This window comes from Miniopterus natalensis, chromosome 7 (genome assembly GCF_054644295.1).
Source record: "Miniopterus natalensis isolate mMinNat1 chromosome 7, mMinNat1.hap1, whole genome shotgun sequence".
NCBI lineage: Eukaryota > Metazoa > Chordata > Mammalia > Chiroptera > Miniopteridae > Miniopterus > Miniopterus natalensis.
This window is the reverse complement of record NC_142087.1, coordinates 18,487,872-18,612,602: the sequence shown is the minus strand read 5'-3', so window position 1 is coordinate 18,612,602 and position 124,731 is coordinate 18,487,872. Positions and strand designations below refer to the sequence as shown.

The following is a 124,731-nucleotide window of genomic DNA, read 5'->3' as shown; positions in this document are numbered from 1 at the left end:
ACTGGGGATCAAGCCCATAACCCGGGCATGTGCCCTGACAGGGAATCAAACCGCAATCTCCTGGATCAGAGGTCGATGCTCAAACCACTGAGCACACCAGCCGGGCTTAAAAAGTTATTTTTCTCTCAATATAGTTTATTTCACCTTTGAGTACTGATTAATTAATTAATTAGTGGTTTGAAAACTTAGTGTGCATCAGGGCCTGGCCAGTGTGGCTCAGTGGAGAAACTAGGAGATGTGCATTTTTGCCTGCTGCTTCTGCACTGAGCTGTGGGGAGCACTGTGGAGGTGCGTGCGTGTACACTGTTAAAAACTGCTGCTTTGCTACATATCTGTGGGTCTCATGGACCCAAGCCCCACTGGCTTTCAGAGCGAGGTGTCCTGGGAGGCCATCCTCAAGTGAGAGTCTTAAAAGTTGGGGTGCTAGAAGAAGCCAGGAGTTGAAGGGTTCCCTCTCAATTGTTTGGCATTGTGCCACAGTTGGGTTTATGCCAAGAGTGTGTCTCAGCCTTTTCTACCCGCTTCAATACGGGCATTTTCTCATTCATCTGATGTGTAGAAGTTGCTTAGCTAGTTTCTGGATTTCTCTCAGAATGAGTTGCTCTGCGCATGGCTGTACACTCAGTGTGCCCATGGGAGGAAGGACTTTTAGAACACCCCCCCTCCACGCTGCCATCTTGGTCCCCTCATATGATGCAAATCTTATATTTTTAATACATACAAACTTGAAAAAGATTAGGGTGCTTGCATTTTGTTTTAAAGCATTGGTTGTAAATATTGCAAGAGCAACACAATACTAAAAAGCATTGCCTAAAAATCTAATCATTAAGATTCATGCTGTTCTAAATCAGCGATTTTCAGCAGGTGGGTGTGCTGCAAGAACTTTTAAAACATGCAATACCTGACTGTTTAGTCAGGGGCACTGACCTCTTTTTCCTTAGACTGTCAAATAATAAAATGACAACAGCCAACATAGCAATAGCTGTCCAATGTGAATGAATCAAAATTATACCTATTTTTTGTCAGATCAGCAAAAAATACATATTTTTGGTGTCCCGCAGAATTTTGGTAATTAGTTTACATGTGCCCTGAGATGAAAGAGGTTGAAAATCACTGTTGTAATTGTCCCTGATTTTGGAATGTTTCTAAGTGCAGTTCTAGAAAGGACCCAAGTGTAACTAATTTCTTTACTTGAAATATAATGTTGCCTCTAGGCTAGTATTAATTTTTGTAAAATAGATTACAGATTTTTTTCTTGGACTTAACTATCTAGCACAGGTCAGATGGCAAAGAAATATAAGTGCCTGAATAGCTATTTACAGAGCAACTGATAAGCTGGTGACTATCCCCATTGACATATATTAGGTACTCCCTGCTTTTTGGCAAAATCTTGGAAGCATAGGAAATATCATATTACCTCCCTCCCCTTTTTTTTGCCTCTTACAGTTCCACTAAAATCTGGGCTTTAGGCATTTAACTGAGATACTAAAACAAGACTAGAAAGATCCTGACATTTCAATTTCACGTTGACAAGGTAACAAGGCGTTAAAGAAATTTTGTGAGTGGGCTCAATCTGTTTTAGTGATGTCACTCTAAACCAACAAACTGTAAACAGTACAGAAATTAATCCAGATGGTGGAGGGAAGGAGAACAGAGGTTCCTCTGCCTTTTGGGAGTACTTGCCACAAATGAGTGGGTGATGGGGTCTCTCCCAGCTCTTTCCATCACCTGTGAGTGACATATGGTGACAGTCAAGGAAGAGAGCAGGCAAAAATAAGAAAAAATATGATTATATGATTGATTTACATCGGGGTCAGCAAACTACAGCCCACAGGCCCAATCTGGCTAACTGCCAGATTTTGGCATGGCCTCCAAGCTAAAAATGGTTTTTCTATTTTTAAATGGGTGACGGGGGAAAGCAAAAGAAGAATAGTTTTGTGACGTGTAAAAATTACATGACATTCAAATTGCAGGGCCCGTAAATGAAGGTTTAGTGGAGCACAGCCATGCTGTTTGGTTTATGTATTGTCCCCTGGCTGCTTTCATTCTATGGCAGAGGTGAATAGTTGTGAGCGAGACCATATGGCCCTCAAAGCCATGTGCCCCCTGGCTCTTTAAGAAAAAGTGTGCTGGCCATGGATTTTAGTGATTCTTCTGGGTCCCCCAGACCTGCTGGCAGCCTCTGACATGGTTGACCTCTCTCCTTGCTACAGTTTTCCTCACTTAGCTTCTAGGACAGCACTCTCCTGGTTTCCCTCCTGCCTTTCTGGTCTTTCTTCCTCCATCTCTGTTGCTGGTTCCTCATCACCTCTGAGGTGAATGTCTAGAAAAACATCGCACCAATTGGCTCACCAATTGCACCCCTTCACTTTTTTGTCTGCTTTTTCCTACACTGGCTCCCTATGTGGAGGGATTTGGGAAATGATGAAAGAAAAAGATTGACCATGAGGTGGCAGTAGCACACATGCTTTATTGTTTAAGGATTGATATCTGGCAGGTTTTGAAGTGGGGGGAGATGTCCCTCACAGCAGAAATCTGTCCTGAAGCTACACCTTAGAAGTAGAGGGGGGCAAGGGAACTCCCAGGGAGAGGGGAATTGGAGAGGTCCCTTCTGTGTCTAGCTATGCAGCTCAGCAGTGTGGAAGGGAGTTGCTGGGTCTGAGAACGCTGAGGGGAAGAAGTCTTATAAGGCTTGGAGTTTTATAACCACAAGATTTTATTTTATCAATGGCCAGCAGATGCTGGGTGTAGTTTTGTGGAGATATGCCAAGCAGGTGGGCTCTAAATGTCTAAACATTTGCTCATTGGGCCCGGCTAGGCGTGGCTCAGCGGTTGAGATCACTGTTCGATTCCCAGTCAGAGCACGTGCCCAGGTTGCAGGCTCGATCCCCAGTCGGGGGTGTGCAGGAGGAAGCTGACCAATGATGACTCTCATTATTGGTGTTTCTATCTCTCTCTCTCTGAAATCAATAAAGATATATTTTTTAAAAATTAAATAAACATTTGCTCATGTGGATGATGTTTAAAATAAATGGATGTAGGGAAGAAACAAGACAGCGGCGTAGGGAACAGCTGCACCCGCCACCTCCCGCAACCACATCAAAATGACAACTAAAACACAGAACCACCATCACTCAGAGCCTCCTGAGATCCGGCTGAGCAGAAGCCGGAGAACCAGGGAGCTGAAGAAGCACCGAGACCGGGACGAGGGGCGGAGACGCGGCCATGGGCCCACCCCCGGTGCTGCGGTTTAAACCTGGGAGGGAATCTCGGCGGTGGGGGTTTCCCGGAGGAGGGAGAGGTCCCAGCCCCACAGCAGGCCCCAGCCCAGGGCTCCAGAGCCAGGAAGAGACGTCCCCAGAACTTAGGGCAGTGAAACCAGCGGAGACTGTCACTAAGGGTCGCAGAGGCTGCGGGAGCCCCAGCAGCTCCTCTAAAGGGCCCGGCACGGACTCACTCGGACGCTCCCTCTGAGCCCAGCGCCGGGCAGCAGCTTGAAAGGACCTGGGACACTCGGGGAGGAACTAACCTGCCTGAGATCCGGGCAAGAGGTGGAGGGACAGCTTCCTCCCAGGCAGAAGGGCTGGCGGAGGCCATTGCTCCTTTGTGAGTCCTCCCCACACAGCCGGCAGGCAGGCGCCATATTTGAATCGCCAGCACCTGACTCACACCTTTGGCCCCGCCCCATGATTCCCGGAGGCCCCGCCCCTCCCCACCTGCAGGCTCATCCGGGCCATTTCCAGGGGCTTTTCTGTGCAAGTGGCGTCTCCAGCCTCAAGCTTAGGACTTTCCTAAAATCTCTCAAACAAGCAGCAGCATGCCCCACACGGCTTAATAAGTGCGCCCAGGCCTGGCACTAGTGGCAGCTGCATTGGCTCATAGCTTGGCCTCTCCTGGACACTGCCAAGCCCAGCACAAGTAGCAGCCAACTAAGGTGTGCTGTGTAGCTCATGCTGGGGGGCCCTGGCCAAGGCACTGGCACAGGCTGACTTTGCACCTCCCCGGAGGCCCCAAAGACAGTGCACCTGGTGGTGAGACTCGACCATGCTGCATTACAACCCTACCACATCCACGAGTGACACTCAAGGGGTGCACTTGATGAACACCAAAGCTCTACTGAAATAAATCCTGCTCCATAGGGGTGTCTCCAGCACAGCAGCTCTTTGGCTGTAGGTGCAGCTGGTCCTCACAGCTGATTGGCCGGGGGTCAATTCCTCCCAGTGAGGCCAACAGCAACCAAGGCTTAGCTACAACAGGACAGTGCACACAGCCCACACAGGGGAGCACCTGGAAGGCCCAGCTCAGGTGACTGGGGAGACTCAGCCACTGGACCCTACAGGACACCTACTACACAAAGCCACTCTACAAATTCCAGGAGACATAGCAGCTCTACCTAGTACATAGAAACAAACACCTGGAAGTAGCCAAAATGTGGAGGCAAAGAAACATGTCACAAAGGAAAGAACAGAAGAAATCTCAGAAGAGGAACTCAATGAAATAGATCCAAGCAAGCTAACAGAAACAGAGTTCAGAATTTTGTTTATAAGGATGTTTAAGCATATTATTAGTGAAATAACTGAGAAAATCAATAACATAATAAAGTACCAATTTGAAATGAAGGCTACACGAACTGAAATAAGAATAATTTACATGGAATCAACAGTAGAGTAGAGGACACTGAGAAACAAATCAGCAATATGGAACATGAGGAAACAAAAAACACCCAACCACCAGAAGAGCAAAAAAAAAAAAAAAAAAAGAATCCAGAAATAGGAATATAGTATAAGGAGCCTCTGGGACAACTTCAAGAGGCTCAACATTCGTATTATTGGGGTGCCAGAAGGGGAAGAAAGAGACCAAGGAATTGAAAACCTATTTGAAAAAATGACAGAAAACTTCCCCTACCTGGTGAAAGAAATAGACTTACAAGTCCAGGAAGCACAGAGGGTCCCAAACAAGAGGAACCCAAAGAGGCCCACAGCAAGACACATCATAATTAAAATGCCAAAGGTTAAAGACAAAGAGAGAATCTTAAAAGCATCAAGAGAAAAGCAATTAGTTAACTACAAGGGAGCACCCACAGTACTGTCAGCTGATTTCTCAACAGAAACCTTTCAGGCCAGAAGGGAGTGGCAAGAAATATTCAAAGTGATGAAAAACATGGAACTACAACCAAGATTGCTCTACCCAGCAAAGCTACCATTTAGAATTAAAGGTCAGATAAAGAACTTCTCAGATAAGAAAAAGCTAAAGGAGTTCATCACCACCTGGCCAGCACTACAGGAAAAGTTGAAGGGTCTTCTTTAAAAAGAAGCTAATGAACAAAAGAACCTGACAAACCTAAATAGATCCAGAGACATTGACGCATGCAACAGATGATCATATTTCAGAGGAAAGAGGGAAGGGGGGTGGAGGGTGGGAAGAGATTAACCAAAGAAGTTATATGCATATATGCATAACCCATGGACACAGCCAATAACGGGGTGAAGGCCTGGGGAGGGGGTGGGAGCAAAGTGGAAGGGGTCAATTGGGAGGGAAAAATGGGACACCTGTAATACTCTCAACAATAAAGATAAAGAAGAAAAAAAAAAGAATATGCCTATAGCTAAAAAAAAAATAAAATAATTAAAAATAAATAAGTAAATAAATAAATGGATGTGTAAAATTTGTGTGTGGCCCTGGCAGGCTTTTGAGCTAACAGCTCTCAGACTACAGTGAAAGAAATAACCAACCTAGGGGCCAATACACAGAGGCCATCTTTGGCTAATTTATATAACATGAGGTGATCTAACCCAGTTTTAAGGCTTTAAATACCATCTTTATGATGGTATTTACGTTACAGTAACTCTTCGCTTCATTATATGCTCATTGTGATACATTAGCATACTAAACGACACACCCCGCTCCCCTGCATGATCGGAAATGGAAAGCCCATATAAGGACACAACAGAGCCAATGGGGGTCTTTACCCCTCTCCTGGAAAAATCCTGAATATTCCTCCCCCCTTATTGAGTGCCCTACCCCCTAATTAAATCTCAATAAAGGAAGCAAATCTCACTAAAGGGGGGCTGCTCTGCCTGTGGGGTAGCCCACTCTCTGTCTCACTACTTCATTAGTAAATTCACTTTCATTATAAACTATGCTGGGTCGCCTTTGAATTCTTTCCTGCACAAAGACAAGAACCCACAGTGGGTCACAGACCCTTGGGTCCTCAGACTTCCCAGAACACCTGCATCATCTCAATTTTCCTCTACAGGCCTTAGAGGGAACATAGCCCTGACAGCAACTTAATTTTGGACTTCTGGCCTCTAGAACTGTAAGAGAGTAAATTTTTGTTGTTTTAAGTCTCCCAGTTTGTGGTACTTTGTTATGGCAGCCCCAGGAAACTAGTACAATATTTATATACCAACTTGTCCACCATGAGGATGCCCCAGCAGCCATTATCCCCACACCATGTCTCACTTGCCTTTGCAAACAGCCTATCATGATCCCACGGCCAGAAGAAAGAAAAAAAAAAGACCCCAGGCAGAGAAATAATAAGCAGCCTTCTAGAACTGTGTACCCAGATTTAGAACAACTTGCTATGAATTTATAGCGCTGATTGGCTTGCTCCCCAAATGATAAAGCTGAAGCTCTCCTGGAAAAGCATGTGACTGAAAGTTAATCTAAAAAGAATCTGGCCACATTAGCACAGGCAGTTCTTGACGTTATCAAGAAGAGGAGAATCGGGCTTTCCTGAGTGAATGAAAGCCATATGTGATCCCCAGATGTTTTTGCCACCTCCCGAAAACAGCTCTTTACCAGAACTGTCAAAACAGTAGAAATCAACCAAGTAGAAGCCTCCATTGGTGAGGAAGGAAAGGACAGGTAAAAGGAGGGAGAAGGCGAAATTGTCCAACCGTCTTACCATAAGAAGCTGCGGGCCTAACAACGGCAGCAGCCAACATTTCCTGCACCACTGTCACATTCCAGGCACTACTCTGAGTCTTTTGCCCAAACTCATGTCATTCTCATAACAACCCAGTGAGACAGATGGCCTTATTTTACTGATGAACCTGAGGTCCAGAGAGGGAAAGTAACTTGTCCAAAGTCACACAGCTACTTGGAAACAGAGTCAGAGCTCTGTCTCCTTACAGAGTAGAAATCAGACAGGCCCTGAGGGTCCAGAGATCTTTCTGGACCAGCCCAGATGCTGTGATTCCCAGTCCAGAGTTCTTCCCATTATCCAGGCTTTCTCCTGGGCCCTGAAAACTGACCATCGGCTGGCGACCCCTGGAACTCTCCAGGTAATAGGATTTTTGGTGACCCCTGGAACTCTCCAGGTAATAGGATTTTTAAGTAATGTCCTATGCTATTTTTTTCAAACAGGTTCTTCAATCCTATTTAATCTTTCCCCCAGCCTGGGAGAACAGGTATCTTTTCCAGATCTCTTTATCTTTCTTTTTACATCCTTGAAAGGTTTGTGTGTGTTTTTTTTATTCTGAATCCCAGACCAATAAATTCTAGTGCTGTCTTTTAGAATTCACTTTAAAGAATGGATTTGAAAATCACACTCCTCTCTACTAGCCCAAAGGAAGCTGAGAAGAAGCTTTTGCCTTCAGGTGAATCTTTTATTATTTTAAATGGATACAAACAAAATTTTGCAAGGATGGTAGCACAGTCATTGTCACAAGCATGGTAATATGTCGATTTTGCAAGAAAGAATATGCTATAACTCATGCTATCCTTATTTTCAACAGCATTCTGGCGAAAATTAAAGATATTTCCAATTGCCTCAAGCACTTAATGAATAGCAAAGTCTACTTTCCGCCTTTAGCTAAATAAATGGTGTCTCTCTGTGAAGTGGTGGGAAATAGATAATGCGAAGGCTGCTTCTTAAAACAGCCCTTGGCTCCAATGACCATCAGCCCCTTCGATTGCCACTGAACTTCTCGGCTATCTTCTGTAGTTCCAAATCCATTGCGGCCAGGTTTTCAAGTTCTTTTTCCTGGAAAACACAAAACAATGGCAGCATGAGGTCCCAGATGAACTTATTTCGTCATAGTTTAAGGCAATACGAACAGAACGGGGGATTGTTAATATGTTGGAGGCTATATGAGACACCCTACATCAGTGGCTCTTAAAGTGCAGCCTCCCAGCCAGCGGGGTCACTGGGGAGCACATCAGAAACGCAGATTCTTGGACCCCACCAGGGGCCTACTGAATCCCACTCTGCATCCCTGGCGATGCTGATGCACAGCCAAGTTTGAGAAGCATCTACATGAAAAATATGAGGAAGAGGGGACAGCTCTGATCATGTTACCTCTCCCAGATGTAAATTTCTGATTGTTACAGGCCACAAGCTGGCAAAGATAGACCAAAGCAACTAATTTCTCTATTATCTGTTCTTTCCTACCCTGGGAAATAGTGATGCAATGCCCAAGGGAAGACACCTGAGCTGGTTGTCAACCTTGGCTGAACACTGAAACCACCCGGGAGGGTTACAAAATCCTGACGCCCAGGCCACACCTAGTGCCAAACAGAATCTCTGGGGTGGGTCCCAGGCATCAGCAATTCTTCAGGCCCTCCAGGGGGCTGCAGTGTGCGCCCAGGTTGAGCAGCTCTGCAATGGGAGCTGGTGGGCAGGGACGTGGGCAGTGTCGAGATAGGAGGTGAAAATCAAACCCAGAAATTGCTTCCGCTCTGTTAACTAGGGGTGCATTATCATGGTGGTTAATCCCCCCCCCAGTTTCTCCCCCTTAATATCAGATAGTCTTGAACATATGCACGTTAACCATCTTAAGCTGATTTTAAACAAAGCCCCCTACCGTACCTCTTCCTCCGTGAGAACCCCGGGGCCGGCCCTGTCCTGTGCACTGTCCCCTGCGCGGCGAGGCACCAGCGGCTCCTCGGGGTCGTAGAAGTCGGGGAACTCGGCCGACTTCTTCCTGTAGTGCAGGAGCTGGTCCAGCTCGGCCACGCGGTCGTACTGGCGTTTCAGGTCCGGCCTGGGGCCCAGGCTCCTCTTCTCGTAGCCCCAGCTCTCGTCGTCCTCGAAGGGCTTCCTCTCCCACCAGTCATAGTTGTACTCGGGGAAGAAACTCTTCTCCGTCAAGGCCAGGCCGTTTCCGCCTTCGGCCTCGGGGAAGTTGTCATCCAGGCTGTCCTCCCTTCCCTGGTGGCCGCCCCTCCCCGGGGACGGGGCGAAGTAGCGGGGGAGCAGCTCCCCGGCCCTGCTCCTGTGGGTGGTGCGATCGGGGGCGGACCGGGCGCCCGCAAGCCGAGCCCCCTCCCGGGTCTCCTTCATGTCCGTGTCCCGCAGGCCCTCCTGCCGCGGCCACGTCCCGTGGGCCCCGTCCTCGCCGGTTTCCTCGCCGTAGCCGAGGTCGTTTCTGTCCAGCTCCTCCCATCCGCCTTGCAGGGGCGCCCTTGCCCTGTCCACGTGGCTTTCGTGAACAGGGTAGTGTCCTCCACCCAAGGATTGTTTCTCCCCTTTGCCTGGCAGGGAGTAGGCGCCAGGCCCCCCGGGCCTGGCTCTGGGGACGTACCCCCACCCAGGGCCCCTGCCCGCGCTTTCCTCGCCGTACCCATAGGCCATGCTGTCCAGGTCCAAGCTGGGGCGGTTTCTCTTGTCCCCCTGGCCCTCAGCCCTGGGAGGCCTGGAACCCCTCTCCTTCCCCCCCTCCAGGTTCTCGGGAGCCCGCAGCCCTGCGTACCCCCCCACCACTTCCCCATACTCGGGTTCTTCCTCTGAGGCCCTGTAGTGGGCTGGATAACGGTCCCTCTCGTCCCCTAAGCTGGCCTCGGCCGCGTTGGGCCCCTCGGACTCCGAGCGGGGCTGTCCCCTCTCCTGGGAGGATCTGTCAGGCCTGCTCCGCCCATGGTGGTGTCGTGGCCGCCAGCGCCGTTTGTCCGCCTCGTGGCTGGCATCTTCCTCGCTTTCCTCAGACTCCTCCTGGCTCCCAGACTGGCTTTTGGACTCTCTGCTCTCCTGGCTGCTCCTCTCCCGGCTGTGTGTCTTCTCCTCGGGGAGCCTGGCAGAGCGCGCGTCATACCTGGCCACCATCGCCTCTGTTTTCCCAGCGGAAGCCTGGTTTCTCGTGTCAGGAACGGCCTCGTGCGTCTCTCCTGGCTCTTCCAGGTGCCCCTCTTCCCTGCCACCGTCCCCACGCCCCATTTGCCGATCTCTCTCTCCGTCCTCTCCCTCCCTGCCCTCTCCCACGCTCTTCTCAGGATGGTGCGTCTTTGCTTCTTTGGAGACTAGGCTGTCAGAGGGATAGAGGCCCCCTTGGGGCTCCCCGGCTCCCTCTCGGCTGTGCCCGCCGCCTTCTCTGCTGGCCACCGACAGGCCCTGGGTGCCCTCCTCCCCTGGGTCTCCTGGGTCCTCCCTACTGGAGGGCCTGCGGGCTTCTGAGGCGTCAGCTTGGTCTCGTAACAACCTTACTTCAAACCTTGTGTTTTCGTTTTCACTTTTCTCTTCATCTTTAACCTCTTTTCCGCCTGTAATGAAAATTTTAAAGAGTAAGTATAACTTCAGAATTGCTTGTGGTCCAACAAACACCAGCCTCAGTGATCACTACAAATCCTAAGGACCTGAAAATCATTTGGAAAAATTTTAAGTTAATAAAGAATATACCCAGATTCTTTTTAAAAGGAAGTGGTATGAAAGCTTGTTGACTATGTTTCAATCTAACAATAAACTCTCTATTTTTATTTTTTTCATAACACCCAACCAGCATCTCTCATAGGTACTACCAATGATCAAATTGAAATCCAAGTATAGTTTTATGAGATATTAGAATTTAGAACCAGAAGAAACCTTAGAATTTGTCTAGTTCAACTTCAACTTTTTGCAGACTAAGACCTTAAGATTCAGAGAGGCATCATTCGGGGCCATTCTTTCCATATTTGCTCTCAGTAGGAATTGAAAAGTTAACATTGCATTAATAGTTCTAACTAGAATCCAGCTAAATAAAGTTAAATAGCCAAAATAAGAAATTTCAGGATTCAAAGGAGAATTGAAAATTTTTTAATTATTAGTTTATCAGACCTTTATTATCCAATCAACTATGTAGACTCAACCTAGAAGCAAGTGACAATATAACTTAGTATTTGGTGATAAGAAGGGTATATATTTCCCCCCTGAGAAAGCTACACAGCAGTGGAAAGGCCATTTCTTCCTTCACTCAGGTCCCATCTGCCCAGCACGTTCTTAGACGTTGAGATGAAGTTTAGTATACTGAGTTTTTTTGTATTTTCAAGAGTCAACAGTACATGGTATATCCAATATTTTAATTGAATGCTATTCTCTCCCATCTTTTCCAAATGTCAACAGCTCCTTTACTAAACTCTCCTTAACTCAAGGACGTCCCATGAAAGGAGATACGCAGTTAACACTGTCTGACTTGTTAGCTGGGAGGTTTGGATTTCAACTTATGTCACTGAGTTCAGAGAGAATGCCCGAAGCCAGGGCCCCTCACAGCTCCTGGTGTACATCTGAACTGTCCATTGTAGGAGCCACCAGCCCTCTCTGGCTATTTAGCATTTCAAACGTGGCTGGTCTGAACTGAGACATGCTATGACTGTAAGATACCCACAGATTTTGAAAACTTCATATAAAAAAATGTAAAATATCTCAATTTTTCATATTGATTATATGTTGAAATGACAATATTTTGAAACTATTGGATAATATGTATCATAAATATGTTGGATATGTTCAAATTGTATAGTAAATAAAATATATTAGATAAAATTAAATATATTATTAAAATTGATTTCACCTTTTTTTTTTTTTTTTAATCTTCACCCAAGGATATTTTTCCCATTGCTTTTCAGAGAGTGGAAGGGAGAGAGAGAGAGACATCGATGTGAAAGAGACACATCGATTGGTTGCCTCCTGCACGCACCCTGACCAAGGCCTGAGATCGAGCCTGCAACCAAGGTACGCGCCCTGGGCCAGAATCAAACCCAGGACCCTTCAGCCCACGGGCCAACCCTCTAACCACTGAGCCAAACCGGCTAGGGCATCACCTGTCTTTGTATCTTTTTAATGTGGCTACTAGAAAATTTGAAATTATATTTGTGGTTCCCATAATATTTTTATTAAATGGAATCTGATGAGTCATATTGAGCTGACATTTACAAAATAGAAAAAAATTGGTCTGTTTTGCAAAAAATGTCCAGCCTGCCATGATAACATTCTCATGTTTTATGAGACAATTGAAATGTCCCTGACCTTTCACACCCAGACACCTGAGAGCTGGCTCCTCACCAGTCCCTTTGCCTTTTAAGAGCCAGTGGTGGTATGTGCAGCACTGAGGCTGGTGGGGCTGGCCAGGTAGGCACAGGTAAGCAGGGAGGCTTTGGTCAGATACTAACATCATTCTGAGAATCGTCAGAAATCGTGCCACCGATCAGACAGGATCTCAGCTTCCCAGGGCAGAGGCTGTGTGGCCCCTTCCTACTGCCTGCTGGTCAGGAACAGAAGTATTTTTCTTTTTTCCCAGTTAAATGTGTGCTGCCTGTAGCAGCTTGTGCCTGAGGCTCAGCACTTCCTCCTAAATTTAGCTTTAAGCCCCCGCAGGTGAGATCAGAGGAGGGCTGTGATTAGTAGCACACGGTCTTTGTCAGTCTGTAAAACCAAGGGGTAAAGCTCACTCTCACTTTCAAGTAAAAAGGGGAAAATGCGCGTTCCAGCCCTAAAATGTTGCAAGGATGGCCAGGTCAACCCGGTGAAAGAGATTCTTATACCTGTTAAGAAACTGGACTACACATTCCCTAAGATCTCTTCAAGCCATAAACCAGCGATTCTTTCCTACTCCCCAAATGCTCGTATGCTGGCCCCGGAGATGTTCCAGAGAGACTGGCAATGGATAGGGAGATGGACTGGCTGTGGGAAGGAGGCTGCAAGAAGGAATTCATCCATCCAGTTGGCTGAAAGCTCCACTAGACTTTGGATCGGCTTAAGACATGTCAGCAGGGGAGAGAAAACTGGAACAGGACAGAAGTCACAAACTGGTAGCCCAGAGGTGAATTGTTTGGCCTATAATAACATTTTCAGTAAATTCTAATTCAGAAGCAATACTTAAACACCTGGAGATGTGCTTAAAAATCCCAATTTTAGCTTCTTTTGAAAAAAAAAAATCCCAAGATCTGGTTACAGAGTCTGTATTTCTCCACAGGAGGGTTGGACCTGAGAAATATCTGCTCCCCCTTAGGGGCCTGTCCTGCCTACTCCTTTATCTTATCTGTTTGTCTGGAGCTCTTAAATCCTCCCAATGTCAGCGCTTTAGGACTCTCCAGATACAATGTCACCAGGGTCCTGATAGGCTTTGGTAGTTTGTTTTTTGCCAGTTTCCCTGGAGCTCTCATGACAGACACCAAAAGACCCCAGGGCACAGTCAGTGATGAGCAGAGAGGCTAGAATCCTGCGGCCACACCTAAGGGGCTAAGAATCTGATCCTGGCAGGCAAGCGGAGCCCTGCATCCAACCGCCCTTCCTAAGCCGTCAGGGTTCTTTGATGACCTAGTATGACAGGCCTCAAACTTCTGCATCCATCTGGTAAACAAAGAGAGGAGAAGGGAGATCGTGAGATGGGTTTGCCCAACAGAGCAGCCTTTAGTCCCTGCCTGAAGACCCTGCGCTCTCACTCATTCCCTGTAATGGCTGGAAAGGAAAGTCGGGAGAAATGTAGTGAGAAGCATGTACGCAGGCAGTGAAGAGAAGTTTGCACTTCCGTGGGTCCCTGCCCCACACCTCCTGTGGTTACCCTGAAACCCCCAATGGTGGATTGAGTCCCCCCAGGCGACTCTTTTGGTCAATTTCTAATGTTTGTTTTTAACCATTCTATGGTCCAGGGTTCATGCGCAGTAATAGCAAGAAAGTATTATCTTGCAATGAGAGATTTTGAAGGAGAAAAGAAAAAGTCCACTGTTCCCAGCCTCGACTAAAAATTTAAAAGCATAGAAAGAAAGAAAAGAAAAGGTAAAAGCATAGAAAGGTGTTGCAGGGAACCGTGTTTTTTGGACTTGTTCAGTCAGTTTGACTCCATGCATAAGAGAGACTGCAGAGTTTTATAAAATTGATCTCTTAGTGTCAACTCCCGATGGATGCTGCTTGGGTCACTGTTCAAGTTTCGTTCTCAACAGAAGGTGATTTGCATAGAGAAAACATCCCCATCTCGGTTCAGAAGGTTATTGCTCTGACTCATTGGCTGCTCTGCTTCTACCCTCACCCTTTCCAGTTCTCACGCCCAGAATTCCTGGTACCATTTGGTAGTAACTCCCTTCAAATAAGCTCTGCATTAAAATGGCTTAACCGATCTGTCATGCAAACGGGCCACAAGTTTCCTAGTCACCTTTCCCAGCTCCTAACTCAGCAGATCATCACCATTGAGAGTAGAAGGCAAAGAGATTAATTTTAAAATCTCCTTCTGTCCCTTCATCTTCCAACACTCCCAGAACACTCTGTCGTCCTGCCTCCATCACAAATGAGCGCTCCCCACATCTCCCTGCACCCACATGACAGCTTATTCTAAAAATCCAAACTCTGGAATCAATGAATTTAAGAACTGATAAGCATCTCAGAGACTGTCATTGAGTTCAACCCCCTCATTTTACTTCGAGGAAATAAGCCTAGAGGGGCCAGGGATCTTTCCCATGGTCACACAGCTATCCAATGGCAGAGTAGGGGCTAGAAGCCATATCTTCTGCCTCCCCAGATACCAATCTAGTCTACACTCCTCCCTCATTTGGAGGTGAAGCGGAAGGTGAACTAGAGGGAGCCAGAGCAAGGACCACTCGAGGGACAAAGCTCCCCTGCAGTGCAGGAAACTTACTCTTCCTCAGGACCTGTCGGCACTCAGGGGTGATGGGTGGAGCATTGGACTTCAACAGGGCATTTGAGAGGACCTCGATGATGCAGCGAGTCACCTGGGGGGGAAACCAAAAGCAGGTTGGCAACAGCTGGTATTGATAGGCTGAAAGACTACTCAACCCAGAGCTGTTGCCCAGAGAGGCTTGGCTGTGTGACCTGTACTGATGCAGGATCCTTGGGGTAGGAATGTAGATTTATAGGACTAATGAAACGTCCCAGGCCTCTCCACAGAGCAATGCAAGATGGCACTGGGCCAAGATCACCCCGAGAACGGAAATGAACACCCATTTCTGAACCAGTTGGAAGGAAAATGGTAATAAAACATCAGAGGCAATAAAACATCCAGGAAAGAGGTCAGAGCCCAGGGCAGGAGGGACATCATTTGCCCCCATTCCCTCAGGGATGAAAACCTGGTTTGTAAGACTATGTTGTGCTGTTTGTTGTTTGTTTTTGTTTTTGTTTGGTTTGGTTTGGTTTGGTGTAATAAGGAGTGGGAGAACCTATGGTCTAGATGTAAGTCTAGATTCTGGACTTATATCTCAACTTACCATTTCTTCATTGTGGGTCCTGGTATCCACTGGCATGGAACTGACAGCTTTGGAAGAGAAAAAGAATGGGAAATGACGGGTCAGTTTTGAACGTGTTGTGAACCCAAACACAAAATCATGCCCCACCTCACACACGCAGTGCCGGGAGAGAGGGACAGAGTCAGAGCTGAACAGAGTGTGGAGGTTGTTGGGGCTGATTGCCCAGGAGCTATGCGCACACACACACACACACACACAGTTTTCCCTAGCAATGTCTTCAACATGATTTGGAAACGAACGCTATCTTATATCCAGTATAAATCAAATCCAGACCACAGACCAGGGGAGATCTGGGGTACTGGTAATATTCTGTTTCTTGATCTGGGTGCTGATGACACAGGTGTGCTCAACGCATGAAAAATCATGAAGCTGTATCCTTATGATCTGTGCAGTTTTCTATGTGTATATTATACTTCAATCAAAAGTTTAAAATAAACCTAGTTTAAATTAAACCAGGGTGCCCTCCACCCTTCTGCCCATTCAAAATGGGTAAAGATCTGTGATTCCCTCTGTCTATTCCTGTCCCCCCAAAACATCCTCCCCCAAACTCACTTCCTTTACGAAAGCATGGCTGTAACTATCTCACAGAATCAATTACCTCATTTTCACCCCCAGCTCTGTGCCTGAACAAGCTTGCTCACGCATCTGTGTCAGTGAATGCTGGATATAATCCCCGTTGCCTGCAGCCACGCAAAGAACAGGGGGGTATCCAGTTCTGCTAGTAGAGCATCGAGCCCATAACATCATGTGCAAATAAATATTTAACAACTATTTATGGGGATATTTTAGTTTAACAACTATGTATGAAGGCATTTTAAAAGGATAATTTTAAATTCATTTAAATTAAATTTCATGAGATTCTGCTTATTTTAAACCAGAATGAAGAATATTTGTCTTCTTAGGAAATGCTTCAGGTGATTTTAATTTTCCAGCGCCTTCCTTTTTTCCTTTCCAAGCTGTTTTGATACTTCCATGTTTCACTTTGGCTTTGTGCCATCTGAGCCTTTTCCACTGGACAAGCTCAGAGCACTTAGGTACATAGAGGCTCGTTTCCTCAGCTCTCCGGGCACTGCCTGGAGGAGAAACTCAGTGTAGGAAATTCTCCTCGGTCCCTGAAACAGGAGAAGAGCCGGCTGGGGCAAGAGCAAAACCTTCAGACATCGGAGATGGAGATGTAAGCTGCTCAAATGCGGTTTATTTATAACCAGCAACCTGACCTTTCCTCCCAAAATGTTTCCTCCAGAAGCCTCTTTAACCACATCCCTCCAAACAATTACATACATAGGGCTCAGCCCAGAAATACAACATCAGTTTCACAAATTCACCTTCCTGGATCTTCCTTTTCAAAGCATGGCCTCGGATCTACTTCAATTGTTTCAAGAGGCCCAAAGTTATCCAGCGTGTTAAAATAATTCGTAAACTGTTTAAGAAGTGGCTAAGAAGATATGAAGACCCTATGTTCTCCCTGAAATGTAGTCCAGACAAGACCTAGGCAGCCCACCTTTGGAACCCAGGGTCCGCTATGCTGGGCCATTGTTTTATCCCTCAGTGGCTGCTATTTGGGACCATTCCCACTTCAGCGCTCGCTCTTTCCACCTGAAATCTGTAAAATCCTCTCAAAAGAAATAACTGAGAGAATTCCTCCTCTCATAAACTAGAAGGTGCCTTTAAAAATCTAGCTTTACTAAATTTATTTGGTATTATAGTTTCTTGCTAATACTTCCCTTCCCCTTCCCCCCAACAAATGTAAAATAGGTGTTTTTAGTAACTGCTGATACTGCCAAAGTATTATCAGTAATCAGATTTGGGAGGAGAGAAACATTTGTCTTTTATTGCTCTAAACAGTTTGCAGCTCATGTTTATTATTACAAAACACTATTGTTTCCATCAAAAAGGAACTAGGGTCTCCTGTGAAAGTACATTGTGCCTCTTGGTGAGACATATAAATGCAATTGTATTTCTTCCAACAGAATCTGTGGCAACAAAGTAACAACCAAGACATCTTGATTTCCCTAAAGTAGTTACCTTGCTTGTTTTTGCATAAAGATTCAGGAGGCACAAAAGAAAAGTCAATGATTATGTTAAAATAAAGTAGTCAAATGGTAGAAAAAAATTCAAGTAATATTGTGCGACAAATCTGAGAAAAACACCTAAAGTATTAATATCTCATAAGACTATCAAGGTTTGGTCCCAGATTGAAAATAAAGCTCTACAATAACAAGTTAAGCAGACCCTTCTGAGTACAGAAACCATCTAACCTGGTATAATGTGGATATCAGACAGCTACTTCACTCTTGTTAATTGTTAGAGTGCACAGTAGCTACTGTAAAAATGTGTAGCTCTCCCTCCAGAGGCTCTGAAGGGGAAGGAAATAAACCATATGGTTTCCTGAGGTTTCTTCCCAGCCCTGTGATTTTGCTAAATAACAAACTCTGCTTGAAGGTTATCATGTCTCATTTCCAGGTCCTGGGGAAGGTGGGAATGGAAAATAACTGCTAATGGATATGGGGTTTCTTTCTGGGGTAATGAAAATGTTCTGAAATTTGATAGTGGTTATACAATCTGTGAATATACTAAATATCACTAAATTATGTACTTTAAAGGGTGGGTTTTATGGTGGGTGAATTATAGCTCAATATAACATTTTTAAAGAATATAATGTCTCCATTTTAGCTCAAATTAAAATACGAGCCCTTCTTAAAATACTCTCTTCCATAAGAGAGCTGTAAGTATTTTACCACTATTATTAAATACGCTTCACAAATGTCACTGTTACTGTGGTGCCTAGTACAATGGATAGCACAGCTTTGGCCTCTTAAGCAATTCCTTTCTGAAGAATTTTTTTTTTTTTTTTTTTTTTTACCAGAAAGACTCTAAATCATTCATTTGGATTTCTTTAAATAAACTGAGAACATTTATAGGCAATTTGTAAGAATGCAAGCACTTTAGAAAATTCTGAATGTATGTAGCTTGCAGTAAAATAAATTACCACTGGCTTTCCTTCTGTCTCTTTACATTTTGGATCCAGTAATTGCTGTCAATGAAACCTTCATATTCATGGATGCTAGTTAGACTCTCAATCTCAGATTTAAAGAAAAAATTTCTATGAGGTCATTAAAATAGCCAAAGAAAACCTCCAGTTTAATCTGGTGGTGGTCTATTTACTTCTCAGTAGTCTCAATACTCCTCATGGCTTTACTTCAACACACATACACACACACACAATTTTTAAAAAATGGACAGAGCTAGTTTGAAAGATTAATCCCACATTCTTCCACACATCAAGAGACACTGTCACATATTTCATCCTGTTATATGTCAATTATACTTCAATTTTAAAAAGACAGAAAAAGTTCATCTTCCCGAATTGATTCAGACAATTTTTTTTACTACTCCTAAGGATATTTTTGATGTTATTTTATATTCTATTATTCTTCTGGAATACAAAAACCAAAATATCCACTAAAGTTTCCATTCATAACTCAAAAATACATTAACTTGAATGTGAAATTACTTCTCTCCAGAGACAGAAATACAAAATGCAGAAAAAGATTATATTAACCCTGACCGCACATATACATGAACACACATACACTACATTATATATGAACATGCTGCTAAAAAGATATGATACCTTATCTACATGAGACTTACTTTTATCTCATCATGTTTCTATAATAATAATAATAACAAAGGGAAAATATGCAGGTGCCAACTCCATCAGATCACATGCACTCCTGTCTCTCCTTGGCTATCTGGTTTTAAGAAGCCAACCACACACTTAAACACGGACACAGCATAAGCCTCTAGCCGCGTCCAGGCGGTGGGGAGCCTGACGGTGGCGAGCTGAGCGCCCCGGAGGCCCGGGCGCGCGTCCTCCCCCCGCGGGGACCCTCGGGGACGCAAGGACGGGGGCTCTCCGGTTGGGCAGGGAGCCCTCCGGCTCCTTCCCAGTCAGCCCGCGGGCGGGGGTGGAAGGGAAAGGCGCAGGGCAGGGAGGAGACGAAGACCCTCCAGCGGGAGCGAGCAGCGCTGCCCGAGCCCCTCCCCGCCCCTGCGCCCCGGCGCGGGCGGCGGGCGCGGCGCTGTCCGCGGTGCTGAAGCGCCCGCCGCGCCCACTCACCGGCCGCCAGCGCGGCTCCCAGGAGCCCGAGCAGCGCCGCGCGCCGCATGGCCCGGCCCGGCCCGGCCCGGCCCGGCTCGGCCGGCTCTGCGCCGGGAAGGCGCGCGGGGCCCGAGGGCGAGAGCGGCGGGAAGGCGAGGCGAAGATGCTCCCGCAGGGCGGTCGCGCGTCCGGTGCCCGCCGTGTGGCGCAGGCCCCCGCGCTTTTAAAGGGCAAGTCCGGCTGCGGGGCCGGGAGGGGCGGGCACCCGGGAGGCGGCGCCCCCTCGCGCAGCCCTGACGTCACGAGGCGGCCCCGGGGGTGGCGGCGCGAGCGGGCGGCGACGTGCGCCAGGCCAGTCGCCGGGGCGCGCTGGGTCTGCGGCGGGGGTGGGGACAAGGACGGAGGGAGGGTGAGCGGGGCCAGGCAGCCCGAGGCCGGGAGAGGCGAGGCCTCCCCTGGGCTGCCCGGGAGCGCTCCCCGCCCCGCCCCCCACCTCCAGCCTGAAGAGTGTGCGGGAGGCTGCGCGGCGCGGCTCTGTGCGCGGTGCGTCCGTGACCAAGTCCGCTTTGTGTCCACCGCGGAGGAGGGGTGAGCCTCCTGCTAGCAGGCGACGGCTAACCCGCGGCGCCCATGGGAGAGCGCGTGATGCCTTCAAAGCCGAAAGGCGCGGCTGGAGAACACGGAACCTGCTTTTTTCCCCAAGTTTTGGCCTTAAATCTACCTACCCAGGATTCGTTCTTTCTACCTACCCCTCTATTTATCATTTCTCTCTCTCCCTACTTACCTACCATCCTCCCCCCAACATGGACACATGGTAAAAATGAAAAAATCAGATGCTACAAAAGGCTTTACTGTAAATGTTGCTCCTACACCTCCATCTCCCCAAGTCCCCCCGTTTCCCTCTGCAGGGTCAAAATGACTTAACCCCTTTCCGTTGTCAGGCTTAATGTACTTTGGGACCCAGAGAGCTGCGTCTTCTTCAGGATGGCTGCACGGAATTACATTAATTGCATTCGTCAGAATTTCTCCAGGCGCCTCTCTGGTGGGCTCGTACCGAGGCGGTTGTCCTTGGGCCCGGCTGCTGCCTTTCAGCAGAGCCACAGTCTCGGGCTGCGCGCGGAGTGACCTGCTGCTAGGAACCAGCACGTCCCGCAAGCCCTGTGCAGCCTGTCTTGCTTTAAAATTGAAACAGGAAATTGCTTTGTTATTACATGCGAGAGGACAGCGAAAACATCTTCCAGGATATTTTCGATGTGGGTTCTGTCAGTCTAACGAGGGATCAGGAAAGCAGCAGGCAGGTGCTGGAACAGTTCAGGAACTCCTCTGATGGCACAGGCTTTGGGGAACAGGGTGAGCCTGCATTTGGGGCCCCTTTCCCGGCCGGCAGATGTCCGCATGCACAGCGAGAAGGAGGTTTCCGTGCCCTTTTCCTGAAAATCGCTGAGGCTCAGATTCTTTCTGCATGTGCTGAGTGCATGGCTACATCTTCCTGAGAAGGCTGGGAATTATTTCACCAAGACCACAGCCAGAGAATATTTAAGAGAAGAGCCTTCAAAAGGATATTAGTGGAATAATTGGCAAAATTTGAACAAGATCTGTAGATTACATAATAAATACTGTATCGGTGTTGATGTCCTGATCTTGAGAATTGGACTGTGATTATGTAAGAAAATAACCACATGTTCAAGTATCCAGAGATAAAAGGGTGCCATATGTACAACTGATTCTCAAGTGTTTTAGAAAAAAATAAAAAGCTTGAGTTAGGGAAAGGAAAAGAAAGAATCCTAAGGCAAGCAGGGCAGCACATTTGGGAAACGGGGTGAAAAGTGTATGAAAAATTTTAATAACATGTTTTCATTTTTTCCAAAATATATTATTTTAAAACAAACAGAAAAAAAAATGTTCTTTGCACGAAAGAGTCTATTTTAAAATCTCTGAAAGCGGTGGGTACAGAAAACAAAAGTGTTGCGTTAAGGCGCTTCCTTGGGTACCGATCTGGGAGAATTCGTCTTCTGTTGAAATTATATAAGGGTCCCAACTGCCCTTTTAAATGCACTGATTGCCAGCCCTGGCCGGTTGCTCGGTTGGTTAGAGCATAAAAATGGGTAGAAAATGGGTCAATGTTTCTCTCTAAAAATCGATAACGTAAAAAAAAAATGCACTGATTGCCGATAGTACTTTGAAATTGCCATCTTCCAGGAGCATCTGCATTCCAGGTGTCTAGCAATTTCCCTCTCCTCTTGTTCCCTTGAAAAACAAAGGGTTAAAGGTGTTAACGTCATCTGTGGCTTCCCAGACCAGGCTTGCTCCGAGTTTATTACTCACCAAGGGAAGTCTTTTCATTCTTGCCGGTTGACCCACAGCCATTTTCTTTATTCAGGCTTACTTTTCTTTTTTCTCATTATTTAATGAACTTTTAATTATTTTGCCTTCACATTTAGCTCATCATGTGCCAGGAGGAAAATCGCCTTTGGGAGGAGTATTTCTCAAAGCAGGGTGATGGAGGAAAACCAATATTTTCCTTAGGAACCAGGGTTTAGAATAAACATGGTATGAGATAAGGGTGTAGTCACTTTTTTTTTTTTTAAACCAGATCACTACCTAATTACCCTGGGAGTAATTTTTTAAAATTGAAGTGACTATCCTTTCCCACCTGCTTTGTTGTATCACTTTTTTAAAAATCTAGTCCACATGTATATGGGTATGTTTCCGGACTATTCTAGAATATTGGTTCATTCCATTTCATTGGTTTATTTGTTTCTCCTCGGAGCAATACCACACTTTCTCTATCACCATAGCTTCTTACTAAGTCTTAATATCTGATGGAAAAGTTCTTCCCATCTTGTTTTCATTCTTGGTCCTTTGCATTTTCATGTAAATTTTAGAATCAGTTGTCAATTTCCACAGGGGGAAAAACACTGTTAGAATTTTGATAGGAATCGCAGCAAATCTATAGATTAATTTAAGAACAGGTGACATCTTTAATCTATAGATCAATTCGGGAACAGATGGTATCTTTACAAGACTGAGCAAACGTGGCTTTTTGATTGCTGATAATATTCTGGATATAATCTTACCTCAAGTAGCACAAAATACTATTACCACAGGAAAAGACAAAAAGCCACAGGGAAGAGCGTGTCTCAGGAATGCTCTCAAAGAAGAGCTAAGGGGGAAAAGGTATCTCCTTTAGGAACCAGGGTTCAGATTAACCATGATTTTGTACAAGGCTCCTGAAATAGGTTATCTACCAGGGGCCAGCCAGAAAAATGAAACCACTAGAAGGAATTTAATACAGGAAAGAATGCCCAGAGGTTAGAAAAGCTAAAATAGGGGAAGAGGAAGAAACTCTGATTAGTAACTGCCGGCAGGAGCTGCACCCTGGGGAATGGAGAGAGAAAGGGAGGATGTGTCCCTACTGAAGCCCAGGAACGTGGGCCACTTGCTAGGAGTGGGAGCCTCTGCAGTCTAGGAAGGGGGGTTTGGGGGCAGCTGCAGAGGAAGGCCTAGCTGGCGGGAGCTGGGGCCACTGAGGAGAAGCAGCCACTCACTGCTAGAGATGCATCCCATCCTCCCAAGAAGAGAAAGGGAGAGAAACACCCTGGCTTCTTTCTTTTAGTGCCAGTGCCTCTTAGTGGCTGAACATCTCTGGAAATGGCTGACAGGGAAGTTTGGGAAATAGTGTTTGCAAAGGCCAGTCCTGCCAGAAGAGAGGAAAGAAGGAATCATCAGAAAACAAACAGATAAATGGCATATAAATCAAAACTACCTGGCACTACAGGTACTGAATTTAGATTTTTCTCTCAAAATTAATTTTATTTGCGTATGTAAATGCTTACTATGTGTCAAATCCTTGTCTTAGGGTCTGCTTCTGAGGAAAACTGGACTATGACTCATAGATTCACAAACCTATAACAGGCTGTTAAATAGAATTTTTCTTATTATGTCTGATATTTGGCTGAGGCTTCAGAGCTAGAGAACGTGGTTTTAAGTGCCCACCTGTTCCAAACAGAAGAGTCAGTCTCTACGAGCCTTACTAACATGGGGCTGAACTGGCAAGTGGCTCTCCCTCACATCTGTGTAAGGCAAAGAGTGAAAGAAAGAATTTATTTGGAGGGAGTTTGTAGGGAGCTCTGTACTGGTTCATGATACTTCTTTCTAACTCTGCCAAGTGAGTGGCCCCAAGAGAACAGATCATAAAAAGTGGGGTTGTCTCATTCCAAAATACGTGTTTCAATTTGTGGAATATCTAGCACCAAGCCGGAAACGGTGGTCATGACCTTGAAATCACAGCACGTTCAGGCCAACAGGGCTGATACTGTGAATCAGAAGCAGTCCCGTGCTGGTCGTTTTGAAGTCTCCCTCCTGTGTTCTGCCTGCTGAACTCCCCTGGCCTTTCTCTGTGTCTTTATCCTCAGGACTCATGAAATGGAACTGGGTTCTTCCTCTGTGACTCCGAGAGATCTGGTGGACCTTAGGCCCCTTTTCTCTGAGAGGAGGTACTCTGCCGCTGCTGCTGCTGCTGCTGCTGAATTTTTAATTATTTATGGTGAACATTAGAGCATAACTACTTCCAGGCAGGCCTCTCCTCAACAAAAAAGTATTCTGTAGATGTAAACTCCAGGAAAACTCCATGTAGGCTAATTTCAGTTTTACACTATGAATATTTTATTTCCCAATAATTCATAATGGTCCTGGAGGAGCCATTATTGTTAAGTAAATATGCATAGTCTGAAACCTCCCAAGATGTAATTGCCCATATTTTTGATGTGGGTAACAAAGATATAAATGTAAGTGGGTCACTTCTCAGAAGTTTTATTAAGGGATTGCTTTCTGTGTCTTTCTTCCCCCCAGCTGCCTTTCCTTTCTTTTACATTCACTCACAAAGCTGAGAAAAGAACACCAACTAATAAAATACTGCCAGATAAAGATGGTACTGCTTAAACTGTAAATCACCAATGGATGAGCCAGTCTCAACTCAAATATTTTTGTCTTTCGGCAGACAAACCTGACATTTCTAGCAGGTAGGAAGAGAGATACTGGAAAACATACCGGATTTGGTACTTTCTCCCCAGAAGTACAGTGGAGGCAGAATTCACAGCTAACTTAGGAAAGAGGAAAACGTACCTTTGCAGGAGTGTGACCCAAGAGGCAAAGTGGTACCGCAGGCCCCAAGCAGACTGGCCCCGCGGGAGCATCCCTGCGGAGATCCCAAACTGGCCAGGCCTGGCGCTCAGGTAGGTTATGTTTGGCTTGTACGGCTTGGTTGTTTTAAACGTGTGAATTTAAATGCCTTTAGTTGAGGCTGGCACGCTCCTGTTTGGCCACACTCAGTCACCACCAGTTTTATAGTCTTAACATCTAGCCCCGTTCTCACAGTTTATCCCGTTGACCCTTAGAAGCATTTGCTTCTCTGGAAGGAATGCCTTGGCCTCTTTTTTCCACCCTCGCAGAAATGCTCCCATTGTCTTGATTAGGCTTCTAATCCCCATGGGAGACGTAGTTCCTCACACTCAGGATGAAAGAGTTCAATTCGATAGCTTTCCTCCTCGAACCTAAAGTCAACCCAGAGAGAACTGGAGCATTGCCGGTGGGGACTGTGTTTCTTTGAAACTTAAATGAAGTAGGGGAAGGGCAGGCCGCGTGGGACCAGGTGGAAAGGGGCTTTGGGTAGTTAGAGAGAAGGCCAGGGGATAAGCAGCTCCAGCTGCAGAGCTTCCATAAGGGAATCCCTTCCCAGCACTTCTTGGAAGATTTATATGCTTTCCAAATCTCAAATTCCAAGACCAATTAGTTGAGAAACTGGGACAACAGGAAAAGGTATTATGATTCCCCTGTGAGAATGAAAGCTTAACAATCAACAGAGAAACCCGGCTGCTTTAAAGGGACCCGCTGATAAGCAAGATCGGGAAATGCTGAGGCGGAGCGGAGGGTTTAGGGGAGGTCCCCGGGAGCAGGGCAGGAGCAGGCCGCATGGACGTCACAGTGCGATTGGTCTGCGTGGCTTGTAGCTGTTGCCGCATCGGAAGGATGTGTTCAGGGTCATTTACTTACTGTGAGGCACTCCCGCAAACGAAATAAATACCAGTGACTTTATGCTCTTTATGACATGCTTTATGCGAATCCTAAGCGTGGCGTTCCAAGAAATAACTTTTCGAAGCAAAGTAAGTTCATTAATGGGTGATTTTGAATTGTGATAAAAAAAATCACAATTCAAATTTGTAATGCTTACTTGCTGGGTTAGATTTGAACGTTAGATTATTCTCGCTCGCCGGAATTTTACAATGTTTGGATATTTGCTCTAGGCTACAGTTCTTTATAAATACTACTAAACTGTGTATTTCTTACTTATTGAAATATTTTAATAAGCCCATAGTAATGCGTAAAGAATTTCTGATGTTTCACTTCCAAGTCCCAAAGATTCATATTTTTTGAGAATTTAGAAATACTGCAGTGAACAAGGATTATAAAAGGGCGAGTGAGAGTCTGTTTTGAAACTTTGCCTGGGGCCAGTCTTATTCCTGGAGGAAACATAGTGGTATGGAAAAGGCACGGTTCCTCCAGGGAAGCGAAGTTATCCAGTAAATGTCACAGGCTAAAGCAGCGCAGGAATTTGCTCTTTTCTCTCATCCCCCGCGTTCTCAGTTTCATCAAGAGTCATCACTGTACCTTGGTCTTGGCCGACGAGTCAGCTCGTATGTCCGAGGCGGCTTCCACGAATGTGGCAGCCGAGCTGCTGTTTGGTCTGGAATCAGGTCTTTTAAACTACTCTGGGCCCAAGGAGCCCGGGGCAAAATCGCAGCAGCTGTGGCTTCCCACGTGTCAACCGAATGTTTTCCAGCCCAGACCAGCTCAGATGGAACAAGATGTGATCCAACCACAAGTTCTCAAAGTACAGCGATTGTTTCCCTGAGAAGAAATTACTCTTTATCACCATATCAGAGATTATGTGCCTGCACCAGATGCCCTCTGGCTCTGGGAGGCCGGCCAGCAAAGGCGGCGTGAATGGAACTCCTCAGGCACCTGCTTAACCGCTCCCTCAGTCCATGTCCTTTAAACCAGGACAAAGCCCGCAAAAAGCTCCCTCTTACACTTCAGGGAGTGCGATCAACAATGGTCGGTCTCTGTTCCACTTACATTTTTGTGTGTGGCCAGAGGAGGGGAGCATTAAAATTAAATATTAATTTTAGATTAAATGAACTATTCATTCTGATGTAACAAACAATTTTTTTAAAAATCCTCACCTGGGGATACACTTTCACTGATTTGAGAGAGAGAGAGAGGAAGAGAAAGGGAGAGACAGAGAAACACTGATGTGAGAGAGAAACATCGATCAGTTGCCTCCTGCAAGCACCCTGACAGGGGATTGTCTTAGAAAAGTTTGTGGTAGTTGAAAATTTCAAGTTATAAATGTATGTGGGTAGATATTTAATGCACTGAAACTATATCCTACATATATTTTATGAAACATTTTATGAAAAATTTCAAACATGCTGAAAACTTGATAAAAATTTATGAATAAGACCCGTGTACCCACCAGATTTTACCATCAGCATCTACTGTACTTGTTTATTTCTTGTCTGTCTACCATCTATCCACCCAGCAATCAATCTGATTTGTTATTGTATTTCAAAGCAAGTCCCACATATATTTGCCATTGATTCCCTGGGCGTTGCTGAACTCGCTGGTAAGTTGTGGGTGGCATGGCACGAGCTGTGTGCTGGCGTTGGTCCATAACTGATTGGAAATGAAATAAGGGCCCTTTGCTATTGATAACTGAAGGAGCAATGCTTTAGCACACACACAAAAAGGGGAGTGAGGGGAAGGATAAGAAAGGGTGGCAAAGCTGATGGCTGTTGAAGCTAGGTAATGGGCAGCTAGCACGATTCTCTACTTTTACACAAGTTTTAAAACCCACATCCTTTGGTTTATTAAAAAGTTAAAAAAACTCAGCCTGTCAATGGAGATATTCTAAATACATACATTTTCAATGCATATATTTATATCTAAACATAAAGTGCATATATATGTGTGTGTGTGTGTTTCAAATAATGTAGAAATGACACATAGAATACATAGTTCACACAGCGATTTTATGTAATGGTTCAAGTAAAACTTGACAGAAGTCTTAGGTAAACAAACAGAAAGTAATTTGCTGGATCATGATCGTGGTGAGCTTTTATTATATAATAAATTCTGATTATATAATAAACTCTCTGAGGCCAAGGATCCTGTGAGATACCACTTCTGTGTCTCCACAGCACTTAATCCAGGGTACTGCAGAGTAAGTGGTGCTTAATAAACATTGGCTGAGAGGCTAAACTCAGGAAATGAATTGTGATGAACAATAGTTTAATTCTCCCTGCAATAACGCCACACAGCTCAATCAATTGGAAACTCAGTTTCCTGAATCCGCCCTCACGGAGATTTGCCCAGAATGACTGAGCCTGAGGACTTGGAGCTTTGCTAATGTCCTCATTTTGCAGAAGGAAATGACGCCCCGAGGGATTATATGAGCCTCATTGAACATCCCACTTGTTAATGGGGAGTGTTGTCACCTCTGATACCTACAGTTGAACTCTTTCTTTTGCCGTGACATACAAACCCACCTCCCACTCACTGCCCCTTGCTCCTGATTTAAAATTTGTGGTTTCAGTTACAGGAAAGAAAAAGAACTTGTCAAGCGGGCTCCACCAGGAGGCTGAACAGGAGACATGACCACAGAACAAGCTCATGATCAGCGTTTACCCAGCACTGTGCTGTGCCTAGCCTGGGTAAGGTAAGCTGCCTCTTGGGGAAGGAAGGTGGACATGTGTTAATACTGAGAGGATGGCCCTGCTGGGTAGGATTAAAGCATACGTGAGTAGTTGAGTAGGGCCGTGGGGCTGGAGAAAGGATGGAAGGTTTTGGAGGCTTAGAGCTTGGATACAAGGTTCTAGGACTGAGGAGAGAGTGGTTAGAATAGAGTGGACCTGGGCTGGCGCTTTACCCTGTGGGTGTTAAGGAGCTTGGGACATTTCTGTGGGGGGCGGATGGGATCCAGTACTGACTGGATTTAGGAAGACCAATGTGGTAGCAACAATGCGAGAGAGGCTGGGAGCGGTGGAACCTTGAGGAGGGCTTTCGGGAGATGAACGCTTGGAGCAGGCGACAGCAGTGGCAAGAGAAAGAAAACGGCAGAGGTAAGAATGGTTTGCTCAGACCAGTGTTTCTCAAAATGCAATGAGAGAATAAGGCCAGTGGGTTGCAATCCGGTGGACAGGCCTGAGCCTGGTCCACAAGCCTCTTGGATGAAAGAACCATTTCTCCCAAAGGGCTGTCAGTCGGATCACCATAGGATGGTCTTCCTCTGAATGTGACCTGGTTGCGAACATTGAGCTCTCTGACGCACAGGGAAAACGATGTCCCCTGGAGAAGGAAGTAGAGGGAGGCAGCCGTTGCCAAGTGACCTGAGAGGATGGGAATAGAGAGAGGAAAGGATTATAAAAACACCAGTAGTGTCACCTGCAACTTTTATAGTCTCGTTTTTTACATTCAGATCTTCAATCCACCTGGAATCTGTTTTTGTGTATTGTGTGAGGTAGGGATCTCATTGTTTATTGAATATCTAGGAATTCAGCCTTTACGAGTGTCCTGAAATGTTGCCTTTAAGATGTACTAAATTTCTATGAATATCTTCTTATCCTCTTGCTTAAAATCCAGAAATCATTTCCCACTGTCATTAGAGTAAAACTCAAATTCCTCACCTTGGCTTAAAAGGCCCAAGCCTGCTTCTGAAACTCATCTACTGCTCTGCCCCCTGCGTGCTGTGCTCCAAACATGGGCTTCGCTCTGTCCAGGCAGTTTGAGCTCATTCAGGCTGAGTTTCGCACTGATTTTACATACGCTCATTCCTCTTCTGGATGCTCCGGCCTTTGTGCAGCTGGTTCTTGTGCATCCTGCAGTTCTCAGCTCAAGTGCCACTTCTTTCTCGGACCACCCGGTGTGAAGGGCCCACTCAGGCCCTACCCCAGAGCATCTAGAATTCATTTTGATATCAGGAGACAAGTGAGGAATCTGGCTTTTTCACTCTCCTCCTCCAGTGTGGGAAGCCAGTTACTTTAATACCATTTGCTAAAAACTTCGCATTTTCATTATGCATCTGAAATGCTACCTTCATCATGAACTCATATCTATTCATGGACTGAACTCTTTTTCTTTGATTTGTTTACTTCTGTTTTATTGCTGCTTTAATTGCTGTAGAGTTAAAATGTTTTCATATTCGATAAGGCTAGCCCCTGCTCTTCAATTTCCAGCCATTTATGCCTGTTTTGCTTTTTAAAAGGATTTGCACTATGGCTGCAAGGTAAAGAGAGGCCAAGGTAGACGTGGGTTCACCTGATGGAAGTGTCCCACAGTATTCCGGGGGAGATGGTGGGAGACTGCAAACAGAACAGCTATCCATCCCATTGCATTCGGAATTTCAGTCATCTCCAGTATACCGCTTTTATAATTCTTGACACATCTATATGTCACCTGAGTTATTATTAATTTAGCTTTTTCAATAACTCAATTCACTTTTATATTTTAAATACTTATATTAGGCTTATCTTCATAACATCTGTAAAAGCACTGATTAGACATAGTAGTTATATTTTTCTAATATATTAAACTGAATAGATAACAATGAAAATAAACATTGTCCATGTACATTATTTTGTGTACTAGCAGCAGTTTGAGAAACACTGGTCTGAGCAAACCAGTCTCATCAGTTTTCCAGATGAAAATCTCCGCTCAGATGGGGGCTGCTTGGGCTGGTTGCTCATATCTGTTGATTGCACAGGTGGATTCCCTTTATGACAATCATCAAGATGTTTAATTGTAAACACTTTCTGCATGATTATTATAACCCATTAAAAAGTTTCCAAGGTAAGCTTTAAAGTTTTGAAAGTATCATTGTGTCATTTTGCGTTAATAAGATCTATTGCATGTGCCCTCACGTAGGCCACGCAAAGAGACTAATGAAGTGAGTGATACACAAACGTCAAGCATGGCGCAGTTCTCTCCTTTTGAGTTCTGATGTTCCTACAAGCAAATCCACCTTCCCCAAGACCTCCGAAAGGGCCACAGGTGGTATCATAGGCCAGTCAGAACCTTCATAGGATGATAATAGGTCAGTGAGTGATCTGTAGGCCAGAATTAGACAATAATGCCAAAGGCCAGAGCCTCAATGTCCTTACCGCTTAGTCTTTATTACAGGTAAACAGAGATAAATGGAACATGCCAGCCCGACCCCATGAAGATCAAATTAAGACACAAGACTGCAGGGAATCAAATATCTTGTACTGACCTGTCACAAGCACTTACTGAGACACAAACAAGACGAGGCCCCACTCCTTTTTTACCATCAGGTGATTCTGGCATTTAGACTTGTAAATTCTCTGCTTTCAGAGTCTAACCGCTGGCGGAGAGCCCACAGCACCGATGCTAATAAAGTTTACAAAATTATTGATACTAAAATCTCCCGGCCAAATAGAAGCTACTGCTTCCGGGCATGGAGATTCAAATAGCTTGTGTGTTTTGTCCTTTAAAAACAGTCTAAAGTAAGCCAGTTTCGTTCTGTTGGTAGCCATGGAAACTAATCTCCAATATTTCAGTGACTGCATAATACTAAGAACTACGGCATTATTCAAGGGCATCTATTAATTTGCTTCACGTTAAAAAAACAACAAAATGAGTGACCTTAAAATCCAACCTGTAGATTTCCAATTATAAGTCCCACTGGTTTCATCACTATTTGGGGGCACTGAATAGGAGAGGTCCATGGAGGAAGATTGCTGGTCAGAGGGAAGCCTGGAGGCTGGCTTTCTCAAGTGTCTCTCAGAGGCCTGTTCATTTCCCACCATTCAGGCCTCCTTCCAGGGGTGCCTCTGCACGTCTTACATCTGATCTTCCCAGAACTGGAAGCCTTAGTATGTAATTCCTCACCTTTAAAACTTCTCTCTCCATCCAAGAGTCCCTGAGAAACCTGCCTGCGAGGACACATTCACTCTGAATGTACATGGTTAGGCTGATCTACTTGCATAATCTGGTTTCTAGAAAGCTCAGGGGGTCTTATGCCAATGAAATTTCACCTGAAGTTTCTCAAATCTAATTGCAGTGTTGCCAGCTTCTCTTCTTGTCCCCGCCCCCCCCCCCCCCCCAAACAAGTGATATAACCATTTTATGTCAATGTAATTTGTTTGGAGAACTGTCAAGTTAGGGATTAGTGTGAGGCTTCCAATGACAGTTTCAGGGAGCTTCGTGCCCGGTGATGTCATCTACCAACTGAGTCTCAAATGGGGATCATCTGACAGCACAAGCCTGCACCGGAGATTTAAAGCTACAAGGAATATAGTCAGTAACACTGTATGATGTCAGATGGGTACCACACTTATTGGGGGATCACTTCATAAGGTACATAAACATCAATCACTGTGTGGAACACCTGAAACTAATATAATATTGTATGTTAACTATAACTAAGAAGTACATTTTAAAAATAATCTAAAAAAATAAAAGGTAAAGCTGCTCCCTGGTGAAGTCAGGACAGGGCAAGGGTGAGGGGCCCAACCGTTCAGAGGGCGACAGAGGGTGCTGGCAGCAGGCAGGCAGAAGGCACAAACAACAGAGAAAGGAGTCCACCTGGGCAAGGGATTCCTCCCTCTCTTCCACTGCGAACTGACAAGGCCACAGGCGTCGCCTAGCCTGTCATAGCTGAGCTTGCACAGACTGGGGTGAGTGGAACATGCTTGTTTTCTCCTGACCCTTCACATTTGCAATCTGGTGGAGACAAAGAGACTTTCTTTTATTTTTTCCTTAATTTGCGCACCTCGGCTGTTATTCTAGAAGCCGCCAATGTTCCTTCCACTCCCAGTTAGTATTATGAAATAGGCAATTCTGGATTTGGAGAGGCAAGGGTCTGACTAAGATGCGATGCGCTTTTTTGAAAGCATATTTAAATCTTTGTATTATTCTGGGACTTACGTTCTCAATCACGTGGTCGCAGTTTTACAACCGGGTATGCTTCTTGTACTTGATTCAGCACAGAACTTTATTCCCTTCAAAAAAATCATCTGATGGAAGCCTGTTCCCTTAGGTCAGGTTCTCCCAGAAGCAGACCCCGAGTCACGGAATCAGGTACAAGAGATGCGTTAAGGAAAGGCTCCTAGGCGACACCGATGAGCGAGTGACCAGAAGGACAGCATCGGCCTGCTTCAGAGGAGCTCTGGAGAGTAAATATGCCTCAGAGCATCTCTTTCTTTGAGACGAGAAAGCTGGGCTTTTGAACTCCCAAACCAGTCAGTCACTAGCCCTGGCCTCAGGGAAAGGTAGGAGGGAGTGTGGCCACGGGGGCTGCAAGATTCCCAGACACCAGTGGCTCTGTGTATGGGCTCAACAGCCTCCAGTGCTTGATCGCAGATGCCAGCTGGTGACTGCAGAGCACTTAGCCGGGGCTGGGCACACAGAGCTGGCGAGAAAGACCTGAGGGGACCTGGGGTGCGCTAACAGCGTTGGCCACGGGGCTGCCCTCCGCATCCATCGGCCTGCTCTCACCACGGGCTCCAGTTATGAGTCTTCCATCACATTCTGCTGCAAGAGGAAATGAATAATATCTTTGGAAAGCCCTGGGGTTGGCTTTTCGTCATCCAGAGGCTGACTTCCCTCTCCCAGGGGGTAGAAGCGGGTGGCCCGGGAATGCCTCCGTAGCCCTGCAAAGCCGTCCCGGTTGAAAATGACCCGGGCCATTTGAAAACTGCAGAGGGCGTACCTTTGGCTCTCCTGGCCCTTCAGTTCATTGATTTTCTGAGACAGGCACTGCAAGACAGATGTGGAGAGTGGATTTCCAGAGGCTGGCTGTGGGTGGCCAAACATTTCATAGAATCTATCCAGGGATTTCCGGAGTCCATCATCCTCTGTCTCGGTGTCTGGTTGGTCTTTCACAGAAGGGTCAAACCAGAAGTTCTCAGAGGTCCAGGAATCATTTTGTGTAGCATTTAGGTGACTGCTGTCTGCAAGACAAACACATCCCAATACCAGACATATTCCATAATACCAGAAAGCCAGCCAAGAGCAGATGATGTCTCTTTTCAACTCCACACACTTACTGCTCCCAGGTAATGGGCAATGGGCAGAATCAGATGATTTCAGAATCTGTTCCCACCATTCTGGGGTTATGCCCCTTGTTTGCTCAAAACAAGAACATCTTACTTGCATGTTTCAGGGATTCTTAGCCTGGGGTCCTTGTAAAGTTCAAGGTGGCTGTGAAGTTGGATGGGAAAAATATCATATCTTTATTTTCACTAACCTCTACCTAAAGTCAAGCATTTCCTTCCATGATGAATGTAGGCAATAAACCCACTAGCAGCAATGCCTGTGACTTTGTCACCAATAGTTCACAGCTATTTTCATATCATATTATAGTTTGTTGAAGATGTTCTGAAATATCATTTATGCCCATTACTATGCTATGGACTGTACTGTGTTTCTCCAAAATTCATATGTTGAAGCCCTAATCCTTAAAGAAAATGGGCTTATAGGAAGTTACTAAGGTTAAATGAAGTCATAAAGGGTAAGACTGGTAGCCTTATAAGAAGAGGAAGCTATCTCTCTCTCTCTCCCCTATGTCTTTCTCTCTCTCCTCTCCCTCTTTATGTGCAAAAACCTGGGAAAGGCCATGTGAAGATGCAAGAAGGCAGCCTTCTGCAAGCCAGGAGGAGAGTCCTCACCAGAACCTGACCATGCTGGTTCCCTGATCTTGGACTTCCAGCCTCCAGAACTGTGAGAAATAAATTTCTGTTGTTTAAGCCATCCAGTTTATGGTATTTTGTTATGGCAGCCCAAGTAGACTAAGACAACTACTATGAAATCACCACAGTTATTAGTCCCAACACTGGATCTTATTATTTAAGCACTAATTTAAAAAGCATATATTCATTACAATATCACACATTTGTTCTTTAAGTATTTTAATAACTACATTTCAACTTTTCCCTTGGTAAGCTATGTATTTTATTTTATGCAATTAAAAACTTCATTTGGTGAAAGTCAGTGAGCTTCCCCTGATGCCAAAGCCATTGTACAAACACAGTGAAGACCCCTAATGAGGACAGGTCTGGGCGTTTACACAGTTCAGACATTTCTTTATTTACTCTCTACTATAATCCTATAGATTCTTTATCTCTAAATTAAAATCACCACCTTTGTGTTTTTTAAAGGAGCAGTAACAAATAAACTAAGTGATTTAATGATAGACAATAAGAAACCGAAATTGGAGCCAAATCCTAGTTCTTGATCGAATTTTCTGTACCTCTCTGGGCACCCTAATTCTTAACATAAGAATCTCTTAAGTCTTTTGAAACAAAGAATTTTCTTATCATTGTGTTCTAGAAAAGATCTTAAACAAATTATTTGTAAATTGCTTAATTCCTTATACAGACACCAGTTTTATGCTTTAAACTTTTATACTTTAAATCAAAATTGTACATTTTCCCTTTTTTGCTCTGAAATAAGCTGTAATTCATTACTAGCTTTAATTCTACACACCCACTCCCCATCCCCACTAACTCAATTAGTAGTTATAATAAAAATATCTGTACTTGCTAGTGATGAAGAAAGTTGTGTGATGAGTGGTTGGAGTTTTAGGAAAGGAGCTGAGATTTTGGGTTTTGACTCTAGTTTTGCTACCAGCTAGATACGCCTCCTTGAACAAGCCAGACCACCTTTCTGAGCTAGTTTTCTCATTTACAAAACAAGAGTTCTACTAAATGATCTCTCTTCTAGAATTTCTATGGTCCGTAGGGAACAGAAAAGTATATGATCCAAAGCATCAGAGCATCAGAAAAGAATGTGGACACGTTCTGTGAGATACACACAGACCCACATATGCACAAGCATTCATTGATCCCACACACAATTAGCCCAACAACAAAGCACTGAGCCCACCCTGAAGAATGGCTGATTCCAGGCTGGTGATAGGAAAGTACAAGACGAGCCTGGAGCTTCCTACTGTTCTAGAATCCTCAAAGAATGATGGCAGCACTGGGGAGGGGGCAGAGGCCAGCCCAAAGGGGATTCTCCTGGCCAAATCTGGAACAACCTCAGCATCAAAATAAATAATGAAAGTCACAGATTATAATCCATTTATTAAAATAGAAAACCATGAACCCGTAAAATAATTGAAAGCTTGATGAGGAACAGGATATTTACAAGTCTCAGAGTACTTCCCCCCAAAACAGTCATTAATTACAAAGGGGGGGAAATACTGTTATAGTGGAGAAGCCTGGCAAATACCTTAATCAAGTGACCTTGGTGAGCATCACCAGTAATGGGACAAAACAAAATCAGGTGCCATCTGACCAAATGCAACAGGAAGGCCCAGCATCGCCTCTGATAGTCCTGCCCAAGGGGCATCACCTGAACCCAACTACAAGGAAGTGTCAGAGAAAATCGAATTGAGGGATATTCTACAAAACGACTGGCCCGCTCTTCAGAAGTACCAATGCTATGAAATCCAAGGAACGACTGAGCAACTGTTCATGACTGAAGTAGATTAAAGAGACATGACAACTAAATGCAACTCTTGATCTTCAACTGGATCTTTTTGCTGTAAAGGACATGATGGGAACCGCGTGATGGGGGCTGAGGATCATGTGGCAGTAACATTATCACTGTTAATTTCCTGATTTGGACGGTAGCATTGGGGTTATGTGGAAGAATGTCCTTGCTTGTAGGAAACTGGGGTGGTAGGCATCAGGTTAGCAACTTTCAAATAATTCATGAGAAAAAGTTATTTGTATTGTATTTGCAAGTTTTCTATGAGTTTGAGATCATTTCGGGGGGGGGGGAATGAAAACAAACCTCTGAAGGAGTAACTGTAAAACTTCCTTTGGTGGCCTACTTTATTATTCAAACAAACAAACAAACAAACAAACAAAAAAAGCCTTAGCTCGGGGCTTGGCAAATAGTGCCTGCCTAACAAATGGTCCTGCTGTGAAAGAGCCAGGGGAGGAGGAAAGGGGTCCTGCAATGGCAGGATGAGGGGTCCCGCCCCACCTTCTTCCCCACAGATGATCGGGTCCTGGGGCCGTAAGGCAGGAAGACAGGGGCTGCGGCAGGGCAATGGAAAGAATGAAAGAGAAGGGGATGCTTGGCAGTAACACTGGGACAGCTGGAGAGTTCCTGAAACTGCGCACCCGCGGCAGCCACTTATGCAGGACAGTCCAAGGAGCATAGCATGTACTCATTAAGGAGCTGGTCGATGACTCTGATATGCAGGACTTTAAGTTTTCATGGGAGTTTCATTTTTATATTTAATTTTGATTTTTGAGATTAGGTGTCCTAAATTCAGTGTCCAAAGGAAGCCCAAAACTAGCCTATCTTCTCTACCTTTCATGCAAACGCCAAGCAGACTACAACTCATCTTCAAAGAAGCCCCACCTCCCCTTTCCAAAGAGCAATAACAACATGGGCTGTCATTCACTGCGTCAGTTCTTTTGAGCACTGCTCCAGTTCATTTCAGTCTTTGATTTCCTTTTAAAGTCTGTGTTACTGTAACTACAAAGCCATCTCTCTAATCACAGGGCTGGTATGGCCTTTTGGACATGACTGTTTCTTCACCAGCAAATAAAGCTGATTGCTTCTCCTTTCCTACTGCTCCTAAATGTGGGCAGAAGGATGGGTTGTGGGTTTTTTGCCTAAAAATACGTTTTTAATTGATTTTTTTTCCTATAACAAACAGAGGAAGGGAGAGGGAGAGAGAGAGAAAAACAATGATGTGAATGAGAAACATTAATTGGCTGCCTCCCACACACGTCCGGGCCAGGGATGGAACCTGCAACCTGGGTATGTGCCTTGGCTGAGGGATCGAACCTGCGACCTTTTGGTGTACAGGACAATGCTTAACCAACTGAGCCACACCGGCCAAGGCTGTTAACTTTTCTCTTGACCAAAGAGAGAAAATATACAGATATTTGAGATTCTTATAAACCTGTTTTTTATATCTTTAGAAAGTATAGATGCTAATTTGAGTTCAGGAATCTGAGACGATCAATTAGCATGGAGCGTTTGAGGTTAATGGCTGTGCTCTGTGAGAGTCGCCGTTCGCTTTTAGAAACCCAGGTGTTTAATGGGGGTTCCTTCTAAGAATCTTCATGGCTACTTCCGTGGTTGATAAATGCACAGCAGGATTTTGCCTCTGTGGAACATTTTAGCCTTCACCTTTAACAAGTTTCCTCTGCATAGCTTTGATAGTTAGAATTCTGTCTCCTTGGCATTGGCATCAATCCCTGCCCACTTGGCCTTATTTGCCCAGAGTTTCTTCTACTAACACTGCTAATTGGGAGGATCTGTGGTTTCAAGGCTGTACAGAGCTGAACGAAGCCTACGACTTAATTCTGAAATATGGAGAATTATCAGGATTTAAGGAAAGAAGGAATGTGTGGCATGTACAGTCTCCTATGTTGCTCAGAGGGGAAGCTGCCCCTTTCTCTGGGCACTGCCCAGCACACTCCTAAGACAAATCCTGCTGCCTTGGTTTGTCTGTTGGAGGTTGACTGGGTTCTGTGTGGCTCTAAGAAAAACTTATGGGCATGAGAAGAACAAGGGGGGCGGGGGGGAGTGCTCCTGATTATCAGTGGTCACTTATTAGCATCTGTAGATGCAATGTCTCATTTCCGTCCAGTCCTTTTGAGAGCAGTCCAACTCCAGAGGCCTCATAAGTTCTCTACATGGGTCACACTACCATTTTAGTACATGAGGGGCTCTGGCCTGGGGATTTGGGGGTCCTGCTCTCCTAGCCTGCATCTTCCTGCTCCAGATCTCACTTTCTTGTCCTTCATCTCTTCTTCTATTTCTTCCACTCCTGCCTTCCCACTCCATGAGAGGAGTGGACAGGATCAACAGGATTAAGCCCTATTTCCAGCCCTACAGGCTGTGTGAAAGTCTGGCAGGGGCTCACACCTCTGCATCATTGCCTTGAAAAATCCAGCTTCCTTCTGACCCTTGAATGGATAAAGAAATGCCAGGACTGGAAGATGAGTCATCTCCAGACGGACAAAGCCGAGGGGAAAAGCTGTACCAGTAGAGAAAGGCATGAAGGCAGAAATGCCCGTGGGGGCCTCGTGGGGCAGGCCAAGGGCAGAGAATTCTTACAAGAGAGGAGAGGCCAGGTTAGGCTATGGAGGACTCGCAGAGAAGCCAGGCGGAAACTTCAGTGGTCATTCCTCACTGTAAATGTGCACTATCACTAGGGTGACAGGGAGAACAACCTTGGCTTATGCCTGTTGTCTCAATTAATTATTAATAGCACTGGGGAGGATTTGAGATCTTGCTTCCCAGCATATCATCAGTTTGGCTTATATAAACTCAGATAAACTCACAAAATTCTCTAAAAAAAAAAAAAAAATTGCACCTTCTTTCACTCTCATAAGGGCCCCAGATCACAGGATTCATTACAGGTATACATGTATCATGATTACATTACATATGCAGTCAGATGCTGGAGGAGCGGGGCAGATATATATGCCTGGGCCAACTGTGAGAAGTTCCCACCCCAAACCAGTGTGTCCAGAGGGCTGAGTTTTGATGCCAAAAATAATCCCAGTCTGTGGTTTAAATAATAAGGTGTCTACATTCTTTTGTTTTGTTTTTGCTGAGCCTTCCATAGATTTGTTGTACTCTACTCCAAAACAATCCTTTCCTTTCCCCTCTTTTGCATATGGTGGTATTTCTCCCACCCCTTGCAGTCCAAGAAGCTTTTGGTTTCTGCCCTGCAAGTAAAGGGCCTCTATTCACCCCATCCCATCAGCAACTTGCTTGATTCATTTTTCTTTTATAAAGACAAAATTATTGTTGAAAGTATTACAGATATCCCCCCCTTTTTCCCCCATTGATCCCCTCCACCTGCATCTGCCCCCCAGGCCTTCCCTACACTATTGCCTGTGTCCATGGGTTGTGCATATAAGCATATAAATTCTTTGATTCATCTCCCCACCCGCTCCCCGACCCCCGCCTTCCCTCTGAGATCCCTCAGTCTGTTCTGTGCTTCTGTGTCTCTGGATCTATTTTGTTCCTCAGTCTATTTTGTTTTGAGTCATCCCTCTGGTTTTATCTGGCTACCTCCTTTCCCCCGGCTACATAATAACACCAGCATTGGACTGTTAAGACACCTCGCTTCCTATCTTATTAATACCATAAAACTAATGATCCCCCCCAAAATCAATAAGCTTAAGCCAACTTTTGCCTGATAGTAACCCCGCGGGTTTATACATTTTAGAATGTGCAACTGTTCCTTTAAAGGATAAATCCACATACTTACCGAGGGGGAGGGAGGGGGGAGGGTGTAGATATCAAGCCATTAAGGCAATTTAACACTTCAAAAGGATGGAAGGTCTGGTCAGGTGCTTTTGAAACCACGGCCTCCGTCGGTGCTTGTTCACATCTGAAGCTAAAACGGAATGAATGACCCGAGGGGTGGGGGCACATGCTGTCACCTTCATCCTAATGACTAACAGATGCAGGGGCCAAGGGCAGGGTCCTCCAAAATGCAACTGCTGAGAAATAAAATGAATGCTGGGGAAAACAAGGATCTGTGCCATCGCTGAACAGCCCTAAAACTAGGCGCCCAGGGCAGTTATCTAAGGCCAGTTTCTACGGTCTGATCTGTAAGCTACTTTTACCTTGGCATATTATATTTTTCTTAAGAAATTGAAATGTTCTGAAATTTACAGGAAACTATAACATTCAAGGTTATACCACTCCAAATTGGCAATTACGATATTATCATATTTGCTTGTTAAAGAATTAAACATTTCAATTAAAATTGACACTTCTACATAAAAATTTATTCTTTCCAGCCCATTTTTATACCATATGTATAGATATAGATATAGATATAGATCCATAAGTAATAAAATGTTGCTTTGTGGGTGGTGGTCGTTAATTTCAGTGAGCAAACTTTTGCTCTTTTTCACTCAACGGTGTGGTTTTTTGCTTGGAGCCCTTGTTGATGTCGGAGCCTGCCTTATGCAGTATCTAACTGTAGGGACACACTGCTGGGTTTTTCATCCATTCTCGTGCTGATGGGCATAGAGCTGTGTGCAGCTTTTCACCATCCCCAGCAAGGCCTCAGGGAGCCGCCTGTGCGCGTGTGAGGCCTTCCCTGGAAACACACCCAGAAGTGGAAATGCCGAGTTGAAGGGAATCTCATCAATTTCGCTAGATCCAAATTCCCCTCATGCAAAGTGGTTGTGGCATTTACACTCCCAGCAGCAGAGCCTGGGCTTTCCAGTTTTCCCACTGCTTGGCTGAACCCCAATACTCCTAGACGTCGCAAATGCTGTCTTCTTATCTGGGTTCTCATTTCCCTGATTTCTTGCATGTCTGAGCTGCTTTTCATACACTCACTGGCCATTCCAGTTTCCTAAACTGGGAACTGTCTACTCGAATTCTTTACTGCTTTTCTATTGGGTTTTATCTCTCTCTTCTTTTTAATGGGCTACAAAATGAACTACAAAGAAAACAATTATCTTTGACTTTTCCTCTCAGTCCAAAGGGACTAAAAAGAGTGTGAGAGTGAAAAAAGGACTTCCTGAGAAGCCTCAAGGTTTTTTTTGTTTTAAAGGCAAATCTTCTCAAGCAAAAAACCCTCGCAGTGCCAGCTTATCACTTCCAAAACGGGATACTGCTTTGCGGGGTGGGGAAGGGGACATTCTGATCTCCTTCAGACAAAAAAATTGAGACAAAAGCCAAGTCTCCAGAATCACGTGATGAAGGGTTTGGCAAATAGAACAGGAAAAGGCTAATCTCATTAATGTTCTTAATTAAAATGATCTTCATCTGGTTATCATTTGCCATAATTAGGACCAGTGGTAGATTTGCATGTTGGTGACACTGAGCTGGGCAGGGGAGTTCCGAGCCTCCCTAGCGGATTCGGATAATAAGAGCTTAGGAACCACAGGCTTGGGTCCTAAAAATGCTTAACAATTCTTTTCTTTACTGCGAGACTGAGGCTTAGCCTGAGGCTGAATTTAAAACTGCTTAGTTTTGCACTTTGTTAAGCAGGAACCAGTTAAAGATTCAGAACCTGACCCCCTTAACAGCCAGAAAAGCCATCGGGGAATTATCTGTTTCAGTTCGCTTTCTGGACCAGAACCTTACTGCTGGAGAGGGAACAAGACTGACGATCCCCCTGCCCCCATCAAGCCCTGAGAGGGGACAATGAGGCCAGGCTGTCAGACCGGGAACCCGAGAGGCAGTCCCCTTCAGCAGCCATTTGGAATTAGGAGCGCTCTAACCCCTGAAGCAATCATTTGAAATATTTCCCCCAAGAGGGTTTTTGCATTTCGTTTTACACGGGAGGCCTTCGCAGATTCTTCATATCCCGGCCTAGGCAGCGAGGAGCTTGTGACTAGCAAGGAGGAGCAGCAGTGCAGATCTAGGTTGCTCTGGCAACACTGCTATTTTTGAAGATGACTGTTTACTTCAGCAGAATTAAGTTAAATGTGAGCAGCTAATTAAGATGATGCTTGAAACTTTAACCTTAACCTTCACCATAAGAAAAAATAAGCACTTTACAAATGCTGCTTGGAGACATATGGCAGGGAGATCCCTCTCCTTTGCTGGGAAAGCAGGAGCCTCACAATCTGGCCACATCTACAAATCAATATTTCTTAATTTTAAGATTTAAGGAGGAATAGAACAGAACTCATCAGAACCGAGCCTGTTCCGGTGTTGACCTCAGCAGTAAGACTTTCTGAGACTGTGAAAGACAAAGAAAGTGATGTTTTTCTATACACAGTAGAATGTTTGTGAGATGCATATCTGTGTAAACAGATTTCACTCCACATCAAATTGACATTAAGTACATCTCTGAAGTAACAGATTGAATTGTAAACCAACAGACCAGAATGTAAACATATAGCTGACTGTTCCCTCTTCAAAATATTGAAGGGGGGGAGGACTCTTATTTTAAAACTGCTGCCATTGCTGAGAGCACCCTGGAGCCTCTTAGGAAGTGACTTCATTCGCTCTGTCAGTGTCCGTCTTCGGGATGTCCTCATTGGTGGCAAATTTCCATCCTCAGAGGGCAGAATTCCCTTTTTGGAAACTGTCAAGAGCCATTAGGAGTGAAACCTGATAAATAATGTAGGTGATCAAGCATGGGGTAAAAAGCAGGTTTGGAATATAAACGTCCAACCACGATGCTGCACACCTGAAATTAATATAATGTATGTCAACAATAATTGAAAAATTAAAATTATTTGAAAAAGAAAGAAAAAAAAAATATATATATATATATATACATATATATATATATAAAATCAAGGTTTATCTGAAAAAGGAAATCGCTTCTCTTATGTTTCACAGTTGGTTCGGAAAGCAGTTCTCACAAAGGAGCTCCCAAACCAGTTCCATGCAAGGGCAGGCAGCTCGGTGTCAGTGTGTATATACTTTCAAATTTGTTACCTTAAAGGACAGACCTAACATGGATTTAAGCTCTGGCCTTTGTAAAAAGGCTCATAGCCATCGATCGGAACGCTAAATGCTTCTATCCTGACAGATGAGCATCGACTTTACATTTATGGGGCTTGAATTTGAGTCCTCACTTCGCAGCTTATTGGCTATATGACCTTGGGCAAGTTACTTAACATCTCTGACTTTCCATGTCCTCGCCTGTAAAATGGGGATAATAACAGCTCCTGCGTCATAGAACTGTTGTCAGAATTAAACGATTTATTAGCATAAAGCCTAGCACATAGTAAGTGCTCAATAAATAAAAGCTACTTTATAATTATCACCATAGTGACAAGAGTAGTATCAGCAGCAGGGTTGTTACGTGTGATTATAAAGGCCTCTGTCATTTAACATCTGGGGTTTTAAAAAGTGGATCGTAAATGCTCCTCTATGTCCACTATCCAGTGATAGATGCATATGATGGGGAAAGGCCAGAGGGACAAGCGTTCATTCCCAACTAGAAGGAACATCATTTTTACCAACAGTTACTGCCCCATCCTGGCATCGGAGCTGCTGGGATGAATCACAGTGAACATTAGCCATCTCACAGCGAACATTACCCATCTCACAGCAGCAGGACTATGACTGCAGAGAGGTCCCAAGTGCGCGCTCTGCAGAGCAAACATGATCCCAGTGTGGGTGGGAACAGCAGATGCCTCTGTGTGGGGGAGTGTCAAACACAGGAGCCCAGGCTGTAGGGCCCTCCAGCTGGCCCCCAACACGTGTCCCCAGGGGCGACCAGCAGCAGAGTGTAGGTGGGACTGGAATGACTCAATCTCCAGGGAGCCTGATGGCGGTGGTGGTTTTTGGAAGTTGATGGAAATTATAAACCAATCACAGAGCTTCAGGCAAAAGTTTAGGTGAGTAAATATACTGAAGGAGAAACAGGCTGCATTAAAAATAAAAAATAAAAAGGTTGGGAAATTGGGCAGAAAAGACCCAGGGTTCACAAAATGACTGCTGGCTGAGTCAGAATTGTAGTGCTGAGTTAAATTTAAAAAGGTATGAGAAGACTGGAAATACAACAGTTATAAGAGATAATTTTCAATCTCCTTCCCTCTCCCTCTCTTACCTCATTTACAGCTGAATCTGAAGGAGAGCAAAGCTTTGAGCTTTCCCTCCTGGACCAAAATCTTCAGAGAAAATGGAAAAATCCACGAACAAAATTTAAAGTAGCACAATATGGTGCGGCCTATGCAGGAAGGCCTATAGCCAGCGAAGAAGTGGACGCTGGGGCTGACTGCACGGCAGAGCATTTGGGACGTGAGGGGTTAGGGCGTATCTGTGTAGAAAGCGTTTCTGTCGTGGGTTCTGAAGGGCTAGAAGCAGGCGCAATGTGGAACTGAATTTGCACCTTTACAAGGGTAATTCTAGTAATTGCAGAGATAGTTCTCTCGTTTTGACAAAAGAATATGTTGTGCAAGATATTATGAAAATCCTCCCTGTTCCCAAACATCTAGAAATGGGTAAAATATTTTTTAAAATATTTTAAAATGCATGACTGAGCCGGAATAAAGTAAATAAAGTCCTTAGAGACCAAAAGCAAAATGAGAGTAGGCATTCCAGCGGTAAGTGAACGGAGACCTAGCCCAGCAGCTCTGACGGCACACAGGGCTCAGGCATGAAGTCTAGGGTCCGGAGAGGAGGGGGTGCTGGAAGGGGGCTCCCCGCATCACGCTCAGAGCCCTGACGCACGCCCTCGAGGAAGATGGGCTGGAAAAATATGTGTGCCTTGCAAAGGTCACAGTAAGGAAACGTGTTCGTCTCGGCTTTGCCTCCGTGAGAGGAGGAGGAACCCTGGCCGGCGGCTGAGTTGGGAGGGGCTTCGACCTGTACACCAAAAGGCTGCAGGTTCGGCTCCCGTCAGGGCCTGTACTTAGGTTGAGGGTTCAGACCCTGGCCGGGGAGGGAGCTGATCAATGTTTCTCTCTCACACTGATGTTTCTCTCTCCTGATCGCCTTCCTCTCTCTCTAAAATAACAAAACATATCCTCTGGTGAGGAGAGAGAGAGAGAGAGAAACAGCTCTCCTAAGATTTAACCATAAACCAGACCTCACATATGTTTACGACCTCAGTGGGGACCGTTTTGTGGTCTAAAAACTTCAAAGCCAGGTATTTATTTTAATATGGGTCCAGATTCATGTGCCCTCCTATGTTTAGAGAAACTAAATGCAAATCCCCTTTAGAAAAAATGTACTCTCAGCCCAAACCTCAAAAGAAACCCTTCGAATAAAGTTCCATTGAGCCCTGACTGGTTTGGCTCAGTGGTTAGAGCGTCAGCCTGCTGACGGAAGGGCCATGGGTTTGATTCCAGCCAAGGGCACGTACCTCGGTTGCAGGTTCGATCCCCGGAGGCAACCAATCGATGCGTCTCTCTCACATCCATGTTTTTTTCTCTCTCTCCCTTCCACTCTCTCTCAAACCCAATGGAAAAAATACCCTTGGGTGAGGATTTAAAAAAGAAAGAAAGATCCACTGAACATGAGCTCACAATAAAGACAATGCTCACAAAATACACACTGAACGAGACCCCTTTATTGTGAGTGAGAAAACAAAAAGAGCGAGCGCCGCAATGATACAAAAATACTAAATACTGAGGTTAATACAGTATATAAAGCACAGAATATAAAACAAACGTGCTTCACATGTTAAAAAATATAATATGAAGTAGAAAGTTTAGGTATGAGCAAGAGACACAAAAAGTGAACAGGTAAATTAGAAAAAGAAACAAAAATAACTAGAAAAGCGAAAAATCATCGTAATAGTTGGGCAAAACAAGATTAGACACCGCTGGGGGGAAAATTAGAAAATAGAAGTAAAATTTAAAGACAATCAGAATTTAGCAGAGAGACAAAAGGAGATGGAGGGGGAAAAACACACACACACAGAAAAAATAAGAGCTATAAATCGAAGTAACATGGTCTGCTGTGCACCTGCCTGGAATTTCAGAGGTAACAGGGAAGGGGAAAGGCAACGCGCCGTGAGCAAGAATTTCCTAGCACTGATGAAAGCATGAATTCTCAAATTTAGCAGCCACAGTGTTTTAAAAGCAGGATAAATAAAAAGAGCTCTATGGCTAGGCACAAGAGAAAACTGCAGGCCATCAAAGACAAAAATGAAAATCTTAAAACCATCCAGTTAAGAAAGCCCAGATGAGCTCTAGGTGAAGGATGATTGAGTTGGCTGCCGGCTCAGGAGCAGCAGTGCCAGCGGGAAGGCAGGGGACCAGTGTCACCAGAGTCCCAACAGAAAAGAGCGGCCGATCTAGGGCCACTCAGGAGATGGTGAGCAACTGGGATCTCAGTCTCTTAACCGGCCAGATCAACGAATTGGTAAATGTCACAGCCAGGTTGCCTTCAAATCTAAAGCTCATCCTCTCAGAGTGCTTAAAACGGGCTTTGTTCATTTCTCCAAGGTTGATTTATGGAGATTTTGCCTCGAGACAGAGAAATGAGCTGCAAAGAATTTTCATGTTTTCTATCCCTTTGATGACACGAGTTGGTTTAATTTACTAATACGGCCCAGCTATCTTTGAAACAGTATTTCAATACTAGACTTTGATCCCAAATCACATGTGATCATCTTAAAAGTATAGTTCATGTCCACCCTGCATTTTGCTTCTGAAAGTTTCATTCCATAATAAGCCAATTATCAGACTCACTCAACATCAAAGTTGTTCTAGTTGATTTTATAAAAAATGCAGACACTTTTAATGTTTTGCACAAGGCATTTTCTCTCTCAGTAATCAACTATTTCTATTTACTTTTCAAATAATTACACACTTTATCTTCATAACTGAGTTCATGCCTGATGCTCTGGTAGCCTCAGAATTGCGATACTAATTGTGCAGTCAATGGCCCACAGACCAAGATATTTGCTCCAAACACTCTTTTGGAAAAATGAGAAAATAATTATTTTTACTCTCTCAGGATAGTCACTCTTTTTGAAGAGATCACACACAAAAGAAGGTGTATATAGCTTGGTTTTAAGAAGATAGTTGAACTCTCTTTTAGCAAATAAACCATGCCAATCATAGGAAGATAAACAGAGCCAAAGATTATTACTCACAAAGTTATTACTGGTAACATTTACTACGTTATTGATATTTTGGAATTTTCTGTTACATAAGATCTTCCTTAAATTCATTTCATTTCACATATAAATAAAACGGTCTTACTGTATAAGCCTAGAAAGGAATACAAATTTGTAGGGTACCGTGAAGAAGAAAAAAGAGAAAGACGACCTAATTATACTGGTTATTCCAGATGACTAAATTTTTTTGACCTCTGAGTGGCAAAACCTCAAATACATTTGTAACTTTAGCTTCTAAAAGGAGCCCCCCCAAAACCCATGCACACAATAAATCTTTCACGTACATTTCTGTTTTTCTGTATCTTGATCGGAGCAGTAGTCGGGTATGTACATATAATCTGCCAAGCTGTAACACGTAAGATTTGTGTACTTTGTATGAAAATTGTATCTCAATTTAAAAAATATCTACACACATATACACACTTCCTGTCTTCAATAAGTCTTGGATGTGGCATAGAAATTAAGTTTTTACTAAAAGATTCCAGATGGTTCCAGTTTCAGTTAGGTTGGTAACCACTACCCTAAGGCAACTAGAACACGTCTTGATTAGAACAGACATTCAGCAAATATCTGTTTTAATTAATGGGTGAATAAATGAATGATCAAATCAACAAACTAATAAATATCTATGTTACTCATGGTTGTAAGAGTACCACTGATTCAGGCCAGAAAAAGCCCTAAAAATATATTTTTTAAAAAGCATGCCAGGTAATGTTGTAAGTACTATAAAAGCCTTATCTTATTAAGCTTCACAATAACTCTATGAGGTAAGTTGACTGTTCATGGCCTTTAGTTGCAGCCAACATAAATCATTTTGGCTACTTTAAGCAAAAGAGAGAGGTATCAAGTATGAAACCGTTCATACCATTGTTGGGAGGGCTGCAGAAACATTCTAGGCTGAGTTTTAAGGAATTGCTACTCAAACCAATGAACAGACCTAAACAGCCAAAGGGGCTCTATCACTATTAGGAGCCCAAAGAATTAAGAAGCTGCTGCTACACATGCTGCACCGAAGTAACACAGTTTCTGCTCCAGTCCAGACGCTTCCCAATCGGGAAGCTGCCTGCTGATCAGGAAGCTGTCGCTGCAGTGGACAGTTCCAGAACCATGCTGCCTCCAAATTAACACACCAGCTAAAAGTGAATGGAGCAGGCCCCATTTCTCTCTTCCTACATACTCTAGGTCTAAATTCAAAGGTTTATGGGAATGCATTTGATTAGCAGGTCTAACTTACATCCAGAACACTAGCTGTGCAAGAGATTCTGGAAATGGAAAGTTCCACCCTCTGTAAGAAAAATCATGGTGGGAGGAAGTTGGAATAGGCATCGAGTGGGCTAATCGATAAACTCACAGATAATGAAACTGAGGCACAGAGATTAAGAACTTGGTAAAAGACACACCGCTAGTAAGTGCCAGGGTCGGGATTCAAATTCGAGAAGTACATGCCCCGAGGACTCATAAGGCATAGTAGAGAGTATTAATACAGCACACGGGCAAGCTCAGGGGTGTGAGGCCTGCAGTCCTGATGTCCAAGTTTTTGTGCTCACAAAGAGCAACTTCCAACTCATTGCTCTCACTAATCCTGACGTCACCTCTAGAATTTTAAGTCTCATCTCATAGTTTCTCATCTTCAAAATTCAAAAAGGTACCATTAACTTACCTGATCATTTTATTTTTGGTCTAGAAACTGTTTGCAAGTGTTTTGGGTGATGGGGAATCAAAAAAGACTCGGTCACGAAGTAGTCACTGAAGACATCCATCCGTCCCCAGCTTCCATAGCCACCTCCTGCTCCAGCTCCTCACATTACTTCCATTGTACAAGTTAAAAGGATATTTAAAACTGTCTTGAAGTTATTTTAAGACTTTCTAGTGGACCATCTTCCTGATTCTACTTTCATTGAAAAGTTTGGGAAACTGTGTGAGATGCGTTAGAATGATGGTTAGTAGCCACTGCTTGGGAAGCTGACCATTACACAACAGCGCTAATGGCCTGGAAACCTTGAAACTAAAGCTTGCGTGTATCCTCTGTTATCTGAAACTGTAGTTCACACACTCTTAGTATACTTTGGTCTGTCAGTCAGTCAGTCAATCTATGTATCTATCTGTCTCCATTTATCCACCCACCCATCTCTATGAGAATGACCCAGATAACAGAATAAAAACATTAACTGTATCCGAAATAAAAATGTCAATGAGTACAGACTAAGGTTGGTATGAGTGAGAGAGTCAGTGCCAAATCATAGGATGGAAATGTTAAAAGTTCCCCACAAAGGAGAGTGTGTCAGCTATTTTTAAAAAGACCACAAATTTGAACAGAGCTCTTTCTGGAGGCCAGGGAAGGAGAACATGCTTCATTTGACATGACAAGCTATGAATTGCAAATCTGCCAGTTTGGGAAGGGTAAATATTTGCTGAAGATTAAGTACATGGCAAAGGTACGTCATTAAATCTAAAGTAATTAAAAAGCTCAATTTAGTATCGCATGCATCTCTCCATTTTTAATGAGCATACAGTTTCAGCAACCAGGAGCCATAGTCCAATCTATTTCCATGGTGTAGAAGGAAATGATAAATGCCTTCAGCATGACTTCCGACAAAAGGAGTCTGACTTAATTACTCTGTGTGCAAGTGAAAATGGATTTGGTTAAACAAATGAGCCTGCCAGCCAAGGACATCAGTCATATGCTGGACTACGTGTCATATTAATCAAATGTACATCAAATTGTATCAGTGACATGTGCACAGAAGGGCTACTGAACACTTAAATTTTAATTCCTAATTTTTGTTTATCAAAGTAATATATTCTCATAGCTTTTAAAAGTCAGATGAGGCTAAAAGTTTTACAGTGAACCGTGGGTCCCTGCCTCCTCCACCCTCCTTCCCATTTCTAACTTGCCGTTCCTTCTGGTCTTTAAAATCTTTTTTTAAAAAAATATATCTTTATTGATTTCAGAGAGAGAGAAGGAGGGGGAGAGAGAGAGAGAAACATCAATTCAACGATGGGAGAGTCACTGATGGGCTGCCTCCTGCACGCCCCAACTGGGGATCGAGCCCGCAACCTGGGCCTGTGCCCTGACAGGGAATCGAATCTCGATCTCTGGGATCCCAGGTCAATGCTCAACTGCTGAGCCACGCCTGTCCGGGCTGCTTTTTAAAATCTTATATGTCTAATTAATATAATCACATAGGATAATTTATCAATTTTAGACATTATATGTTGATATCCATAGGCCTCACATATGCACATGTACCTTCCCCCATTCTCCAGTTACGTCTATTTCATTAAATCAATATTCAGTGTTTATATTATTATAACTATATAAAGTTGATCACTGCTAAACATACTAAGAATATGGTTCCTTTATTGTACAATATTATTGTTTCTGTGATTAACAGTTATTTCTGCTTGCTTTGCTTTATCACTATCTTTAACTGTATCCACGCCCTCCAAGAGCATCTCAGTATAATTTTCTACATGTCAAAATGACAGGATACTTTCTCAATTCCCCAGCCGTCCTGGTCGCCTCCCTCTGAGAGCTCTCCTGCCTCTTACTCCAGGTTGCTCTCCAGGCCTGCTTCACAGCTGTTGGGCTCGGTCTCCCCTCTGTTACTCTATTAAATTTCTTGTATTATTTCAACGATGATTTCTTCTATCCCATTTTCTGTTTTGTTTGTGGTAGTGGTGGTGGCTTTTGGTAGATTTCTTCTGCTCTATCTCTGATTCTTTAGCTTTTATTAGTCTTGGTCTCTATGTTTTCTGATGTAGGATTTCCACAAATATCTGGTGATCATTGGCTGTGAGTTCATAATTTAAGGGTGAGGCATTAAAAAAATAATTTGGGCCCTGGTCAACCGATTGATGTTTCTTTCTCACATCAATGTTTCTCTCTCTCTCCCCACCTTCCCTTTCCTCTCTCTCTAAAATCAATAAAAACATTAAAAAAAAAAAAAAAGCTAATTTGGAAGCTCTTGCCAGGAGTAGGGCTGGTGGACTTCCTATAGGGTGACTGATAATCATTCAGATTTTCCAGAGATGGCTTCTCTCATCTCTGAACTGGCCAGGGAATGATGACAAGGATGCTGTTTTAGACAGGAAAGTCCAGAAGGTCCTCTTTGAGGAGGTGGCATTTAACTGGAGCCCTGAAAGCAACAAGGGGAAGAGAGATGCAAATATCCAGGCAGCCAGGTTCCAGAGAGAGGACATGGCAAATGCACAGTCCCTGAGTGCCTGACAGTGGAGTGAAGGCGCAGGGGAGGAATCTTGAGACTGAAAAACGATGCAGGCAACCCCACAATTATAGCTGAATTTATTGTAGGGTAAGTTACTTACGAGGGGTAGGACTGGAGGGGGCAGCGACCCTGCAGTCTGAACGTGAGCAGCTAATCTCTGCTGAATGTTTCATAGTATAGCTGACGTACTAAGTGACCCACAAGACAAAGAGACAAAGAATGCAGTGAGCCACGAACCATACCTCCTGGTGGTCTTGGGATGGATAATTGCTTACAACTGACTCTAACACCTAGTTTGATATTTATCTCAGTTGCTGTGCCGTGTTGGCTGTTGCTGGCAGGAGTCTCTATGGCGACACCGCTAAGCTTACAGCACACAGCTAATCATTAACGCTAAGGCTCTGGTATGCTTGCTGGGAATTGTTAGATTAGTCAGAGTTCACAGCATGCAAACTTAAACAGAAAAGAAACCAAGGAGGTACAAAGTTGGAGTCAGTCTTATTTACGTCAACACCTATCCAGGGAGATGGGAACGGATTTAGTGAGCATGAGGACCAGCCAGGAGGCCCCTGTGGCTGCAGCAGAGTAAGCAGGGCGGAGACAGAAGGAACCCCGAGTGTGTATAATTTATGGAACCAATTTCCACATAGAACTTGTGAGAGACAGTAAAAAGCCAAATATTAAAATATTTAGACATATTTTATAAAAGTGAATCTGAATAGAGCTCTGCTCTAAGGTGGCTCTTGTAGGGGGGTCGCTGGTCTGCAGTAACAAGTCCTGCTTTCCCACTAAACGGGGGAGAGGTGCATCCAGGAGACCGGCTGTTAGAAGAATTCCTTGATGGGGACTTTCAGTGTGGTGTTTTGTCACTCTATCTCCTGAAAATAGCTTGGAGAGGCCCCTGTGTGGTTCACCTACCTCTCTGATTCCTTGGATCTCACCCATTCTTTCACTTTAAGAAGAAACAAGTCATTGTGACAGAGGTCTTTGTATTTTACAGCTGCCTCTTTTAACAAGCCCTTTCCCCAAATAAAACAATTTTTAAAAACTGAATCTGAATCATTTCTACACTATTTTACATCAGACAAAAAAAAAATCACTATCACTTGCCTTTGTTCTGTGAATCAGGCGGGCTAATAATTACGTGCAATTATCTAGCCCTGTCCAACCTCGTGAAGAGTCTGAAAGATAAAAAACCTATAAACATAAACACTGACGCCAGACACTCTCTGAATGAGATATAGATCTGTACACGCTTCTGAGCTAAATCGAAAGGCAGCAGCTCACGGGTGGACAAAAGGCAAAAGCTTGAAAAGGAAAACTAGTTGCCAAGGCAACAAGAAAAAAACCAGACAGCAAGAGTCCCCATCTCAAGCTCTGTCGCACTCAGAAGCTGGAGCCTCCCGGCCCTGCTTGGGAAGCTGTATTTAACCTTCATTCGGTCCTTTCTGGAGACGGGGCGAGAACTGAGGACCCACAGCACTGGGGCTTTGCCAAAGCTGGGCAGCGGGGCAACTCGCTGGTAAAACCCGTCAGAGGGTGAGAGGCCCTCTGGCCCGCAGGCTACGGCATAAGCAGCATTTTTCTTTACTTGAAATTATTCTGCAGCTTTTGCTGCATGACACAGTTTACAGAGAGCTTCCATGTGTGAGCCAGACAGGGAAGGGTTCCTGCGACATCAGGAGGTCAACTGACTTGCTGGAGGCTTTCCAAATCCTCCTTGAATTTCTGTTGCTTCGGAGCGACTCAGAGCTGACTTTAAACACCATCTGTGCCCCGCCACTAGCACCCTGCCAACAGCCATGCCATTTGCACGCCACCAAACCCGCTCTTGACTCTCCCCTTCCCAGCTTTTTCTACCCGGGAACCCCGCTGCTCCTCGGGGCCCCTGTGCCCGTGACCCGCCTCGGGGAGGCCTCCTCAGTTTCCCAGGTAGAGCTGGCTGTCCCCTACCCAGATTGAGAGCCCCCGGACCATTCCATTCTCATCTACCTTAAATATATTTTCTTCAGAGATATTGCCTATGCTTGGGGTTTTTTCCCTAAAGAAAAGGCCATGAACCAGAAGGGCAGGAGAAATTATATTGTAGTTAAAGGCAAATTATATTACAAAGGACAAGCTGTCTAGTAAAACACACATAATTATAATTATCTTCAAAATAAATCATATTACCCGTATAAATTCAGCCCCTCACTGGTAAATTAGTGAAAAATATGACAGTGTTGAGCTTTTAATTGCTTCTATTGCAAAACCTCCAAACTTAAACTTAGGTTATCAGACAGAAAGAGGCAATTAGCTTGCAACAGATGCATCAGTGGAAACCTGTTATAACATGAGCCCGGAGTTAATATTCCCAAGTCTATGACGCCCATCTGTCCAATTTCAATGTTTTCACTTTAGACAAGCCTACTTAGTCCCTCCAAATTAATTGTTTTTTGTTGTTTGGGCTGTTTTGGGTTTTTTTTGGTCAGGATCTTTTTCTAATATCTTCATTATATAAGTTTCATAGGAGCCTTGTTATCTCAAACCCCAAGTTTAATTTCCTTTCCAGAACAGATTTTTTTCCCCCTCGAATATTAAATCTCAGAAAAATAGTAGATGAAAAGATGACTGAGCAATGGCAGGGCTTAAATAAATTAAGGCTCCCAGGCTGTGTTGCTACTTCCTGTTTCTAAAAAGTAAAATCTTTTTTGAGGATATTAAACATCATTTGTGACCTTTAAAAGAACTCCCTGAAGTCCTTTATTCACAATAAAATCTGGTTAGATTATCACAATAGTGAATAGTATAAAATGATGCCAACTTTCAATTATAAGACCAATGCCTATTACACATTTTCAAAATTACTGAATAGGTTTGAAACGGTCCAAATAGCAATCAAATATATTTTGCTTGGCACCATTTGGGAAAGAGAAATGAGAAACAGAATAATTTCAGAAAAAGAATTCCCCAAATATTATATTCCCTGTGGTGATTAAAAAGGGAGTTTGTTCTTGGTACAAGACCTGCTCCTATGCAAGAGGAAAGGGTGGCTGCTCTGATGATGGGCAAGTGGGGGTCATAAAGGAATGACTCCTGCACCAGCCGGTGGGCTCAGTGGTTAGAGCATCGGCCCACACACTGAAGGGGCACGGGGTCAATTCCCCATCAAGGGCACATACCTAGGTTGCAGGTCCAATCCCCAGCCCTGGTCAGGGAGCGTGCGGGAGGCAACCAATAGATGGGTCTCTCTCACATTGATGTGTGTCTCTCTCTTTCTCATTCTCTCCCTCCTTCCATCCCTCTGTCCCTTCCAGTCTCTCTTCAAAGCAATGGAAAAAATATCCTTGGGTGAGGATCAGCACACACAAAAATAGATGATAGATAGATGATAGATAGATGACAGATGATAGATAAATGACTCTGAGCAGTGATGAATGATTCAAGGGGCATGGAAAGGAACTTCATGGTCCTTCCATGACACCTAGAACCCCCTCTCTGCTGGCCTCCTGAGGTTATGACATGTCCCATAGTATTGTGACCAATATACTTATTCATTCAACAGATATTTCTGAAGGATCTATAAGGTGCCATACACTGTTCTGAGGTGTGGGGACCCTGTGATGAATATCACAGACACAGTCCCTGTTCTCATGGAGCTAAAGATGTAGAAGAGAAGGCAAAATGAGAAATAAAAACTACACAGATAAATTCTAATGAGTCACACATTGGGGCCCCCACCCAGAGAATATGGCAGCAAGTCAGTCTGGGTGAGAGAGTGGGGTGTCAGGGAGTGACCTGGTTATGTGCAGCATGCGGTATGGTCAGCCGGTGTTAGATATGCTGAGTCCACTGTCATAACTAACACCATCTTTAGCCAAATAAGTGATATTTGTCATACCTTTCCATTAGTCATTTTGATACAACTAATTACTTTTGAGCACTCGTTTTTATTTCAGCCACTTGGAGGTGCCACAAAAGAAGGCCGAGGTGACAGTGGCCGCTGAATGTAATGTGTACAATACATCATCTCTTCTGTCTTAAAGATAAATACATACATAAAAAAGAATGCCGAGATGAGCGTGGTGTGGTCTGTCCTCAGCCGTGGCCGGCCTGGTCTGCAGAGGAAGCAGTCCCACAAACAAGCCCCAGACCACAACACGAAATGCACCCTAATGAAGTACATGTAGAGTCAGCTGTAAGGGAGCCTGACAGGAGGTAGGGAAGACTGCAGCAAGCAAGGGTATTTGGGGCTGGATCGTATGAATACGTAGCACTTCTCTAGGCCGAGAAGGAGGGAAGGGAACTCCCGGGAAAGGGAATGGTCATGAAAAGCTGAAAAGAGGTGCAAAGGTGATGGCGTGCCGGGTGAGCGGCCTGCCAGCTGGCTGAGTGGCCGGGGAGGAGACCAGAGGAGCAGGTATGAGGGCAGACAGGAGGGCCTGTATGGATGGGTGCCCGGGCCCTCTGTCTTGGAGTTGGGAACCACAGGGAGGCCTGGCAGGAGATGCAAGGGGGAGAAAAGTGCAGTTGGCCTATTTACTTCCCTGGTTCCTTTCCTGGGAGGTTGCCATATGGTGGCTGCATCCCTCCACAAGCTCACAGCTCCGGCTCCGGCCAGGCAGCCCACTCAGCACAGCTCCTGTGAGTGTGCTCTCTAGGGATTTCTAGGCCCAGGTCCTATGCTTCCGTGTGGTTTCCTCCCAGCTGCTTAGGTCTCTGTGCATATTCTCGTTATAAAGCTTTCCTCAAAGTACCTGGTTGGACTGTGTTATCTGTTCCCCACCAGGACCTGAACTGATACAGTCGTGCAGCAAGGAAACCAGGGGCGCTGATGAAGGCATTAGACGCAAATGCAGAGAGGGAGATGCGTGTGGGAGAAGGAAGGGGCTGGCGGGTGGGAGGTCGTGCTGACAATGAAGAGAAGGGTGATGGGGGAGGTGGAATGACAGACTAGCCACAGACCACAGCATTTATGTGCCAGGCACTATCCACAGGCCTTAACATAAATCATTTAACTCTTCCAGCTTCCTTATGAGGCAGCCCATTTAACAGATGAGGAAACAGACACAGAGAGATAGAGAGACTTGCTCAAGGCCCCAAGCTAGTAAGTGGTGAAGCTCAGACTCAAACCCAGGGAAGTCTAGTACCAGAGTCATGTTCTCAGCTCCTGTGCTAGACTGACCCTCTGGCTGGGGCAGAAAAGGGGCCTTCAGAATTCAAGATCTTGCAGGTGGCAAGGCACTGGTGATGACACCTCTTGGGGAAGCCATGTGTGTTGATTGCTGAAGCAGGACTACTTGGAGAAAATCGAGTTGCCTTATACAAACTCTGCCTCAGTGACAGTGCAGAACTTTGTCCAGATATCAGAATGGCAGAAATCCTTTTTTTTTAAAAAAAAAAAAGACTGTCCAAATAAATTAGTCAGGTCTGCTATAAAACCGTAAGTATATTCCTACGAAACCTCGTATTATCTAAAACATATCATAAAATCGTTATTTCAATATGGGAAAAGGAGGACTGTGGTTACGAAGAGCCTAAAACCAGATGACTTTTCCTGTAGGAGCTTAGATATTACATTTTATTTTGTTACCATCTAAAAATACTAAATGGCTTGATCCCTGATCAACAAAGGATAAAGCAAAGGCAAAACCTGAATAGCACAGAAATATAACCTGCAGCAAAGTTCATATCCACTGATGGTAAAGAAAAGCCCTTGGCGCCAGCTGGCTCTGCGGGCAGCCACGTCCTTCCGCCAGGCCCAGGGCTCCCTCCAATAGTGCCCACATCACGACCCACGCTGGTCTAGAAAATGCAAACTGTGCTTCCCACATGGTCAGAGGCATAATAACCAGGCCTCTTGCAGCAGATAAGATGATAAAAACAGCAGTGCCCTGGAAAATGAGTGCTCGAGGCATTTAACAGCAGCACAGCACCTCCACTGCTGTGACTTATTTTAAATGGCATCTCACTATATTAACTCGGGTTGTCTTCCCATGGCCGGCCGAGCCACGCCAACACGTTCCCATTAACATCAGGAATAACTTCCACAGCAATCACTTTCTTTCCTTGGGGGGGATGCTCCCTAGTCAGGCTCGTGTATTCCCCGTTTGCACTGCGGGCTGCGGGCGTGCGGCCCAGCAGGGTTGTAATGCGGGAGCCGTACCCAGCTCCAGGCGGGCGGCTGGGGCCCGCAGGCGCACGGCGGGTGCTCGATAATAGCTGCTGACGGCGTCGACCAGCCTCCGCCTTGTTCTGTTCGCATCTCAGGCAGCGGCCCACGCACAGTTAAGGATGGACCACGGAAAACGGCCCACTTCTACGGTTGTTCACTCAACGCCAAAGGCAGGCTGCCACGATCATATGTACACCCCTCTCTTCTGTGCAAGACAGGGCAGCCGGCAGGTGACACTTGTCAGTCAGTGATGTTCCATGCGCCTGTATTGACAGGAGCCAAGGAAAAGCTGACACTAGTGTGAACAGCCTTTCAGGTTCAAACTGCTATTTGTTTTAAAAGAGTACACCCTCGCCCGGGCCGGGTGGCTAGGTTGGTTGGAGCATTGTCCAGGACAGCAAGAAAAAAGGTTGTGGGTTCAATTCCCAGTCAGGGCACATACCTAGATTGCAGGTTTGATCGCTGGTCAGGCTGCGTATGGAAAGTAACTGATCAATGTTACTCTCTCACATCGATAGTTCTCTCTCTCTCCCCCTTCCTCGCTCTCTAAAAAAAATTTAAAAATAAATTAAAAATAAATAAACATATCCCCAAGTGAGGATTACGAAAAAAAAGAGTACTCCCTCTCTTTGGGTATAACACAAGAGATCTCATAAAGTATTTTGAAAGAGACATGGTTTAGCTAAGCGTATTGTCAATTTTGAAGACTTTATATTTTCCTGATGCCTCAACATCCCCATAAACAAGGCTTCGAGCACCTGCCAGGTGACCAGGTGCACCAGTGTCATAAGGCTGGTCCCTGCTATCGTTCATTTCTCTTCTCGCCTTCCCCTGTGACCAAGTGACATTCAAATACACCAATAAAATTCCCGCAGGCCTTTGGCTTGTGTGGGGATTGTACCTGACCCCAACAGAGGCACCTGCCCACGGGTACTCTCTCGACTCCCCTCTTGCTTGGTGGAGTCTGCTGCCTGGGAGCTCCTCCCATGTGCCTCCCTCCACTAGGATCCATCAGTATTGTAAATTCTTTCATTTCACACGCCTCTCCGACTATAATTTCTGCAGCTGTGTTGAAATTATCCTTAAAGACCTGACCAAGGGAACTTAATCCCCGTTTACAAACACACTAAGCCATCCAGTGGTTTCTAAAAGGAAGCTAAGGCCTCCGATGACTGTAAAAGCCAAGGTATGTATATGGACCACAGTATGTAATTGCTCCACAACTTTAGATTTAAAAAATTCAATCTGAACATTAGAATTTGGAAAGGCAATCTAAATGCTAGGATCTTCAAATGAAATTGGGAAGACTCAAACTCCAATCTACATTGTAGAAAATAGGATGTTTTGTCATAAAATTGTTCCATGGGTACATTTTCCCCTTAAAAATGCAACCTCATTGCAACTAATGAACCAGCTACATGGACCAGTATCTTAGGTGCAAGTTGCAAAGCAAAAGAAATATATATATTTCTTTTGTGTTAAGAAATATATATACATCTTGGTTAACAAATGTACATTTGTACCCTTTTCATGCAATAGAATTCAATTTCTTATTTATAAAAAAAACACAAACGAACCAATGATATAGGAGAAATTCCCTTCCTGGATAGAAATACAGAATAACAACATTTATGGATATCATACGGGGGCGTCAATCCCTGTGGGATGAGTGAATGTTACCAGGCTCATGACTCACTCTGAGGAAAGTCAGCTGCCTCATCCTGAGGACACCCAGCAGCCCTGTGGAGAGGCCCATGTCTCAAACTGAAGATTCCAGCCAAGAGTCACCTGAGTGAACCTTCTTGGAAGCAGATCTGGTAGCTCCAGTCAAGGCTTTGGCTTGACGGCAACCTCATAAGAGACCCTGAGACACAGCCTGCCAGCTAAGCCACTCCCAGATTTCTGACCCCCGGAAACTATAAGATAATGAATGTTTGTTGTTTTAAGCCACTAAGTTTTAGGGTAATTTGTTATTACTCCCACTAGATAACTAAGCTCACTATCCCTCAATATCCAGGATGTTATAACAAAGTGTTTACCAAACTATATTTTAAAGTTTAAAAAATGTTGGCCACAGACTTCCACATAATTTTAAAGTCCTTTATTTAATATATTTATAATTGCTGGATCCATACTCTTATTTTCTCAGTTGATTAAACTGAGGTGGTAGAAGGTTTTTCAAAGGACTACAGATTGCTGTCATGACATTTAATACCCAGGCAAACTGTGTATTTCAAAGAAGAATTGGGAAACTCTTTATTTTACAGGGCTGTGGGGGAGCTGCCTTCTCAGCAGGTTCTCCCTGCGCAATCTGCTGAAATCCTCTGTGTCTGGATCTAGGACAACACGTCAGGCTCTTAGGTACGGCCTGGCTGGCTTTGTCATCCATGGCCTCTTTCTCCAGAACACTGTAAATCAAAGGCCCAAGCTAAAGCCTAGACATCAAACCTGGAGATGAAAAGAAGACGAGACCAAAGGAGACAGATAAAACCTTTCCCCGTGAGAGCATGGCAGCTGGCCAAGCTATCGTCTAACATCAGCCTCAAGTATCATTTTCCCTTCTTTATTTTAGGAACACTACCTGGGCTTTCACAACTATTCTTTTTAAACCTCCTAATGATAAAAATATCACTGTGGGCCCTGGCCGGTTTGGCTCGATGGTTGGAGTGTTGGCCCGCGGACCGAAGGGCCCCAGGTTCGATTCCAGCCAAGGGCACGTACCTCGGTTGCAGGCTCCATCCCTGGCTCTCGTAGGGGTGGGTGTGGGAGGCAACCAATCAATGTGTCTCTCACATCGATGTTTCTCTCTCTCTCTCTCCCTTCCACTCTCTGAAAACGAAATGGAAAAAGTATCCTCTAGTGAGGATTAAAAAAAAAAAATCACTGAGGGAGAATGTCTTCTAATTTGAGCATTTCAGAGGCCAGTTTCTAGGGTTTTCTATCACTGATGGTCAATTCCAAAAGGGCAGAGACCACATCTAGCTCACACCTCATCCCAGGAGCTAGCACAGTGCCTGGCACATAGTAGGTGCTCAGGGAATATTTGAAAATGCATTGGATTTACTTTCCATCTCTGAAGGTCTCTCAGTCAATCAAAGGGTATCTGTCAAGCGCCTATGGATATAGCAATGGTGCAAGGAGCTGTAAGGGCCATGAAACTTTACTTGGCATATGCCTGATGCTCTTAGAAAGACTATCAAGTCCTCATTGTGTATCCACTGGAATCCAGTAGTTCTTTAGGCATAAACACAAAGGTGTAACTGTCTTAGTCAGTTATGTGATGTTTTAAATATTCTATGTAGTTCCTATGGTGCCTGAAATTAATAAGCATTCACTGAGTACTTATATGTGATGAAGGCAAAGCAGTTATAAAGGTGAGCATTACAGTTAATAAGCAAAGTTTGGGACTGAAAATAACACAGAGGGGTAAGAGTATAGGTGATTTTTTTCCTTCTAATGTTCTGTATTTTCAAATTCCCCTACAATTAGCATGTATTGGTTTTAAAGTCAGAAGAAAATAAATGGTGCCCCTGAAGGGGTGGAATGAGATGGGGAAAATATTAGGCAAGTCAACAAAAATGAGCCAGGAAGAGGCAACCCCTGATGGGAAACCATAATGAAAGAGCATAAGCTCTGTGCAGATCTAGGTCAGATCTCAGCACTGCTGCATATGAGCTATTTCTCTGGGCAGGTAGCTTTGCCTCTTGGAGCCTCAGTTTCCTGACCTGTAAAATAAGGATAATCATTTCTCCTTAGGTTGAGAATGAAGATAATGCATCACAGGCTCTGATGCAACTCTTGGGGTCCCAAATTCCTCTCCCAGCTATAGAGCTTTCCCCTAGCCCTTCTTCTACCACCATTTCTACTGTCTTCTCTTTCGCTCCACTGCTTTTGTCTCTGCCAGTGGTCACCAGTAACACCCACTGGTGTGCTGAGGTCTGCAGGTGGGATCTGGTTTAATGAGGCAAGGGCCAGATGATGTGATCTGGCATCCTACCAACTCACTTTGTGATTTCAAGCCTCTTACACACTCTTGGAAACTCTGTCATCTAACCTATAAAGTGGGGACAGGATCCCTGCCTTTACTTACTACAAAAATATATTGAGGGGAAAAAATCTGAGTAAATAGCCTCTTGGCAATGACAAAGTAACTGGTGCCAGACTGGCCCTTCTGTTATGAACAACTAGAAAACCGGGCAAAATGTATGGAACAAGTGTTTTCAGATGTTGGACACAGGTGGTATAGGACTTTGATCTCCGGGAGAAGAGAAAGAGTAAGATGTCTATGATTGGCCCAACTTTCTGCCTAGAGGTACTTTCTGGCCCACAGGGCAAGGAGGGGGAATCCAAGCAGAGCACAGCTGCCTCCTCACCAAGGAGACAGAGACTGGAGCTGGAGGTGCCTGGAATTTGCGAGGCAGGGCCCTGGAGTGAGGAGGCAACACAGAGAAAGAGTTCCAGAAATTGGCACAGGGCAAAGAGGGGCTGTTCTGTGCATTGTAGGATGCTTAGTGGCATGCCTGGCCTCTGCCTCCTTGGTGCCAATAGCATATCCACAGCTGTGACAGTCAAAAATGTCTCCAACATTGTCAGATGTCCCATAGGGGACAAATTCATCCCTGGTTGAGAACCGCTGGTAGGGTAAATACTCGAGTTATCTACACAAATGAGGAAGGGTGGGGGCAATTGTTATATAAGATAAAAGGAGTTAGAAGAAAACTTGTCCTGGGCTGGAGCAGGCGCTGCCGGGGCCAACTGCTTTGGGCCTTTTTTGGTGGTAGGATGGCAGTCCCCTCAGGAGTGAGCTGGGCTGTGACACTGGAGCCCGCCTTAGGTGAGACAGACAGCCTTTTTAAAAAAAAAATTTTTTTTAAATTATGCTTTTATTGAGCTTAGAGAGAAAGAGGAAGAGGGAAGGAGAGAGAGAGAAACATCAATGAAAGAGAAACACTGATCGGCTGCCTCCTGCATGCTCCCTACTGGGGATCGAGCCAGCAACCTGGACATGTGCACTGACCAGGAATTGAACCAGCGACCTCTGGGTGCATGGGACAGTGCTCAACCAACTAAGCCACACTGGCCAGGGGGAGACAGACAGCTTTTTCCTACACGGATGCTGCTAATCAGACACATGGCTACAGGGATGTGCCCATAAAGGGAAACAGAGATTTAGCTGTGTACTCAGAGCAAATGAATCTAATTGTATGGATCTATTTAAAGAGAGCCACATCTAGTAATGCTATCAAGATTTACTCTAAACAGTAATTATTCATTTCATGGAATTAAAATGAGTTGTCTGATTTTGTGCAAACATGTACGTTTAGATACTTTCTACTGTTTAGTTGGAATCTAGTTCTTTAGTGACTTTTTAAAAGCTGTCATTTAATCACTTATGAACAGTTTTAGAAAGAAAAATCCACCCTCAACATTTCTCACCTCCTCTTATGAGAAATTATTCTTTTCAGTTCCACCTCTGGAAGTACATTCTAATGATGTATGTGCCACAGCTCTGTATCTGCGGCTATGGCAACTCATTAAAAACGCCACCCCCGTAAATTCCTTCATGGTGTATAAATTTGATGCTCTAAAACTCATATTTTACCATTCATTAATTCTTAGCAAATAACAAGATTAACCTAACTTAAACTGACTTTTATAACACTTCCACCACGTGTAAATATTTCTTGCACATTTTAAAGAAAACCTTTTGTTACTTAATCATTAGGCTTCATCATAAATATTATCTAATATTTAATCCCCACCTGAGAACATGTTTTTATTGATTTTTAGAGAGAGAGGAAGGGAGAGAGAGAGAGAAACATCAATGTGAGAGAGAAACATCGATCGTTTGCCTCCCGTACATGCCCAACAGGGCATTGAAGCCGCCACCTCTGGTGCAGAGGACAACGCCCCAACCAACTGAGCCACCCAGCCAGGGCAATAAATAAGAATTGCCCAGCCGCCGTGGCTCAGCGGCTGAGCACCGACCTAGGATTCAGGAGATCACGGTTCGACTCTGGGGTCAGGGCACATGCCCAGGTTGCGGGCTCGATCCCCAATCAGGGGGGTGCAGGAGGTAGCTGATCAATGACTCTCTCTCACCGTTGACGTTTCTATCTCTCCCTCTCCCCCTCTCTCTGAAATCAATAAAAAATATACTAAAAAAAAAAAAGAATATAGGGAAAAGCACTATGGAGACCCAGAACTTTTACGTTTCACTTCATACCCTTCTAGCTATTTTTTAAAAGAAAAAGGTGACTAATGCCTTTATCACAAGTGTCATAACTATCATCCATATACCAAAGTGGGGACCTCCCTCCAAAACTAGTTGAGGTAAGTCTACAAAAAGAACAAAGATGTACTTTGGGTTACTCTCTGGAGCTCACTGCCTGAAATCACCAGTGAATTCTAGGGGCATGAATCCCGAGGCCTAGCAAAGAAAGGCTGTGTCCTCAAAGAGGATATCTAAGGAATACTTCTTTTTCAGCAATGTTAAAATAACCCTAGGCTTTGCAACCTGCCAAATCAGGAACATTCCACAGAAATAGGACTCCGTGACTTATGAAACTGCTTTGGATAACTGGGATGGGTAATATTTTCAGAAGTTAGGAGTTTGTGCTGTATTTCTGGATTAAAAAACACACAAATGAAAGCACTGTTCCAATTTTGAATCACAATCCAAACACAATCAAATGTAGCCAAGAGCTGCTCTTAGCCCAGGATAGGCAAGGGACACGAGGCAAAGGCCGACTCAGGAAACGCACAGCTCTGCAGGGCTCCCAGAGACGCTGTGGGCACTGTCCTGACCCTCAGCTGCTAGCCAAGTGATTTCTAAGCCAGTGTGTTCATGAACACAATGAGAATTTAAGGCAGAAAATTACAGGCAATGCTTACAAGGCCACTCACTCTCAGGTGCTAAAAGCAAGTCTTTTCAGTGGAAAGATACAATGCATGTCACTCTAGTAGAGAAGGTGGTGACAGAGGGCTGGCAGCCATCACTGCCTCCACTCTGCACCTTCCCCCATGCCCAAATACTGAGTTCACATGCCCTGGGTGCACAGAAATAAAACCATGGGCTGCGAACAAGGAATGTTGGTATCTTAACTGATCAGCATACCACGGGCAGGCAAGACGGTCAGGAAAGCCAACTCTCCACCATTCTGCAGTGATATGGTGACATTGAACTTGTCCATGGCCAGAAGCAGATGCCAGGAACCTCTCCAGCTCCTGGGACAACACTGTGGGCCTCTGTTCCACTTCCATCAAAATTCAATCATTTGGTTTCTTTTAGGCCTAAACCAGATTAATCTCTCGGCACTTGGGAAGCAGTTTATCAAAACCGCGTGCCTGGCTGGGAAGTATGGAAATGGACACGGCATTTACTCAGATAACCCACTTCCTCTCAGTACCACAGGGAAATGATCAGTGCTTTGTAACCTTCACAAGTATTTGATATACGATAGGAGAAAAGAGGCAAATAAATGTTCTGATTTTCAATAGGGAAGCAGAAGGTACAATTCATAAAACTAGACAGTACAGACCCTTGAGCCTGATGCTTAATCAGTGTGGGGGTGGAGACTGTCATTTGTGACACCGATTGTGTATCCATTTCCATGGGGCAGGTATTATTATCCCCATAAAACAGATGAAAAAACTGAGGCTCAGAGAAGTCCTTTAACATGTCTAAGGACACTAAGTAAAAAGGCTGTACTTCCTGCCCATTCAACGGAGGTCATCAGGCCACTGTCAGCCCTGCCACATTGGGCCCACTTCTTTCTGACCACACATTTAACAGAGTTCAAGCATTTACATTTCTATTTTGCTGTCTACCCCATAAAAATGTACCTTTTACCCTTTCTAAGAAATTGAAAAATGTACCACTTGTATAAAGGCCTAATTTCTTAATTTAGAGAAACCAAATGGGAGATTGGGGAACCGGCTGATTAAGGAAAGAAATAAAAACACAGTCATATTACTATGGCTTCATGTGTGTTAGATCGAGAGATGGGCATTAAGGTACAGCTTTCCTAGGTCGAGACAACACTATCTTCTGGGGGGGGGGAAAGGGCATCTGGGGCAGGACTGTTGTTTTTCTCTCAGCTGATGGCTATGGGGTGTTGCCAGGCTTCCTGCTGCCTGGCCTCCACCAGGATTTCCTGGGCAGGGCAAAGGCTTCATTCACTGGCAGCACAGCCTGCTTTTCGGTAAGCAAACCGCCCCGGAGTCTGAATATATAGAAGCTCTTGGGCTGTCTATTCCACCCCTGCCTTCGAACACATCCAGTTTCTCAAATGAACAGGAAACATCTCCTGCAAAATCTAATGAGATCCTGCTTCTGAATGCCAGTTCCTGTCCGACGTACCAGCACGTCTTTCTGTGCCAGTCACAAAATGTCAAGTGGCACTGGAAGGCAAGGTTAGGTGACAGAAAGGGCTGGCGGACACCTCCAGCAAGTGCAGCTTCTGCGATGGAATTCCTGGGGTACACCTGGTGTTAGGTCGTAATTGAAATGAACTTGCACAGTCACAGATCACTCTAAGATAGCGAAAGGTTACAGGATTTGGCAGACACTGAGCAAACCAAACTGGCTTGCAGGTTAAAGCCACGTAAGAAACCCACGGGAGAAGGAGTGGAAGCTGGATTCTCTTTGTCTTGCTCCTTGAGGGTTTGCATTCGTTTACTGGATCGGGCCGCAGGAGCCGGCAGTCTCTCCTTCTGATTGAAGAGGCATGAGACAGGAGCCCAACCCCCAACGAGCAAGCCCGCTGCCAGCGCCTCTTGTCATTCGTGGTTTATTCCTTTAAATGTTAAATTCAGGCCTAGAGTTTGGGGGAGGGGTCCCTGAAACCACACACTACATTTACACCCCCCCACCCCCCAGATAGTTTTCATTCTTTCTATCAGGTTCTCAAGGGATCTGCAATCAAACAAGGCGAAGAACAAATGTCTGGCCTCCAGGAATGTCCTAGTGAAAGAGCCGCACAAAGATGAAACAGTGCCGTTAGTGACAACAGGCCCGGGTCTTGAGGGTATCACGCTAAGTGAAATAAGTCAGGCGGAGGACAGGACCATACATCGCTCATATATAGAATGTAACACAAAAAAGTAACAAACTAACAAAACAAAACAATCTCACAGATACAGACATCAGAATGGAGGTTACCAGAAGGAAAGGGGATGGGGGAGGGAAACAGGTAAAGGGGGTCAAAGATAAGATGACGAAGGAAACTAGACTTTGGGTGGTGAGAGGACAACGGGATATACAGATATCACACTAGTATTGTTCGCCTGAAACTTACATAACGTCATTAGCCAATGTGACCTCAATTAAAAAACAGAACCATCACCAACACTCCCCACCCCTACACAATGGCCTACTGACATATACAGTCCCTCTTGAGCTGTGAGTGCTGTGGGCTTATTAGGTTAATGCCAAGGGTGAGAATAAGCCCGGGACCTTGATAAGGGAAGGCCAGGGCTGGCAAACAAGCCAGGTGGGAGCCAGAGCAAAATGTAACCTGTATTGCTGTGTCCCCATCATTTCTTAGAGTGTGAGGTGGAGCGGCCGGGATGTGTGCCCTCCCAGCCACCTTACCAATTCACGCATTTAAATTATTTAAATATAAAAGTAAATAGAAATTCAGTCTTAAGTGCCCTTAGAGAAATCTCATAATTTGAATCTGGAAATATAGGGATTAAAAAAAATTTCTTTTTAATCTATAAAAGGCACAAATGATGTCTTGGTGTATAAAAAGCAATGTGCTCTGTCTGAACTAACAAGACAGTATGGGAAGAATCTTTGCTGTAGCTCAGGGTTTCTCAGCCTCAGAACCATCGGCATTTGAGGATGGAATAGTCTTTGTTGTGGGGAAGGGCTGTCCTGTGCGTTGTAGAATGTTTGGCATTATTTTCCCCTCCACCCACTAGGTGCGAGTGGCACTGCCCTCCACCCCAGTTTTGACAACCAAAAATACCTCTAGGTCTTGCCAAATATCCCCTGGGGGACAAAATCACCTTCCGTTGAGAACTGCAGCACTAGCTGTACTCACAGCTAGATTTACACCCTCTTCTACAGAACTGTACAACGATTTTCTTTCGTAAGCTTGGTCTCTTCCTGAAAGGATTCAATAAAGAAGCGGAAGTCCAGAAACAACCCTGGTGGCAGTACTCGTTGTAACAGCGGCAGCAGTAATGACAGCTGGCCTTTACTAAGCGTACTAAACCCGGGGTGCCGCCCTCGATCCTCAGGACCTCCTGGAGCAGGCAAGGTCATCACCCTCATTCTACAGACGAGGGAACTGGGCAAAGCCAAGTGTAGCTACTTGCCCCAGGTCAGAAAGCTAGTAGGTGTAAGTAAAAAACAAGTCCAAGAAAACACAATGTATCTTTTCACTATAGTCAGAGAAATGCAAATCGAAACAAGAAATTCTTTTTTTCTGCCTATATCATTAGCAAAGTTTTAAAAAATTATAATACTAGTGTTGATAAGAGTCTTGGAAAAAGTGACTTTCATCCTTTTTCTTGAGGACGAACTAGAATATGTATAAAAAATTTTTAATGTGATAAGGCATTTTTTTCTTATTGGAACTTAGCTTGAAGAATAATTAAAAATTTATCGACTTTTCAATTCTATCATTTCCATTTGCTTCTTTTTATAACTTGTATTTCTTTGCTGAAGTTTTCCATTTTTTTGTTTGTTTCAAGAGAATTTGCATTTGATTGTTGGAGCGTTTTCATGGTAGTCGCTTTAGAATCCTTGTCTAATTTCCAACATTTGAGTCATCGAGTTGGTGTCTGTGACTGCTTTTTCATTCGAGTTCTGATTTTCAGTTCTTGGTGTCAAGATAGGTGATCTCTGGCTGTATCCTGAGCATTTTGTCTATTACATTTAGAGAATATTATGTTTGGAGAGTTTTGGTCCTTTACTTGAGCACACAAACACACTGTTTTGGTTTGGCATGCAGGCTGTGGCCTACTTTTGTGGGCTGTGGTTCCAATGATGGTATAATTTTCAGAGCCTTCGCTGTTTATTTTGGTTTCCGTGGTTTGGTACTGCTAAGGCTCCCACAGGTCCCTGCTGGGGCTGCTCGAAGACTGGCCTGGCCCATGGGTGTCTTGTGGTTGGGGCGGAGGCTTCCTAAGCTGGGCTGCTTATTTCGGTGGGATCTCCTTTTCAGTGCCCCCAGCTGCTTACCTGGTGCCCCAGAGAATGTGAGTGGGAGGAGGGCAGTCTCAGGCCCATGGGGACAAAGGCAGCTCCCAGGCCAGGTCACTGTACATGCATTGGCAGAATCCCCTCACTTGTACCTCCTGGTTGCCCAAGTCAGGCTTAGCAGGAATAGAAGTCTCAGGCCATGTCCTGTGGCCACTTACTATTATGGGTCTCCTATCAATTCCCTCTTTCTGGGCTATGAATTAGCCTGGTGATGCTGGGCCGGCAACAAGTCGATCCCGGGAAGAAGTGACTCCTCCCTGGGCCCTCCTCATTGCTAGGCTTCAGGTCAGGATGCCTGAGGTCCTGGTCACCTTACTCTATCGGTGTTGTTCCTTCAGTCCTAAGGCTCCAAACCAATTCATCTTCTTACCCCTGCAAAACGTTCTTCTTTGGCTGCCTCTTGTGTTTCCAGGGTTTCCAGTTGTACTTAGCAGAGAGAAGCAGGGAGAATTTCAGCTACTCCATCTTGTCAGATTAGAAATCCCAAAAGATTTTAAAAATTTCATTAACCTTTAAAGCTACTATAATTTTATCAGATAAAGCAAGTTTAAATGCTTTGGTCTTATCTTTGTGTTTTTTTTTTAAAAAAAGTGCACAACTTTTACTTGGCACATGTGCAGAGAAAAACCAGACATCATTCTTTATGTCTGCATGCTAGCCAGCAATCAATCTAGCAAGATAAATGAAAAGGTGTCCTCAGGTTACAGAATGCATGTACAATAACTAGACCTAACATTGCCAGCCTTAAGACAAGTTAGTGTCTCAGATTTCAAAAGAGTAAAATAATCTCTAACAATTTTAAGTCTGATCCCTTGTAGGTGCAAAACTCTGCAAAGAATAAATTTCAAAGGCTTAAGATACCTAGTACATTTAAATTCTTTTTCTTGGTAGGGCTCAAGACTATGTAGAAAAGTAGCCACTAGAGGGCAGTAGACCCAAACTCTGCCCCATAGCAAGAGCTCGCCAGGCACATCTCAGACCCAGAGCAGCTACTTAGGTATTACTGCCTAAAAACATGGGGTATTATTTTAACTCATTCTGCCCCAAACTCTACTTCTAAAATGTCATTGGCCCATCAGTAACTTCTTCATTTTTAAACTTATACTGTGCCTAATATTCCCTTGCATTTTCCAAGAGTTCTTTGTAAAGAAAATTCTGGACATAACTACTAAATATATTGTAAATAAATGGGACTCAGTCTCTTTGCTTGTTTGTTTTTAAAATTTATTTAAATGTTCCACTCAATTGCATTATTTTGTAAGCAGACAAAAACTCATATGCTATACAATGTGATAGGAATACAATTTTCTTAAGAACATTGCTTTAAAAAAATAACAACAGTCTTTATGGGCATCCTCACAGCCATAAACTCACACTGTAATTAGAGAAATATCTGCTGAATAAATAAATTAAGGAAGCATCTCCACTAGGAACATGCTTTCTTCACAATGGAGAAATGTAGCGATAATTTTCCACTCAGTAGCATTTTATCTCCTCACAGATGTTCATTTCTCTGTTGGTTTTTTATTTTTATTTTTTATTAAAGTGGGGGCTTTAGAGAAACCAGTTTAGGCTAGTTTGAAGGCTCCCGATGAGCTGAACAAATCTGCAGGGTTTATGTAAGAGTGTATTCTATTTAACCTAGAAACTATCTCGTCCTATAATACACATAAGATCCATCACAGCTTAAATACGTAAAGTTATAAACTGGTAATCAAGGTGATACTTTATATCTCTTTTTAAATCCTATCAAATTTCACTTACATGAGTGCTTTTCATTTATTCATTCAACCAGCCTTTGCTGAGCACCTACTATGTATCAGGCACTATTCTCTACTCACATATGAGGGTCTAGTTTAGACTGAAGCAGCTGCAGGCACTGTGATTAGACAAAGCAGAGAACAAAACACGAACTCTGACAGGCAGACAGGAATGAATGAAAAGCATTTACCCTTAAAAGTTATGCTTCAATAAGCTGAGTTTTGCTAACATCAAACATGTTAGCGAAACCCAGCTCCATCAAAAACTTCAGGGGGCTTGCTGGTCTGTAAAGGGCAGCCACTCAGCAGACAGAAAGCATGATTTACAACTTCAAAGGCAAAGAGCCAAGAATAAGAAGAGTTCCCAGGTCAGACGAGAACATTTCTTCTGGATAGAAAAAGTTATCAAGGGTTTCATTCACTGCAGCAAACAGAGTTAAAATTCCTGACTTGTTTCCCCCTCCCCCCCCCCCCCCCTGGTTTTAACATAAGAAGGTGGATCTTGCCTGGTGTGAAAAATGTAACTGAGAAGGCAGTGCCTTCTCTCCGATCAGTCTGCAGGTAGTTAGAGCTTCAAGATGGGAAGAGGAGAGATTGAAAGGGAAACACAGTGGGCAGTGGACACAACACTGGTCAAGTGAACCTGAGCCCTGGTCACTCCTGAAGGTATTCTGCGTTAGCAGAAAGAAGCTGGCGGAGACTGAAGGAGGGAACTCTAAATATTTAAGACTTAATACTACTCAGTACGTACTCATTCCTGGATGTTTGCGTTTCTTTCAAGTTCTGCCCTTGAAGTCAGCCTGACCCAGATTTGAGTCTCAACTTTCCCCCATTCTTTGGGTAACGTATTAATATGTAACCTCCAAAGCTCTATTTCCTCATAGATAACATGGCCATTATAATAGTATTTATTTCTTGGGGGCAGATGTGAGATCAGAAGGAACAGTGCATATAAAATGCATAGCACAATGCCTGTAAGTGCACAATAAATGCCAAACTATTCATCTTTCTGTCTTCTCTCAATTGTGCATAGTCTTATTTGTCCTATAAATATGTAACAGTGACTGATTTAACTATTTAACTATTTTAATCAAGCTGTTTGCTCATATTTTAGGAAAACACAGCTGAGTGCCAAGTCATGAATGAATGTTCACTACGGGCAGTCCTTGAGGAGAGCTATCGGCTCAGACCATGTGGGCACCGCTACACACCTGGACTGGAAAGATAAATGCCTGTAGGTGTGGTTCTCAACAGGAACACAGCCTGCTTTGCAACTCAGCTGGGAATTCTGTTTAAAACTGTGACTGCAGGCAAAGTACACAGAAGTAAACAAGTCTCTTCTCCCCCAGCACATGTCTTTGAAACTCAAGAGTGAGGCATGATGAGAGGTCACAGATGGCAAATAGCATTCTCAAGTCTTTAAAATAATTCTACTCTTAAACTATTATCATCTCTGATAGGACTGTTTACTATTATCTACAATTTAGCAGCCTAAAATAGAGAACTATATATATGTTTATTTTTTTTAAAAGGGACAGAAAAGTCACAGTTAGGAGTAGTCTATACAGAGGGTCACCTAGGAAATTGGAGGTTTTTCTGTGACCTTGGTGATTTTCTTCATTATTTTGGGGTTCAGCTTTCCCTTGCAGAAAATGAGACAACTAGGTGAGCCTGGTGGTTTTCAAACTCTTTTTGGCCCTGACACACTTTCTTCCAATGAAATGCTTATCTGGAAGCCCACGCAGTAAATAAACTGACCTGGACAAGCAACAGAGGAGAGAGGGTCCAGGGCCCCCATAAATTCACGACTTCCTCCCGATCCCAACCCTGTGGCCCCAAAAGGGCTGCCTGAAGGACAGTTTGAAAACCACTGGCCCAGAAGCTATGCCATCCACAAACTCTGTGGCCCTTAGTCATATACACTTATGGCTTATCCGTCACAACTTGGGCCTCACAATTAGGACACACTGCTGACTTCTAACAGTAGCAAGTTCAAAATCCCATTTTGGACCTGAAAATTAAGTCTAGATGGCTGAATCTACCTAAACTCAGTTCAGCAAGTGGTAACAAATGCAGAGATGCACTGAAATGCAAAATACTCAGACTTTCCAAAAATCAAAACAAACCAAAAACCCCATTACCCTGATATGTGATCCGAAGTACCAGATTTTGTTTTATGATTTCTCGGAGACTTGGGCCGTTAATCTCCTTTCCCTTCCTCGGGATCTTAGGTCCTGTTTAGAGGGCGCTGGCTCATTAGCCATTAGGTTGTATATCATTTAATGTACCTATTAAAAAATGTCTTGTAATTCAATGTAAAAAGAAACTTTAATATGAAAATTGCCTGTTTTATGAGGGGTTTTTCCCCATTTTATTTCACTTTTAAATTTATCCATATTTTTAAAAGTCACTAAAACCTGAGGAGAAAAAGTTAATCTCTATACCTGAAACTTAGCATTACTCTTTTCATTAAAGGGAATTAGCCCATTGAAATGAGGAGGTATCCTTTTGAAGGGCTTGCCTAGCATGCGCATTCACAAATTTATTCTGTATCTTCAAAGAAGCACTTAAAAATATTATTCAAATGAACAACTTTCTACCTATTTTAACTCACTTTCTTTTCTTTCCTCTGAGTCTTTTTCCCTTTCTTATCTTAAAATTTATTTCTAATGCTAAAAAATATCAGGAGAAGTAAATGAAATTATTATTTAAGATATAACTTAGGGCATTTTATAATTAAGTATTTTCGTTGTACTTTTATTATCCAAGTTTTTATTTACTATATGTATTACTTCGTTTACCACACTGTATTTTAAAATCTTTATTTTAAAGGTTTCTTACTGCAAATACTTCGATTTCGAATGCTCATAGAAATAAATATATTTTTATTAAACTGTTTCCTTTTTCTTCTCCTTCTTCTAAAAAAAAAAGGAAATGTCTTTAACATTATTTCCTTGTCTACAATATAGCCTGACCCTTATTTAAAATGACAGCAACACTTATCCAGAACTGTATAAATTCTCTTTTGAGATTTTGGATTTAAGAGCTTATCATTTCTTATGAAAATGATCACGAAAAGAAAATATGACATATTCATTCTGCTCTTAAATACCAAATTTCCTGGATGAAATGCCTACATGCACAGGTCATACAGATGGCCTTTGAAGGTTGGGGTGTTGACAGATTCCAGCAGAAAGTAAGAGGACACTAGCACACTGTTTACCTAAGAGTACAGCCTGGTCTAGCCTATTGCCTACAGCCTTCAGTCATCAAAGACTTACTGTGTTTAACATTCAACTTGCTGTATACGTTCAACCAATTTTTCTAGCAACTGACCTCAGAAGTTCAAGTTTGAGGAAAGGCCTGAGATTTTCCATCTTGTATTGTATGGTCTAAGGACAACTCCAGAGAAACTCTTTGTCCTGTTAGAATGTGCTCATGCTAGTCCTTGGGTACAAAATCCAAGGACTTGAGTGCTCTCCAGGACAAAGGTTTCAGAAGGCCCTGATGAGATATGCCACGTGCGCCACCCAGAGTTTATCAAGCTGTCATTATGCACGCAGGACCGCGCCAACAGGAAGCCTTTGTGACGCGGCTTTCGAGAGGTTCATCCAAGGGGCCATTTAACATTTCACTCGAGTCTTCCATTCTGTTTACTCTATGCTTTCCCTGGGTCCGGTAACAAAAGAGAAAGGAAACAAGTATCTTAGAGGCGGGGAGTTCAAGTTTATCAACAACTATGTACTTAGGACTAATTGATGGATTCAATTCAGCAGGCTCTGGAGTGGACTGGAGTGAACCAGGGAGAAAGGGGCACTTTTCAAGTTGGAGATCACTGCAGCTTGGCTGTGGCATTAAGGTCTGACTCAGCATAAAAACAGGCCCAACAGGAGTGGCAGGCCTGTGTTAATGAGTAGACACCAGCAGGGTCCCCTACTCAGCTGGTGCGCACCAGGGCAGCCTTGTCATTTGTTACAATATTGCAGTGCTGCTGAAATGGCTGCTAAAGGTTTTGAACAAATACCCAACACCAGATAACCCAGAGTTCTGACGACGAGGCGCAAGAGCTTGGACTGGAGTTGTCAGAAGAGTGGAAGTAGACAGTGAAATCCCTAAGGCACGTAGAGGAATGGGATGGAAACGGTGTTTCAGGAAGACCTTCTTGGGGTGCGGGGTTTCTGTCTTATCTCAGCAGGACGGGCAGAGGGAGGGAGTTGCATAATCCTGTGCCTGGCTTAGGTGACAGGTTGTTTACTTCATCAGACGTCATGAGAAGTGGTTAGCTGGTCATGTAAGGACAGCTGAGCTCTATTTACTTAGACAAATATAGCTCAGCCTCACCTACCTTTGGGTACCTAGACTGAAATGACAAATGACTAAGGTTTCTGAGCTTTTTCTGACTAATACCCTTAGTTTCTTAGAAAGTGCTCTTAAGTCTCACATTCCCTGCCACCAATGTCCTCTGCCAGGGCATGAAGAGTAATGTGGCAGTGAGCATACAGATGAGGGCAGAGAAGTGTCTATTAGGTGTAACTCCTGGTGAAGGTCACTGGCATCTGGGCCAGACAAGGCTTAGTCTGGTAGGTGGTGGTGGTGGAGGTCACGTGCCCAGAAGTGAGGAACAATCATAAGATGACATAGAATGAAGTGTGTAGGCAACCCCTTCAAAAAGCAGGTCAGTGATAGGTCCATAGCCAGAGGCAACTGCAAGGTGAAATGGGGAATCCTTTACAAAAATTAGGTGTAAGCCGGGGTCCATGGCCTTATAACCTGGCGTTTGCAATGGTCCCTGCTGCCACCATCAAACATATAGGGTGCTGATGGCACTAGATCTGTGGTGAAGAATAAAGCTGGGGCCAGGCTGGCATGGCTCAGTATTGAGCAGCAACTTATGAATAGTTTGATTCCCGGTCAGGGCACATGCCCGGGTTGTGGGCTCGATCCCCAGTCAGGGGCGTGCAGGAGGCAGCTGATCAATGATGACTGTCATCATTGATGTTTCTATCTCTCTCTCCCTCTCCCTGCCTCTCTCTGAAATCAATAAAGACATATTTTTTAAAAAAGAATAAAGCTGGGGAAGGATACGATGAAGGAACATCAGCAAGAGCTGGCTCTTAGACACAGGAGGCAGGGGTGGGCCTCTCAGAAGGGTGAGCATTCAGGGGAGAGGGACACACTTGGTGTGGCAGAGCCCTAGCCCTGGGGGGGGGGGGGGGGGGTAGGAGGTAAGATCAGAGGGGCTGCAGGCCCAGGGCCCAGAGGGCATGGGTTAAGGACTCTGGCTCTTGCTCTGAGTCAGATGAGAAGCCATCAGGGATTTTGTACCAAGGACTAACATGATCTGATTTATATTTTAAAAGGATCCTCTGGTTGCTGTGTTGAGAAGGAATTGTAGGAAGATAAGGGAAGGTATGGAAAATCCAGTTAGGAGACTGTAACAGTAATCCGGAAGACAGATGATAGCGGCTGGGACCGGAGCGGTGGCAGTGGAAACTGTCTAGAGTCTAGATTTATTCTGAAGGCAGAGGTGACAGGATTTGCCAATGGACTGGATATGAGGTTTAAGAGAAAGAGAGAAGTTGAGGGCGACTCCTAGATTTTTGTCTAAATGAACAGAAGGATGGAAGTGTTTTCTTGAGATAAGAAAGCCTCAAACCCTCAAATAACAGATGTGCGTATGTGCACGGTGGGGGGTGGGGGCTGAGGAAGGGGTAGAGGTATTAGGAATTTGGTTTAGGATGTGTCAAATTTAAGAAATCAGAGTAATTAAAAAATAAAAAATTATTTTTTTACAAAGAACTCTAATGGAAATCCAAGTGATTATGACAAGTATACAGATGTTCTAAGTGTCAAGCTAGAGATACAAGCTGGAGAGAGAAACGTGAGAGTAAGCAAGGTACTGAGGGCATTTAAGGTCCCCAAACTGAGTAAGATCATTCAGGGAGTGAGTGATAATAGAGAAGAGATCTGATGACTCAGCCCTGGGGCTCTCCAACATTAAAAGGCTGGAGAGGCAAGAAGAAATCAGCAAAGGAGACTGAACAAATTGACAGTAAAGAAAGAAGAGAACCACGAGAGGCTGCTTCCCAGAAAGCCCAGTAAGGAAAGAATTCAAGAAGAAAAGGGCCAACTGTGTAAGTGCTGCTGATACAGCAAGGATGAAGCTTGAAGAATGCCCACTGGACTTAGCAATGTGGAAGTCATCCCTGACCTTGACAAGAGCTATTTCCGTGGAGTGATGGTGACAGAAGCCAAGTTGGAGCGTTTCAGGAGGAACTGAAGAGAGGAACTGGAGAAAGCAGGTGTACATGATACTTGGGAGGGTTTTCTGTAGGAAGAAGAAACAAGATTATAACTAGAGGAAAATTTGGGGTGTAGGGTGGAAGTTTTTTAAAGATGGGAAATATTATAACATGTTTTCATGATCATGAGAATGGCCAGTAGAAGGGGGATCTGATGACACAGAAGACTGACAGAGTGACAACCTTGAGTAGGTGAGATAAGACAGGATCTAGCACAGAAGCGAAGGAAAAAACAGGGATAGGAGTGCCCCAGATCCAGGAGGAAAGAAAGCTGATGGGTGTGCGGTGTGTGTGTGGACCCTCTCTTCTGATTGCTTCTGGTCTCTTGATGAAACAGAAAATCAGCTCACCGGGTCATCAGCTAATCAGGTCATTAGAGACAGCCTGAAGGAGGAGGTAATGGAGGTTTGCAAAGAGAGGAGAAGGTACAAAGCAGTCATCCAGGAGAGCGGGAGGGTGAACACTAGGACAACAGTGCGATGGCTGGGCAGCACGAAGGGTCCGTGGGAGGCGGGAGGTCAGCGTGGTAGTGGGCTGAGCGGCCCAAGGGCTGTGAGGTTAGGAAGAGCTGGATTTTCAAGAGTCCACCACGTGCCAGGTACCATGCCTCATACATATTCATTCTCATTACCCCTCCCCACAATGAGGTGTTATTATCTTCATTTTACAAGTGAAGAAACCAGAGGAGAGAGGCCAAGTGACTTTCCCAAGGTCAAACCACAGGAAGAAGCAGAACCAGAATTCAAGCCAGACAGTCTGACCCAGTACCACCCACCGATACCATGCAATATGTTTGTCTTAGCACTTGAGCGCGTCTTCCCATGTTTAGACCTTTATCAGAGTTTCTAAGAGAACCTCCTTTTTTTGCATGAAATGTCTATATTATTAATAAATACTCCGATGTAAATATTTCAACATGCTTCTTGTTTTTAGAACTGTCAACCAAATTCTAAATAATAACAGTTGCTTTTCTATGAATTATTCCTCCAAAAGGCAATAAAAATAAAAACTGAGCCCACACTGAATTCTCTGGAAGAACAGAGCGAGGCTCTGAATCCAGGCCTGGGGATCTCCAGATCTGAACTGGGCAATGAACGGAGAAGACAGGAGCTTCACAGCCAGAGATGGGCACTACGTCAAGGAATTATCGTTAAGCTTAAATAACGCATTGTATGCAGGAAACGTATTTATACGTTTTACGTTGACTGGTAGTAGAGCGCGCGATGAAAACTACCCGCAAACAATGTGATAACAGACTTTTGGGTAACTGAGTCAGAGAAACTTGTAGAAAAGTTGTTACCTAAATCCAGAGTATCCATCACACGAGGAGTACTTATTACTATTACCTATAACACGTAACTGGCCCACACTGCTATTTTCTGAAGTTTTAAGAGAACAAAACTAAAAAGCAATTCCACTCTCTCCCTGTTGAACCAAGTGTTCCCCTGCCTCTGACGCATTTGGATGGAGATCAGAAAGGGATTGAGACACACACACAAAAAGGCTTCCAGGAAACAGCTTTTCAGGGAGGCGGTCTTTTGAAGTCTCTCCCTAGTTTTGTTCAGATAAGATGTTTTTCTACCTGAGCCAGTGACTCATTCTGCAGAGAGAGAGAGAAACAAACTACTGCCTACCTGTATCTGTTAGGGTTTGGATGTGTGTTTTTTAATGTTTGCGTTAAACTCTGCTCCTTACCTGGATCCACCTCAGAGGAGGAAGGGGTGGAAAGGGCTTCTGCAGAACTAACTGCCTCGCTGCAGGCCTCCTGGCTGGGTTCCTGCAGCACATAATCTCTTATGTCACAAGCCGACGGCAGCTCCAGAGTATTGCTCTCCTCTGACTGGCTGCCTGGAGTGGCTCGCTGAGTTGCCATAGTCCTGCCACGGGAAAAATAAAGCGATCAATACAAAGGCATTGCACAGAGGAGCCTCCATTACAGGCAGTCACGGCGGGAAGGACTGAAGTCCCAGAATTGCACAGGCCGGAGCACAGTAGAACCAGAATATTCTCTTTCCTGCCTTGTCTGCACTTCAGACCCAGTATTTATCATATTTTCTTCACCATGAGAAACAGCTATTCTCATTATGAAAGGAATCATTAATAATTGCAGCTAGAAGATAAGCTGTGTGTCTGATAGGATGAACTACTGCGCAGCGCTGTCATTCAAGGACTATGAGAATATTTAATGAGGAGAGAAACTGTTCATGAGATACCCAATGGAAAAGCAATAGGTAGGGTTCGATCCAGATTCTTTAACGTAAAATAGCATGTGTGAGATGTCTGTGTGTGAAGTACACTGATCTATAGCTAGAAAAATTCCCAAATTAGTTTCACTGGTAACTAATTCAGTGGTTTAATTTCTAAGTAGTGAGGTTTCAGATGATTTGCATTTTCCTTTGGGCCTACTGAAACATGCACTCCAATTATTTGATAGGCCAGGCCAGGGGCCAGGCCCTGGGGGCTCCAAGGTGAATGTGACTGGCTTTTCCCTCAAGCTGCTCACAGTTTGGGGTGATCCAAACACAGAAACATACCATGTTAATACAATGACAAAACCGAGTGGAGCCCAGAAAGGGGCAGCGGGCTTTCTGGAGGAGGTAATCCCCAAGCATAAGGCAGGCCACGCCACGGCCAAGGGACAGCACGGGCACCAGAAGAACCAGCCTGGGCAACAGCGGGTGGCATGGGGTGTCAGGAGTTTAAAGTGGGAGTCAAGGAACAGTCATGCACTGTGTGACCGGGGAGAGACAAACCCTGTGGTCTTAGCTGCGGCCCTCTCCCCTTCCTGTGCCAGGGCTGGGAAGGACAGCAAGGCCTGGCTGCTCTCAGCAACCTGGATATACAGCAACCTGAGCTCTGGGGACCATGAAAGTGGATTATTAGGTTCAGTGTTCTTTTTAAAAATGAGTTGTTCCTTACCCCTCCTAGGTCTATATCCACCTGTGGGCCAGGTTCTCTCATGGGGGCTCTTTGCAGTGCATCCAACCCTGCCCACCTCTCTGTAAAATAACTATGGGCCTGGGGAGATCTTGGATCCTCTGCTACTCTCTGCCTCATAAGTTGTTGTCATCAATAAATTTTATTATGAACAGCATCATGCGTCATGACTGCCATGGGCCACGATGCACCATGCAGAGGAGTCACATGGTCAGATCTGCAGATATGGCAGCTTTGGAGCAGGTGGACTTGCAGGGCCTACACCCAGTGGCAGGCAATCTCAAAAACAACAGGAATTCATTCACCTGCAGTGGTCCTGGTGAGAGAAGAAGAGCATGTGAACAAGGACAGGGCACTATCGGTCAGGAGCAGGGGACAGATTAAGAACATATTTAGGAAGTAAACTGAGAGTAGAACTTAATAGCTGAATAGCTAAAGGAGCTAAAGACAAACAGAGAGTCAATGAGGAGTGGCACCTGGGTTGTATTATCAACTGAGTTAGAGAAGATAGGAGAAGGAATGGGTTTGGGAGGAGGCAGTATTCCAAGTTATGGAATATTATGCAACTGTTAAAATGAGTCAGAACTTGAAAGATCTCAAAGATGTATGCTAGAATGAAAGAAGAATTTCAGGATAACATGCACAGTACAATAGTAAGAGTAGTTTACGTTTATCAAGTGCTTGCTGCTTGCTAGGCATTGTGCTGTTTATCTGCAACAGCTCTATGAAGCAGATCATCCAACAATTACCCTCATTCACAGTCAGTCAGACCCAGACACAAGTAAAGTAACTTGCCCAAGGAAACCCATCTAGAAAGTTCCAAGCTAGGATGAACTCAGACCAAGACCTCCCAGTCTCCTACGTCTGCACAGCCTCCACACTGTGACCTAAGTAGGCACAGATAGGAGGTAGGTGAAAACAAATCAACAGAGACCTGGCAAGATCCTTCTTGTTTGAGGACATCAAGTCACATGCTCTTATGAGCATTTGCTCTGGCAGAGAGAGAGCTAAGACATCAGCTGATTGTTTCTGAAAGGAGTGGAGTGGTGAATGTTCCCAAAGAAGCAAGAACGTCCTGTCTTTTCACATGTGCTACATTAGCCAACCAAGCCTGCAGTTTCAGCAAACACCTCTGCTCCAAGCTATTGGTGGCTCCTCCTTCTCTCATGTTACCAAACACTGTTCTGGAGTCTTCAGAAAGGGAACAAACAGGTCAATGAATGACATGGCATAGCCTGCCTGCCTGCCTGCCTGCAAAGGCGCCTTGAAGTCAACCATCAAGTAAAGGTGTCATTAGCAACATGAAACGAAAGAAATCCTTTTTGAAAACAAATAGTGCATTGATGTGATATCTAGCTTTTCTTTTAGAATCACTTATATTAAATGTCAAATACATTCCAAACTAGGCATTTGAACAAATAAAGAAAAAAATGCCTACACAAAGCAAGTAACAGGGACAGATGAGATGCTTCTTCTTATGGTCTGAAACCATGTAGGCTGGCAAGCAGAATACAATGATTATCTTTTGCCTCTACACTTCTTTTTTTTAAATCTTCAACCAAGGACATGCTTAGAGAGAGGAAGGGAGAGAGAAAAAAATCAATGTGAACGAGAAACATCTATTGGTTGACTTTTGCATGTGCCCCAACAGAGGACCAAACCCGCAACCTAGGTATGTGCCCTGACTGGGAATTGACCTGGCAACTCCTCGGTGCACAGGATGACGTTTAACCAACTGAGCCACTCTGGCCTGGCTGCCCCAAAACTTTTGATATGTGGTTCAACTTCCTTCTCCAGAAATGCATATTTTCCTCTCTTAAAAAAGCTTGAATTATAAGTGGCCAACCTGGGCCTTAGATGCCACTCTTTGGATCTGCCCATAGCCTTTAGTGACAACAATCTCTCCTCTAGATTTTGTTCCACTGGACTGTCACTTAGATTTTTCAACATGTCCAAATTGCTCCCATTTTTCAACAAAACCTGGTTCATAAGGGAATGTCCTTATTCTTTGGAAATGCTCCTCAAATATATATTGGTAGGGGGACATGATGTTTAAAACATACTCTCAAATGGTTCTAAAAATGTGTATATACATATACACACACATAAATATATGTGTGAGGAGAGAGCCTTGGACTGAGCTTCAAGGAAGTCCACTTGGAGATGGAGGTTGAGCTGCAGAACTCATATATTTATACACATTAGCAATAAATAATTAAATTGAAATTAAAAGGACACAATTCCATTTACAATAGCATCAAAAAATAAAATATTTAGAAATATACTTAATAAAAATGTGTAAAGCACATACACTGAAAACTACAAAATAAATGTTGAAAGAAACTAAAACTCTACATGAATGGAAAGACATCCTATGTTCATGGAATAGAAGACTTAATATTTTATTGTCTAAATTGATCTAAAGATCAATGCAATTCTTACCAAATCTCAATTACTTTTTTTTTTTTTTTTGGCAGACATTTGTCAAAACTGTTTCATAAATTCATGTGGAAATACAAGACCCAGAATGGCCAAAACAATTTTGAAAAAGAAAAACAAAGTTGGAAGACTCATACTTTTCAATTTCAAAACTTACTGCAAAGCCAGAAAAATCAAAACTGTGTAGTATTGGCAAAAGATTGGACATATAGATCAATGGAACAGAATTGAGAGTCTAGATGAATTGAGAGTCTAGATGTAAAATCTTACGTTTACGGTCAATTGACTCTCTGTTTTTAAAATTGAAGTATAGTAGCCCTGCCAGGAGTGGCTCAACAGTTGAGCATTGACCTAGGATCCAGGAGATCTTGGTTCGAGTCCTAGTCAGGGTACATGCACGGGTTTTGGGCTTGATCCCCAGTAGGGGGCATGCAGGAGGCAGCCGATCAATGACTCTCTTATCATTGATGTTTCTATCACTCTCTCTCCCTCTCCTTTCCTCTCTCTGAAATCAATAAAAATATATTTTTTAAAACTCCTAAAAAAAAAATTGAAGTATAGTTGATATACAATATTATATTCATTTCAGGTGTACAACACAATGATTCAATATTTATATATCTTATGAAATGATCCCCACAATAAGTGTTATAATCATGTTACCATACAAAGTAATTACAATATTATTGACTATATTCTCTATGCTTTGCATTACATCCTGGTGACTTATTTATTTTATAACTGAAAGTTTGTATCTATTAATCCATTTCACCTATTTTTCCAATCCTCCCACCCCCCTCACCTTTGGCAGCCATCAGTTTGTTCTCTGTACCTATGAGTCTATTTCTGTCTTGTTTTGATTTTTTAGATTCCACATATAAGTGAAATCATATGATGTTTGTCTTTCTCTGACTTACTTCACTTAGCATAATGCCCTCTAAGTCCATCCATGTTGACACTCATGGCAAAATTTCATTTTTTTATGGCTGAGTCATAGTCCCTTCTATATACATACCACATGTTATTTATCCACTTATCTATCGATGGACACTTAGGTTGCTTTTGTATCTTGGCAATTGTAAATAATGCTTCCATAAACATAGGGTTTATCTTTTTTCATTAGTGTTTTTGTTTTCTTCGGATAAATACCCAGAAGTGGAATTGCTGAATCGCCGATTTTTTGAGGACCCTCGGTACTGTCTTCCACAGGGGCTACACCACTTTGCGTTCCCACCGACAGCGCACGAGGATCCCCTTTCCTCCACATCCTCACCGACACTTGCTATTTATTGTCCTTTTGATAACAGCCTTGCTGACAGGTATGAGCTAATATCTAACTGTGGTTTTGATTTGCATCTCCCTGTAATCAGTGAAGCTGGCATCTTTTCCTGCGTCTGCAGCCACCTGTGTGTCTGCCGTGGGAAAGCGTCTCTTCGCCGGCTGGCCTTCCACAGGGTGCCCAGGCAGGCCTCCTGGAAGGGGCTGTCTTTTCAACGCTGGGATAAACGGATATTCACACACAAAAGGAAAACGGTGCATGCACTTTGGAAAACAGCTTGGCAGTGTCTCAGAGGATAAGCGGAGCTGCGCTCCCTCCAGGCAATTCCTCCTACTCGCAGGTCCGCGCTCAAGAAATAAAAACACGTGTTCACACCAACCTTCAGAAGGGTTCACTGCGGCCTTCCTCACAACAGACAAAACGTGGAAACAACCCACACCTCCATCAACTAACCAGTGGGTAAATAAAATTTGGTAGATGCAGACATGGAATATTTTCCAGCAGGAAAGGAATGAAATTCTGACACATGCTCCAAGGACAAATTTTGAAAGCATTACTTTTAAAAAAGCTAGTGATAAAAATAAAAAGACAGGCTCAAATAATTAACTCTTCTAACTCTTCATAAACTCTTATAGAACGTTTCTATAGCCACATGTCACCAAACCTTTAAAAAGCCACATGTCACCAGGCCTTTAAAAAGGGGAATTTTATTTTATGTAAGTTATATCTCAACAAAGCTGGGTTTTTTTTAAAAAAGGAGAAGGGCCTAAGCTCACCCAGATAGCCCGCCCGCGAGCTGGGGGAGCCAAGGCTGCTGAAGCGGCAGAGGCCGAAGGCCGGGGCGGAGGAGGGGCAGATGGCGGGGAACTGGAAGTGCGCCAGGAGAAGCGGCCATAGCTTCCCAACTGTGAGAGAACCATCTGAAACACTGCGGGGAACCCCTCTCTGCGCCCGGTCCCCAGGCGCTCCTGAATCCACAGACAACCTGCCCCCAACCTCGCCAGTTACACTCACCCTCCCGCAGCGGCAGCACGCTGGAATACGGAAGTGGAGGCGCCATGTTTGTTCAGGGAAGAGCGAGTTTCAAAGGAAGCCATTAGAACCATCTTTGCTGAGGGCAAGCAGGGGCCACGGAAGGTAGCTGCGGCCATCTTGGTTAAGGGCATTTGCCCAAGCTTTCCGCAGGCAGGTGGCTAGTTTGGGCAATTTCTAGAGAGGTTTATTGATAAAATGGATTTGGTGGACCCTGAAGGGAACAGGAAAACTATTTAAAAATTTTTTAAAATGTGAATACGTTAAAAACCTTAAAAAGTGGAGAGAAATTAACAAAAAGAATGAAAATATTTTAACTTTTTTTTTTTTTTTAAATTCTCACCAAGGACATGCCTAGAGAGGAAGGGAGGGGGGGCAGGTGCAAGAGGCATAGATGATGGGTTGCCTTCCACCCCTGTGGAGATGGAACCCAGAAGCTTTCCGTGCACAAGATGACGCCCAGCCCCCTGGGCCCAGGACCGCAAGACCGCAGGGAAGGGGCTGCGGGTTATTGTCCCATCTCCAGGAGATGCCTCCCTTGGGGTAAAACCCCATCCATTAGAGTCCTGCACAACCTGAGAGTTGGCCGGTCACATGCCAGACACGGTGAGCTAAGACAGGCCTTAGCAGGCAAATTTAAAGATACAATAAGAAGTAAAACTAACTTCCCTCCGCATTCAGACAAATCTAACACAGCAGCTGTGGATTTTATTCTCTCTTCCAGCTTAGCGCTATGAATGAAAAAGGGGCTGCATATCAAACCTGGCAAGCTGGGGTGCGGTGGCAGTGGCACCTGGCAGGCCTTGCAGACTCGATGGCTGAAAATAACCCCATAGAAGGGTCCGATTATAAATTCCTACCTGGGAGAGCCGTGGGGGAGAGTCATAGCCAGGCCTAGAGCTTTACAAAGGCCAATCTTGACCTGAAGTGGGCTCTGTCCTCTGTGCTGTGCATTTAGGATAACATACCTTCAAAGCCACAGCCTCATGCTTTTTCTAGACCCCTCGGAAGCACAGCCTCTGGCGCCAGAGTCCAACACGGTGAAACTCCTCCTGGTTACTGTGTTCCCTAAATACCATCTCTACCTGCTGTAAATGTTCGTTGTTAACTATCCTGTATAAAAGAAATGTTTCTCCCCTTTGCTTTGTATCCAATCCTACAGATCTCCCTACTTTGTTTTCAACCACCCCTTACATCTACCACCAATGAATTTTCATGAAATCCTTTTTACCTCTTTTCTTTTGATTGTAATATATAAAGTAAGCCGCAAAACTGTCATGATCTGGAATGTTTTATCAATTTGTTGAGATCTTGCTCCTGGGCATGTCCTCAAAATGTGGGCTCAAATAAACATAAAACTTTTCTACAGGCTGGACCTTCTTTTGTTGGCAGTGCATTAGCAATCAAAGCATATAATTTTGATTTTTCACTTTTTTTTATGTGACACCTCATTATGTACTTTCCAAAGTACATAATAGATTGTGATGAGAGAAACTCTAGAATGATCTTAAGGTACTCTCTTGTTTCAGAAAAATGACAAACTCAGCCCTGGCTGGATAGCTCGGCTGGTTAGAGTGTGGTCCTGGTATGCCAAGGTTGCAGGTTTGATCCCCAGTCAGGGCATATATAAGAATCAACCATTGAATGCATAAATAAGTGGGACAAATTGATGTTTCTCTCTCTCAAATATAATTGAATGAAGTTAATAATAATTATTATGCAATGATTAAAAATTATAAAAAGATGTAGCAAAAGAAAATCCTGGATCATGCGTTGCAAATCAGTTTTCATATCCTTTAATTTCCTTTAATCTCTGTTTTTCAGTCTTTCTTTGTACTTCCTGAAGAGTACAGGTCAGTTATTTTGTAGAATGTCCCTCGTTTTGAGTTTGTCTAATGCTTCCACCTGGTTCTCAATGGCATTGAACATTGTTGACCACTCCCTCCCTCTGGAAAACCCTAGTCCCTGGATTTTCCTGATTCCACCTTCTTTTGGTTTTTCTCTTACCTCTCAAAAGCCCATCTAACTCTCCTTTACAAGCTCTTCTTTCTCTTCCACATGGACCCGTCCAGGGTTCAATCGTGAATCTTCTTCTCTTCTGCCTTCCATGCAGATGATTCCCAAACCTCTAAGCCTAGTCTCCTGAGATTCAACTCAACATATCCTCCAGCCACCTTTCACTCAACCTGCCTCCACCTTCCGGTCAACCTGCTCCTACCTTGGTGTCTCCTGTCCCAGAGGGTTGGCCCATTTAGTTGCCATAGGCAGACATTTTTCCTCCCCCTTTGTCAGCATGTAGCATATCTATCAATAATCAAACCCTCTCCTGCTGTTTTTTCTCTCTCTTAAATATCTATTGATTTACCTCTTAACTCTCTCCATCCTCACTGCACTTTCTGAGTAGAGCCCACCATTACTGCCACCTGGGTGATGACAGCTCCCCAATTCCCCTGCAGCCAGAGTTTTCTTTTTAAAGTGAAGACTGAGCAGACCACTCCCTCACCTTCAAGCTAAAATTCAAACTTCTCACCAGGCTTAGAAGACTCCTACCCCTTGTCTCTCATCACTGTTCCCCAGCCATCTACCTATGCACTGACTATTTTCTTTTCCTTAAATACCCCATGCTTGCTCCCTCTTGCCTCTGAGCTTTTAACCTATACCATGTTCTCTTAGGAACTCCCTTCTCTCCTATTATTTGGTCTCTCTCATCCTTCCTAAGACCTCAGCTTTGACTTGACCGGTGTGGCTCAGTTGGTTGGAGTGTCATCTCATACATCCAAAGGTCTCAGGTGTGATTCCAGACCAAGGCACATGCCCAGGTTGTGGCTCAGTGTCTTCCATGAGGAAACAGGCCAATACCAGCTGAGGCTGCAATCTTCTGAAGATGTAAGTGAGGGTTGGAGACTACTTTCAAAGTGGCTTACCCATGGCTAACAAGCTTGTGTTGGTTGTGGGTAGGAGGCCTCAGTTCCTTTCCATATTGGCCTCTCCACAGGGCTATCTGAGTGTCTTTATAGCAAGGTGCCTGGATTCCTCGGAGCTGGGGTGGCAGACTTTTTTCTGTAAAAGACCAGATAGTAAATGTTTTAAGCTTTGTGGACCACATCCAGCTTTTGTCACTTATTTTTCTTATTATAAAAGACATGTATTTTAAAAATACAAATTCAGTCTTGTTCTACAGGTCATACAAAAATAGTCTGTGGGATGGATTCTGCCTATGAGCCCTAATTTGCAGGTTGCTGTCCTAGATAGAGTAAGCAATCCAAGAGGCAAAGATTGAGATTGCCATTCTTTTTTTCTTTTTTTTTCATATTATAAGAGAAAGTTTATTTAGAAAGTTGCAAAGGTACTAGAAGTGAGCCAGCTGGGCTGCCTAGGTTCAGGAAACAGGTTACAGATACAAAAAGGCCCTTGGAGCTTAGGAGAGAGAAAAGCAAAGGTAATGCACCTGAGGGAAGACAGGAAGGGGAAAGGTGGGGTGTGCTCCAGAGAGGGAGAGCCCTTAAACTGCCATTCTTTAAAGATCTAGCCTGGGAAGCCACACACTGTCCTTTCCACTGTATTCTGTTGGTCACTTAGGGCTTGGTTATTGTGGGAGGAGACTACACAAGGGTTTGAAGACTATGCCAAAGGCAAGGGTCATCCCAGGCCACCTGGAGGCTTTAAAAATAATAGCAGTGTCTGAGGAGCATCCCAATTAATTAGCACCATAGACTACACAGATAATTGTCTTACCATAAGATATAAAATATTCTGCTCCTAATTACTTGATATTCTTCTAAATATTTCCCTGTAAATATCTAGAAGATAGAAAAATATAGATTGTGAGCAAAGACTATCCTTTTTATCTTCAAAATCCCACAACTCCTAACCAAACTATTTTGAAATTGTAGGCATTAAATAAATGTTTGTTGAATTTAAAAATACATATGTATGTATATATAGTGTTTATAGGCTTCAATATAGCCCTTTTAAAAATGGATCCATCCAATTATTTGGCACTCTGTAAATACAATATTAAAGATTAATTAATTACCTATTTCTCAGTCAGTTGTACTGACTTTTTATAGACAGAATGTGTTTTCTAAGAAAAATAATGCAGGGAAAACATGATTAATATTCATAGCAATACCTTACTGTCAAAAATATAACTAATCACTTTTTTTTCTTTTACATATTCACTCGTCCTTCTGACAAATACCTTTGTGTGATGTTCTCAGAGAGAGAGTCTCGAGTGTGTGGAGATCTTACTGGAACTCGCCAAGAACGACTGGCTTCAACTGGCTTTATCAGTAATTTTTGAGTCTCCAAATGATTTTTCTGTTATTACCTTTGACAACAACCTTCTGAAATACAGAAATAAGCTAAAACCAGCTTCTTACACTCCATGCTGTTTAGACCACAGGTTCAACTACATGAGCAACGAATTATTGACCTTCTCCCGCCGCCCACATACACCGTGACCTACAGGAGGCCCGAGGGGTGCAATGAAGAGACCTGTGCAAGTTGCGGGATGCCTCATGCCTCCATTTCTCATCATTAGCTGCAGGTAGCCTTCCCCACGGCACCTAAAAGGGTTTTAGTCACTTGAACTCCTCCAGTAAAAAGCAAAATACACTCACAGTAATGAATCACAACGTTAATGTATGTTCCAAAAGTTCTGAGTTGTGCAAGTCTTTGTTTTCTGATCCCGGCAGGTGTACTTCCAAATGCTGGCAACTGGGAAGGTCTTTCTAAGCATCATACAAACCCAACAGGTGTAAAGAAAACAGCGAGGACTTGACTGCATAGAAATATGAAAGCTGCCCTGAACACACGCTGGAGCCACATACAAATCAGGCAAGGAGCTAATATCCATATTATGTAAAGAGGTGGCTCCAGGAGAGCTGCTCTGGATGAATGTCCATGACTGGTTATTAGGGGGGACAAGCAAAGTTCTAAGACAGTTTCATGAACATGCATAGAAAACTGGGGTCAATGTATGGTGGCTATCCCCCAGAAGTAGGATTGGGAGGGTCTGGATGAAGAGTGGATACTATCATTTTTTATTTTATAAACCTCTATGTTGTTTGGATCTTTTTAATTTATTTTTACAACTAGCATATATGACTTTTGTAATTCAAAACAATTATATGCTGATAATACCTAAGTTTGGTAGTGCTCTAGACTGGGTTAAGGGCATTAAAGACATGGATTTCCTCATTTAATCTTTATAACAGTGCTGTGCGTAAGGTACTATTATTATGCCCATTTTACAGATGAGGAAACTGAGGCACAGGGGATGTAGGTAACTTGTGACAGAGCTTAAAAGCGGCTGGCAAAAAAGACATTAAAATATATAAACTGCAAAGTATGCTATTACCCTAAAAGGAATCATAGTTACTATTCCTGAGGCAGGATACCAAGAAGCTAGGGAAATTCCTTGAAAAATGGAATAAGAGAAATTGAGACAAAATAATTAAACAAAGCCAATCAATTTGAGCAATTTACAGCCAGCTAACGAATCACAAGGTTTTATCTTCCCTAACCAAGGACACTTAGGAACAAATGGTTTACACATTTCAGACCATCCCAGGGCAGACAGGGATGTTCTTTAAAAATGAAACTAACCATTGCAACACCCTGACTGTGCCTATCTGAGTCTAAAAAAAAAAAAGATTAAACTCACCAGAAGATAACCCTGACCCTTCTATGCGCACATTTTGAGTAATCAACCCATTGAAGGACAGCCCTGAAAAACTAATAAATATTCTGTTAAGATCCTCCCCTAAGACCTCCCCTAGGATTCCCACTGGCTGAAGAAAGATAAAAAGCCTCAAGACAAAGGACTCAGGGACACTGTTTCTAGAGCACACCCAAGCCTTTCTCCCTTCAGCATGTCTCTCTGCTCTCTTTCTCCTAAGCTCTAAGAGTCCCCACAAGACTTGCAACCAGGGGAGCAGTGGGCGGCTGCAGCTCGTTGTGTGCTAACCCCCTGAACCTGTCTCCAAGCTTCCTTTTTTCTCTGACTTTCAAGAGAGCTAACAGCAGCCCCACCTTGGCTCACTTCTGTCACTGTGACTTTTACTTCTCAGTGAGTTCATGCAGCACATGTGACCCACTTCTTTCCTACAAAGTTTCTAAAAAGCCAAAGCAGCACCCCCTAGGCTCTCACCTGTTGATTCTTCTACCCTAAGCACTGCCTTTGTTTCATGCCCCCAGCTGTAATAAACATATTCTCAAAATCATCTGGACTCATGTTGTGAAATCTTTTCTGCACAAAGTCAAGAACCCACACACACTACTGCCTGGCCCAAGGCAAAGCTGCTCCAGGCCCAGTCCCCATTCAGTAACATTCCCGGTCTTGGAAAATAATTTGAAAGTAAGAAAATAATTTGAAAGTAAGTTTTAATTTTAAAGTGAAAATAAGTTTTAATTTTAAAATACTGAAGTCATAAACTATTTTTAAAAACATTACTAAAATAGAACAGACACAGCCCCGTGCTGGATATCTGTGACACGAATCCTGTGTGTGTTTTAGAAGCATCCCTCCCGTATGCTATAAAAACACCACGTCAGAGTGCCTCGTTGCTAAAGTGGCTTGTTTAAAGGCCTAAGAGAGGGAAAACCCCTAACAGACGCATAAATAAGGAGAAATGTGTCCCTACAAAGCTCCAAGGCTCCAAACCGATCTGAAACTGAAAATGTAGGAAATGAAAACAGGAAGGCCCCCCTGCCATCGGGCTTGCCTTACGCTGGCCCCCTCCTTGTGGCGGATGGCCAGACACGCTCATTAGGAAGCTGGGGTGCTCACTTCATGTCTGCGGTGACACTCCAGGAGTCAGCGGCCTCACTTTTCCTGCTGTTCCTGTTTTATATAAAGGAGCTAATAAAACTCACCTCCCTGAAGCACCTGAGGGCGTGTGAACATACTGTCCATTTACTATCAAAGCGACTGTCGTGGCTCACTCCCTGTTCTCTGAGAGAAGCAATTACCTACTGTCCACTGATAAAATCAAGTTCTAAAAACCCATTATCAATAAGTCCTTGGAGCTGACTGAAATCCAGGAGAAATCCAAGGACGAACAATGACCCAGATGTTTCTAAAGATCCAAAGGGCCACGCAGAGCCAAACTCTCAGCGTGGCGAAGTGAGAGGCTGCCTATTAGGTCATTTGAACAACAGAAGGTAGAAGAACATCCTGCCCCAAAGCATTCCTTTGGATCACTGGAGTCCCCTTTCAGAATGAAAACGCCTTCAATCAGCTCTCCATCTGGACAGGGAATTCAAAGTTGGGGGACTGGGAATAACGCCTGGAAGCGCCTGCCTGCCCATGCCCCCACCCTGCCTGAGTCAGGGGCTGTGAGTGGACCGGCCAGGAGAGGCACAGGCCACCTTGCCTTGGGCCAGTCCTCGGCCTCCGGGGGCCCTAGACCTTCCTGGTTAATATGCCCCACGGCAACAGGACCCGGCTGACGATCTGCTTTCCAGTGGCAAGGGAACCTCAAGCTTTGACTGGGTTCCCTCTTGGGGGTGAAAATGGGGATCTGTGGAAATAGATCTGATAATAAATTCCTAACTGGGCAGGTCATGGTGGCTAGTCCCTCCCCAGGCATATAACTTACCTAGTGAAAGGCTTATCTTTGCCTTAAGCAAGGCCTGCCCATCATTTTTGTGCCTCAGGGTTAACACACCTTTGAAATGCCTCTTTTCAGACCCCTTCTTCTAAAGCCGACCACCCTCAAGAGAGCACATAATCTTGTTACCCATCCTGTGATGCAATCCCTGCCTTACTTTCTCCGCCTTCGGGTAATCTTCCTTACATTCCCTCCTTAATTCCAAATGCATAAAAGAGACGGCAAACTGTCATCTCTTGGAAGCATTTGGCTCGGTCTGTTGAGATCTTGCTCCCACACGTGTCTTCTGATTGGTGCAAATAAACTCACTAAGTTCTCTGCGGCCCAGAGACAGTGCGGCTCGGGGCTGGGCACTGACCCGTGCTCGGGAGGCTTGCGGTTCAGCTCCTGGTCAGGGCACAGGCCTGGGTTTGGGGCTAGCTCCCTGGTAGTTCACATCAATGTCTCTCTCTCCCTCTTTTGCTCTCACTCTCTCAAAATCAATTTTAAAAATCTAAAAAAAAAAGTTAAAATTCTCTGCAGTTTCTTACATTAACAGTCTGAATCACCTCTCTCCTGACCTGGGAACATCAGTGTCCCAGCAAGCAGCCACCAAGCAAAGCAGACCAGTGATACACTGGCAACCTTTCTCTCTTCTGGTCTGAGGCCCTGTGGACCCACAGAGCTGTGCTCCTGCAGTGCTTAGATGCAGATATGAGCTTTCAAGGCATGACACCGGGCTTCCTCTGAGCCTCAGAAGACTGTTTTTGTTTTTGTTTTCTTTTTATTTGAAATTATATTGTCATTATAGATTATCTAATTTTTTTCTGTGGGGAGTGAATCAGTATTCTGCTCTGATTAAAGATCCCAGCATCCTAAACAATAATGCCTTTTCCCCTTTGAAAAAAGAACTCACTATGTCTATATTCTTTCTTTTAGCATATAACCTACTATACCCTAAGCTCCAACACTTAACTGAGGGCCATTTGCATCGGCCCTGGACACTAAGAGGTTTTCATACAGAAAACTGTTGATGTATATGTAATCTACGAACTGCATGGGTCAGGGGTAGGAGGTGAAGGGCAAGAAAGGAAAGAGCAAATTGCAAATGCTTATTAGATGTCTACCACACCCACAGTCAGTCAATTGAGGGGCAGACACACCCAGGTATCAGCGGTTCAGAGAATCATCTCAGAGATTAATAGCATTAGGAAGCATTAGGACTTTGAACTGTGAGCAAGGGTTTACTCGCCCAACCAGGTTACAAAGGGCAGTGAGAGTATGCTCTGAATTAAGGTGATTAGATAAACTCATTGCTGGTCTTCTAACAGTTGTCCCTAAAATTCCTCAAAATCTTCTGAGTTACTCTGTCTCGCTCTGTGTCTAACATTGTCCACTGTTTTACTTGACAGACTTAATGAGTTGGACGTAATATTTTTAATATAAATTTAACTGCTTCCTGCCGACCATTCCTTCATTTCCTCCCTCCTCTTAGATCTGTAGGAAAAATATTCCCACAAAGATAGAGTTAAATTAGAAGGACCTTCTCCCCCTCCCTTCTCCCAAGAAGACAATAGAAAGTCAAATAACTCCGTTTTCAAGGACTGCCAGGGAAAAGTCACTCATGGAGCCACAATGGCTCCTTTGTAAATTCACCCTCACCAACCGCACTCACTCGACAGGATCTGGTCTTTCGGTGGCATTTCTCTGGTCCATCAGGGTTGTTTCACGTTTCCCTGCTCTGCCTCTTGGCTGCTAACTCGCTTCCTAAGGCTATAAAACATCCGGCCCCTTCCAGATTCCAACCACCTGCGCCTCTTTCCCTCCACTTAACACAGAAGTTGCTGATAGTTCCTTTTTGTCTTTCCATACCCCGTCCCCTGTCCCAGCATGTTCACAGGACACTCACACTGTTGACCTTCCCTTCCCTTCTCCAGCTAATTGTTCCCTCTTAACTGTTCTTGTCAACTGGTTCCTTACATCTACATCCCTATGTCCATTCCCTTACCTGTTATACACTTAATATACATAATACGTGTTGCAAGTATTTCCAAGCTTGTCATTTGTCTTTTGATCTTGTTTATAGTTTTTGTTTGTTGTGTTTTTAGCCATGCAAACTTTTCTTTTAAACAATCACATTTATCAATCTTTTACTGCCTCTAGAAACACTTAGAAACTCAGAAACACTTCTTCCTACCCTCAAGAAATAAAGGAATTCACACGTTTGCTTCTAGGAACTTATACGGTTTCATTTTCACATTTAGATATCCAATCCACTTGGAATTTATTCTTTTATATAAATGTGAGATATAGATCCAGTTTTATAATTCCCACATGGCTATTTAAGGCATCTCAGTACCATTTAATAAAAAGTCTTAGCCCCAGAGCTTTGAGATGCCACCTTTATCATATTCTAAATTTCTGAGTGTATTTATGGATTTCCTGTTTGCTCTGTTTACTCATGTGTCTGCCATAAAACAAAAAATACCCTCCATCAAATCCTACATATTTTCCTGGCATTTGCTCTAGCTCTCCCCTCTCCTACACAAACTTTTCAAAAAGAGTTTTCCACACTCTTCTTCCATTTTCTTACTATTTGCTCTTCAATCTGCTTCAGCCTGGCTTTCACCCTGATTATCCCATCAAAACATTTTGAGCTTGAGTCATCGCCGTGACACTAAATTCCATGGGTGGTTTTCGGGCCTCATCTGTGTTCCCTCAGCCGCTTTCCACATTGACAGCTTTTTTGGGAATGTTCTTCTGATTGGCTTTCAGGCTTCTACCATTTTCTGGTTTGCTTCCTTCCTTAACAAGTCTAGCAGTTTCCTATGAGACAGACTCATGCTACCCTACCCGGGCATTCAGTATTGGTCATTCTTTTCTTTTTTTGTAGAAAAGCAAGCAAGAATTTATTGACCACAGCAAAAACACACTTAGGACAGTGAAATAAGGAGGGGCATAGAAGGAACAACAGGAGAGCCTACGCTGGGCTGCTTTGGCTCATTGGGAAGTCAGAGAGAAGGGGGCCTTGGAGACAGGTTCAGGGGTTAGCCTAGGATGAGCTGCCATTGCCCACTGCTCCCCTGGTTGCGAGTCTAGTCAGGTCCCTTGGAGTTTAGGCGATACAGGCCTGTGGGGAGCTCACTACTTACTTGTCTCTACACACTATCCCTAGTTGGCCTCATCCCTGCCTATAGCTTCAGTCCTAACCAACCCACAGATACTTCACAAACATCTATGTCCCACCCACTTCTAAGGGAATCTAGATTTTTCCAACCCCTTTTATGACATTTTCACTTGGATATTTTAAGAGTCTCAAAGCCAGCATGTTCAAAACTGTACTCAAGAAAGACCCATTTCATTTTACACTCATCCCCAAATCGGGTTTGTCTTCTTTTATTTATTTTTTTCATATATCTTTATTAATTTCAGAGAGAGGAAAGGAGAGGGAGAGAAAGTTGAAACATCAATGATGAGAGAGTCATGGATCGGCTGTAGCCCGCAACCTGGGCATGTGCCCTGACTGGGAATCTCCTGGATCCTAGGCTGATGCTCAACCGCTGAGCCACACTGTCCGGGCTGGTTTGTCTTCGTATCTCACTGAATAAAATCACCATCTATCAGGTGAAGAAACCCATAAACTCGAGTGTCATCTCTGACATCTTTTTCCTCACATCCCACATCTGAACCATTGCCAAGTCCTCCTAAAAACTTCTGCCATCAGCCTATTTCTCTTCACAGTCTAGACTTCTTATCTAAGAAAAAGAAACTCTTTGTTTAAGTCATTGTAAATTGTGATGTTTTGTTTTGTTTTGTTACTTTAATCAAAAGAATTTCTGACACACATTCATTCCCTAACCCAATCAGTCACCACATCCTACATACTCTTTCTTCGGAGGTTTTTTCACTTGTACTTCCTTCATTCTGTCTCTGCTGCCTCCATTGTTGGGGAACAACAGTACCCTGACCAAAAGTATCCTCTTTCTACCAGCCTACTTAAATTCATAAACTTCTCATTATTGAGTTATGCTTTTGGTTGAGATATAATTTCCAGAATTTAATTTTTTTCCAACCTAATTCTGTTTATTGCCAGAATTTGAATCACCCAGAGATCTTTAATTTCCTATCATGTAAAATCTTAATTATTTAGATCTGGCCCCTATATACCTCTCCGTGATTCAGTAGGTCTAAGGTGGGACCCAAGAATTTGTAATTCTAACGAGCTCTCTGACGATGCTGGTGCTTTGGCAGAGTGTTTTTCCTTCAGAGCCTTTGTCTCAGTTTGCAATGATAGATTTCTTCATTCCTTCATTTAGTGGTTCTCAAACATTAGTCTGCCTCAGAATCCCATTAAGGGCTTGTTCAAATGATGGCAGAGCCCAGTCCATAGTGACTATGCTTTCAGTCTTTTTTCTGTACTTTTATAGTGCATCTGTGCTTAAGCGGTGACATTTTGGAAATTATATCTTAACCAAAAGCACAACTCTATAATGAGAATTTTATGAATTATAACAGGCCGGTAGAAAGAGCGTAATTTGGTGCAGATACCTGCTCCCATTAACAGCATCACATGAGACACTGCCTATGAACACCCGCACATTCCAGTGGCCCCACAGGAGACACGGGAGGGAGAAGTCAGGACCCTGGCAGGCAGCAAGCAGGAGCTGGAGAGTTTGCAGAATTGGTGTCACAGGCTGTTCCTGCTCATGCATATTTGACTTCTACTCCATCCTACTGCCACATATCTCTAAATCTGGGGCTGCTTGGTGAGTTTGCAATGCTCCACCTAGAGTAATTAGGGAATAAATTGTTCCATTGCAGGTTATCTTGGACCACAAACACATTGCTCTGTGCCGCAGCCAGGTCTTCAGGCCAAGTTTTGTGAATGCCGGAGGGGAGTTGAAGACTTGTTCATTCACCTGTGGGGAAATTAGCCACCATTGTGCTTTCAGGGCTGCAAGAAGGAAATTCTCACAGGGAGTGTAGTGGAGCAGAACTTTCTGGCTCACTGAGAGTGCGAGTGTAATTTTATTATGCTTTTCTGGATTAATTGACTCTTTAATAGTATGTTTTAGAAGTTACTTGAGCTAGGCTGAGAGATAAGGGGGAATGTATACCTACATTATGTCTATATTGGCATAATTCACAGACCAGGAGCCAGATGGGAGGGCTTTAGGAAGGGAGGGAGCCTGGAATAAGAAGCCGTCTCTCTCCTCTGATTCTCTGGCCCATCTCCCTCTTCTCTGCCTCTCTCTGTGTGTCTCCCCAGCCCCGATCCCCACCCTCCCACCCCGTCCTGCAGACTGGCTTTCTTTGCTTCTTCTACACAGGCGATCTACTACGACCACCCTATCAACACCCTCTCTCTCCCAATACAAGATTCCAGAGAAAGAAACCTGATGGGTGCAGCTTGGGTCCAGACAGCTCTGGTTGGTACAAGCAAGACCGTGGAGGCCCATCCCTGATACTCCCACAGTTGGATGAGTTAACTCTTCCTAGGGTTTCATGAGCCAAAAATGTCTACCTTTTCTCTAAGCGGCTTGAGTTAGGTTTCTATCACTAGCTCCCAAAAGAATCCTGATTAATATGTTCTTTTCATTTGTATACATAACTCTTACTTATGCAATAAACAGACCAATGATTATTTCCATCCTTATGTTCAGTTATCTATTTTGGTTAGCTATTGTTATAAAACAAATCACCCCAAAATTAGCTGCTGAAAATGACACCCATTTTATTATCTCTCATGGATCTGTTTGTTGGTTGACTTGAATAAGCTGAGGGGTTCTTCTGCCGGTTTCATTTGGGGACTCCCATACGACTGTAGTCAGATGGTGGCTGGGGCAGAGTCATCTGAAGGCTCAATGAGTTGGAACATCCAAAATGGATTCTTTAGTGACATAGCTGGCATCTCAGGGCTCTTCCACATGGCCTTTATCTCCACAGGGCAGCTTATCACCCAGGGCCTGGCCACAGTTTCTCTTTCTAGCTGGATAACTTATAAGGTGGCTCAGGGCTTCCCTGAGCTTGTTCTCAGAGATTAAATCTCCTTATGGCCCAGGCTTGGAAACCACATGGTATCACTTTTTCTGCATTCTACTGATCAAGCCAGAATCAAGGTCATCCCAGTTTCTAGGAGAGGGAATGAATGAGAATCATCGTCCTGATGATAAGAGTGGCTAAGAAAATTCAGCCATTTTAACCTACCTGCGCAACTTCATGATTTTAACAAACGTTATTGAAATTTCAGTTTCTTGATGTTTCATATTTGGAGATTCAAAGAGCAAGAAAATCTAAACTTTAAAAAATGTTAAAGGCCAATAAAAATAATTCTCTTGACAGCCTGGTATTTCCACGTCTACTGGTTTTACTCCAGAACTGACAGTTGCTTGGAAAGGTCATTCAGATCTTCTATTAAATATAACTTTCCCAAAAGAGTGAGTTATTTGTGTAATCGCATGTTTGATGCTGGCCTCCCTCACCAGCCTAGGAAGTTTGAGAAAGTAAGTACCATATCCCATTGGCACATGGTGTCTCACATGCCCCAAGGCATGCTATCTGCGCATGATGAATGCTCCTTAAATTCTTCCTAAATAAATGAATGCAGTGGTTCTTAACCGGGGTAATTTTGCTCCCAGGGGACAACTGAAAAGGCCTGGAGGTCTGGAAGCATTTTTGGTTGTTACAATTGGATGGGGTGTTGCTACTAGTATCTTGAGGTAGAGGCCAAGGGTGCTGTTTACATCCTACAATGCATAGGACTGCAACAACATGGGTATATGTTACAAGCACCCAGCAAAAGGAGCCAGGCACAAAATGATGACACACAGAATTATTTCATTTATATAAAATTTTACATTTAAAAAAATTTTTTTAAATAAAAATTAAAAATATATATATATATAAAATTTAAGAACAAGCACAGTCAATCAATGGCGATAGAAATTATAATAGCCTTGGCTGTAACTCTCAAAAACTAACTTTCCAACAACAATTAATCAGGGCGAGCAGTTCAAACTCTGCCTTTTTTCAGAGACTTTTCAGCAACTGTATGCAACTCATCTGTGGGGACACTGAGTTCCACGGGAGACTGGGGTCTTGCCTGTTGTCTCTGATGTGCTTGGGGAATATGATATTCCCTCTGGGACTCCTGGGACTGGCAGATATGGGCCTGTCCTCTGTTCCCTGCCCCACCTCCTCTCCAGGACAGACTAAGTTCCAGGGTGTCTCTGACTCCAGTCTACCCCATGCTGCAGGATGAACTGGCACCAACCGGGAACTGGAATATAACTGCTACCATAGTTCTAGGAATAGAGGAGAGCCTGCAGGGCTGAATACCTGTAGGCATAACTTTAGGTTCAAACCACTGATTATTCAAAATATTGTCTCAGTTTGAGTTCTCCCAGAGCAGACCCTGAAACAAAGTCTTGGGTGCAAGTCATATATTTGGGAGGTGGTTCCAGGAAGCTCAGTGAGAGGGGACCATGATAAGATAGATTAGTAAGCAAGTGACAATTTAGGGCAATTTGGGCTCAATCCCACTGGGCACCCTCTGGGAAACTGTATAGAAACTGCCTCAGAAACATCACTGTGAGGGATGAGGAAGCTGGGGGCTTTATGCACGGCCCTGGACTGAAGGTCTGTGCCCCCTCCCTGCAATTCATATGTGGAAGCCCTAACCCTGAGCTTGACTGTATTTAGAGGTGGGGCCTTTAAGGAAGTAATTAAGGTTAAAGGAGGCCCTAAGGGCGGAGCCCTGATTGATAGGATTAGCGTCTTGAGAGGCAGAGGCGGCAGAGCTCACTCTCACGCTCCCTCTCCTTTTCCCTCTGGGCACACTTGCTGAGAAAAGGCCACCTGAGGACACATCAAAGCCACAGCCACCTGCAAGTCAGAAAGCGAGCCTAACCAAAACCCGAGTTGGTCAGAGCCTTGCTCTTGGACTGTAGCATCCAGAAACGTGAGAAAACAGATTTCGGTTTTTTTAAGCTACACAGCCTGCGGTGCTGCTATGACAGCCCAGGCCGGCTAAGGTATGCGCTGTCTTTCGTTTTCAGTGATTGAGCGTTGCCCTCAAGGGTGTTGCAGGCGGCTGGAGGTGGGAAGTTGCGGCAGTACATCCAGAACTTTCCGCCTTGCCTGCAGGCGAACTCGGAGGTGAGCAAAGGGGCTCTGGCAAGGCCCCGCCGTGCCTGCTCTGCCATTGCTACTCACCTTGCAAAACCCACTCCTGCATTGACTATCCTCGCACATATGCCATTTTGTACACGCTGAGGAACCACCTAGGGGTAAATTTGCTCAGTCAAATGGGACAGGCATTGTAAATTGTGATAGATATGACCAAAGTGTTCTCCTAAAAGATTATATCAGTTTACATCCTACCTGCAACGTCTGTTTCTCCGTGACGTTTCTGACACAGTTTATTAGACATTTTGATCTTGCCAGCCTAATAGGTAGAACATAGTGTCTCATCGTGATTTTCATTTGAAAGTTTCTTTTGAGTAAGTGTAATAGAGTGTAAGACAAACGTGGGAGGAAGGAAGTTTTCCTGCTTCATTGGCAACCTGAGCTCATAAATCAATTCTTCACCAAGGGCATGGATATCCCAACAGCTTCAAAGGTTGTAGTGTCTTCGGCTTGGCTGGGGCAGGAAGGAAATTCCCTTAAGTATAATGTGGTTCTTAGTGTTAGCCATGGTAACAATAGCAGCAGCAACAGAGGGAGCAGAAGTAGTTTCAAATCATCAAAGGCCTTGGAGCAGATTAAAGCCCAGGAAACCACAATGAGGGTGGAGTTAGGGGGGAATAGTATATCCTACATGGTAGCTATGTTTGTGAGCTAACCTAAGTTACCCTGCCCACTCCCAGAAGACGGGGGATCAGAGACAGAGAAAAGTCACGTGTGCTATTACAGTGTTCCTGTATTTTTATCTCTGCACTTGGCCCACAGTTACTCTGCTGGGCTTCATGAAAGACACCATTCCTTCCCTGGCCAGTGTTGCTCAGTGGTTAGAGTGTCTTCCCCTGCATCAGAGGGTCACAGGTTTAATTCCTGGTCCCAGTTGAGCCCATTTGGAAGGCAACCAATCAATGTGTCTCTCTCACATTGATCTCCCTCTCTCTCTCTCTCTCTTTCCCTCATTCCCTCCTTCCCTTCCACTCTCTCTAAAAATCAATGGAAAAAATATCCTCAGTGAGGATTAACGAAAAAAAGGACACCATACCCATATGTCTCCAGAAGAGAGGACCATAACATTCAAGCAGTTGGAAACATTTGCTGTCACCTCTGTTTCTATAGGCAAATCGCAAAGGAGGTAACGGTGGAGTGCTGGCCGGTGACCTGGGCGCTGGCCGCCGGGCAGAGCTGGCCCCGGCTGTCAGGGGCGCTCTGGGCCTCTGCTTGCTTATTGCTGGAGGCCTCTGCAGGGCTGCAGCCACAGGTATCTTCTCTCCGCCTCCCCTCTCAGAGGCACAGTCTCTGCTCCACGCTGGTCACATTACCCGGCTGCTCTATTTTAAACTAACCTTGAATGACTGGAGTTCTTTTGCTCACGTAGAATCGAGTCACTGGTTTGTTTCCAGCAGACCTGCTGATTTATCTGCTCCATCAATGGGACAGACTGTCAGAAGGACACCTGCAGAATATGGTGGAAAAGCCGAAAAGACCCCTCTGTGTTCAGGAAAGGCAGCTATGCCCCAACCGGTGCACCGCAGATGCCTGGGCCCCCCGAATCTGCACGTGCTGTCGTTAAAAGTGACTGCACATTTCCTTTTTCAATTTGCTAAGCTGATTTGCTAAGCAAATATCACCTGACTGAGAGTAACTGCTATAAAGAAAAAAGTGACTTACTCTTACAGCTCAGCCACATAAGGGAGGAGAGTTCCCGGTCCCCAGGCCTCCCAGAGCGTCCCTCAACAGTGTTGGGACAGGTGGCTTCACAACCTTTCCCTCCCTTTGCCTTTTCACTCTGTGCCCATGAGGGACCCACCTGCCCACAGCCACTTAGCCAAGACTTTTAGCTACAGATTACCAACACTGTAAAGAAGGGAACAAAGGTTTATTCAACTTCGAATCTTCCTCGGGTCTTGTGAAAGAGTCAGGCTCTAGATATTTCTCCTGTGGATTATTGCACCAGCCTCCTACCTGTTACTTTGCCTGTCTTCTCCTTTTGGCTGGAAAGCCCCCAGTTTTATTGATTTTTGTTTCTCCAAATCCCAGGTGCTTGCAGGTACAGAGAGGGCATTTAGTGCTTACTGAACGGAATGGTAAGTTGACTGACTTTACACTTTCATACCTGAAGAAATGAGGTTCATATTCTGTCGTTGTCGGATCCCTCCAGGCTGTAGCTGAACGCCCAGTGCAGGGCCTGGGTGAGATCACTGATCGCCTGCGGAATATCAACCGGGGTAAAGCTGAGAAACCTGAGCCTCACCCTACCTGAGCCTGACCCCAGCTTCTCAGGCCTCTCCACAGCCAGCCGCACTTTGGTGATTTCATTCCCCACATGCTTAGTCACTGCAGTGCAATTCCACAAGATTTATTTCTTGGGCTTCATTTGTTTCTTGGGGTTATAATGAAAATGGTCACACTACACGTAAAGTCTAAAGTAGGGCAGAGAATGTTCTGAAGGCATGTTTGGTTATCGGAGGTCATTAAGCAAAACTAACAGAAACATAAAGTGTAAACAGTACTGAAAAAAACAACCTTTTTTCAAGATACTTTTAAGGAAAAATATCAGGGCCTTGAAACTTTGGGTTCTTTTTACTGCCCCTGTTGCAAATTCACATGATGGTTTTGGCTGGGTGATAGAGAGTGTCACCTGTGGGTGGCCCTGCCCACAGAGGGCAGATAGGAGGGAATCTACTCCAAGGTGACTACATTTAGATTCTGAGAAGAGTGGAAGGTGAGTAGGTAGATAAGTCAAAGTGGCCTGCCTCTCCCCCTCTCCCTCTCTCCCCCTTTCTCCCTCTCTCTCCCCCCACCCCCCCTTTCCTCTCTCCCCCCTCCACCCCCCATATTTAACTCTTCCTTTTCTGATGCCCATCCTCATTGATGAAACATCATCACTCATTTGCCTGGCACTGCCTCAGCCTCCTCACTGTCCGCCCCCTCACCATCCCCCCCCCCCCCACCTGGTGGCCAGCCTCCTGCTCCCGGCTCCCCTGTAAGCACTCACACAGGCCGGGGTGTCTCCCATCCTCTGCCTCCTCTACGGCTTCTAGCTGGTGGAGCACACCGGACCCGATGCAGTGGATTACAAAGAAGCGTGGGTTGGGGACTCTGGTGACAAAGCAGTGGGTGTCTGTGGTGGCCGAGGGAGTGCAACCCAGGGACATTGCAAAGATGGCTTTTCTGCTCTAATACAACTATTTCTTAGGGGCACACAGGCTGACATAATCTCCGGACCTCATACCAGAATCATTCAGAATATTCACATATGAACTTCTTTTTTTATATATATCATTATTTTATTTATTTATTTAGATTGGTTAATCCTCAGCTGAGGATATTTTTTCCCATTGATTTTTTTAGAGAGAGTGGAAGGGTGGGAGAGAGACAGAGAGAAACATCGATGTGAGAGAGACAGAGCCATTGGTTGACCCAGGATGAAGCCTGCAACCGAAGTACATGCCGTTGGCCAGTGATGAAACCTGCAACCGAGGTACATGCCCTTGACCAGAATCGAACCCACGGCCTTTCAGTCCTTGGGCCGACACTCTAACCACTGAGCCAAACCAGCTAGGGCCATATATGGACTTCCTAATTAAGAGTTTTATGGTCAGTGTTTTTGCCTTAAAGGATCAGCCCATAATGCCCAGGAAAGAAAGTCTGGAATCCGCAAGGTAAAAGCAATGCTTTCTATTTCCAGGGAAGGCTGAAGGTCACCAAAGATGGGGGTGGGATGTGAGTGCCTTTGAGAGACCAGGATGGGGGGCAGTAGTGTGGGATGAAATGGATGCTCTGGTGCCTTGCCAGGATCCCCTCTTTAGGACCAAGACACTCATCCCTTCAGCTGCCAGGAGGCTTGGCCTCTGGTGGCTGCTTTAACCAAGGTTACATGAGCTTCCTGAGGGTAGCCTGTGTCCAAAGACCACTTGCTTCAATTCAGGACAACTCTGAAGGGCCACCCTGGTACCAGGGCTCCTGGTGGGATCAGTTAAGGCCTACATAGTGGCAGCTTCACAGCCCAACCTCCCCTTTGCTAACACTGGGAAGGGAGGGGGCTGTGCCAGGGGTGCTTGGAGTGCTGGACCCCATTCTTAGCTCTCTGCCAGCACCTGGAGGAGAGGGTAAGATTTCGTAAGAGAATGGCTGCACGCCACAGAGAGATGATAAAAGTCTGCTTGAAGTCTGAGTCTCTGCCTTCTACCTGATCTCCCTCCAGTACATAGATTAAATGGTGTCCACACTAGCTAACAAACAATGTATGACCCCTCTCAAAAGTCACCAGGCTTTTGTTGCGTCTACAACAAGGCCCTGGTGTCTTCCTTTGGGTTCATGCCTGCTGTCTTGTGTGCCTTGGAGCAGTCTTTCTGGAGTCCACTGTCCTCATGTTTCCCTTGGCACCTAAATGAATTCCCAGGGTTACTGCCAGAATTCAAATAAACAACCCTGACCTCAGCCTGAACTGAAGAAAAAATAAATAAAAGGGCAACCTCAAATAACCTTCTCTCCTTACTTTAGGTACACAGACCTTTCTCACACATGGCCCACTGGGATTGTATCTTAAGATATTTATATTCCCTACCCACATATCTTGAGCTAGAACCTTGTAACCAACCAAAAAGAACATGTTGGGGACAGCCATTTGTGTTAGGTGTTGACAGGTTTCATTAGTGGCAGATGAACCCATGTGGCATGGCATCAACCAACCAAATGGATGCCAGCCAGTCAGCGCAGATGCCTGTGAACAAGCTGTTCTGGTTCGCACTGGCAGAGGTCTACTCTGCAGAGACCTGCACCATTGACTCTAGTGAAATATCAGTGATAAGTGCTGTCTTAGTTGGGTTCCCTCAAAAACAAATCTGAGAGAGGATGTGGGTTCAGGTAGCCTATTTGGTAAGTGATCCCAGGAAGCAGAAGGGAGGGAACGGGAAAAATGCTACAAGTGGGGGAGAAAAGACAACGCAGGTATGCTAATGCGCTGGTTACCACTGTGGGCAACTGAGGCTCGTCCCACTGGGACCGTCTGAAGAGCCATGGAGAAAGCACCAGAAGTGTTCCACCGGAGGATGGTGGCTGGGGCATTTTACCATTGGTCCCAACTCCCAGTAGATGAATATCACTCCCTGGGGGTGTCAACTCCCTTGCACTTTCTTTCTTTTTTTTTTGTTTATAAAGGAAGTGTTAATAAGCGTTTATTTTTTTATTTACTGATTTGAGAGAAAGAGAGAGAGAGAGACATCAATTTGTTGTTTTACTTATTTATGCATTGATTGGTTGATTCTTGTATGTGCCCTGACAGGGGATCGAACCCGCAACCTTGGCGGATAGGCACGACGCTCTAACCAACTGAGCTACCTGGCCACGACCTCTTGCACTTTCAAGTTACCTGAACTTGACTAAGGCATCTTCTGCTGCCTTAGAGAAAGCAGGGAGCTGTTCCCATGTGCGCTTTATGAAGGGGGCCGGCCAAGTGTGCGGACTGACTACCCAAGGTGCGCTGAAGTCGGGTGAGTTGAGGATGTGACATAGCATTTTACAAATGTCTGCTGCAAATGCTTGATAAAAATAAATAAAAGGCACCTAGATGGATGTACAAACCCCCTTAAATCTTAAATTATTGTAGAGAACATGTGTGTTGTCTGCCCAGCACACCTTCCTTTGTGGAAACACCTTTCCCTTCATCTCATTGTAATTGTGATTGTTCTATGTGGTATGCTGAACAATATAGCCCCCCCAAAGGTGTCACAATCCTCAGGACTTGTAAATATGTCACATTACGTGGCAAAGGGGAATTAAGGTTGTAGAAGGGATTAAGATCACCAGTCAGCTGACCTTGACATGGGAGATTATCCTGGGTTATCTGGTGGGCCCAATGTAATCACCAGGGTCCTCATAAGTGTGAGAGGGAGACAGAACTCAACCAGGGAGATGACAGCAGGACTTGGCTGTTACTGGCTTTGAAAGTGGGGAGTTTTCAAAAGCCTTGCCTGGAAGTGATGCCCTTCCCATCCACTAAGCTTTCATTAACCAGAACACAGTCCCCTGGCTCTGCCCGACTCAAGGAGGCTGGGAAATGGGGTTTATAGGTCCCCAGAGGAAGAAGAAAGGGATTTCAGGAACAGCTGGGCATCTCAGCCTCTAGGCCTGGCTGTGAAATTCGTCCCATTTTAACCTAACTGGAATTTATATCTGTGCCAATAGATTTGCCCTGAACAGAATCACTTGTTTAAAGAAGTCTGTTCAAATTCTGCTCTTACAGGAGAGCCCATGGGGATGACTTTCTCTTCGGCTTTCTCTGTTAACCCTTTATTACAAGTTATACTCTTCTAGATGAATATGTGGACTTGGGTGAAAAACGATGACCAGCTTCTCTTGAGCTCCTAGACCTAGAGTATTGCATATCAATATTTTTGTTCCACAGTGTTTATCAAGAAAGAGAGGAGGGAAGCCACTGAGGGTGATGAGAGTACTATCAGAAAAGCGGAGGGATTTTTTTCCACCCACACACGCATTCCCCCACAGATAGAGTATCTGTTTCCAAGGAAGCCTGGCCCTGGCTCACGTACATTCATATTATTGCACAACCCTCACCACCATCCATCCTGTAGATTTACTCACCTTGTAAGACTGAAATTCTGCACCCATTAAACAGTAGTCTTCTTTTCCCTCTGATTCTGCCAGCCCAGCCCTTGACAACCACCATTCTACTTCTGTCTCTATAATTTTGACTACTCCAGGCACCTCCTATACACGAACTCAAACTGCTTGTCTTTTTGTAACTGGCTTATTTCACTTAGCATAGCGTTCTCGAGTTTTACGTTGTAGCACATCAGAATTTCCTACCGTTTTAAAGCTGAATAATATTCCATCGTATGTATGTGTATATATCATAATTTGCTTATCCACTTGTCAATGGACTTTTGGGTTGCTTTCACCTTTGGCTACTGTGAATAATACTATGAACATGTGTGGACAAATATCTCTTTGAGACCTTGTTTTCAGTTCTTTGGGGTATATACCAAGGAATGGAATTGCTGGATGGTACGGTAATTCTACATTTAATTTTTTGGAGGAACCACCGTACTATTTCCACAGCAACGATGCCCTTTTACGCCCCACCAACAGTGAATAAGGGTTCCAGTTTCTCCACATCTTCACTAACCCTTGTAATTTTCTGTGTTTTGTTTTTTTATAGTAGCCGCACTAAATGGGCATGAAGTGGCATCTCATTATGGTTTGACTGGCATGTCTCTAATGACTGGTGATGCCGAGCATCTTTTCATGTGCTTGGTGGCCATTTGTGTTCCTTTGAGAAATGACTATTCGAGTCCTTGACCCATTTTCGAATTGGTTCTTTTGTTGTTGCAGTTTAAGAGCTCTCCATACATTCTGAATGTTAACCCCTTATCAGATGCAGCATTTGCACATATTTTCTCCCGTTCCATAGGCTGTCTTTCTACTCAGTTGATGGTGTTCCTGATGCACAAAAGTTTTTAATTCTTACGGAGTTCAATGTGTCTATTTTTCCTTTCGTTGCCTGTGCCTTTGGTGTCATTTCCAAGAAATCATTGTCAAATCCTGTGCCATGAAGCTTTTTCCTATGTTTACTTTGAAGAGTTTTGTAGTGTTAGCTCTTATGTTTAGATCCTTGGTCCATATTGAGTTAATTTTTGTATATGGTGTTAGGTAAGAGTCCACCATCCCCTTTTAAAACATTACCTAATTTAATTCTTGTGACAACCCAGTGAGGTAGGCACATAAAATTCCCGTGATATGTGAAGTTATTTGTCCAAGGAGACACAACTAGCGAGGAGGTGGAACCAGGATTCAAACCCGTTCGTCTGACTGCAGACTCGACTCCACTGTCCCCTTCACAACACTCTTCTGCATGTTTTTTGTGCCTCTGTGTGCACACCTGCTTTCCGTTGCCTCCTAAACCCTCGCGGCTTGCAGCAGGTGCTGTAGGTGTCCCACCCATATCCTGCTGGGCCCCGGTTTACTTCATGCCAGCCGGGCTTCCAACTGCCAGCACCTGCAACCCTTTGCCTGCGAGCTTTCTGAAGCGCTGGTGTCTGCTCTGCATACACATGTGACAGGCCCAAAGTGCCAGGAAATTAATGCCGCCAGGAGAAGCTCTCAACCACTGGTGATGGGAGCTGATCATCTCCCTGTCCTCTTGTCCCTTGAATGCGACAGTTCTGAGGCATGGTCTATAACTGTTTCCCAGCATCCCTCAGGAGGAATAAGCTTCATTTACCTCCAGCTGTTAACTTGCTTGATAATTCATTTATATTGACATCTTTCTTTTCCCTGCCTCCCTTTCTTACTCCTCTACTGTTATTGCCTGGGATTACCACCTAAAACAACCACTTGCCCTCAAATTCTCGACTTGGAGTTGGCTTCTGGAGGACTCTGACCTAAGACACGGCTCCTTCAAAACCCAGCTCAAACTCCTCCTTCTCCGGGAAGTCTTTTCCTCTTTCTCCCACAGCTGGCCGTCTCTTCCTCTGCCCACTGCTGGGACAAACTCCTTGAAGATGACATCGCTCACATTGCCTTGCAGGGGTCAGTTTACAAGTCGGGTGTAGGTTTTCAACTGCTGTGTAACAAGCTGTCACACAGTAGATTAAAGCAACACCCGCTTACTATCTCACAGTTCTGTGGGTCAGAAGTCCAGGACAGCGCGACTGAGCTGAGTGCTCTGCTTAAAGTCCCTTGAAGCCATAGGCAAGGTGCTGGTGCGGCTTTGTTCCTTTGCAGAGGGCCTGAGGATGGGCTGGCTTCCAAGCCCATCCAGGTTGTTGGCTCAGTTCAGTTTCTTGTGGTTGTAAACAGAGGGCCCAGTTTATTTTCTGGTTGTCCGCCAAGGGCCAGTCTCTGAGACTTCCTGCACTACTTCTCATGCTTTCAATGTGGCCCCCTCCAGCGCACGCAGGTCCAGCTGGAGAAAGTTTTCTGCTTATAAAGGTTTATTTAATTAGTTTGGGCCCAGATAATCCGGGATAATCTCCCTATTTTAAGGTACTTAACCTTAATTCCACTGGCAAAGTCCCTTTTATCATCTAATATAACATACTTACAGGTTCCAGGGATTAAGAAGCGAACATCTTTGACCTGGCCAGTGTTGTTCAGTGGTTAGAGTGTCAGCCCGAGAACCGCAGGATCCCGGGTTCGATTCCTGGTCAAGGGTACATATCTGGGTTGCAGGTTCCATCCCCAAACCCAGTTGGGCCCATGCAGGAGGCAACCAATTGCTGTGTCTCTCTCGCATCGATGTTTCTCTCTCTTTCTCCCTCCCTCCCTTCCACTGTCCCTATAAAAATCAATAGAAAAAAATGTCCTCAGGTGAGGATTGACAACAAAAATAGAGACGTCAACAATATCGTTGGAGGCCATTTCACTTACCCCATCAGCCTTCCCCACGGTATCAGTTACCGATTTCTTCATAAAGAGGCCACCCCAAAATTCAGTGGCTTAAACCAACAACCATTCTGTGTCCTCAGTTCCACAGTTGGGACTGGGCTCAGCTTGGCATTCCTTCTGCTGGGCTCACCAGAGGAACCAAGCACAAAGCCAGGCTTGAGAGCTTTCCTCTCTTCTCTGTATCGCCTTCCCCATCTCCTCACTTAATCACCCAAAGGAAGGGCTTGAACCCAAGTCTTTCTCAGAGAGCTGTTACCATCACAGATTTAACATTTTCCTTACTATTCTTATTTCCTCCCTGGGGTCTTCTTATGGTGTTTCCACGTGGCCCCAATCTATCTGAATATACGTTACCTTTGCAAAATGTTTTCTGCTAGCATTAAAAATACAGCCAGACCCCACTGCCGCCTGACTTGCTGGTCCACACTCCAGGTCTTCCTATGACCAGAAATCAATCTTCCCAAGTAGATTTGTCCTGCTCTAGCCCTTCGTCTTCTCACACTTTGAGAAAAATAGTCCAAAAATCTAATTAAACTTCACGCTGAGGCTACAGATTTTCATTTCCTAATTTTCTCTACTACATTCTGTAACTTCCTATTTTCCTCCCAAACTCCTGGTCTGAACTTGAAAGCACTGGTTGGTAACCAATTTCCGTTCCTTGACAAAGAAAATGCTATTTACATTTAGAGTTTCCTATTCTGTTACATAAGAGTCCAGCGGTCACATTTCCTCCTTGTGCTGTACAAGCAGTTTATATCAGAATAGTTCAGAAAACTTAGGATCGTAGTCCGTCTGCATAGCCAGCATCTAAGCACAGAATGTTCTCACTTATCAGTGGAATCTAGAACCTAAAAATAACAAACAAACAAACAAAACCCATAGAAAAAGGTTAGCTTTGTGGCTGCCAGAGTGGGAGATGGGGAATGGGGGAATTGGATGGAGGTGGTCGAAAGGCGCAAACGTCCAGCTCTAAGATAGACAGACACTAGGGACGTAATGCACAACGTGACAATAGTAACACTGCTGCACGGTGTATATGAAAGCTGTTAAGAGAGTGGATCCTAAGAGGTCTCATTATAAGGATTAAAAAAAAACATTTCTTTCAAAGAAAATATTTTTGAGTGGTGGAATTTGGGATAATTAAATTTTTTTCTGTCTACTTTACTGTAGTTTCCAAAATTTTATAATGGTCGTATTTTACTCTTACAGTCAGAGAAAAAAATTAAGTAGTTTATTTTTTCAAAGTAATTATCCAATGAGTCTTTCCAATGCTTTATCTTCTTAAAAAATCCTTCCCTTTACACTGACCAGCCAACTCCCTTTCCTGATAGAAACTGAGGTCCAGAGTGGTTACCTTAGGCCAGCAGATCATTTAGTGGCTGACTAGAGCCACCAATTCCTGGGTGACCCTACACATAGGTCTTGTCTTAATGTGGAAACCCCTATAAGCTGATTCAGAGTAGTAGCTAATGTGGGAGGTGACCCCAGGAGGAAGGGTGGCAGGTGGAGATGTGAGAAGAGAGAGGTGAATTATCAGCTGGTCAAGGCAAAATATCAAGTGAGCTACCACTCAGAGAAAGGGAGCTGTGTCCACAGGGGACCTCTGGGAGCCAGGGCAGAACACACCTCACAGTGGCCCACTTCAGGGAGAGGGAGCTGACGTGTTGAATGTGCCACCTCCTAGCAGACATCAAGGACCGCTCCCAGGGTGGTGACAACTCTGAGCACGATGGCCCGTCACCTGGGTGGGCAAAGTGGGCTCTGGCAGCAAGAGGAAGCCCTGGCAGCTAAAAGTGGGTCCTGCTCACTTGAGTCAGAGTAAGGGGACGTGGGTGAGTAACAATAGCATCTACCGCAGGTGTCATAGGGAGGAAACCAAATTGTGAACTTGAAGGGGCATCTAGATCTCTAACTACCAAAACCTGGAGGTTAACAGATCACCTCCAGGAAATTATTTGTGGGAGGCAGCACATTAGTTCATGGGAACCAGTAACGTCTATGTCAGTAAGTATTCTTTGGTTGCAAGTGACAAAATCCAACTCCTGTCAGTGTAGACACCAAAGCCAGGGCCGGGGGATGTCACTTCCTTGTGTAAGTAGGGCAGAGTGCAAACTTTTTGCAATTCACCCACAGGGTGAGCACAGATCTTGCAATTGGTCCCACCCAGATGATAATCCTTTTAAAATTTTTGCTAAAGCAAGTTATTCTCAGAAGAAGGAAGGGGATGCTGGGCACACAGATTAACAAATGTCCCCCTCAACACTGTGACAGTAGCTGCCACCCAGCAGAAAATAGGGCTGTGAAGGAACGATGATTCTTGTGGGTTCAGCTGTGAACTTCTTTGGAAAGGGGGTCCTTGCAAATATGATCAATTTAAGACGAAGTCATACTGGACTAGGGTGAGCCTTATCCAACACGGCGGGCGTCCTTTGAAGAAGAGAAGAGTCACAGACACAGAGGGAGAGTGCCATAGGATGATGGAGACAGGAATCGGAGCGATGCGTCTCCAAACCAAGGGGCGCCCAGGACTGCTGGCAACTCCAGAAGCTGAAAGAAAGGCATGGGACAGATGCTCCCCTAGAGCTTCGGAGAGAGCATGGCACTGCTGACAGCTGGCAGGATTCGGGGCTTCTAGCCTTAGAGCTATGAGACAACAAATGTTTGTTGCACAGTTTGTGGTATTTTGTTACGGCAGCAGCTTTGGTCTGAACGTTTGCATCTCCCAGAATTTATATGTTGAAATCCTAATCCCCAAGGTGATGGAAGGAGGGCCTTGGGAGGTGATTAGGTCATGAGGATGGAACCCTTGTGAACGGGATTGGTGCCCTTACAAATGAGGCCTGAGGGGGCTCCCTTGCCCCTTCTGCCATGTGAGGACAGAAAAGACAGTCACCTGTGAACCAGGAAGAGGGCCCTCGCCAGACACCCTATCTGCTGGCACCTTGATCTCAGACGTCCCAGCCTCCAGAACTGTGAGAAATAATGTTGTTTGTAAGCCAGCCGGTCTGTGGTATTTTGTAACAGCAGCTCAAACGGACTAAGACAGCAGCCCTAGGAAGCTAGTGTTACGAGGTGACTTGACCGCACACAGGTCTGGCAGGGAGAGAGGACCAAGCCCCAGGCAGGACCAGGATATGTCAGCAGGATGACACTGGGCACCTAGGGATAAAAAAGGAACAAATGCTGAGCCACGCCCTGCTGGTGTAGCTCAGTTGGTTGGAGCAATGTCCCCATGCACCAGAAGGTCATGGGTTTGATTCTGAATCAGGGCACATACCTAGGTTTCCAGTTCAGTCCCAGGTCAGGGCGCAAGTGGGAAGCAGTGATAGATGTTTCTCTCTCACATCGATTTTTCTCCCTCTCTCTCTCTTTCTTTCTCTCTCCCTGCCCCTTCCTCCCTGTCTAAAAATCAATTTAAAAATATTTTTTGAAACATGCTGAGTCAGAGAGGACTGGACGCTGAGGTGAATGCTCACCCACACGCCTTCCTCGCCTGGCTGTTTCCTAAGGCTGGTAGTCTCTATGTAAGGAGTGACCTTTTCTACCCAGGCAAAGGTGACAAAAAGAACTGTGGTGTCCCAATTTCTCCTTTAAATGACTGTAGGTCTTCTCTTTGAAGCCATTGCCCAAAGGTAAAGTGAAGGGGCATTTTTCTAGTGGAAAACAGTCCCTCCAGTCCAAGACTTTCTCACTTTCCCTGACCCCTGGGGTTCATTCTCCTTCCTTGACTCCTGCTATAATGATTAGACTCCTAGAGCTAACCCTTGTTGGGTGCTTACTACGTTATGCAGTTTTCTAATTTTTAATTTATTGATTGATTTTTTTTAGAGGGAGAGAGACATTGATTTGTTATTCCACTTATTTATGCATTTATTGGTTGATTTTTTTTTTTTTAATATGTCTTCATTGATTTCAGAGGGAGAGAGAGAAACATCAATGATGAGAGAGAGTCATTGATTGACTGCTTCCTGAACTCCCCCTACTGGGGATCGTGCCTGCGCAACCCTGGCATGTGCCCTGATTGGGAATCGAACTGCCATCTCCTGGATCCTAGGTCAACGCTCAACTGCTGAGCCATGCCCGGCCAAGCCATTGGTTGATTCTTGTATGTGCCCTGACCAGGGATTGAACCCGAAACCCTCGTGCATCAGGACAACACTTCAAGCAACTGAGCCACCCAGCCAGGGCTGTTATGTGGTTTTCTTAATCTGCATTGTCTGATGCAATAGCTACTAGCCACATGGGGCTCTGTAAATTAAAATTAAAATTAATTAAAATGAAATAAAAGTAATGATTCAGTTCCTCAGTTGCACTAGTTTATTCCAAGCACTCAATTGCCACCTGTGGCTAGTGACTACCCTGTGAGTTAGATATAGAACATTTCCGTCATCGCAGAAAGTTCTACTGGACAATGCTGTACTTAGGTGTGTATCTTATTTAATCATCACACAACCCCTGTTAAGTGGGTTCTACTATTATCTTTATTTTACAGTCGAGGAAGCTAAGGCGCAGGTCCACAAACAAATGAGTTAAGTGAACAATGTGACTCATGCTAGCCAATGAGTAAAGCAACGACCCATGGGCCACTTCCTGAGCTCTTCCCTCTGTCATGATGACCAACAATGCTATGGACGGTGGCTGCCCCACTGGCCTGGGTTCTGGAGGAAGGCTGACAGGACGTGGCATGGAGCCCTAGCTGACCTACAATGGACGTGATGTTTCAAACAATGATCCTGGGGTTTTAACTACGCCATAACTCAGCCCATACTACCCAATATGTATGTATGTGCAAAAGATGGCAGTTCTGTGACAACCTCACAGATGTGATCAATAGAGATTTAGAAATAAAAATTCAACATTTCAACTCTACTCTCCTTACAAGTAGAAAATTTATGTTTATTACCATTAAAGCCTTGCAATTTAGTAAGATGCTCATACACATGAGGATATTTCCCACAGGTCTTCATCGAACTTATCAGGAAAACTTAATTTATGCTGTAACTATTTTTTGTCTTTAGATAATATTTTCAGTTTAATTTAAAGTCCAGTATTTGATGAGGCAGATATTGAATTATTTCTTCTAGAGAGAGAAATAAAACAAATCACACCATCTTGAAATCCATGAAATACCATTAAAAGAGAAATAGTGATATTAGGAATAAAAATTTTAATACAGTATAAATCCAGGCATCAAAAGGTGCTTATTTCAGGTAGGTTTAGTGAATTTAACTAATATCTATTAAGGAGAGTGGATTTCACTCCTCTGATTACAAAAGGCAGTAGATATTCCTGAAAGAAATGGTATCATACCTTATTTATAGTTCCTATTCCCTGAGTCCATTATTAACAACCAGTTAATTTGTCAATTAACCAATATAAGCCAAAGCATGGCAGGGGTCACAGAAGACATGTAGAACATAGCCCTGTTCACAGATAACTTATAATCTATGTTAAGAGATCAAAATACAATGGATAAAATAATAGTGATGGTAAAACAAAAAATAGATGCTGACCTCTTTCCTTGGTCTCTCCTGCTTGAATCACAGCCAATTATTTCTCACTCTGTACCCTTCTCCAATAGATTATATTATTGGCCCAAATATTTTATGCCTCCCTTAGTCATGTTATTTTTCTGAGTAAATCTGTAGTTCTTTCCTACAAATGGATGGAGTCTATTTCCCAACTCATAACTTTGAGTTCAGCCACATGACTTATTTTGGGCAACAGAATATGGGAAGAAGGGCCAGCGGGCCAGTTTGTGTCTAGGCCATAAGTCATGTGTAATTCTGCTTGCTCCTATGCCATCAGAGTGAAAAAAAGTGCAGGCCAGCCTATTCATTCCAGAGAAGGATGAGAGGTGTATGGAATTGAGTCGAGTCACCCCAGCTGAGCCAGCCTAGATTAGCTGACACTAAAACAACTTTCACATTCACGAGCAAAACAAATAATTAGTGTGTTGCATGCTATGGAGAATTTGGGGCTGTTTGTTACACAGTAATACCTAACTGACACTCTGTTGGATACAGCTGACTCTCACAGCTCCTATAGTGCTTATTGTACTAGGCTATCCATATGCCATATCTCTTCTATTACACTGTGAAATTCCATTGGGTGGGTAGTGGGGTTTTTCTTTTTTGTTTTTCTATTCTCAATACCTAACCTATGCCTAACACATAGTACCTAACACACAGGGTACACTCAATATATACCATTGAGTAAATGACTAGACGAAAGAATGAGCGAATGACTAGCATTTTCTGCATGATTTTGCTTTTAAAATTGTCCTTGAAGGTCCAAAAGATCTTGTTATGCAGCCTATGAAACTGCTTTCAAATTTTATAAACTGTGTAAAGTATTAAATATTTATGTCTATGTGTATATTGGAACAGTGTATAAAATCATCATCATCATTAGTATACCTACTGTTATAAAATCTTTTATATCACCTCCAAAACCAGCTAACATACAACTTACCCCCAAAACAAAACAACTTCTTCAGGTATGATTAATCAAAAATATATATTTTTTAAAATATTCAATACCTAGGAATTCTTTATTTGAGCCCATAACAAAAGGGATTTGATTGATCTGGATAGTTGCTTTGCTCTAAGGAAAATGTCACTCATCCAGAAAGCACATGTCTCTTCTCCAGACACCAGGGCTGCATCAGAGCAAAGCACTAATAGCACCACAAAGGGGTCCTATTATAAAGTAATCAGGAGTGGAGGTACCCAGGATGACAAGACAACTTTCTGTCTATCTAGGTAAACATGTCGGAGATATGGAAGGAATGTACAAGGAAATTTTTTCTAAATAAAACGTAGATTTCAACCACAGCACAGACACACTGCTACTGTTTTATAGATGGGAAAATAAATTGCACAACTTTCCTGAAATGAAAACACGAAACTGGCCTAACGTCTTCTGAGCAGCTTTGCAACACTTTAACAGCTGTCTGCCCTTCTTTTACAGGCTGCTAAACTGGCCTCTATCCACGAGTAAATTTTAAACTGAAAAAATAATGTGGATTGTTTGTAGTAAAAAGGAAATCTCCGATGAGGAAGAAGAAATATGGCTAAGGGTTGACATTTCTGTTTCACGATTTTAGAGAGTTAATTTCCCTTTCATACAGCTCTGTATTTCATGATTCACTTAATGGCAAGTGAAAACAAAATTATTTGTGATGAAACAGTCACAGATTTGTATTTCAATCAGATGTGATTCTCTGGTTTGGAGGTGGTGAAGCAAAGAAAAACGAAGAATCTGAAGAGTGCTGCAGTGGAAACTGGGTCTATTTCTCATCCCAAGCTTGAAATTTCCAGCCTCCTCCCCAGAGGCAACCATTTCTTGTTTCTAGAATATTGTCCCTAAAACATTCCATGCACACATAAGCATTTTATATCTTTGAAAATTTTAAACGAATGCCAGCTTTCTAAAACCTGTTGTTTCACATCCTCCCTTTTTCATTTTTTCTCTCTCTCTTTTCTTAAATCTTCATTCGAGGATATTTTTTCCATTGCTTTTCAGAGAGAGTGGAAGGTGGGGGGAGGGAGAGAGAGAGAAACATCGATGTGAAAGAGACACGTCGATTGGTTGCCTCCCGCACGTGCCCCAGCTGGGCCGGGAATCGAGCCTGCTACTGAGGTAACGTGCCCTTGGCTGGAATCGAACCCAGGACCCTTCAGTCCACAAAGTGACGCTTTAACCACTGAGCCAAACAGGCTAGGGCATACATCCTGTGTTTTTCATGTGGAAAAAAATCTTGGAGCTCATTTTATAAGTGACTTGCATTTCAACAGGATCCCTCAAAAGCGACAAGAAAACATGAGAAACCAAGACTGTTTTGAGTTGCTTACTAGCAAAATAAATCAGCAAGCAGTCCTCATGAAAGCACCCAGCATGTGCTCTGCATTCATGAGCTATGTGCATGGAAAACTCAACACAAGATGGTGAGAAACCAACTGAAGATCTATGTTGCAATGGCCATTGACTATGAACATTAACAGCATTAACATGTGCTTCGTGATAATGTTTCATGACTTTTTTTTTTTAATCCTTACCCGAGGATATTGCTTTTCAGAGAGAGTGGAAGGGAGAGATAAACATCAATGTGAGAGGCCAGGGATGGAGCCTGCAACCGAGCTACACACCCTTGGCTGGAATCGAACCCGAGACACTTCAGTCCTCGGGCCGAAGCTCTAACCACCGAGCTAAACCAGCTAGGGCAGCTTCATGGCTTTAATGTCACTGTTGGGGATTATGAGGCATAGGAAAGAACACTCTTCAGCAGGGAAATGCACATGCAGATAACAACGGGCTATGATTTCAGAGTCATTAGATTAGCAAAGTTGTCAAGCCTGATAACATCACCTGTGGGGAGAGTGGAGCATCAGAAACTGGCTTTCAAACTTGGTCTGTGGGAGGAAAAATTAGAATAATTACAACAGGGAACAATTCTGAGTAAAATTAATATGCACATAATCTCAACTCAGCAAACACGCTTTCATGTATATACCCAAGCAGGGTTCTTGCACATACGGGTCAGCCGTGTTAACCTGTCTGTGTTCAGTGCAGCATTGTTTGTGATAGTAAACTGAGGGACTACTATAGGGCAGTAGAATAAATGTATGAATTAGAGCTACATCTTTTTTCCAGCATGGATAAATATAATGGTAAATTAACAAAAGCAAGCTGCAAAGCACATGTAAAAATATGACACCATTTAAGTAAATTTATGAAACATACAAGCAATGCCTCGTCTAGTTGTGGACACATTTTCCAATTGTCAGGTCCACCTGCCAGGCTTCTCCATCGCACTCTGGCCCTGGAAGGCTTTATGGACCTCATGTTCCAGCTCTCTTCCCTCTGGCTTTAGTTGGATTCATCTATAGGAGGCACCAGGAGTGTGAGGGGAGGAGAGAGGGAGGCTGGGTGTCACATCCCCACCCCTTGCAGGGCTGCGTCTGTTCACTGAGGGCCACAGTTGCTGTCAGGTGGCCCGCACGTACGGTGGCAGGTCTCTCTGGCTTTGCAGTGAGTTCTTCCCCGCGCCCCTCCAAGCCTGAGCATAATGATGGCTCCCTTCAGCTGCTGTCTCCCAGGAGCTTCAGCACCCCTTGCTGATTTCCATTATCACAGCCTACACCTTTGCAAACAGAACCTTTAGTAGCCGTTCTCAGTTACCTGCCGAGGTTCAGAGCGCTGCACATATTTAAGGGGGAGATTTAAAACTATGCCTGCTAATGTTAGACACTCGGTTCAGGAGACTGGTGACCTCTGTGAAAGGAAGTAGACTTGAGGATGGGGTGAAGGAGGAGGAGAGGGCTCTGGCTACATTTGCCAAGTTTCCTCCTCATTCAGGATGATACAAGAGTGTCACATGAAGCCCTAGACACATTGCATCTGAGGGAAAGCCCGTCTCCCTCGCCCTGACCTCTTCTTCACCAGCACTTCTTCCAAACGCCGGAGACAGTTCTGCGCAGTTGGGTGAGGCTCTCCCCCCTCTTTCCTGGGAAGGCGGGGGGACGTGCAGAAGCGCAATTAGAACCATGACACCTGAGGAAAGATGTAAAACTGGCCCCCAGTCAGCTCTGGAAGGCATCATGGTAGGTGACAGCCAGTGTATAAACAGAACAGACTATTGTTAACCAAGGCCTCAACTCATTTTATTCCATGAGGAAGTTGCTTGTGTCACCAAAACAGACACAAAACAAGATTGAAAATTGAGCAATCATTCAACTTCCTTCCAAAAAACATTTGTTATGCTAAATCTTGGAGCTTCAAATCAAAGCCTGTATTTCCACGACTCTGTGCATGCGTGTGTGTGTGTGTGTGTGTGTGTGTATACACAAGCACACAAGGTTGTGATTTTAAGGTTTTTAAATATCTTATTGCTTTCTATAGTATTTTCACAAGTTACATTTATTTCGGCAGCAAAGTAATCAATATGAAGTGTAGAGTTGACAGGACAAGTCCCTTTGGCTGTTCCAGCCCCCCCTTCGCCAGTTCCCCAGAAATAAATGCTGTTACTAATGAAGTGTGTTACTCTGGGTCATTGCCTGTTCATGCATGGGCATGTGCGTATGGGAGTATTACCTTTACTATTAAAGCTTTGATACCCTTATGGTGTTCTACAACTTACTTTTCTCATCTAATAATATGTGCTCTAGTAATGTTTGATACATTTCTATGAGACAGGTACAGTTAATTCTCATTAAAAAAACACCTAGGAGGCACATGCTGTGTTATTATTTCCCCCACTTTACACATGGGAAAGCAGAAGCGTAAAAAGCTTATCTGAGCACAGGCACCCAGACAGGCTGGTGGTAGAGCCGTCATCGGTTACCCCTGGGCTATATTATCCTTGACTTTGAGACCTTGTCATGTCATCCCACATAGGTCTTCCTAGATCTTTTTAGGTGCTGCTTGGTTTTCAACAGAATGGCTGAACCGTAGTTTCGTAGCCATGACTCATGCGGCTTCTCGTATATACCCGTTCGTGCACATGGGCAGCTTTCTCTGGGCGAGCTACCTAAAGTTGGAAGGCAGGGCGTACACACTTCAGAGTGTTGGCAGAGCCCTGGCCAGTTGCTCAGTGGTTAGAGCGTCGGCCCCGGGCTGAAGGGCCTCAGGTTCGATTCCGGTCAAGGGCACGTACCTCGATTGCAGGCTCATGGGAGGCAAGCAATCGATGTGTCTCTCTCACATCGATGCTTTTCTTTCTCTCCCTTCCACTCTCTGAAAAGCAATGGAAAAAATATCCTCAGGTAATTATTAAAAAAGATTAAGGCAAATTCATCATCTCCTTTTTGGCATCTGAGGTCAAATCTTTCTCACCTTTCACTTTTAGAAATAAAAAACAGAATAGTTTATTGTATAAACTATAGGCACTACAAATAAATAAAAAGTAAAAATGACATACAATCCTATCCCCCATATACAAACAATAATTAAGTATGTTTATTTTGGGGTATTTATTCTTAATATTTTAAACATAAGAACAGATATATAATTGACCCTTCAACAACGTGGTGGTTAGGGGCGCTGAGCCCCTGCCACGCAACTGAAAATTTACTTATAACTTTTGACTCCAAAAAAACTTAACTACTAATAGCCTACTGTTGGCAAGAAGCCTTACTGATAACCTAAGCAGTTGATTAACACATATTTTGTATGTTGTATGTATTATATACTGTATTTTTAACAATACAGTAAGCTAGAGAGCAGAAAATATTAAGAAATTCATAAGGAAGAAAAAATACATTTACAGTATTTATTGAAAAACTTCATAAGTGGACCCATGCACTTCAAACCCATGCTGTTTGAAGGGTCAACTGTAGTTACTTTTTGAAAAAAGAAAAACAAGTCATTTTTAAAAAACATCTGATGTAACTATCTTTTAATGTCTGGTGTATTGTTTTAAGACACTCAGGACTGTAGGGTAATTATCATATACTAAGGAAAGCACTGGGTCCTTACAAATCTGGGTGGGGTAAATGTAAAGGGGACACTTCCAAGCCGTTGTGGAATGTGCCTCTTCTACTCCGAGGTGAGAGGAAGATACGCAGAGGAGCACAAGCAGCCCCGCTTGTCGGGAAGATGACTCTGCCCCCACTAGGTCTCTCTGCCCCCAGACTACTCTGGTTACCCCTTGTGTTGTAAATGGGTAACCAAGGTCCCTGGACTCCAGTCCTCACAGCCCTCATCTGAGCACTTAACCCCCAAATGGTATCTGGAACTTCGCCTGAGCCCCAAATTCTCATGGGTCTCATTTGCTGTCTTGCTCCAGGCACTAAAGAGGCTGGGCACAAAGTTTCCATCATTTGCAAAGGGGACTAACACTAACAAAGCTCCTGAGGCTGTTAGAAAAATATATGACTTTGAGATCCTAAATTTAAAGATAGGGGCACTTTTTAGTGGAAATAAAATAATGCATTTTAGGAGCATTGTTTCATTCTCAAGTTCAATTAGTGCACAAACGCCATTATAATAACATAGAAGGAAAGAACACAAGCATTCACGGCTTCACTATGACCTGTTTTTACATTTTAATGCCTTCCAGCAAAAGCAGTATGTTTAAAAGAACCAGTCAACTTCTTTCTTCTCACTTAAAGTGAGACAAAATATGGGCAGATTCTCTACTAGTGGATTTCACTGGTGTGTGGTAAGCGCTTCTGTGACAATCCGCATGTGTTCATTTGTTTACATGTGTGATCTCTCTCCAGCTATTAAGCCCCTCATGGTTTAATTCACGCGTATTGTCAATTCATTGCGAAGTCTAAGGTATTAAAATTTGTTATCTCTAATTACATTTTCAGCCATGCTCTTTTGAGCATTCCCATTTCTGAATGATTTCTATAGCGGACACTATTGATACCTGGACCATCTGGCTCTCACCATCCACATCAAGTGCTTCTTAATGCAAGCGTTTAGAATTCCCACCTGAGCTGACTCCGGGCGGTGGGGCGGGGGGGGGACACAATAGCTCTGGAAGCAGCCCTCAACCAGTGACTGATGGGAATTGGTGATAAATACTAGAGCTGCCTGACTCCTCAGATAAGAACATTCTGAGGTGTGCTCTTCATACTTCCCCAGAGGTCTCAGAGGGATTGAGGTCCAGTTGCCGATTCTTTACCGGCGTATCCATGGCCTCCTTCCTTTGCCTGTGTTGCGGCTCTGCTCCCCTGCAGGTGCTTCCTGGGATCATCTCCCAAATAAACCACTTCCATGCACATCCTTGTCTTCGGCTCTATTTCTTGGGAAGCCTGCAGCAACCCTCATATAATGCAATCTCAGCATCCCGGCATTACTCAAGCTGGGTGGGCTCCTGGCTGTGCCAGTTGGATTCTCTCTCCAGGATTCTCATATTGGAACAGACAGAATGTTGGTCAGTTTCTGCAGGAGGTAAGGGCTTGAACTTGGGAGTTTTGCAAGGTCATAATGTATCACAAGTGTAGGAGAAGCAGAGAAAGCCAGTCTGAAGGGAGAAGGGGAGAAAGAGAGAGAGACGGAGAGGGAGAGAGAGACAGAGCAAGAGCATCAGACTCTGTTGTAGGCTCCCTCCGTTCCTGAAGCCCTCCCACATCTGCTTCCTGGTCTGTGAATCATGCCAATACAGGTGTAATAAATTTCCCCTTTTCTCTCAAACTAGCTTCAACAACTTGTTACATACTACCAAACAATGGGTTAACACAGAAGACCTGATACCACAATGTTAAACTCACCCTGGAAACTTATGTTCCAGGATTCTCCCCTCCCTACCCGTATTCTCTTCCCAGCCTGGGTCTCTGCAGGGACTCAGGAGGAGAGCAGGTTCTGACCTCTGACCTCCCCCTGTGACTGGCTTCCGGGGTGGGCTCCCTCAGGCTGGCCCTGCCGCTGGTGGCGCCTATAGAGTTGCTGAGCTCTGCTGAAATGGCATGTTGCCCCTAAAGGCCCCCCCTTAGGCAGGGGCAGTCATGTCTGCCCTCAGCCTGTGCCAGCCTCCAGGCCCCCGGCCCTCTCTGGGTGAAGCATCTCCTTGCTGGACAACGGGCGCAACCCCTCGCTGTCAGCCTGTACTTTACTCTCTGCTCCTTCCTAAGGAGCCTGGGGATGTTTGAGGTTCTCTTTCATGCCCTGGGCCTGAGGGGAACAGGGTGAGGGAAAAGCTCTCCTCACCCTTTCCTTTTGGGGCATGCTGCAGTGTGGCCACTGCTCATCTGGTACAGGCTGCTTGCTTCATCAGGCCCCCTGTTTCAGAATTTCTTATGCAAAAAGCACTGCTGATCTCTAAGTTCACAAGCACCCCTAAATTCCAGGGGACATATGTCAATTACTCCAAGAATCTCAAATTCCCAAGCCGGTCCTCTGATATCCTCTCCAAACCTGTTCTTCTACAGTCTCTTCCACTCAGCTAATGGCAATTCCATCCTTCCAGCTGCTCAGACAAAACCCTTCTCCTCTCCTCTCTTTTTCTCCACTTTATATCCAATCTGAGAGCAAACTCACAGTTCTACCTTCAAGATATATCCAGAACCCTAGCACATCTCACCACCTTCATGTTATCTTCATATCTTGCCTGAATTACTGTAATATCCTCTTACCACATCTCCCTGCTTCCAGCCTGGTCCCTATATCAGTTACCCATTCTCATGAGAATGCCTAACAACCACAAAACCTCAGTGGCATTCAACAGTGATGCATCTGGTGTTAAGTGGGGCTCAGCTAAGTAGCTCATATCCACGCCTGGGGTCCCGCTGGTTGGTTGACTGAGGCAGGTTAGCTATGCTCCATGTGCTTCTCAGCCTCCAGTTCCTGTCAGAACTTGTTTGGGCAAGTTCTCAGGATGGCGGCAGAGATGCAAGACAGCAAGTGGAAACTTGCAAGGCTCCGTGAAGCTTAGGCTCAGAACTGTCCTGCCATCACTCTCACCACACTCAGTCAAAGTGAGTTCTAGAGTCAAGCCTTGGCCAGGGAGGTCCTTACCAAGTTACACGCCTGAAATCAAATCAAGTGGCAGGGAAATGCATGTTACCTTTTAGGAATAAATCTAGACATAATAGAGTGTACATGGTATGAATCCATTTATTAGAAATCCTAGAAAAGGCAAAACTATATGGACAAAAAAACCAACCCGTGATTGAGACCTGGGGTTGGGGCAGAGGGCATGTCAGAACATCTTGGGGTGGTAGAAATGTTCAATATCTTGACTGCGGTGACAGTGAAACTCTTTGTTGAAGGGTAGAGCTCTAGCTACCCTTCACGGGCAGATGTAGTGTGGTGAGAGGGTGTTAGTCTTCTTGAAAACTAGGAATGCTTACAGATCTGCAGAGATCGGGCCTCTGAATAGGCTGGCTGCAAGTATGAATAGGGTTTGGGACCCTGGATGCTTCTAGGGAGGCTTGGCAAAGAGCCCCTACCTGGACTTGAGGTGAGGAGACAGTGGAGGGGGACTATGGAACTCCCCTTCTCCCAATGGATCAGATGGCAAAATATTTGGACTCAGCAAACCCTGGGTGAAGGTACAAACCTAAGGGATTGGAGAGGAA

The 124,731-nt window shown here is 44.3% G+C and overlaps 2 protein-coding genes and 1 long non-coding RNA gene across 5 annotated transcripts; all 3 read right to left on the bottom strand.

Annotated features, from left to right (window-relative positions):
* Window positions 1–7,531: 7,531 nt before the first annotated feature.
* Window positions 7,532–19,616, bottom strand: CHGB (chromogranin B). Its single transcript, XM_087818581.1, has 5 exons — window positions 19,568–19,616; window positions 15,406–15,452; window positions 14,820–14,913; window positions 8,813–10,479; window positions 7,532–7,987 (listed from the first exon to the last, which is right to left on the bottom strand). Exons 1-5 carry the CDS (start codon window positions 19,614–19,616, stop codon window positions 7,904–7,906), a joined length of 1,941 nt encoding a protein of 646 aa, XP_087674707.1. The 3' UTR covers window positions 7,532–7,903.
* Window positions 19,617–27,735: 8,119 nt separating this feature from the next.
* On the bottom strand, window positions 27,736–84,530 carry SHLD1 (shieldin complex subunit 1). Of its 3 annotated transcripts, XM_016212049.2 has the most exons (4): window positions 84,501–84,530; window positions 78,527–78,708; window positions 33,336–33,576; window positions 28,799–28,995 (listed from the first exon to the last, which is right to left on the bottom strand). In XM_016212049.2, exons 2-4 carry the CDS (start codon window positions 78,702–78,704, stop codon window positions 28,875–28,877), a joined length of 540 nt encoding a protein of 179 aa, XP_016067535.2. In that variant the 5' UTR covers window positions 78,705–78,708; window positions 84,501–84,530; the 3' UTR covers window positions 28,799–28,874. The 3 variants fall into 3 exon arrangements, with proteins under 3 accessions (XP_016067534.2, XP_087674985.1, XP_016067535.2); XM_016212048.2 differs by lacking the exon at window positions 33,336–33,576 and having other exon boundaries at window positions 27,736–28,995; XM_087818859.1 differs by lacking the exons at window positions 33,336–33,576; window positions 84,501–84,530 and adding an exon at window positions 81,207–81,278 and having other exon boundaries at window positions 27,736–28,995.
* Window positions 30,757–33,042, bottom strand: LOC107536380 (uncharacterized). The gene is made up of 2 exons (XR_001603130.2): window positions 32,552–33,042; window positions 30,757–32,347 (listed from the first exon to the last, which is right to left on the bottom strand). It is a non-coding gene; the product is annotated as an uncharacterized LOC107536380 (long non-coding RNA).
* Window positions 84,531–124,731: the final 40,201 nt, after the last annotated feature.

Bases quoted from the DNA above. Each gene is read 5' to 3' on its own strand.
- CHGB (XM_087818581.1), bottom strand. From the start codon at position 19,616: ATGCGGCGCGCGGCGCTGCTCGGGCTCCTGGGAGCCGCGCTGGCGGCC. The intron at 15,453-19,567 runs GTGAGTGGGCGC...TCTCTTCCAAAG, and splicing joins GGGAGCCGCGCTGGCGGCCG to CTGTCAGTTCCATGCCAGTG. The intron at 14,914-15,405 runs GTAAGTTGAGAT...TTTCCCCCCCAG, and splicing joins GGACCCACAATGAAGAAATG to GTGACTCGCTGCATCATCGA.
- SHLD1 (XM_016212048.2), bottom strand. From the start codon at position 78,704: ATGGCAACTCAGCGAGCCACTCCAGGCAGCCAGTCAGAGGAGAGCAAT. The intron at 28,996-78,526 runs GTAAGGAGCAGA...CCATCCTCTCAG, and splicing joins CTCCTCTGAGGTGGATCCAG to GTCACTTGGCAACGGCTGCC.